The following is a 110640-nucleotide window of genomic DNA, read 5'->3' as shown; positions in this document are numbered from 1 at the left end:
AGGAAGATATTCCGGGGTGATCCTTCAGCCGGGGGAACTTAATAATAATAATAATAATAATAAAATAATAAATAATAATAAATAAAATAAAAAAGTAATAATTTTGTTTTAATTATTAGGTAAATCCCTTACATACTTAAAGTAAAGTTTTAAAAAATCATTATTAATTCTATCGAAATATAAGTAAAATATTAAATATAGCTGCTTCCGTTTTTAGGTTTCTCCGTCCTTTGATCCCTGTAACTGCTCTGTACACTCTGTATATAATTCTGGATGAACGGACCAATAGAAATGCTCCAAAGTGACACTGACTTCCACTTGCTGTTTTGGAGATACTTTGGAGATACATTGTTTTTCTTTGGACAGCGATGATATTCATTTGTCAGCTGGCCTGTTGCAGAAATCCAGTTAATTCCAAAGGGGTTTTCATTCTTTACTTTTTTCTGTACCCTCCTGTACAGGTCCCTACTGATGAATTAACTGCCACATTGACTAAAAAAAGTAATATAGTGAAAATAGTGAAACTGAAAACCTGTCTATACCTTCACAAAGTTTCATCACCCTTACAACAGTTTTCAGTTTCAGGAAAAAGACCCTAGGTCATGAATTGTCTAACGTTACTCAACAGCTAGTGTACGATGCATCAGATATAGATATAATGTCAGGATTTCATGTTTTGTTTTGGTAAAATATTGCAGCAACAGTATAAATGGTACTCAGTAAAGCTACTCCATTATCATGAAGAAATACATGATTAAATGACTCACTTCTCCAAGTATGGTACATTAGTTTGGTTATAGTCAGAGGTATCAAATATAAAACATATTATTTTGAACAAATCCTAATGCACAGTTACTCTTCTTTTCATTACATAAAAAGAATATTAAAGTCATAAATGTAGCCTGTGCAAAAAAGCAGCTTGGGCACTTTACAGAGTGGGGACTTAGTAACACCCCCATTGGCAAAAATCACAGCTTGCAAAAAAAAAAATCTCAGTTCTTGTAGTTGGAATTTTTCTCCCACTCTTCTTTGAAGATGAGTTATGCGATTTCTCAATCTGAGATATTCTCTGAGATGGGTCTCTCCACAGCATGGCATCTTGTGGACTTCATTCTTCTCCCCACCAGAGCAATGCCCATTGTAGCAACACAACCCCAAAGCATGATAATTTGGTTTTCCAAACATCCCTTCTTCAGTCCACAGCACTTGTTTCCACTATTTTGGATTGTCTGGATCTTCTGTAGCATACATTAAGATTTATGATGAGGTTGCAGGTGCCTCTTCTTATAACTCTTCTAAAGATTGTTCATGCCAGCACCACCCTATATTCAGTTCATACATAAAAAAATGCATGGGAATGAATGAGGTGCAAAAGTACAAAAACACTAGAAACATCCAATCAACCATATGTGGTACCACAGAATCCACATGACAACACCCTAGCAGCCACCTGAGACACAACAGCAACTTTGAGCAACAGCCTCAGTAAATACCTGGAACACTTCAAGTACCATCGGAAAAAACATAGCAACCACCGAAATCGTATGTAATACTAGAGCAACCACTTGAAACACCTTAGCAACCACGTGAAATATCTAACAATACCTAACATCTGCAACAGCACAAGCCCAAGCATCCACCTTGAATACTATAGCAACCACCTGGGACACCTTAGCAAACACTTGAAACTGTATAGGAACAACCTAGCAACCACCTCGGATTCCATAGCAACCATTTAACAAAACCATGTAGATTTACCCAAGTGACCGCATGGCAACTGCCTAGAAACTGCCTGGAAATGAAAACTGCAAGTGTTTTTTTTTCTTCTTCTGGAAATGAACTTATGGTTTACATATGTTGTTAATAAGTTTGTAACTGATATGAATTCATTAATATACTGCTTCACACTTTGCCTGTACTAGCCCTAAACCTAGCGGCCTCAGCGACTCTATACAGACACACTCTTGATGTCACTAAAGGAGCGCAGGGTTCGGGGTGCTGTTGGGGACAGACTCAAGGCTTTTACACACTTCTAGCTAAAACATTTTTGCTCAAGTAAATAAAAGTGAAATGTTAAGAAATAATAAATGTTTTATTTATAAATGAATAAACGTAAAAGCAAAACCTGAGCATCACATTGCTTCCATATATCAGTCAATGTCAAATATGGTGAAGAAGGGCATACATGTTTGAAAATGGATTTAAATGCATGTTCAAAAATAATAATAATAAAAATTATTTATTTACTGTTTATTTATTTGTTTTATCCATATGTGTCGTTATGTTTTTTTTATATTAAATATAAAAAATAATATATATATATATATATATATATATATATATATATATATATAATTTTATTATATATTTTTATATTTACAACTATATATTTGACTGTAAATTAACATATTTTATTACAATCTGTCAAGTAAAAAGAGACACGACCAGCGATTCCCACCAGAATGCTAATTTAGCTCGTATTATCAATCAGATGAACAAAAGCTCAGCCCTCAGTTTATATGCTGAGGGCTTCTTCGTTTAAACACTGGAATGAAGTGTGACTGGAAGGTCAAATTAATCTCAAATCTGAATCTGTATTAAAATGATGAATCATTTGAAGCCTAAAACTGATGTAACGCTGAACTGACAGGGTGCAGGTTACTGTGTAACTCACGCGCTCGCCCTGAATAGCCGTTCCCATAGCAACGGTAAACGGACCGGCCAGAGGCGCTGTGAATCCCTAACATCTGTAACACGAGCGCAAATCAGGATCACTGATTTAAACTCCACATCTGGAGAAGAACTAGAGCTAGACGACTACTCTGGCGCGTAGGAAGGTTACGGACACGCTGCACTGAAGCAACAATGAACGCAGGTAGTGTTTTATTCCAGCTGTTTTTGAACATTAACGTTAGCTGAGCGGAGCGGAGCGGAGCTAGCGTCAAACACCCCGAGTCACAGCACTGGCTGTCCGGGGTTATGGCGGGACAAGCTACTACCAGAACTTCATACTGTGGGGTAAAGGTTCTTGAACTAGACTAGAAGCTCTTATATTAAAAAGAAAGATAGGTTACAGTAAACCTGGTGAGTAAATGATGTTTAACTAACCGTCAGTGTTTCACTGAACGGCAGCTAGCGGAGGAGCTAACGAGCCCAGCAGACACAGTGCCAGCTAGCTAGCTACCTGCTCCGGCTCGCTGCTGCTTGTACAAACACCGAGGCAGGACTCCACACGCTGAAGTGATGCTTTAGTTGCAGTCAGTCAATTTTTAAAATTTTTAATACATTACTTTTTTATATCAGGAACTCATATATAATAACTGAATAATATATAGAATAATATATAAAAACTCATATATAGAACTGTAGTGTTTCCTTGATTAATCAATAACTGGAATGAAGTTCCACTAAACCTGTTCTGTAAAGTCCCTTCTCTAGAACTAAGCTTCACAATTACATATATATATATATTTTATATGCATGTTATATATTTGTTTCTAAAATCCAAAAAAAAACTAGGATTTCAAAGATGAGCTGATTGAAATAATATAAAAATATGTAAATGTAATTGTGAAGCTTGGTTCTAGAGAAAGGACTATGCAGAACATGTTACTGGAATATTATTCCAGTTATTGATTAATCAAGGAAACACTACAGTTTAACAGTTAGGAGTTAACCATAGAAAAAATATATGTACTAAAAAATCAATATATTGACTGCCAAACAACAAAATCATCATTTCAGCATGTAGAGTCCTGCCTCAGGACCTTAAAACGTCTTGAAGGTTTGTACAAGGAGCAGCGAGCCGTGGTTGATGTCCCCGAATGAGAAGAAAAGACAGGTGAAGAAATCTTTATCTAATGGTGCACTTCTTCATCCGTGATGTTGAGTTTTCTGGATCTTAGAAACAAATATATAACATGCATATAGCTATGTCCATGTTTCATGTATAAATGTCATTTTGTGAACCTTCTAATAAACAACAACAACAAAAAAGAAACTATTAAAGATTACAGTTGCAATATCTGTTTTTTTTTATTTTTTTTTCATTTTTTAAAAATGAAATGTTTAAAAATCATTGTTTAATTAAAATGTATTTGAAAAACTTAAGACATATTACATTTGTACATATTTTTTTCAAAAATAAACTACAAAACTCTTCAATTCAGAATTGTACATGAATGTATAAAATGTGTTTATAATAAGTAATATTTATCATGTATAATTAATACAAATGATTTAGAATACATACATAAACAATATTGTTTTCACACACACATATACACACACATAAATATATTGAATTGAATTAAATAAATAGAATTTTGCATAATATTTTATTCCTATCAAAGGCAAACTGACAAAATATTTGAATGCATATTAAAATCTAGATTTAGAGGGTATTTCAGTTTCAGTTTCTTAGGCCTAACTTAATTTACATTGACATTTACGGCAGTTAGCTGACGCTCTTATCCAGAGCGACTTACAAGGTTACTCGTATTACAGAGGGGGGCAATGTAGTGTTAGGAGTCTTGCCCAAGAACTCTTAATGTAGCACAGGATAATCAACCAGACCAGGGATTGTGCCTCTGCCGCCTACATGATGTTGTAGCTCCCTGGCAGGTTGTGGAGTTATCTGTTGAGACACACCAACCAGTCCTGTAACCTTCTTCCAATGCACTGTGTACTGTACTGTTTTCCATGCTCTAACAAACCTGCCTAACCATAAAGCAACATCTTCAACTGAATGTAGTGTGTTTTATCAGAAGAACACAACACTGTGTGTAGTGGGGTTTAGGTTAGATAAGCACTAGAGCTGGGAGAGCTTCCAGAGCTGGGAAAGTTTTGGATCTAACACTCGGTTTTGTTTGTGGTTGTAAGTGGTGAAATCTACCACAGGGTGGCACTCAAGCACTGCATCAAATATTAAGTACTCCAACAGTGTCCAACACAGGCATATTCAGTAAAGCCCAATCCTAGGCTTTGTTTTAATTCCAGTTTAGGCTTAATTCATGGTCTATTTATGTTTGTTTATTTTTTAGGGGGGTGGTGGGGGCGGTACACCGTAGAGAGTCATTAGGTGACTGTATCATTAGGTGACTGTAAAGCTGTAATCAGATGTTTTATAGTTGTCTGTAACTGTAGCTATTATACGTTATAATTGAGTTCTGCTTTGTTTCAGGTTCAGTCAGTGGAGACTGCAAGTCTTCTGAACCCATTGTGGTTGGAAAGATCAGTCACCACAGCATTGAGCTGAACTGGGGAAGTGGTGAGAATGACCGCAATGGCCCTACAGACAGTTGGACTCGCTTTTCTTTAGAGGAGATGGATCCCAAATCACACAATTATGGCACCATATACATGTTAGTGTTTCCTGTAACTTGTAATAAAAAATTACTATTCTGTTATTAATGCAGGCCTATCAAATCGTGTGTTGTATAGGGAGTGCAGACAAGCTCAGAAGGTGGAAGTTGCTAATGTACGCAGACACCACCAAGTGTTTCCTTCTTTTTCTCTATTGATTTGCTTATTATCATTAGAAACGTGCTGCTGACAGTTTTATTTAAGGGACGGTTTGATGACACAACTAAGGTATTGTACATAATGGGAATTCACAGGGTCCTGTTATACCTAGAACAGAAACAGAAATCTGATATAAGGCCACATATGCACATATACTGTATGTCCAAAATATTTTGTGCACATCCCTTCTAATGAATGCTTTCAGCTACTTTAAGTTGCACCCATTGCTGACACATGTGCCTATTGACTTCATAAATAACGCCATGGATGTGCTAGAAGGGTTTAAAGCCCCAGCATTGAGCTGTGGAACAGTGAAACTGTGTTCTCTGGAATGATGGTGCTCCATCCAGTACTTCTGGGATGAGTTGGGGAGTTAGGGATGAGGTGAGGTGAGGTGGTTATCATCCCACATCTTGTTCTCATTAATAGTCTTGACACTAAATGCAATCAAATACTCACAGCAATGCTCCAACATAAACTCTGATCAAGTGTCCCAATATTTTTTGTCCAATGCTAAATAGTTTTGATTGGTAGGTTAAAACATAAATGACATCGAAATGCTCCAATAACCAAAATACATTCTTTTTTTACATTGACTTTCATTTAATTTAGGAGATACAGGTTATTGCATGGCATCAATGATTTTTGATTGATTGCAGTGTTTGTTATTTTTTTTGGTCATGGCCGATATATGGCTGAAATAATGGCCAATTTCAAATAAGTTGGCATATATGTCACACATATTTCAATATGTGGCAATTATATGTTGTGATATAAGGCAAGTATATAAATTGTAATTATACGTCATATATTTGAAATCTATGTATTGCCATATGTCAGGTATCTATATGGTATGGTATTCTGCTTTTTCTGTGTATTATTTGCATATTTTGTACAGACTGTCCTTTTGGCCACTAATTGATGTTTTGTGCTTTTCCCCAGTGGCTACAGCACCCATCATGTTGTTGAGGGACTAGAGCCCAGCACACTGTATAAATTTAGGCTGAGGATTACCAGACCCAATGGAGAATGCAGCCTCAGCCCTGCTGTCTCAGTTACCACGTCTCGTAAGTCTTTTCTTTTCAGCTTGAACCTTTATTTTTGTTTTATGTCTGAAGTTACTGCAGTGGCTTTCGACTTAGACCTGGAACAACCCTATTCTGATCATTTTGCTCCTAAACACCCAGACCTAACCATTCAATCAGCCAATTAACAGGAATTGAAAGTAGGAGTGTTAAGCTTTGTCGTTTTCTTACATTTTGTGACTGGGCGGTTCAGACGTCATATTAAAAACAGACCAAATCTGGTTTGTGTGGTTAGTCCACAGTACATAGTGGTTGCCACAGTAACAACACAGACTTGGGCATACTGACCAAGAAAGGGCAGGCAAAAGTCAAATTTTAGAGCTTAGATGTTTATGTGTAACACTTTTTAACTATAACTAGTCAACAGTACAATCACATTATATTTTACAACATCGTTTCACTTCTTATTATCTACAAAATGAACAAAGATCACAGATCATTAGCGTAGACCAGCCAGGTCAGCAGATTTGATAACATTAGCTAAAAAGCTAACAGGCTCTTCTAGGCTTTAAACTGACAAACGTACTGAAGCAGTCACTGTAAAACTACAATATACACAGTAGAAAAGGTGTGTGTGTTTAATCTAATGAAGTGTAATCTATGAATGTGCACCATTGTCGCACATTCTGACATCGAGAACCACCCCGGCCCAATCTGACTGGTCACGTGTAGCAAGGCTTTTGAAACCACATACAAGTTTGACCGCAATACAGTTGGAAAAGGTTGGACTTCATGTGATGTTTTGCAAAATTGGATATGCCAGAACATTGCATTTGAGCAGCCTTTCTGAACTAAGCCTTAGAGCAGAGACAACACTGAGCTGCGCAGAGCAACTCTAGATGAAAACATGCCGCTCTGTGTAGCCTTGTATTCCACTGTTTGTAGCTCCTTTGCAAGGCTGAGTAACAAGTAAATCAGCGTAGGAGTTCACTGAACTGCTTGTGTTTCAAAAGAGCAGTTATCACAGTTACTAGGCTGGGCCTGGAAACTGGGGAGGATGACTGCAGTGAGCTGACTGAACCTGCGGAAAAAAAAGACACTGACTTCAATGATATAACAGCATTGCTGGATTTACATGATGTTGATTTGTGTTTTATATTTGGTACATTAAGTATGACCAGGGGTGGTATTTTGGAAGAATTAAAGATCTTAAATAGCTCTCATTATATTTGTAAATGTGCGCAAAAGCCATAAACCAGTGGTGTCCATTCTTATCCACAAAGGGCCAGTATGACTGCAGGGATTTTTTTTGTGAATATATTTTTATTGTTTTTCAAAAACAAGATGATAAAATAAATAAATAAATAAAATAAAAGGGGGGAGGGGAAAGGAAAATATATATACATATATACATACATACATATACATACAGATCCACATAAAAAAAATAGATAAATAAGTATATAAATAAATAACAATACAATTTTACACCACACAAAGCTTCATGTCTGATTAGACAAATCCCTAACAAAGTCAATAGCCTCGGACCACAGTTGAACCGTGGCTGCCCTGGCATGATGTAATCTGGCAGTAATTCGCTCTAGTTTAAGAACATCCAAATAATAATGTATAAATAAAGGTTTTATAAGAACACCCTGCTCAATCCTGAATTTTAAGGTATTTTTTTGGCAGCCGTACTAGCAGCCATTAACACTTTTTTCTCACGGATGGTGACTGCAGGTTTTTGTACCAACAAAGCAGGAGTACACATGGTCCATTGTTTGAAGACTGATATCGACTGATTAAACAAATGGACTAAGTGTGCTCCTGCTTGATTGGATTGAAAACTTGCACACCAGCCCTTCAGGGATGAGATTGGACACCCCTGGCCTAAACTGATTCTGGCTCACTATTCCTACTTGGAGATGTTTGCTGAATATGGGCCCTGAGCTGAATTTCAAAGTGACCTGATATGAATCTGATAGATGTTTTTAATCCACTGGTCCCAGTATGCTCCTCGAGCCATGCTGTCACCAGTAACAAGCGCACAATGCAGCCCTGAAGACATTTCCATGGTTACGTAGTATTTGCCAACTGAAACCAAACATATCCGTTAATTGACCTGTCACTATAACGCTCCTCAGGGGAGCCTCTGAGCTGCAAACACCTTCACCAAGCTGTGAACAGGAACGATGAAGAGGAACTGATCAGAGTGCTGCAGTCTGGGTGAGTGGGCTCAGTGGCCAAACATGGGAGTTATAAATCATAGAGAGATTCAATAGTTACACATCATACAAGTTGCAGTTCTGCTAGATACTGTTACTTATTACAGATAATGTATAATATGTATTATTATTCATCTTATATATTATTGTGCACTTAAACATACACCGTCAAGCCAAAACATGATGACCACTCACAGGTGAAGTGAATTACATGGATTATCAATTTTCAAAAGGGCTAGTCATTATAGTATATATAGACAGCTCACTTGAAATGGCTAGGTTTGTGTGTTTCTCACAATTAGGAATGGTGATTACCGATACTGATAGTGGTCCAAAAAAAAAGGACAAACCATGTATCGATGATGGGATGTTGGGCTGTCCTGTCTGGTTATAACCAAACATTGCAGACCACATACAACCCCAAAGGCCACACTGCAGGCATTGTTTAGCAGTGATTTGAGGAACATGATAAAGAGGTCAAGGTGTTGTCCTGGCCTTTAAATTCCCTAGATCTCAATCCAATTCAATCCAAGCGCCTGTGGGATGTATAGGAACAACAAGTCCGATCCATGGAGGCCCCAAGCATATTAAGAAGGTGGTCATAAAGTTTTGGCTCATTGGTGTTAACAATTAAAGAAAATCAGTAAAGTAGAACAGAGCAGTAGTCCATAAACAAACCAGTAAATCAAGAAAATGCATGTGTCTGTAGCGTTTTTTTTTCATCTACCAAAAAACAGTGACATAGCAAACCATGAGATTAGCTTGTCTAGCTTGTATAAAGCAATCACAATTCTCTTACCAGTTGGAACGGCAACTGGAGAAACGACACTTCAGATGGTCCGTTCATGACACACAGCTTTTCAAAAGTTGCCTTTTTGAAACACAGAACTGAAAGCTTGTCTGAAAAATCCGTCTGCAGTGCTTTCCCAGAACTGCTTGGTGCATTTGTGCTCCCTGATGTACACTGTTAAAAGTTTAGGGAAGGAGGATCTTTTAGGGGTTCTTCAATTTAAAACTGTGGAGGAACCTCATAAGGTGCTTTAAGGAACCTTCAGTGAACCTTTTTCTTCTAAAAACCTTTTCTTGAAGGTTCCTCCACAGTTTCAAATTGAAGGACCTCCAAAAGTTGATACTTTTAACAGTGCATGGTGAAAGTCAACAGGGTGGCACAGAGATTTCAGCCTTCAGCTCGTCATGCCTGGCGTCTCTGGTCTGCAAACAACAAACCAGCCATAGAAAGACTGCAAATGGCTGTGAAGATAATTCTGCTAAAACCAAAGATTGTGCTAAATCTCTGAATTTTGCTTGTTTTAAAGCTGCTCATAATCATTCACATTACTGTAGTGGATGGATGGTAGTGGACTTCCATCACATTTTTTAAATTCCATAATTGTGCATAACATTTGCAAAACGTTTGAATAGAAAACTGGCTTATGATACTGTAGCTGTACTTATTTTTAGGGTGTCAAGAATGATGAAAAAAACATTCTGGTGTGAAACTTCATGTGTTTATGATACTAATGTAAGCCCTAATCTAAATGCACTAATAATGCGGTTTTCACCATGCCTTACGTCCCTCAGCACGGTGAATGTGAATGTTTGTGACAAACTGGGCTTCACACCGCTCATGGTGGCAGCACAGAAAGGTTTTGGCAGGTAAAAGTTTTTTTTCCAACTGAATGTTCTTAAAAAAGATGCTTCACTTGTCAAACATGTATCAGGTTCTCTTCCATTAAAAGTAATGTCATGCACTGGGAGTTAAAAATAAGCCCTGACATCCATCACACTGATGGGAACATTGTGAACTGTAGATTGGTTCGTAAGTTGGTGGATCATGGTGCTGATATTCACGTGAAGAATGGCAGCGGCAAAGACAGGTCAGTTGGGAGATTCCTTTCTATCAGACACAATCAGAATAATGTCCTCATAATAAGCTCATCATTAACACCTTCCTGAGATGTGTTGTGTCTTTCTGTCAGTCTAATGCTGGCCTGTTATGCTGGACACTTGGACATCGTGCAGTATCTGCGTAAGTTCGGGGCCACATGGCAGTCTCGGGACATGGGCGGATGCACCCCACTCCACTGGGCGGCAGATGGGGGACACCTTCCTGTTATTGCGTACATGATTCAGGATGGCTGTGAGGTCAGCAAATATCGAGCTTGTGTCCGCTTAAAGACGCTGAACTCTATCTCTGTCAGTTTATTGCACTGTTAACTACCACATAAAGTCATTTTTCTTTAAAAAGAAAAGAAAACCCTAAACATAAAACTCATACACCAATCACACATTTAAATCACTGACACATGAAGGACCAATAGCATATTAGACAGGAAGCTGGCTTATCAGTGTATACAGTGGAATATTATAAATATTTTAATTTAAAAGTGGCGTAACACAGTTACTCAGGTTAGTTTGTGTGGTCAGACAGAAGCCTTTAGGAGCTCCACCCACACCACCACACTGGCAACAAATACTTCCCCCCCTAAGTCTCCCATCTTTGACAGAATATTTACAGCTCATCGTTTTACTAGTAAACGAAATGTTCTACAATTCAAAGCGTTCTCCAAAAATGCTGCTTCACACAATCAAAGATTGACAGAATTTGGCAAACTCACAATAGTTTCTATCATATTTTCTCTACGTGTTCAGGCCTGTTCACACTAAGTCCGATTTTACTGTCAAAAAACGCTTAGAACCAAACACGTATATTCATGTCTTTCACACTGTGTCTGAAACTTGATGGACTGCGACGTTGTGTACATTTTTAAGTCAGGGCCTGTGCCCATTCTGCATTTTACAGATGCGTTTAAATCAGGTTAACCAATCTGAGCTTTGTTGTCATGGTTGCAGACCAAAGAATTAAGTATTAAGATGGCAGCAAAACAGCTCCTATACTGTTTATATGCTGACTATAAAAATGTGGAGGTAAAGAAAATATATGGCGGAGCAGAGCTGAAAGGCAGCAGAATTACTGTGAGAAATTTACAGAGACTTTATGTCCACAAAGAACTGCAAATTATAGCTTCCTTGCTAATGAGCGCTCGTGTGGAGGAGGGAAATTAAAGAGTGGTATGAAAGCTCCACAGCATAACAAACACTGCTTTCTTGAAATAACGGTTTAATTAATTTGAGATCTTGCAATTTTTTTGGACATTGAGCCACCCCATTACCACCTCCCCATCACCACCTGTGTACATGTAGACCAATAGTGGTGGCAAGAAGGCAGGATGTAAACAGACATGTTTAATGCAGTAAAATTCCACACACAGAATGTAGAAGCAAACACTAATGTTTTAAAACCGGTGTTAAATATATATATATATATATGTATAACCACCATAGATATAGGGGCATTATGAAACTGCCCAGAACTTGGTAAGAAGGAGGCTGAAAAGAGGACTGGCATTCGTAGTGTGCTGTACAGCGTACAGCGTGTGCTCTGTGGGGCGTTTAGCCGCTGGGAGCTCTTGCTTGAAGTCCGTTTCAGTAGCCAATTTGTACTGCATGTCAGAGAGCTGTAATCTGAGAGCTATATCGGTCAGTAGCGCTGCTGGGGCAGTAAGAAGCTGAGCTCTGTGTTTGCTGTGGTGACACTCCAGTGTGTCGCTAGTTCCCTCTCAAACAGACTCTGACTGTTTGCTCTGAGAGTGGAAAGCCAAGAGATTTACATTCAGTGTGTTTATTCTGTCACAGACCACAGAAAAGGGGAAAGCGCAGGTCCCACGTTGGTAAACCAAGGTCAGAAAACCTCTAGGCCCTTATACACTATATGTCCAAATGTTTGTTTAGGACACCCCTTCTAATGAATACATTCAGTTACTTTAAGTTGCACCCATTGCGGACAGAGATGTGCACATGCACACACACACACACACACATACGGCTTGTCTAGTCCCTTTGGAGCTGATAGACAATTTAAATTAATGCTAGGTGTAGGCTAGAGGATTTTGAAGCCCCCCAGCATTGAGCCGTGGAGCAGTGGAACCGTGTTCTCTGATGATGGTGCTCCATCCAGTACTTTTTAATAAAATCCTCACAGCATTGCTTCAAAAATCTAATAGAATGCCTGTCCTGGACAGTAGAGACAGTTACTCCAACAAAAGCAGGATAAAATCTTGTCTAAAACCCTTGATTTCAGAAAGGAGCAGGTGTCCCAATATTTTTGTCCATACTGGTGCATAGCTTATAAAAATACTTTGATTTCTTAAATGAATTATGTTGTTTTGATAAGACATTTTGTTTTCTCAACACCTCTGGAAGACAGGGTCTGCTATGTTGTGATAATGTTATCAGTATCATGAGATCCCTTTAAGATATTTTTAAGTACAGAGGAAGTAATCAGAGGGTCTGTTTACACCTGCCATTAACATGTGCGTTTTATCTTGACAGTATCTGGATCTACTCTGAGCGGATTCTCTTTACACTTGTCATTAAAATGCAGTGTTACCAGATGAGCTCTGACTTTACTTTCTTGAGTAAAAAGCTCACCAACACGTGCATTCTTTTGCGTTGAACTTCCTGTAAACACTGGAATACACTTGTATTAATTGTGGACGAGAGCCGTCTCTGACAACCTCAGAAAGTGGTGTGAGTGATCCAGTTGTAGTCTGATCACAATGCGTCTTGGGGGTGTTTAACATTTGGTGATTTGGTGATCGGAACACATTCGGATTTCACTTGTCTGCATGAAAAGCCAGGTGTAATGTCAGGTGTAAACAGGCTCAGAATGTGGTAGTTCAGTTAGGTGAAAAAATCTGCCTTTAAGCTGTTATCATTGAGATGGGGTAGATCTGAACCTCATATCTTTCTAGCTTCCAATGGAACGAAACGGATATACAATGTTCTTGCATGACAGCGACGATTTGTTAAAGCTATAGCAGAACTCCTGTAAGCTGTGTGTTGCTTATCAGCTGGATGTGAGGGATACCGTATCTCATTGGACTCCCCTCATGAGAGTGTCCGCAGTAGGCGGGAACGCTGCAGTGGCCTCACTCCTCATCCGTGCCGGCGCTGACGTCAATGTCCGCGACAAAGATGGAAAGACGCCACTTATGGTACGTTGGAGGTTCGTCATGGCCTTGTTCATAAGAGCAGTCTTGATTTAATTCTAAATTAGTTCAGAAGTTCTCAACATCTGTCTCTGAATGATGTACAGTAAAAACACAGTGTTTACGCATTGAGCACTTCAGTGCATGCAGCACTCTGCAAATGAATGTTTTATTAAGTTATTTAATGCGTGATGCTTAAATAAACATGGAAGCTCCTTTTTTAAAGCAGTGTTCTCTAAATTAGGTCGCTGTGCTGAACAATCATGAGGAGCTGGTGGAACTCCTGCTGGACAACGGGGCTGACCAGCATGTGAAGAATGAGGTTTAAAAAGAAAACACAGTTATTTGAGATGGAGAATGTGGCATGAACCAAATAAGTTCTCCTACTGCCCCATATTCTTTAAAAGATCTCACATGTGTTGTGTTTTTATTCCACTCTAGTTTGGATCTGGTGCAGCAGAAATGGCCAAAGCATTTGGAAGGCAGGTAAGTGTATCTGCATACAAAGATCTTGATCATTATTTGACATTTAAGCCTCATATTTTGCATTTGGTGAAAAATCTTCATGTTGGCAGTTTTGATGTCTCTGTCTGGCCAGCATGAGCAAATGATCAGTTCTCTCCAGAGTTTTCTTGACCTCATCTTGACCTCCACAGCTCGCTTCAACTGCAATTTCTTAACAACGGTCTATACTGTTGAAACCACATTTTAAATTTTGTATGTAATGAAAGACAGAAACTGTGCTTGGATGCGTCATAGATACTCACCTGACATTCAACTGACCGCCTATTAAATGCATCCGAACTCTAAGTTGAATGGAATTGGGATGGGATTGTCTACTGAATGTAACCCTATACTTAACCCTAACCTTAACCTTTTAGGGTTAGGAATATATTTAGGGTTTAGATTAGGTTAAGGGTTAGGGTTAGGATTAAGATTAGGATTAGGATTTAGGGTTGATTCAAGGGTAAGGTTAAGGTTAGGTTTAGGGTTTACATGTTAGGTGTAGGTTATATACATATACATTAAATAGCCAGTCATTTACATTCAACTTAGATTTCAGTTGCATTTAATACATATTCTGTTGAATGTTAGTTGAATGTCAGGTGCAAGCATCTATAATGGACCATCCGAGTAAAGTGATACTAAGGAAAAGACAAGATGCATCATTAGATGCATTGAGATTAAATAAACACTCCTCAGACTTTCAGTTACATCTCAACAGCATACCAATGATGTAGCAGCAGTGAAGCATCTGAATACATTCTGTAGCTTATTAAAAGATATTTAATTAATAAGATTTGTTTTTGATCAGTTAATTTTCTGAATTCTGAATTTCCTTGATTTGGCAAGTCCAAGTTCAGATCTGTAGACATTCACCTAAGAAATCACTGATCATCTAACAGCTGTAATATAGACCATCTCACCCTCCTCAGCCAGAAGTTATAGACTTGCTGCCGACACCAGTCTGGAACTAGAGTTTAACTGGATTAGGGGGCAAGTTTGAGGGTTAAGATTAGGTTTTGGGTTGAGGTTAAGGTTAACATTAGGGCCAGGATTAGGATTAGGTTTTTAGCTGAGGTTAAGGTTAGGATAAGGATCAGGGTTAGGGTTGGAGTTAGGTTTTGGGTTGAGGTTAAGGTTAGGATAAGGATCAGGGTTAGGGTTAGGATTAGGGCCTGGATGAAGGTTAGGGTTAAGTAAGGCTGGGTTAGCTTCTGCTTAATAAAAGTAACATATTAAGGGTAACATAATAAGTCTACTTAATGTCATCAATGCATCCTCCAGATGTTTACCTCAGTGTATTCAGGGGCTTCACTGCTGCAACGTCACTGATATGTGATTGATGTGTTATTTGTTACTAATACTCTGTTAAGAGTTTATTGCTCATCTACAAAGGACCTCTCAGAATAAAGGCTTACTGTTGTATTTGTTTTTAACATTTATGTTCCATCATGAAAACATTTCTCTGACTCTTTTCCAGAACATCATCGACCTGCTGGAGGGGAGGAAGATCCTCTAGATGGACATTTGCATATATATGATCATATATGTAAAATTTTAAGCCCCAAAATATTTTAAATGTATGTATGGATACAGTTAAACATATTCTACATAATATTTTAATGTCAGGACATTGATTTTATTTTGCAATAACATTCATTCTCACATTCATTTACACAAAATACACAGTCAGAAGGCGATGATGCAAAGTAAAGCCTTGTTTATTCATTTGTTGTATCATTCTGTTAAGCCTTAGAATACTGCTTTTAAATGAAGTGTTTGAATGATACCAAGCAGCCAGTTACCGTTCAGGTTCACTGGCAATTTCACGAGTTGGAAATGAATAGTATTTAAGCTCGATAGAATATAAAAACAATGACTTAATGAAAAAAAACAAAATCAGTACAAAAACTGAAGTATCATTCCGATGGCAAAGAAATGGCTTCCTGTATGAAGGCTATCAAAAAAGAGGCTGACGAAAGTGCCAGGGATACTTTCATAAAAAATAAAACAACTACAAACAAAAACGCACACAGATGAAAACATTTAAACAGATGTTAATATGCAAATATGCTTTCAGACTAAATTATGTAACAAAAAAAAAAGATTTACAAATAAAAAAGTAAAAGCATTTTAACACAGCTCGGTCAGCGTGAGTCATGTCATTTCTAAACAGTAAAGGTTATCAGTATTGAGGATATCAGCAATACATACAGAATGAAAAAAGTGTAAAAAAAAAAAAAAGGTTTCATAAACATGAATTATTTTGCTCAAACAAGACAGTGGCTGTGATATGTGCCAGTTTTACCTCAGGCAGTAAAGTTCAGTCAAACAATACAGGTTAACTATGTGCAGTGGTCAAGAACATCTCAGAGGGAAGTGTGTGTTCAACCGACAACCGGGGGCAACCCCTTTCATTTTTGTAATAATAAGTGATTTATAAGACTATTTGATGATAAACACAAAAGGCTGGTTTCCCAGACAGGGATTAAACCTTGTCGTAGACTGTGTTTTCCTTTCAATGGACAATCTTCACTTGCAGTCCTTCACTAGCACTCAATGTCTAGTGTTGCAACTCCAGATTTGGACTCAAACCACTATTTTTAGCTCTCTTGTTAAGTCTGTTAGCTCTGTTCTCTCTGATCAGTTAGAGCAACATTATGTAACATTTCTACCTTAAAATAACTGTGATGCTCCACTGATTTATAATATGGAGAACTGCATCGCAATCATGGCGTAACGCTGTGTAACCAGAGTCATATTTGTGTAAAATCCTGTAATATTACTGTAACACATCAGTCCACATGATTCCTTTACTCTCAGTGACTGTTCTGTGTCTTTCAGCTTGTCCAGAAAAATGTGTCCTTAATTGTGACTCAAAGCACAAATTACACTTCCAGACTGTAGGGGGAGCCCGGGAGCAAGAAATGCCATTTTTCCATTGTGTTGCTTTAACATCTGGGCCAGTCACATCCCATGTTTCTGGTCATCTATCGTACAACATCTTCCATCCTCAAGAAAACTGTAGGACATGAACTGCTCTACTGATCACCAAATGCAGCCCTAGGTCATTCCCCTAATTTATTATGTTTCTTGATATGCTAGTTCTTTAGTCAGCATTTTATTATCCATAGCATTTACCAATACATACATTTAGAATGTCATGAATATCAAGAGGTTCCCACACATCACTGTAGGCGTTACCTAACAGCTAACAGCTGGTAGCAGTTTGCTACTAAGCTAGTTTAACAATGTTCATTCTGAAGATGATGCGAGTGATGTCACTTTGTTATAATTTTAACATTTTCTCCAAATATTTTGCAAGCTTCAAATTTCAGTTTTATAAACTTCAAACATCTCTCGCTGCTTAAATGCTGATAACGCTTGTTTGTGTTTAGTACTCCCAGCAATGACCACAGCATACAGCATTACCAACCAACCAAAAAAAGGAATATAATATTCCAACCTGTGGATGGAAGGAAAATACTGAAAAGAGAGAAATTGTCCTTAAGTGAAGTCACATTAACCAAAAGCCGGTGGAATAGGAGTTGCAACTTTATGGGAGGCTTGTTTTCGCTTTGTTTTTTTGTTTTTTTGCCAGGATGGAGGCAACCCTTTGCACCCATGCTCCTTTCCATGATTCTCATGTATGAAAACATTCTGTGTTAGTGTTTTTGTGAGTCTGCAGGTACAGTTCCCGAAAGTAGAGCCATGTGTTGGGCAACCGAAGTCCCAGTGTTGATGCAAAACAGCAGAAATCTGGCACCAGCATTAGCATGTTTTATGTGTCTTTTGAGATGCTGATGCAAGTGTTCACATGCCACAGCCAACACTTCCAGTGGTAGAGAGAAATAAAACCCTCCACGGCTGACTGGGAAGTAGATACAATACATACAGCTATAACTACAAACTAAAGCAGTGATCGAACAGGGATGTTACCGCTAGATCTGTATGAAACAGGCTTGGTCTATTCGGAAGGTTTGATCCCAGCCTTGATCATGTTGATAAGGATACAGCACAAACTCTGACAGCTTCACAGCTTGCAAAGTGATTCACGTTGGCAATTCTTGTAGTGCTGTAAGGAATGATGTCATCGTTTCATTTAAGACTTGAGCAGCTCCACTTCTGCAACAACAGGGCCTTTCCCCAAACACGCTTGAGGAAAACAAGCCGTGTTTGGCTTCAAGTTTCTGGATCTTAGGTTCTTAAAGGAACAGAACGTTTCTGGCTCACTCATGGTTCCTCGCTATAGGATAATTTGACTTCTTCAACCTGCTCTAATGTCTTAAATGGATAGTGTTCACACTCCAGTTTCTAAGTCACTCTGGTTGCTTTCAAGTAGGCCTAGATCTATTTCTTTTCACAGCACCCACTCATAATTCATAATAACATGATGATGATCATTGATTATTCTCCCGATAGGAGAAAAACAAACATGAGCATGAATAGAAGCATTTACTCCTGTGATCTTGAATTGACAAGTGTCCATAGTGTTGACAGAAAGAGGAGCACAAACATGGTAATAAAAAAAGTTCACAATGATGCTACCATACAAAAAATGGTGACCACAGTGCATTGTGTTCTTCGGACAATAAATATACATCTTAAACAGTTCTGCAGTACCTGAGTGAGGACACTGAGCACCTTTTCTGAGGCACAGCACCAAGGCTCAGCTCCTTTCTCTCTGAGACTCAGAGACACTCCGAGGAGTTCCGCAGAGGTGACCAGTGGGTCCAATAGAGTTTTCATAGTGCAAATAAATGTGTTCTTACGCTGGTGGGATTTGTCCTCATCTCACTGGGACTTCATGTCAGCGCTCATATAAAGACTGTGGTAGCCTTGGAGGTGGCCTGAAAAGTTAGCAGAAGCTCGTTAATTTCCAAGCTTAATTCAAGTCTTTGAATCTTCAAATCTCATAGATCTCACAGCTCTTTCCTAGTGGATTATGCTTGGCACCACTGCACTGACCTGGCTGGTTGTGGTATAGCAGGAGGGGGTAGTGGTACAGTTGGGATTGGAATAGGTAAGGGCCCAGGACCTTGTGGGTGCACTCCAACTGCCGATGTACTGCGACCCAGTCGGGAACCTCTAACCGGAGGGTCTGCTGGCAGTGGCTTCTGGGGAGGACTGGGCTTCTCAGGATCCTGTGCACAACAAAAGCATAATGTAGAGGTAAAATAACTAGTAGCCTTGACTGTTCTAGAGAGAAGCAGATCGAAGACCCTTTAAGTTTCAAGTACGGCTCGGCTTGACCCGCCATTCTTTGAGATCCATGGAAGACAAGCATCCAGGCTTTTTTCTGTCCTGGCACTGAAGTATTAGAAGGAACTTCCCCTGCGTGTCCGAACAGCAGAGTCGCTCGCTGTCTTCAAACACAGACTGAAGACCCTCCTCTTCTGAGAATACTTAATAGAAGTGAAGTGCAGTGTTGAGTATTGTGGTCTCCATACTGACTCCTGTGTTTAGTAGTATCTTAGAGGTATTGTTTGGATCATAGTCTATACAAACTAGCTACAGTATTTTCTAAGTAAACAGTGAAGCACTTTTGTTAGTCGCTGTAAATATAAACGGAAGAGGAAGAGAGCTAAGAGGAATTAGCTACACCAATCAGCTACATTAACATTACAGTTCTAAAGTCTAATTATCATATATTTCAGTCATAATGACCTTGAACATCACTGTTGTCGTCAGATCAATCCATATCTCACTCTTTATGTGTGGAAATTGTTATTTTTGTTGATTTCAACGTTACAGTTACATTACCCAAAGTGATTGGAGCTGTTCTCCCTGTCTATCCTGAACTGAAAAAGACACACCAGCCAGATGCTGTTTGTGTCCATCAGGTTAGTGGACTGGGTGTACACTGGCTTTTACAGAAACGTATAGCCCAATTAAGTGTATTTATATCACAATACAACTAAAAGCCAAAAGAACAAAACTAAAGAATAAAGACGGGTGTAAAATGATAACTGGGTGAGGCGGATGATGCCAGGCCCCACATATAAAAAATTCTACATGTTCTGAGTTCCACGTTGAAAAGCACTCAAAAGTAAACAAGGCATATTTCCACTAGATGGTGCTATGTGGCTGTCAGTTACAAGATCCAGCCGCTGTCTGTTGCTACTGCTTGCCTTGTGCTCTCTCTTTAAGCTGGTGCCGCCACAGCTGTTGTTGCCCCCCTCCCAGCAGCTCTGAGGGCATGTGCAAAATGAAAAAGTTGTCATATGTTGGTAATTTATTCCAGGGGTGAGGTAATGACATACATCTGCTACTTGTTTCACAGGAGGTCCCAGGCGACTTGCAGGAAGAACGAGAGAGATGAACAAACCTTCAGTGCTAGCAGCGGGTAGCTGACCGTTTCTAAAACACTTACACCAAACATTACTGACAAGTTGAGCCTGATTGTGAAATGGCTGTGCCCCACGCTGGAAAGTAGGTCTTGTGCTGATCCCACAGAGTCTCTGTCCCCCCCGGCATCTCCAGTGCCAGGCGCTGTGTGCAAGTGATTCGAGCTAGCACTTCTTGAGCAAGCCTCTTCCCCAGAGAATGTGATGCCGTCACTGCATTATGGGAGCTTTTAGTCATGCGTGCATAACAGTGTGTTGAGCTGTGAGGCCAATTTGCTGCAGCGCCTGAAGATGTGAACCCGTTTCAGGACTCTTGCAGTAACTGTTGACTCAGTCAAGCTGCACAGGCACTCAAGGGCACCGAGTCGACCAAAGTGCCCCCCGTCATTTCATAGGTAAGTGGTCCTGCACTTACTCATGCTAACTATGAGATCATCACCATGAGACCGTGAAATCATGAAACCCTCACTGGCCCAGTAGCGCACATGGCACGATGTTGATAAAGTTACTTGTTATATTACTACTTGTTATATTATTCAGAACGTACCAGTGATTCATAAGGCACTTAAGGGAAGAGTCCAGCATCATTTTTCAACCTAATAACTGCTGCATCTGCAGCATATGGTCAGTTACCATGGATGATAATTGCAATGCATTTCCATCTACTTTGTATATAACAGAAACCCCTTTGAAACACTCTTATGCTTCACCATCTGCCCACTGGCTTCTCTTTTGTGTTGTCAAAACTCGTAATTTCTCGATTCATCTTGGTTCTTCTCAAGTTTTCTTTTTCTCACTCAGAGGGAATTTTTTCTTGCCCACTGTCGCCAAAAAAGAAGCTCAGCCCTGGATCTCTGTAAAGCTGCTTTGTGACGACACTGGTACAGCTGAATGATGAGAGATCAGTACATGGACCTGATATGAATACACAAACTGGTATCCTTTCTGGCATAACCAAAACAGAGCTGAAATTCAATATTCCTACACTATTTCTATAATCTGCACTTATTTTATTTACTCCCAATATTTACATAAAACTGGCCACTAGCCGAATTCCCTAGTAAAAGAAGTCAAGGCATGACGCCACGTAAGACATGACGGTGACTTGGTGTTACACCAGAACACTAAAACGTGATGGAAGACTATGGTGTTACACCAGACTTTGCTAGTTATGGAAATACAGGTTGTTATATGAACATTGACCCGTGTCGCTGCATTTTGGATAAGTTGCATGGGCCTGATGGTGCGCAGAGGGAGACCAGCCAGAAGAGAGTTGCAGTAGTCAAGTCTTGAAGCTTTTACTACACCATGAGAAACCATGTGTACAGTAGTATTCTGGAGGTTAAGCAGAGACAACATTTAGCATATCTCACCTGATTACACTGTAGATGTGTTTCAGTGAAAAGCGTGAATAGAATCCAGTCAGAACACATGATGCAGTCTGGGCATGACACACATGTAAGGTGTAATCAAGCTAACAGCCAACTGTACATACACACCATATCCCTGACTCTGCGCACTAACTTTACTGCTGTTCAGTAAGTACTGGTGAGTTCAGAGAATATTAATACTATAAAAATATTAGTATTATTAGAGGATCAGGTGAATCAGATCAATAAAGGCTAAAGGAATCTGACAGGGATCGGACAATAATTTATCAGTAACAACAACACGACAACTCAACAGCCTAAACTGATCATGATCAACTGCAACCTTGGAAAAACTCTAGGCCTTATCTAATGTGTACTCAGTTTAGTCAGTTTCAAAGGAGAAACACTCACATCTATTACTGTAATTAGTGTCATCAGGATAATATTAATATTAATTTAGCAGTCAGCCTCAAAAGTATGTTATGAACCACCATGGGAGTGAGGCATCTTCATGTCAGTATTTTATGAACTATTTATTTTTCAATTAATTATTTAATTCGGTAAAAACAGTAAAAAGAAGTGTATTAATAACATGGGGAGTGAAACTATGCTGTTGTTGGCCCACCAGCTGTTTCTGATGTTATAAGTAAGTAATGCTGAAATGTATTCAGCTCATTTTAAAGTACTTTTGCTTGTTTACGAGATGCTTTCGGCTGTTGTTTCAAATAACTGCAATTGGTGCTGTCGGCCATTAGGAAAAGATTATTACAATGATTATGATTCTAAAAAATATATATCTTTTAAATGAGGTTTTACTGGAAAATCTCTGGTATTACAAATACTACTAATATCTACTGAATAAAGTATTGTCCAACTAGCAACTCCCAAGGTTGGAACACCATGGAAGAAGCTATGAGGTTCTAAAAGCACTGAATTCCCATTAAACTGCATTTACCAATAGCCTCACATTGTCGTTGTAGGATACACAATAAAGTGGCTACTGAGTTCATGCCTAGACCATGACTTTGGAGCAGACATGTCCAAGTCCGAGTGAGACTAGATTTACATAAAAAAACCCTGAAGTTCTTTGAAGTCATTCTGACTAGAAGAAAATTATATGGTTAAAAGACTGAGGGGCTTAATCTCCGTCCCTTTAGGTTTATGTTATTGTCAGCTGCATAAAATCAAACGTTCATTGATCAGATGCTGACGGAGGAGAGACCTAGAGGAGTGACATGTGTTTGTCCAATGTTTAGACATATGGGCATTAGATACTGATGTATTGATATTCAGGCTGTTAGGGCAAATGCAAATGTTGAACACATCACTGTTTGTGTACTGCTGTCATATTTAAAAGAACTGAGGAATGGTCAGAAGTTTGCATACACTCATCATGGACATGAAGGTTCACTGCATTATTGGGCTTTCAGTGATTTCTTTACCCTGTTGTTTTTCTGGGGCAGAATGAGTGACGGCATACATCTTTAATAGAAAACAAATGCTGCACAAGTCTGATGTTTTGGGTGGGATTTGAGTGGGAGTTATACATACTCTTGTTTTTCCCCAGGTCAGTTTGTCTGGGTTTCCCCCATGTGCTTTTCAGCACATGGCTCTGTTTTGTTTGTGTTCTTGTCTCCTCCATTGTCTCCTGCTCCTGCCTAGCCCCGCCATAATCGTGAGCCCTCCCCTCTTGTTTTCTTCCCCAGGTGTACCTTGTCAGTCTCTGTGTATAAACAGTCCCTTTGTTTCAGTGTTTATTGTCTGGTCTTGTGTGTGTTTACATGGCAGGTCATTGTTGTTTCCTGTTTGTTTCTGTTGAGGTCTGTCCGTCTTGTTTGTTCGGCCTTCTGTCCATGTGTATTTTCAGTTTCTACATTGTGTGTGTGTGTGTTGTGTTGTGTTGTGTTTACTTGCAGGCAGGAGCACATCTGATATTAGGTTAAAACTAGTTGTTCCATTACCAGACACGTTTGGTAGTCATTAGGGCAAAGGCAGACTTTCAATTGGATATTTGACCACACTTCTAGGCTGAGAGTTCAATTATAGGCACATTTCTGAGGTCAGGACTTTGGAAAAGCCATTAAAAAGCTTAGTGTTAGCCTCCCCTATCCATTCCATAGCCATCTTTGAAATGTGTTTGTGGTCACTGCGCTTTTCAAACACGCAGTTGTGTCCAAGTTTCAACCATCTAGCTGATGATTTGAGGTTACGCTGTACAATTATGAGGCAGTCCTCCTTAGTTAGGTAGTTCCATATGCTGCCAAACCATGCTTAACAGTGGGCACAGTATGTGGTCAGCTGAAAACTTTGAGCTTGAAGGTGTTAAATATGGAGCTGTCGTTTTTGGACAGCAGCCTCTCGACCCATGGTAATGTAAAACTCAGTTGACCGTAGACAGTAACACAGGTTTTCCAACAGTGGTTGGTTCTTGGGTTGTTCCTGGCCACCGTAACCAATGTCCTCTCAGCCAAAGGTGACAGGTTTTTATCCAGACCCGGGCAAATTGGCTACACTTTTGTTGTACTGATAAGCGTGGAATCTGCAGTAGTTTTGAAATGGCTTGACATTCCTGATGTGTGTAAATCTGCTCATTCTTTTTAGATCCACACTGAGCTCCTTGGACTTTGGTTAATCTAATAAGTGCTGTTTTATGTGGCCACCAAAAAGTTACCTCTGCTAAAAAGTGTGCTTTCTCCATTTTGGATCTTCAGTGCTACTATACGATAAACCGTGCCTTTATTGCATTTACATTTACATTTATGGCATTTAGCTGACGCTCTTATCCAGAGCGACTTACAGGGTTACTCATATTACAGAGGAGGGCCAATGTAGTGTTAGGAGTCTTGCCCAAGGACTCTTATTGGTGTAGCGCAGCATAGTCACCCAGACTGGGAATCGAACCCCAGTCTCCCACGTGGTGAGGTCGCTCACTAGCAGGTAGTGGCCACACCAACCGGTTATTGGTCACTAAGTGGTGCTTGATTTTGCTGAAATTGATTTGTTCTGGAAGTCTGAAGCATTGAACCACTCCCTGCTGCAACTCCATTAAAACAAATGTACATTTTCTTGTGAAATCTGGCTGAGATATGTTCTGAGCCAAAGGGAGTTGTGTTCTTTTCTAAGTAGATGAAAAAGTTTGTCAGATGTAATTAACTGTACGACGGTGATAACTGCTGTACTGCTGATCTCCAAAGCACTGGGGTTTCCCTTTAATATTTGGTGTGGTTAGACTCTACCAGAAGAAATACAGGATCTCTTGCTGTTACATCCACTGTTAAGCCAACTGAGTACATGAACTAGATAAGATATATGAAGCGGATACATCTCTGAAAACATGTCTGTGAATAAAAACAGTCCTTTTAGCCAAACCTGGATATTCAGTGTTAACACAGTTACAGACTAGGCAGCATCTCTATATCAATACTCCTGCAAGCTCAGAAATCATCGCTGTGGCTAAAAACCTGCTGGGTACCTCTAACTGATACGACTAGAAAACAATGTGCCTGCAGCGTTCAGCAGATGCCAAAATTATATTAAACCTTTAATGTATTTTTTTGCTCAGCCTGGCTGTCGGCATTCACCCCATACTGTTTGTTTGATTTTGCTTAAAAATACTGAGGCTCCATGGGGTGGGCACTGGTTACTGCCTCAGCTGGTTCGTTTGAGCTTGAGTGAATGCCCTTTGGACACTGTGCCGTTCCTTGCTCCACACACATGCCTCTTTAGCCCTTTCTGCCCCGGTCTCCCTCTCTGAACTGCTCATGCTGATTTAAGCCTTAATAAGAACCATGCTCAAGGAATCAGTGAGGGGTCTATCCAGGAGAGAGGAGCAAGGCAGCACAGCCAGTGGGTAAGAGTACTTCAAAACCCTGATGCGGCTCGTCTTAAATGAGAGATCACGGCTATAACTTTAGAAACGCTATAGATATACAAGCCATAGTAATATTTCAGCCTCGTTTCTTCTCACAGAGGCTCTCACGACCATGAAGTTGCAAACGATTATTTTACTAGGAAACCACAGATTTGAGCTGTTGTTCTTAACATCAAATTGTGGAACACTTATAAATATTTAGAATATATTTTCTGTACAAGGCACTTTATATATATTGCTACATATTGCAATAGTACTCTGAGATGCAGAAAGTAGGGGTGCTGAGGGGGCGACAGCAACCCCAGATATCGGGATTGAGTAATACTTTACTCTAACCTTGCTATGTAACATTGACATAACCATGTCATTAACATATTAACATGTTATGGCAGCTTTCATACGCTGTCATGATAGATTATGTCAATTAATTTAGCAGTGTCATTACTGGTAACCATCATGATGGATGCTATGACAGTTTATGTCACAAGCAAACTTAAAGTCATGACATTGAACATTACAGTACAGTGGCCGTTAATGATTGCACAACACAGTTCTATTACTGGACATAATCTCTCACGACAAGCCTAACTCAACTTGATAATTAATGACATGTTTATCAGGGCTGCCATCTTTTATGCACTGGCTGTGAGACACAATTATACACAATTAGCTTTAACACCTATGTGTGCAGTGTGTCAGATAGTAGAGAAAACCCTCTCAACACAGATGAGAACTAAGAAAAAAATAACATGATGTATAACCAGATAACTTAATAAAGCAATCGTAAAATGTCATTTATAGTGGGAGGTAGTGGGTTTGGGGTGATAAGTATTTTTGTTTGTTTGTTTGTTTACAGTACATATTACAGTATTATTACAGTATTACTTTAAAATTAACAAATTAAACAAAATACACGAGGTCCTTGTCCAGTTATATATTTTTTGTCGCTAGCCACAAGTGCCATTACACAGCACATTAATGCTACATTAATCAGTAATATTTAATATTAATGATAATATATTATTATAAAAGATGTAACATTTAATATGATAAAATTGCACTACATTAAATCTATAAAATATATACTTTAAAATATAAAAGCTTTTCAGCAGAGCTTGCTAAACAGAACCATGTTTAGGACTAATGTAAATCTTACTCCAAGAACATTGTAAAAGTTGGCAGTTGGTTATTTTAATGTTAGTAGCAGGGTTTAAATACAGTGTTACTCAGGATTGTTTCACTGCAACAACTGTACAATTACTACTCACAGCAAAGCCCCATGTGTAACATGTTTGTTTGAAGGCAATCTTTGCATTATTATTTTTATTGTGTTTTATTTCTAGACTTTTTGCCATGCACTAATTGCCATGCCATGCACTATTTAACACTGGTTTCAGCACTGCTGGCTCCTTTGTTGTTAGTTGTTTTGGGATCATTTCAAACTCTGCACAATCAAACAATGAACAATCAAACTTTATACTTTTATAACTTTAAGGATGTCATCCACAGTTGATGTTTTTAGGTCAAACCCATCTTGATTCTTATTTTATCTTTATGTCCAGTTCATATTATTATATATTATATTAAATTAAAATAAATGTATTACTTCATTTGTTTTGTCCACTGTTTCCTGTTTTTATGTCTGTTTATTTATTTATTTTTTTAATTGTACAGCATGTTGACTGCCTCCTGTAGTCTATTAAATCTGCTCTAGAAATAGTTTACTTATAAGAAAATCTATAAAATAATTATGTTTCACATAACAGTCTGACTCATTGATCACTATTTTGCCATGTTTTATCACACAGAAGCACATTGTGACACAGCCTATTTTATTTATATTATCTGAATTAAAAGAGGCATAAATTATGATCACAAAAACAGCAAATTGATAATTAAAATAGGGCAAGTCTGCATTACTGTCACTGAAGTTATACAATTATTATTATTACCTACATCGTTATATGATTACCTTGATGCATTAAATGCCTAAAAAAAAAATGATCAGTAACGATGATAAGTCAAGATGCTTAGATTGATTGAAGGACTTATTTGCATATTGCCTTTTGTGATATTAGTATTGGGCAATATCACAAAAATGATTAATACACCATATGCTGTATAGCCCCAGAGCAAAGTGTGGCCCCCTTTAGTTAACATCTTTGTTCTCTTCTCTGGAGTAGTCTAGCATCTGCTTGTACATGCATGGCCTGTAAAAAGCCTTGTATAGCTTTTAACACAGCATGTCAATTAGAGACCTCCTCATATGCACTGCCGTACCACAGTCACCCTTGACTCCGACTGTTATTATGGTTTTATATGTACACAGCTGTGTCATTGGCACTATAGTGTATTATATGTGCTGGATAATGTAGATGTTTGACATTGTGCAAGTGCTTATTCTTGAGGTCGTTCTGCTCGAGAAAGGTTCATACAAACACTTGCTTTGTGCGCAGCAGACAAAAACAACCTACCTGATTGACCCTGTAGGGCAGCTGGCGAGGGAGCGTGAGGAAAGGCGCCGCTTTGACCGGAGACTGAGTGCGAGTCGGCAGAGGCCTGTGGGGTGGCACAGGCGGCAGGGTCTGCAGGCCGGTGGCCACACCCACACCCAGTGTGATAGGCATAGGGTGGCTGATGTGAAGGGGCTGACACTGAGCAGGGCACTGGGGTAACCGTCGCAAACTGTGAGAGTGGAAGTTTGGAGGTGGAAGAAGAGGCTCAGCACAGAGGTGAGACGGCTAAAGGGAGAGAGAGACAGAGACAGAGAAAGAGAGAGAGAGAGAGAGAGAGAGAGAGAGAGAGGGAGAGAGAGAGAGAGAGAGGGAGAGAGAGAGAGAATGCTCAAAGATCATTAAGGAAGCAGAAGAAGACCTGATCTCTTACCTATACCAAGATCTCAAACCTTAACTTAAATAATCTTATTAAGACTATGGTGTGTTCACAATCATTTAGGAAAGGCCAGGTGATGCAAATTTCAAAACTTTATAAATACTCTGACTCCTCAGACCAAAAATCAGCAGCCATAGCGGGATGCATTGTAAAAAAAAGATGCTTACAAAGAAGGAGATGGCTCTAAGATAGCAAGATGTTTTCAGGTACAGATTCCTCAGTTCCAAATGTAACTAGGGAATGTCAGTTAACAGGAACAAAATAGGTCAAATTGAGTTCTGGAAAACTTTGATACAATAAGATACTAGCAAATTCTATAAGCAGCTGGCAGAAGATAAAGTCACAAACATAAACGTATGCCATGGCCGTTGACTCTTATCTGGCTACAAAAAGCGTGTGATACAAGCTGTGAAACTTGGCAAAGGGAGAGTTAAAGTACTGGCAATGCAGTGCGCTGAAATATTTGCTTTAAGCCCTCTTCCTTTTTTCATTATTTTGACATTATTTTTCTTTGTTTTTCTGAAAATCAGCTCAACTTTTAGATAGGAGATACAGGTAGTCTCTACCCTGAATTCTGTTAAGTCATGACAAAACTTGCCTGTGACATTAATCTTTTATCTTTCGAAAACATTAAAGATAAGATAATTAATTCAAATTCCACATGGGCTTCTTAATGCCAGACTCAGATTCAGATGGTATTTTATTGTGTGAGTACTAACGGCAAAAACAGTGTGACATGATAGTAAAGCATGCCAGTGATGCTCATGTTTGAATGAGCAAATGTGTTACTGTGATGCCATTTCCTCTTAGCATCACCATAAATTTACAACAGCATGGAAAAAGCTGTCCATCTAAATGTAATTTTCAGTGTTAATAACAAGGTAATATGACAAAAGCACACATTTGCTCAAAACCAGAAATGGCTCGCTCTGCTCTGACATAGATAATCCCTGTGTGATAAAACTTCTAGTTCAGACAATACCAGATTTCTACATTTGTATGTGCATTTTAAAGAATGTTAAAGAAAAATGAATGGTTGTGTGTGATGAATTGTATATATTTTATGAGCTCCTTGTGTTTGGTCATGGGTGCTTCACTCTCTCCATCTGCTGTGACTGACAGGGCCTGCGAGGCTGCAGGATAAAGAGCATGAGCCGAGGTCATTGTGCTCCAGAAAGCTTCACTGCTTTTCTGTGACCCAAGAGAGGCATGACCCCTCTTGTGCTGAACTCTGCTTTCTGCATGCTGCCTCTTCCACAGTCAGAACAGGCTCTTCCAAATGCCTGGAGTGCTGATGAGCATCTGATCTCTCTTCCTCTCCCTCATGCATACACATACACGTCCACACATACATACATACAAACATACATACATACATACATGTCCAACAGATTCCAGGCACTCTTTCTAATCAATAAGTGTAGCTACTTTATGGAGGCTTTCATTTCCAAAAGAATATGATGTCCTAGAGGGGTATAAGGCCCCTCTTTACTGGCCTATGACGTGATGGAACTGTGTTCTCTGGAGTGAGGAATCTCCATTCAATACCTTTGGCATGAGGTAGAGTGGCGATGCAATCAAATCCACACAGCAATGTAGTGTAAAGCCTTCATAAGAGGATCGAGGCTGTTGCTGCAGTAAATGGGAGGGGCAAACTACTATACTTCTATATAAACTACAGTACTTTTATCTATTAATACCCTTCACTCCCGAATGTTGACTGAGCAGTGTGTCCTACAAAGCCTGGACGTTTTGGTCCTGAAAACAAATGCACGCGCACACACACACACACACACACACACACACACATTCACATACAATAGCCACTAGTACTGTAGCACAGCACAGCTTTGTCCATATACAACAATAATATTATAATACCACATGTATTACTCCACCAGTCTCCCTCAAAGCGTATCATTTCAAACAGGTCTTTGTATCAATCGTCCTCATATATCCACTCACACAATGCAAACGTCCTATACAAGGCAGTGTCTTTCATTATCAACAGAAACTATTTGAGCTGTATTATGAAGCCTGTATGTGATTCCTGCTGAAGTGAAATAGAGGTGCTTCTCCATTAAAAGTCTGCCTTTTGCCGACGATACAGACTTCGTTTAAATTCCTTCAGGGATAGACCCGGAAAATAAATCAATTATACGCCTTGGCAGCATCTTGTTTTTGACAATACGCCTGTGCTGAATTAGTTTGGATGGGCACAGTAATTTCTCAGAGAGAGTTCATACCATCCGGCACTCGCTGAGCCTGAGAACAATGGATTTCTATTGAATTACAGCGCCTGTATGGTGTTGTTGAGATCCAGCCTGATTGGCTTTATTGTGTGTCTGTGTATGTGTGTGCAAGTGTGCGTGTGTGTGTGCCTGTGTCCATTAAGTGTCCACACGTACCTTGTCTAACCTACAGTTAGTAGCTCTGGAGGGTGATTTGTGCAGGGGAGAGCCTCTGTACACTGGCTGCGTCTGAGGAGGACTGGGGGCTCTACTCCATCCCACGGATCTACACAAGAGGAAGAGACACAGTAATTATAACATCCGTGACTGTTGAGACAGGGGTCATATACTGTATGTCTTCTAGAAGCTACTGAACAACTGCATGAACCACATGAAAGACAAAGTAAACAAATCTTCTGCCTGATGTAAACGGGTGCAAGTGAATGAGTGAGTAAGTGAATAAATGATGAGAGAGTGAACATGTGAGTGAGTGGGTAGGTGAGTGATATGGAGAGTGAGTAAGTGAGTGAGTGATTAAGTAGATACATGAGTGAGTGAGTGAGTGAATGAATGAATATGTGAGAAAGTATGTGAGTCAGTATGTCACTGAGTATTTGAGTGGGTAGGTGAATGTATAATAATTATGTAAGTGAAGGATCATGTGCGTGAGTGAGTATGTGCGCAATTATGTGAATGAGTGAGTGTATGTGGGAGAGTGAGAGTCAGTGAATGAGAAAGTGAATAAATGTGTGAGAATGTGTGTGTATGTGATTTAGTAAGAGTAAATGAGTATGTGAGGGATTATGTGAGTGGACATGTGAAAGATTATGTGAGTGAATGAGCATGTGAGTGAGTATGTGCGAGAGTATGCGAGTCAGTGAGTGAGTGAATGAATGAGTGAGAATGTGTGGGAGTGTGTGGGATATGGGAAGACAGTCGGGTGAGTGAGGGAATAAGTATGTTTGTGAGTTAGTGAGTGAGTGAATGAGTATGTAAGGGAGTGAGTGAATGAGTATGTAAGGGAGCAAGTGAGCAAATGAATATGTAAGTGAGTGAGTGAGTGAGTGAGTGAGTGAGTGAATGAGTGTGTAAGGGAGCGAGTGAGTGAATGAGTAAGTATGTTGGATGTGGGAGTTCAGTCAGTGAGTGAGTGAATGAGTATGTAAGGGAGTGAGTGAGTGAGTGAATGAGTATGTAAGGGAATGAGTGAGTGAATGAGTAAGTATGTTGGATGTGGGAGTTCAGTCAGTGAGTGAGTGAATGAGTATGTAAGTGAGTGAGTGAGTGAGTGAATGAGTATGTAAGGGCGTGAGTGAGTGAATGAGTAAGTATGTTGGATGTGAGAGTACAGTCAGTGAGTGAGTGAATGAGTATGTAAGGGAGTGAGTGAGTGAATGAGTATGTAAGTGAGTGACTGAGTGAGTGAATGAGTATGTAAGGGAGCAAGTGAGCAAATGAATATGTAAGTGAGTGAGTGAGTGAGTGAGTGAGTGAGTGAATGAGTGTGTAAGGGAGCGAGTGAGTGAATGAGTAAGTATGTTGGATGTGGGAGTTCAGTCAGTGAGTGAGTGAATGAGTATGTAAGGGAGTGAGTGAGTGAATGAGTAAGTATGTTGGATGTGGGAGTTCAGTCAGTGAGTGAGTGAATGAGTATGTAAGTGAGTGAGTGAGTGAGTGAGTGAATGAGTATGTAAGGTAGTGAGTGAGTGAATGAGTAAGTATGTTGGATGTGGGAGTTCAGTCAGTGAGTGAGTGAATGAGTATGTAAGTGAGTGAGTGAGTGAGTGAATGAGTATGTAAGGGCGTGAGTGAGTGAATGAGTAAGTATGTTGGATGTGGGAGTACAGTCAGTGAGTGAGTGAATGAGTATGTAAGGGAGTGAGTGAGTGAGTGAGTGAATGAGTATGTAAGGTAGTGAGTGAGTGAATGAGTAAGTATGTTGGATGTGGGAGTTCAGTCAGTGAGTGAGTGAATGAGTATGTAAGTGAGTGAGTGAGTGAGTGAATGAGTATGTAAGGGCGTGAGTGAGTGAATGAGTAAGTATGTTGGATGTGGGAGTTCAGTCAGTGAGTGAGTGAATGAGTATGTAAGGGAGTGAGTGAATGAGTAAGTATGTTGGATGTGGGAGTACAGTCAGTGAGTGAGTGAATGAGTATGTAAGGGAGTGAGTGAGTGAATGAGTATGTAAGTGAGTGAGTGAGTGAGTGAATGAGTATGTAAGTGAGTGAGTGAGTGAATGAGTAAGTATGTTGGATGTGGGAGTACAGTCAGTGAGTGAGTGAATGAATATGTAAGGGAGTGAGTGAATGAGTAAGTATGTTGGATGTGGGAGTACAGTCAGTGAGTGAGTGAATGAGTATGTAAGGGAGTGAGTGAATGAGTAAGTATGTTGGATGTGGGAGTACAGTCAGTGAGTGAGTGAATGAGTATGTAAGGGAGTGAGTGAATGAGTAAGTATGTTGGATGTGGGAGTACAGTCAGTGAGTGAGTGAATGAGTATGTAAGGGAGTGAGTGAATGAGTAAGTATGTTGGATGTGGGAGTACAGTCAGTAGGTGAGTGAATGAGTGTGTGAGTGAGTGAATATGTGTGTGGGTAAATGAGTATAATGTTAAGTTTATTACATGGCCCTGAGGAAAATATATATCTTCATATCATCCACTCTTACTCCCAGTGCACAGTTGTGGACACTGCTCAGCAGTACAGTCAGCTCTCAGCTTTACCTGAGCTTCTGGATGGTGCTCTTCTTGTTGGCAAAGAGCAGCTGGACCAGAGTCTTCCTCTTCAGACACACGAGCAGGCCAGCGGCCAGTAGGCACAGCACAGTGACCACCAGGCCCATGGCGATTGCCCGGCTGTCAGCTGACGTCACATAGGACAACACGCACATTAATACACATACACGCACATCTAAGGTACAGCACAACACGGTACGGCACAGAGGGAGGAAACACAAAGAGAGCAGCCTGTCAAAGCATATTCGAAGCCCATCCACAATTGCTCACAATCACCTCGCTGCTTTGAATACCCTCTCACTAACAGGTGGAATATGAATGAAGATGAATAGCACATTGTGTGATTGGAGAAATTGTCAGAAATTGGGACAAAGGCTGGCCTGGTCAATTGGCAGGGACTTGTTCATGGATTTGCTAGTCTTTTTGAATGGACATTCAAAACGGCAGGCTGCCCATGTTAGCCCCTGTGCGTAAAACCAGGGGAAAGGTGCAGGAAGAGAGGAGCAGGTGTGTTAGATAAGACATTAGAGAACTGAATGCTGATTTACCAGCCCTGTGTATGGATCAGTGTATACAGCCATGTTTTAATTTCCGTAATTTGGGGTGTCATGTAACTGCTATTTATAAAGTGATATGGTAATTTGCTCACAGCTGGCTAATCTGCACACCATCCACTAAAACAAGTGTGAACTATTTGAAGTGATCTGTATTTCTGTGTTTTTGTATGGACATTATGGTTCAGAGCATTCAGTAGTACAGAGAGTAGCTGGTAGCCTGTGTGCAAAGAGTGATGAACGTAATGCAGTAAAAGCTGTAAGCAGTTAGCAACATTCTCTGCTTAGCCTATTTCTCATGACAGAAAAACATTATTTTAGCCCATTTTCTACCCAATTTGGAAAGCCAATAACCCAATGTTTAAGTTAACTCCCCCTATCACTAGGAACGCCCCCCCCCCCCCCCCACACACACACACAACATTACGAGGGTGAAAACTAGCAGTTGTCTACTCAGCAGTTGACACATGTGAAGCCAGCCACCACCTCTTTCTGAATATGAATGCCAGCATATATAAAATCTGCCATAACATGTTAATGACACGGTTTTGTTAAAGCTATTTATGAAACTGTTTATGGTATTAATGGTATTACTTATCCAACCTCTTGGTAATAAGATCATTTCTTAGTTGCATTAGAAGAAAACTTTGAACATCCAACATATCTTGGCTGGTTCAACATGCACTGTATGTCCGAGTGTTTGTGAAGACCCTTTCTAATGAATGCATTCAGCTACTTCAAGTTAAACCTACTGCTGACACAGATGTGCAAATGCAAATAGCTTGTCTAGTCCCTGTAGAGAAGTACAGCCAAATATAGAAAATATAGTATATGACCTATTGGAACAATGCCTAAAGCCAGGTGTGGGCTAGAGAAGTATAAAGACTCTGAAAGCATGAAGCTGTGGAGCAGTGGAACAGTGTTCTCTGGAATGATGCTCCATCCAGTATTTTGGGGATTAGTTGGGAATGAGGTAGGGTGGTGATCTTCCAACATTCTGACCTCGCTAATGCTCTTTGTCGCTGAATGCAATCAAATCCTCTAGTAGAAAGCCTTCCCTGCACAGTAGAGATTTTAACAAAAGCAGGATAAACTCTTTTTCTAATACCCTTAAAGAAACAATGAATGAGCAGGTGTCCCAATACTTTTGTCCATTTAGAGCACTTTGGGTATAAAGGAAATTAATTTTTTTTTAAATTGGATTATATGGCAAATTTATGTTATTAAGTTATGTCCAATTTGACCCACTAGCTCGGACTCCCTCATCGCATGATTCCACCAGTGCTGGGAAATTTGGGCAGACCATCACTTTTAATAATAAAATAATAAAAGGTCATTGATGGAAAAGCAGCACTTATTTGTCCAGAAAATCAGATCATTTCAAAGTTCACAAGCTTTTTCTCTTACCCGCATATTCAAAATTCAGAGCATGACACCCAGTCTTACACAGTGATTGTTAAAAACAGTCAGCCATCAACCAACAAAGGTGCAAGCATAAAAACATATTATTTTTAATATTGCAGCCTTTCTTTTTTTTGCAGGTACAAATGAATGTTATATGCAGCCTGGTGATTTAAAGAGGTCAGCACAGTGGTGGTCTGGTTTTCAAATGACTTTTCTTATAGTTCAAAATGTCTTACTGTGCTTCCTTGCCATACTTTTCTAGTCTGGGGCATGACTCTCCTTTAAAAAGGGTAAAAGTATTTTTCTTCTTGTTTTATTTTACTATTTGCAGAACCGGGTATGGCACATTTAGGGACGGCAGTCCAAAAGAGCACTGGATGAAATCCAGTAAAGATATTATTCATTAAATAATTTCATCTCCTCTGCAGGTTTCAACACATTCAGGGTGTGTGATGGCAGAAAGTCAGAATTTGCATGTGTAAGCAGAAAGTGCAGTTTTAGAAAGTACATTAAAAAGTGAAGTAAACGTTCAGTCACAGGTTAATATGCTGCCAAGTGCTTTAGCTGGTGATCTGTCAAAGCAGCTGTCTGTTACTGTACCTGCCAATCTCATTGGTCCACTGTCCACGCTGCCACCAAACCCTGCCCTCTCACAGAGCGGGGGCGCCCAGTGAGCTTCACAGTGGCAGTTCTTCTTATTGTTACACACCTGCAAAGATAAAGCAAGTATATAAAAAGTATTCTCTCTCCATTAGTGCCCGATCAGTGTGAACATTTTGGCACAGATACTGATTTTAGAGGGCTAAAACTGCTGGCAACTGGTTTAATGTTACAAGCTTTACTGACTTCTTACTGAATTAACCTAACTGATAATAATGACCAGTCCATAATTAACTAAGTCTAAGCCTTAAGCTCTTATTCTTATTCCGCCCTGTGAATAGAAATATCTATGGGCAACACTTTACTTGGATGGTCCATTGTAATGGGCCTCGTAGATGCTCACCTAACATCCAACTAAATGTCTACTAACTGAACTGAACTCTGTTATTTTGAATTACCCATTTATGGTTTAAGGTTTATGTGAAGGCTAGGGTTAGGTTTACGGTTGATTCAAGGTTAAGAATTAGGGTTAGGATTAGGTGTAAGGTAAGATTCCAGAAGGACGCAGTTGGATTTAATAGTGTCCCACTCCCGGGTTTGCCTCCCATCTCACTTGATGCACTGGACTACAGGTCCCATGATCATTTTCTCGTTTTTGACTCGCCCTCTTGCTTAGTTGTTTGAACTAGTTGGTCTATGGTTTTGACCCCTGCTCAGCTCTTTGGCTATGCTCTTGTTTATCCCATGTATCTCACTGCTCGGCTGGTTTTGACCTGGACTGTGTCATTGCCTGTTTCTATGGATTACCCGCCGATCACTAAAGTTTCCACCAAGCCTGCGTTACAAACAGATATTCAGTTGAATTTTAGGTGACCATCTACGAGACAGCTGTAATGGACCATCTCAATAAAGTGTTACCCAAGTTTTCATGCTAAAGGGATTGGATAGCTGCTTTGTGTTTTTTGTTTAAACATGGTCGTGTCAGCAGTCACTTACTGACTGGTACTACTGGCAGTAAAATGTCTGCCTGTATTTTACATTAATATTCAGTGGTAATTTATTTACCTATTAAACAATTCCTGTGTAAAATGTAGAATAGTTGGTGGCTGACCCCTTATTCAGTAACTACAGGAACTTCTGTATAAACTGGTGGGGCTATTCTTTGGTAATAGATGTATGTAATAACACTTTTGGTCTGCTGGCAGTCCACAGGCTTTTTAAGGGGTTAAAGTTTTTTTTTTTTTGCAGATACAGATAAATGCAAGGAGAAACTTATACATATAGTCTTATATTTATTGTGAATTATCTTAACTGAATAAGAACATTATAATGCGTCCTGTGTATTCAGAGATTGCCTTCGGTAAAAACGGACGAAAGTTAGTAGTGTAGTGTCATAGCCAAGAGTCAAAGCGGTGCAGCTTTAAGCTACAAGAGTAGTAGAAATTACTCTGTGCATCCCAGCCTTCACTCAGGAGCTCAAAAAAGGTAATGAAACAGCACTCAAATTAGCTAGCATGGCTACAGCTGCAAGCGGAATTCCTGAAGAGACACATCTGAACTGTAATAAATTCCTGGTTGCATAAAGTTCAACCAAACATGTTTGAGAATTTATTTCAACATGTCTTAAGAGCTCCGAACTAAAAATGTAAAAACAAAATGAGAAAAACAAAACTCTCCTGCTCTCCTAATTGTATCATCTGGACATTTCACACATGGCATAAACAAACACAGCAGAATAAGCCTTAGTGAGTGCAGTTATCAAGGAAACTAAATCATGCTGATATTTTTAGTACATGCGAAGAGTGAATGTCTTTCACACAATTTTCACACCATGCACTTAGAGGTAAACACCTCCCCTCTCCCCCGCGTTACTCTTCATAGATAAATTGAGTTCACCTTGATCGCCTTGAACTGCTGTGGACCTATTAGAACCATTAAGGCATGCTTTGTTTTCATATAGCCTAGATATTCGACCTTCACAGGTGTTTGTGGTTATTCAGGTGTGTTCAGTCGCTTCATTAGTCACCTCTGGAGTCTACTTCTGCTGTTTGTCAACATGCCGCTATAGTCACATTATCTCAGCCATTACAAGGTTGAAAAACATCTGAATAAATCATTAGTCAAACCTTAGGCTTATCAAAATCAGTTCTTGGTTGTTGGTTGGTGTAGCATAATGGGTAACAACATCTTATTCCCAATGGCAGACTAGAGCTTAATTCCCCAGCCAGGCAAGTACACCACAAGACACCAATAAGAATCCTTGGGCAGAAAAACACATGATTCAAATGTAAATCACCCTGGTTTTGAGCATCAGCTAAAAGTTATTAAAATGGGAATGTAAGATTGTCAGGAATTGGTAAGCTTGGTGACCCTAAAGGGATTGGAAGGCCAATAAAGACTGAAACATTTCCACAGAAAATGATGATGAATTCTCAGCATAATGAAGAAAAATCCCATGACATCTGTCCGACAGACCAGTAGGTGTGAATGTTTCAATGACTGCTGCCCATTGAAAGACAGTATCTTGGTATTACCTGCCCTGTACTTAAACCCGAAGGCTCTTTTACTTTGTATGAACTTTTAAGCAAACCTAAACCAGGCCATCCTGAATAGTAGTTTGCATCTTGCAGGTTTGCCTCTTTATTGTTGTTAACAAAGTCTTCAATGGACAGTAGACACAGACAAATCCACACCTGTCTCCACAAGAGTGTTTCTGATCTGGTGCATGGAGAGTTTGAGGTTGCCTAAGTCATAAGCCCCTTTTGGACATTCACAGTAACCCAGAACTTTTCCAGACATTACCATTCGGACATGCTGGCCGAATGAGAAAAAGCAAATGTCTGGGTCAGTTGCATCAGACATTGCCTAAATTTCATCCTGACAACACCCTTAGCTTAAGTCATTGGTGATGTCATTGGCACCGCTCTAGGCCTAATGTTGACCAAATGCAAAGGCAGACTCCAAAAGTAACCAAAAGCCTAGAATCAAGACTATATGCTGAAAGCTCTCTTACAAGCAACAAAAAATATACCTAACTTGTTTATAGTGCTGTGAAATTAGGACAAATCTAAATGCATTACCGACAAAGACAAACTTTAAGGCCACTGTGTAAAAACAAACCCTGGTATAATACTGTTACTGAAGCTTCACCAAATCAACCTCCTGCTCTTTCATTAGTCTGTATGCACTGCAGACTGTGACCCACATATTCTACTTCCCTCAACAAGTGCCTGAGTCAACCAGTGAGTAAGTGTGAGGGTGTTCTTTTTGTACGCTCTAACCCCAGTGCTGTTCCTTTTCTCGTGTTGCCCATGGAGACCGAACGAACTAGATTTTAGAATTCCGTACATCTGCATGAGAAAAAGATGCAAATCAGCATTTTGTGCTGGAACATGCGTTTGATGTGTGTTTTCAAAGCCTCCTCCATTTCTTTGGCTGTGCCGAGGAGGTTTAGGAGTGGCCATCATGATGGTTTAAACATATGGAGGAAAGCCCATCTCAAAACAGCCGCACACCCCCTCTGCCTCAGGATAGAGAGAGGAGCCTCAGGGATTCAGAAGGTAATGGGTATCAGCTGTGCATCTGTGTGTGTGTGTGTGTGTGTGTGTTTGTGTAGAAAGGGATTAGAGGGAGTTCAGTGGACCGGACACTCCTTGCCCTAAGCCACAGAGCACACCCTTTGCTTTGGACTAACGCAACCATCACACACCCACATACATACATACACACACACACACACACACACACACACACACACTCACATACACATTTTTGTTTCTATACTTCTTGGGGACGTTGTGGGGGTTATAGAGTTTGTCCTTTAAGTATTTTACTGTTACTGTTGTAACATAACCTCATACATTCAAAACAGTAAGTCATTCTTGACATTGATGTAAAGTCATTTGGGCCACTGAAAAGGGCTGCTATTTTACTATTCACATTGCACTCAGACTCAAATACCGCATCCATCAATGCCCAGAACTACTTCATTAACAGACTTAAAATCAAACATGAATATATTCTTTATAAGTGAACAATCCTTGCACTGCCTTTCAGGGTTTTCAAGGTCATCAGTTCTGCCATCCTCAAGCTCTTTATCAGTGGGTAGGTTCTAACCACACCTGAGGGTTCCAACCTACTCTTTTCAGCATAATCTTTAGCCAACTTCTTATAATGTCATGCATAATAGTAAAAAATAAGGCCTTTTCAGAGATTGAATTATTATTTCAAATCTCTCAACTTGCCTAGAATGGAAAACTGCAATTCACTTAGTTCAATAATGAGTTCAGTACATGGAGGTGAAAAACCATAAACTAGGGGTGTAACAAATTATTGATATATAATGACGCATCATAATATTATGTTTTTTAATACAGTATCAATTCTTTAAAACACAGTCTTCAGTTTTCAGATTCACCCTTATTCGTATTAAAGTTTTTATACTATGACAGTTTTCCTACAATTTGATAAAAAAAAACAATAATAGTACATTGCCTTGCTAACAGTATTACAATATATTGAATCATAGCGCCAGTTTCGTGATACAATACACAGCCCTCCCAACCCTACCCTACCTGAAGAACATCTAGTCTTATCTCAGTGAGACAGCAGTGTAAAATACTACAATTCTTACACACAGTGTGGACCATGTGACCAGCTTCATTAATAGCAGGTTGCGCATTGCAGTAAAGACAGTTACCAGATAAGTGAGATCAGCTCCTCTCACTATGCATGTGATTTCCATCTTTTTCAGTTTAGGAACCAAGTAGGTAAAGGGCTCCTTTTGTGGGCACTCTGCACAGTCAGTACTATTAACACTCCCTGTGCTGCTCTTTTGAGGTCTACAGATTCTTGACAGTGTTTAGGTTTGGGGGACTGTGAGGGCCAAGGCAAAACCTTGAGCTTTGTGTCTAGCCTTGAGGTTGGCCATGAGGTGTGTTTAGGATCATTATCCTGTTGTAAAAGCCATTCTCAATTCATATTCAGCTTTTTAGTTTTTGTTACTGATGGTTTTTAACTGAATCAATTTCTTCCTCTACTAGCAACATGTTTCCCAAGTCACTGGCTGCAGCAGAAGCACAAAGCATGAGCAATACACCCCCAATAGTTAATAAAACCTCTGCTGCTGGATTTTATGTTGAGCGTGCAGGAATGTTTTTTTTATGCAGGTGTCGCTGCACAGTAGAACAGTGCACCACCACTCCAGAGCCTGCAAAGGTTTCCTTAATTAGCCTTCAAGCAATCCTACAAGCACTTATCTCAAACTTAAAACTTGATCTCCAACATGTTTACTGTTTACTGCCATTTCTTAATAGCATTATTTGCTTAAATAAGGAAATGTGGGCATCAATTATTTAAACCATTTTCAGTGAGTTCAATGGCTGCTGATTGTTGGGAAAAGCTTTGGGGAGTGTCTATACTGTCTATATATTTCCATCACCTGGCCTTTTCTAACAATGACTGTGAAAAAGTCACAGCCATGACAAGCCAATAGAGCCAAAAGATCTGAGGGCTTGGCAAAAGTTATCTAGAAAAGTTAATCTACAATCTCTTGGGATTCCAAACATTGTGTACCTTATTTTTTTCTCCACTTTTACTGCATGAAGCAAAAATACTGAACAATACATCTTCAGCTTCTTTCCTCTTGGAGATTCATATTTAACTCGCTTCACTATTCACAGTAACATAATCTTTCACCAGGGGTGCCTTGCCTTGGTAGATATGATAAACTGTATATTGCAAACATGTAACAGTCATTTCTAAGCCTATCCCTAAACCTAGACCCTAAATTCCAACATTATTCTTAGTACACAACAGAAATGTATTTAGTATTCACATCATTAAAGAAATGAATTGTGGAGCTTCTGCAAAAGAAGCACTTTACAAAGTCCAGGCTATTTAGTTTGTCCTGATATTGTAGGCTTTTCTCTGTTTTTCCTGCAAAGTCAGGATATTTATCTAAGAAATGGGCTGCACTCATTAATAAGCGGCAGCTCGACTGAGTTGGGCAGTAGGGATAGGCAAACACACACGAACACAAACGAAACACAAACGAAACACAAACACACACGAACAAACACTCCAACATCATTATACACCAGCGCCCGTCCCAAATCAACAGATCAGGGAGAGGAACAGGTCAAGATCAGCTTTTGTTTTGTTTCAACTACTGTGCTCCAATTCTGCGAGGACCTGCCATCACACTTCAGTAATCTCAGACAACACTAATTCACTCTGTCAACAGCAATCCTTTTGTTCAAACATCAGACAAATAAAAAAAGGGGGGCAGAAAGAAACTGGCGTCTGTAAATCGGCCTTGTCTTCTTTGCTTCTCAGCATAGTGAAAAACTAGAATTCCTGAGAAGGCGTTGGCTTGGCCGAGGTAAGTGGCTGTTTTTGGGGGGAGTGGAATGAATAAAACCCACCCCCCTGGGGCGGGACGTGGGGTGTGAATGTAAACGGCGGCGTAGGGGGTATCTTGGCCAGCGCTGATAGTGTTCGCATTTTAGCGCATCGCTGGCAAACACTGCAAGCATCTGAGCCAAAAGATGATGAATGGAGCTTTAAGTAGAACATAAATGAAGCTATTAAATACAAGTGCTTTAACCTTGGTGGGGCAATGAAGACTGATCACAAAGGAGCGCAGCAGCTGCCGGAAGTCATCGGCGCAGGCGGTTACTAGACCGGGGCATGCTTAGGGGAGGTGAGGGATAATTGAGAGTGCAGTATTACCCCGCAGCCTAATCTGCAATGCTCTAACCAAGAAGCAATATTATTATGTGATTGATTATACAATTCTGTACAATGAGCAGAGTGGCACTAACCTAGAACAGGCAGGGTAACCACTGCATTTGAAGTAATGTAAAGTCATATGACTTTACTTCATAAAACATATTTTAAAATACATAAATAATAATACCCTGGAAAATGCATTCATTCAGTGTTTTAACTGTTTTCCTTTGGTTGGGTTGCGTTACGGGGGCAGGTTCACCGAACCCATTTTATAGCATAGTTTTAACACTGCAACAATAACACTGTCATTATTCCTGAGTCTTACTGGAGAGCATTGCAAGCTGAAGAGATTGCAACTGGGTTCGCTTTTAGCCTTGCCCCCACTCCCCTTCCTGTGTTTGCCTTTCTTAAGTCTTACAGGTAAACAGCCAGTACATAAGCCAGTATCTTCCTTTCTGATGTGTGCTTATCTTCAGTTTGATAGCTGCTGTAGTCTGTTGCAGTTTGTTTTTGAAGGGGAGCAGACATTTGAGGGAAGGTCTGGTAAAATGCTAGCATTAGCTTTTAGCCTAGCGCGGATCCCTGTTCGCCCCTGTGGCATTGGCTTTGACGCATTCTGAGTTTGAGCTCCTCTTCTGCAGACACTGGCGCAGGAAAAGCTGCAGTCAGAACACCAGGTTCACATAGCAGCCAACATTCCCATAACTAGAAGAGCCTGGTAGTGATGTGCTGCTCTCCATTATCAACAACACCATATTCTCCTGAAGTTGCTGTTGCATTTGACCACTTCACCAGCTTTGACTAGGGCTTTCGCTAGAGTGCTGGGTGTACATTTTGAGGGTGAGTCAAGACTGTTATGAATTTTTATGGATTGGAATTGTTATTATGTATATGTTACTGTTATGGGTTTTGGAATTAGCACATTTTATAGTTGTGTTGATGAAGCGTTGATTAAGGAGGACACAAGAGCATTTGTGGTTCATGGTATGTCACTTACATGTTCTGAACTCTCATTATTCAATTATGCCAATGAAAACACAGTTTGACATTCTAGGGCCCTTTTAATCCAGCCTGGTTTTTACTGAATAATGCAGTAATGAGCAGCTGGTTAATGCCAACCACTGGCTTAATAAGGCTTAATATGGACTTTTCAAAGTCAGTACAATGTCCCCCTGACCTAAAGTCTTACAAAAGTGTTCTTAAGATACAAGTTTTGACACTGATGATATGGTGAAACAGTGCTAACACTATTAACAAAGCCAGCAAGTCCAGGTCCCAGTCCCTCCCTTTTTTTTTAGCACTGGCCCACCCAAAATGACTGCTCATACAAATTAAATAAGTTAACTAAACACACACATTAAAATGTTAAAAAGTTTTTCTCAATCAAAAATGAGGCATTTTCTAAGCGATGCTCTTTCCTGGGCCTCCAACACACTCTCAAGCATCCAGCTTCAGTTAACAGTGCTAAATCAAAGGGCTTCTCATTACACTAGCAAAGAAAGAAGGCTACATGTCTTAAGAATACTTCACATAGGAGATAAATGTGGAGAATTACGGTTGGAAAGTGTATGAATCTGGCTGGTTTTCAGCATAAAAGATGTAGAGCACACAAAATAGGATTAGGATTAGCTAGTCAGATCTCAGTACAGCACAATAATCAGCCAACTCATTAACACTGAAGGCAGACATGGCAGAATTAGGCATCGTATTAAAGTTATGTTGGTCATTATTACTCCTGTGTGCAAAGCAAGACGATAAGTATGTGCCCAATAATTAACTCTGAATAAACACCTCAGTTGAAATAGTGATCAGGAGTTTGCATGCACTCATTATGGACATGAATTTTGTTTCTCTATTGGGCTTTTAATGATCTCTGTGTTTTTCTGGGGCAAAATGAGTGTACCACAGGCATGTGTAAAAGCTTCATTGTCCACGGCAGGATTGGTTGCTTTCCTGGCACAGACCAGCCTTTTAAGCACAGTCCACATAATTTTGATTGGGTTAAGGTCAAGACTTTGGAAAGGCCTTTCCAATAGCTCAATATAAATTTGCTTGCTCAACCACCACTAATGTTTGTCTGACTTCACTGTCCTGTATGAACATCTAGTTAAGCCCAGGTTTCAGCCATCTAGCTGATGGTTTAAGGTTATGCTGAATAATTCGGAGGTTGGCCTCCTTCTTCATTATTCCAAACTTCCCTTTTGTGCAGTGTAACAGTTTCACTGACAGAAAACAGGCCCCAGAGCAATAACTACCACCACCATGCTTAACAGCTAGTACAGTTAGTGTTCTTAGGGTTGGATACCTCATTGTGGTCAAAATAACTCAATCTTTGTGTAAGATGACCATAAAGCTTTCCTCCTCTTTCTTTGTCCAGGTGGTCTGTTGTAATTTTTGAGTAGGAGCTTCCTTTTTTGATGGCAGCCTCTCTGTTTATGGCGACGCAAAACAGTGATACTGGTACCTGAGCAACTTTCAGTTCATGGAAACACTGTGATTTGGTGTTTTTTTGGGTTGCCCCTGACCACCTGAACCAATGTTCTCTCAGATCATGGTGATAGTTTGAATCTTCATCCAAACATTGGCAATGTGACTTCACCTCCTAATAACTTACAAACAGTTGCTTGAGCGGATTATTTTGGAATCTGCAGTTGTTTACAAGAGAATCTCCCAAGAGATATTCCTGAAATCTACAATCATTCATTTGAGGTCTGCACTGAGCTCCTTGGACTTTTCTGTTCTATTATGTGTTGGTCAATCCAACGAGTGCTGTCAAACAAACTCTTTTTATGTGGGCACAAAGAAACAACCAGCTACTAGCAATCATGATCACTAACAGGCAGTTAAGATAGCATTGGCCTTGGTCAGGTTACAAGACATTTTGCAGACTTTTTCTTGTATGTATGATTTTAACTGCCAATTTTGTCTTTTCTATTAAAGACGGGTAACGTAAACTTCTGACCACATCTTCTAGGTTAGGCTATGCCTGTACATGCCTGTACAGTGACGAATACGTGCACCTTTATCCTTTATCCTTTATCCTTTTGCCTGCTCCCTGCCCACAGGAGTAAAGTTTAAATTTGGCCTATTCGCAAATGTGAGGTCCACATCCAAACCAGCAACCTATGAAACCTATGTCTAGAGAGCAGAACATTGTGGTTTGTCAGAACTATAAATATCTGCCAAACTCGGCTTTCTGGAAATATTTCTGGTTCTATGTGCGCAAACACTTACCCCTCTGCCATGACACTTCCCCGAACACTCGTGCACTCCGAACACACTGACATTCTGACACTGCCTGTTCAAACACATCTGTGATGGAGAGGAAAAGGCAGAGAGAGAAAAAGCTATTGAGTAGGTGTCAGCAAACATCAACTCCACCGACTGAACGTTAGATCTGTGCTTGTTACTGGAGCTCTGTGCAATGCTGTTTGTCATACCATGCCCTCGGCACATTTGGTGCCTGCCAGTACCAGTCCTGGGTCGGGCATGTCATCGCCGAGGTATACATGCGTCCCCCTACACAGGATACGCCCCCCCTCATGCAGTGGGATGTTGGTTTCTATGGAAACAGCATTGGTACCAATGACGGGCCTGTTGGCTCCCCCCTGGCACTGAATTTTCCCACACTTAGAATCCCTGGATCAGAAATCACACACACAAACACAAACACCAATCAATAAAAGAGAGCGATGTTCTTTCAAAGGAAAAACAGGATAAAATATACCAAAATGACCTGAGCCTAACTCAAGTTATCAGAAATACAGAAAGGATCCAGGCGGTAGAGAACAGCAAGTTATACAGTATTATACATTTCTGCTAATTATAAAGTTGTATGTAAGTGACAGGTCATAGTCCTAGAATAGATCAATTGTAGTTTTTTAGTTGTGTAATGAGGACAGATATCTGATGGATTGGCTATGCGGAAAGTTCACCAGTGTCAGCTGTGCTAATGTTGCCAGCTATTTAAAGCAGCATTATGCGACAAATGGTATTTTTGCTCCCCTCAGTTGTGGAGTATAATTCACTTGTCATAAATACAAATCATGCCATGAGCTGCCCCTCATGGAGAGCTGTTGACAAGTGAGAACTGAGTGAATGGCATCTGAATGGGTAGAATATTAGAATGACAGGATTTTACACACATATGAATCAGAGAACGCAGCATTACTCTGTTATAGTGCAGCTCCACCATGCAGTAGCTGACATTCAGGTTTCACTGAAGGCAGACAACATATATTATATATAACATACAAAAAACAACATATATTATATGTACAAATGTTTGTGGACACCCCTTCTAATGAATGCATTTAGCTACTTTGGGTTGCACACACACACACACACTATATTTCCTGTAGAGAAATACTGCCACTAGAATAGGAGAATGTCCCTATTGACACTATGCCTTATGCCAGCATTGAGCCGTGGAGCAGTGGAACTGTGTTCTCTGGAATGATGGTGCCCATCCAATACCTTTGAGTATGAGATGAGATGGGGAGTCAGGAATAAGGAGGGTGGTGATCAACACTTCCCCCTTACAGTACTGGTAGCATTGTGTGATAGGGAGTTAGTAGGTCTGACATAGATGAATGACTACATTGGGGAGAAAAGAGGGGGAAATGCTAAATGCTGTTTTACTATGTGCAGTGTGAATATGCAGCCATGGTAGCACCACTGGCAGCTACACGGGCCTGTGGAAAGCATTGAAAACAGAACTTGCAACAATGTCTTCTTGAGTAATCAAGAACCACTGTCAACTACCAGCTGGTGACACTGATTGAAAGAGACAATTACATTCGTAGCTAAAAAAGCTAAAGTTGCTTGGTCTATCAGCCAGAGCCTATAGCCTATAGGTTAGCTCTTAGGCTAAAGTCTTAGCTGACAGCCTCACAAGCACCTGACACGTCTGCTTTACCAGAGCTTCACAACAGTGAAGTTTCCCCTCCACAAAACGGTAAGAGCAGATGTACGGTCCACTTCTTTGAAAGGTGGTGGATATAACTTATACATATAGTGCTCCACAACATGTACAGAAGCTAGTTAGGCTATAAATAATGTTAAATAGTCTGTTGTTGAATGTTGGGTGAGCCTATCCATCTACTTTATGATGTGTAGCAGTAGCTATGTCAGCTACTTTGAATATGATATGACCACAAACCATTTGATAGCAATTGACTGGAAATTATTGAAAGTGGACGAGTGCAAATAAGATGACAAGGGATTCTAGACCCTAGACTGGACTTACAGATGGAGAATATTAGAATAACAATGGTAAGTCTTTTTATTCCTTGTTGTCTGAACTCAGTTTCCTTTATTAGAAAGGAAATAATGGACGTCCATTGAGAGACATTTCTCAGACTCCCACATCCAGTGTTCGGCAAAAAACATTGGTCAGCTGTACTTGATAAAACATAAAATTTTAGTGACTTAATGTCACCTTTTTGTGCGTGTTGAACTAGAATGCTCTTCATTCTAGATAACAACACAATTCCTTCAGTGAGTTCAGCACAACATTCTTAAAGACACTGATTAATGCGTCTAAAGATATGTTATCAAGTGAGCAAAGACAGCCGACCACTATGTTGTTGCTTAGTGACTTTGGTTTCCACAGTAACGGCAGTAATGCAGATTTATTTTCAGTCAGCTTAACCATCTCTACTGCCGCTGGTGCTTAAAGAATAGTTCATTAAGCAATGCAGTTCTCCAGTTCAGGATGACCATCTCCTCTATCTTCTAACATGACGTTTGATCTTGTAAATGTAAGCCAGGTCATGCTCTGTAGTTTTACGTCCTGTCAATATCTGCCACCGGTTGTTTCTGCTGTGTAAGTATGTAAGACTGTTTAGATTGTTGTGAATGAGGTATGACAAGCGTGCGAGGCATACCGTGGTTCACACTTGGCAAAGGAGCCTTTGGAATCCTTCCCACAGTTCCCATAGGGGTCCCCTGCTGAGTTCACCCGCTCAAAGCAGATACCGGGTGCAGGTTTGGCTCCTAGAAAGACAGAAAAGAGGGAAGATATACAAAAGTTTTGCACAAAATCTAATCTTGCACTTACTAAGCCAATGTGGGTTTACGTTTGGTGTCTAAAGTTTGCTTCTTTAGTTTTGCACTGGAGTTCTGAGCATATTATTGCTAACAGATAATGCAAGCTTAAAGTCACCAATTTAGCACTGTGTAAACTTCATACCTATATCATCCCTTCTTAAATCTGTGTTTGAGTACTTGGTAATGTAGTGTCTGACACATGCTTCTGGCATGGCATACTGTTACCTAAAAAAAACTCAACTTGGACACCAAACATCTTGGCCAATCGGCTACGTTTGCTGTAATGGGAAAGTTGTGTAAATGGGATTTTTTAAGTCAGAGTGGGACTCGCATTGCTACACTCACATCATCATGCCTGAGTTTCTCTCTGAATTAAAAACAGAGAGCTGGAAGACCGCTTCAGTATGTAGCAAACTGTGGCCTGCGTCATATTAGAGGCAAGATTTATTAGCCATATGGAAAACATAGTTCTCCATGTCATGATACATGAACCCAAATCTTTTGTTAGATGCACATGAAGGGAAACAGAAACTCTTCCATTGCTATTGGATTTGAAATATAGGGCATCGGCATCCAAAGACATCTGTAAGATGACAGGGATAATCAGTTACACTCTAAGACACGGATTCTCAGACATGGATTAAGTCTGGTATTGGAAAAAAACTGCAGTGAATCGTCAATGGAAATTATAGTCTAGGCTTGGTATTGACTTGAGGTTGGACAACTGACCTAAAATACCTTTAGGTAAGTCATTCAAATGAGAATTTGATAAATCATTAGAAGTGTTAGAAGGGACAGTCCATGTTTTTCAAATTAAATACTCAATTTGTAAGTAGCATTTTACAGATTTGTAGCTAAGAGTATTCATACTGCATACTCCAATAGAAAATACATCCCATTCTAAATCCATAGGCATTAATATGATGTTGAAAAGGTTCCCAGCAGCTCTAACAGCAGGTTTGGAACTTGCCAACCCCACTCTGTAACTGTCAGTGGTCTATCATTTTGTGGCTGTGGTTCCTAAACATTTCCACTTTCCAATAATACAACCCACAGTTGATGGTGGAATATCTAGAAGGGAAGACATTTCACCAACTGACTTGACAACGTTGCATCCTGTTACAGTGCCAAGCTGGATTTCAGGGAGCTCTTTAGAACCACCCACTCTTTCACTAATGTGTGTAAAGGCAGACTGCATGGGTAGGTGCTTCATTTTATACATCTGTGGCAATAAGACTGATTGGGGACTGTTGTTATGAATCAAAGCAATACGGATAAAAAAGAAGTTCTTCAAGGCTTCTTTAGTTGACAAAATGGCAATGGTTTTAAATGCCAATGGTTCTATAAAAAATATTTAATGGTTCTTTGTCTGGATAAATTATATTTCTCTATAATAGAAAACCTCTTGTGTATGGTTCCTCACAGTTATATATATATATATATATATATATATATATATATATATATATATATATATATATATATATATACAGAACCCAAAAAATGTTCCAGCATTGTTACAAGGCAAAGAACTCCTTTTCAGTAGTAAATTTACCCCTTTTTGTAAAGGGTGTAACCTGTCTATTATGAAGGCTTTCTTACCACTGACGGCTTCATAATGTCAGCTAATGGAGGTGCCTTTTCTTTTTATTTACTTCACATTTAAACAAACATTAATAAATGTGACTTGCAGTCTATTCATTTCACTTATTAATTAATTAATAAAATTAAAATTAAAATTAAAAGTCCATGGCTTGTTAAAATGAATCGCATTTAGCTTACACTGTGCATATTTGTGCTATTTTTATATTAAATATTTCCATCCAGCTTTGATGTTACACTTTCACTTAACATGGTGTGGTTTCACATGGTTATGTTATATGAAAACTACACATCCTTACTTGAAATTCATAACGACATACAAAAAAATTTCTATATATACACTCTACAATCTATAGATGCATTAAAATATCCTTGCATAATCAGTAGCATTTACATTTACATTTACGGCATTTAGCAGATGATCTTATCCAGAGCGACTTACAAAGTGCTTTGCTATTTGCCCAAGAAAAACCTTAGCTAGTTAGAATAGACTAATAATTCAAAAGATACCTCTAAGCTTAGACATTACTAAACACAAGTAGCATCACCACTAACCTGGTCCCCACAGGGTGATGCACTGCTGCTCGTGTGTCTGGCAGATGCCATTGTAGCAGTAGCCGTCTGCGTTGTGGCACGCATGTCCGTCGTGCAGGTAGACGTTAGCGGGGCAGTGGGGGCTGGCCCCGGTGCAGAACTCGGGCAGGTCACAAGAATTACTGGACTCTCTGCATGGTGTTCCAGCCGGCTTCAGCTACTCACACACACATACACATACACATACACATGATAAAGAAATCTAATCATTACAAGCAGTAAAAAGCATTAGAAAATCAATGGTAGCACTGCTAGAAATGTTTACTGTTAAAGCAATGTTAAAGAGCCCCAATTGTGATTTCCATCGCTTTACTGAAATAAAGGAGTGTGAAGAACCTTTAAACTGGCAAAGGGCCTTCACATCAAGCAAGGTTCTTTAGACCTTTAAAAAGAGGTTATTCTATGGCATCCCTTTGAGGTACCTCTATTATTAAGAGTGTATGGACATTTCTCACCAGGTAATTTGTGTGGGTTATAATGTGAATGAGGGACAAATCTTTGAACAGGGAATATTTTTCAGACAGCAACGTTCTACTCCAAAGTCCTGAATGAGCTGGTTCTAATTTTTGGAGGGACTTATGAGTCATGAGTCATGAGTCAGCTAAACATGAGTGAGTGAGGTTGGTGTGGTGCTTTGCGTCTAAAGAAAAGCAAAAAGCTGCAGTGTTTTTCTTCTTTGCAGCTAGGTGAGTCATCATTCTGTGCTAATTATTGTTAGCTTATTTGCTTGAGTCAATACATGCCCATGAAGGCCTGGCTGTCATTTTTTTTCTCCAAGTGTTTTCAGCTGGGGTCGTCTTTTTTATGCTGTAAAGCTTGCACGCACAATGAAGTGGAAAAGTTGGCGATCATTGCCTCAAAGCAAAAATAAGACTGTTCTGCACTGCTGTTGATATTACAGTAATAATATGCAGTGATAATATTGGCATATTTCTCCAGTCAACCAGTGCCACTGACGGCCTCTGGTGTAGAAGTGCTTGCTCCCTCTCGCTGTTCAGTCAGTCAATGAGCCTCGCTCACTGATTTATGTGTCTGGAGCCCTCGGAGGAAACCCAGTGTGTAGTTTCGGAGCGTAAATGACAGTTGATGTTGCACCCACTAATGGGGCAAAGAGAATGCGTTTTCCACGCTTTCACCGTTTTTTTTCCTCTCACAGAAATAGAGAAAGTGGGAAGGAGAGTGAGCGAGGGGCAGAGAGGGAGGAAGCAAAAAACAGACACCACAAGCTCAAACAAGTACCTGGCAGTCTACGCAGCACTGTCCATGAGCACACACAGCGTCTCCTTTAAGAGTGCAGGTAGTGGCGTTGCAGCATGGGTTCATACACTCCTGAACACAGAACACAATCACACAGGGGTGAATAAATGTGACACAGACATCTCATCAGTCATCATTTTCCCTTTTCAGAGTAAATCAACTACAGGAGTGAAAACACTCTAAATAACAGGAGCTCCAGAGGCAACCTTTCTTTACAGTATTACCTCCTTATTTCTCCATGTATTTTATATACAGTACTGTGCAGAGGTCTTAGGCATTTAGGTAGATTTTAGGTAGATTTAGACCTTTTAAAGTGTGTATATCAGCAATAGGAGTTTTTGCTTGCAAACCATTCATATTCCATTAGAATAGATGCAAGAAACCAAAAATACAGAAGTAACAAGAATTTCTCATGTTGAACAAAGTAGTGGAGATCATGTGAGCTAGTTTGGAGAACAAAGCTTGGTTCCGGATTTCTCCTGGAAGCTCCCAGCCAGTATGTGGGAGTGTTTGATTCCATCAACAGCTCACCTGATTTAACATAATTAAGCAAGGATAATAAATAGCAATACAATAAATACAATACAATAAATACCTGCTACCCAGATAAAGAGCTTTTTCATTTGAATCTTCTTTTCACAGTTGCCTAAACCTTTGCTTAGTACTGTATGTCACTTTCATTTACCTCTCCTTCCCAGAAGTGTCACTAAAATAAAATATTTTTTATTTATTTATGTACTTTATGGTTTAAATCTTTATGGCTTTTCTTTTCCATTTGCCTGTACAACTGTGGACAACTGTAGTACGCTGTGTCCTCTAACACAGGGCTAAGTGAAACACAGAACTCTTGCTTTTTATAATAATTTAAAGGCCAACATGTCCACACAGAAATTAAATTGGTGCATTATTGATTGTAAGCCTGGAATTTCATATTCCGACACATGAAAGCCTATTATGTTTTATTGCCCAGTTAAAGGGGTCTAGGGCTGGTGAGGGCAGTGAGGGCTGGTGAATACATCAGCTTATACTGACTTGTTTAATTGAAGTAACAATGAAAAAACAACAAATTTGTGACATATATTCTCATAAATAAATAAATAAATAAATAAATAAACAGTCTATGCAATCTACCTTTGGGTTTTGGTCGATCACATTCTTTACTGTCAATCAAAATGTGACAATGATACAACAGACATCAGTATTTTAGTGAACGGTGTGACAAATAGTGCTGTCAAAATGATCAGTTGCATTAGGTGTTAGATACACACAGCAAGATACATAAGCTGTGAACAGTTTTTCCTTAATTTCACTCTTCAAACCATTCATAGTACTGCAGGCTCTGTATGTTGCTATGTTAGAATTGCAGTCCTCCCATTCAAATACAGCTTTTAAATGGCTTTTTAATTGCCGGTTGATTATCTGTCAACTTATAATTACTCAGAAAATCAACAACAAAGGGGAGGGGGGTCTAAACTTGTGCATAAGTCTATTTGTTGTAGACAGATAAGTTGGAACATGCACTCACTATTGCTTTCACTCAATGTCGAAGAAAACATCAAGTTCAGGTTGATGAATGAATGTTATTGAAATATTTGAATGAACCAATTAAATAAATGAATTGTGCTGCTTTTTAACAGAATAAATCTATATTTACTGTAAGTATCTAAATATATGAAAATACACTCTTCAAGTGTTTGTGGAAACTCCTTCAAATGAATGCATTCAGCTGCTTTAAGTTGCACCCATTGCTGACACAGATGCAAATGCACACACACAGCTTGTCTAGTTCATGTAGAGAAGTAGCAGATAAACCTGAACCCATTGGCACCTTGCCTAATACGAGGAGTGGGCTGGAGGAATATAAAGCCCCCAGCACTGAGCTGTGGAGCAGTGGAACTGTGTTCTCTCAGGAATGATTCTGTTCCATACAATACTTCTGAGATGAGCTGGGGATTTAGGGATGAGGTCTCATCATTGAATGCAATCAAAGCCTCACAGCGATGCTCCAAAATCTAGTAAAAGTAGAATACACTCTTTTTAATACCCCTGATTTCAGAAGAAAAAATTAATGAGCAAGTGTCCCAATACTTTCGCCCATATGGTGTCCTTTTGATTAATCGCAATTAATCACAATGTCGTGTTTTAGGTGTTTGACAGCCTGCTGTTGCAGAAACAACATCGAAGAAAGTCTAGAATGCACAAGGGTCAGTGGCTGTGATACTTCTTCATGGGTTGCCTTCTTCAGTCTTCCTGCTGGGAAGTCCCTCATGTCTGCTAATCCTTTAACAGCTTGTGCAAAACCATGGGAACATTACAACAGAGGAAAACAACAACCTTTGAAAACCGGTCTTTGGACTGGGTTGTGCATTAGCACGTATGGTTTTGATTAGCAGTCCGTGTGAGCACCCTTTAGTCCTGTTATTATTTTAAAGAGAGATCTGCTATTTTGAGGCGCTGATCTCACCATGCGCTGTGCATGAGTTTCGTATGTACATGCATGCTGCCAGGGCCGAAAAGGTGTGAACTTCATCAGCTGGCCGCAAGGGCAAAAAAAAAAAAAAACAGCAACAGAAATTAAGCTTCATGACTCCACAGGACAAAGATTAAAAGTATAAGACTTGTTTAGATGCTCCTTTGAAAACGTCCAGTGGACTAAGGCACTGCTTGCTTGAATCCCGGGTAATGCTGATTGCCATCAGCAGCCAAAGCCTGAGAGAGCACAATTGGCCTTGCTTTTTTCGGGAGACGCTCTCTCTCTGTCCACATCACTTTAGTGTGATTCTGTCTGCTTGTCGATGCATCAGAGCTCGGTGCCCAGCTCATGCCCAGTGGTAGTGATAGTTCAAAAAGAGGCGGTGGCTGGTTGCACGTGTCTGCAGTCCTCCCCAGTGGCGGGAGCATTACATGTGATAGGGGGAAGTACAAACGAGTGAGTTGGCTAACTGGCTATGAAAAATTGAGGAGGAAAACTAAGTAAACATTTAGTTGGTGAAAACACAGGAGAGGATATGTTCATGCCTTTCCATCAAGGCCATATTTATATAGGTGTCACTGAACAGTAGAACAATGCACCACCACTCCAGAGTCTGCTCAGTCTTCCTGAAGGTCTTTAGCAGTCAAATGGGGGTGCTGATTTGCCTGCCTAGCAATCCTATGAGACGTTCTCCCTGACCTTGTATGTGTAAACTGCCATTTTGACATCACATTACAAACTCAGCAAAGAAAAATAGGAAAGTTCTTCTCATAGCCTCCTGTTTTGTAGGAATCAATCATTTGAATTGAATAATATTATTTATATTACAACATTATAATGCCATTGATGTAATTATTTAATTGTTTAATTCATGTGGAAATTATTTGAAGTAAATTCTTTTTTTAAAGCATGTCTTTCTCCGGTGCAGGGCATCATTAGATGGAAGCACACAAGACGTGTACTTCCTTAAAGGAAATTATTAATACAGTTACATTCATTTCACATGGGGCACAATTACGCCTCTCTCTTTCCTCTCTCTCTCCCTCTCTCTCTCCCTTCTTAGTTCTTTCTTTTCTTTAACAAGGCCCCGGTGTGCTGGCTCCGGGCCGACAGTGCATGTTGGGTCAGCTTTGACCTCTGTTGGCCATGAGAGAAATCTCTTTACAGGCAGCCTGACGTCAGCCTATTGTGTGGGTATGTGTGTGCATGCAGACAGAATGAGCAAAGAAAGTCGGAAAGGGATGGGGGTCTCTCATCCTTCTGGCCAAGACATAAGCTTCGTTACTGGGCATCCATCTGGCCTTTGGCATGTACTCACTCTCCAGATGTGCGAACGTGTTGTTTGCTCTTTTATAACGGCTGTCAGGTTTTGGTCTGTGATATAAAGAGCACACGGAACACTCTGACTCCTGGCCTTGCTCTATCATAACCTAGTCCAAAACCAATACTCCATCTGACTTCACCAGCAAGCTCTGAATCATCCACCTGGAGAACAGTCAAGACTAAAAGATGACCTGATTTCCAAAAGACAGACATTTCTTTTGGAACAACATTTAGCCAAGTTTTTAAAATTCTATTATATTCCATTATATATATGGCTCACTATATATTAAGTTGCTCTGATAACTGTGTAGTTACACATTAACAATCCATGTAACTACAATGTATCTACAGATACAGCATAGCGGCACCTATATCTGCACCAGAAACAGCAGCAGTTCATATTAATGTAACCAGCCTCCATCTATAACATATATGTATAACCTCATATGATATATTAACTTTATATTATATTAATTTAGTCAAAACTAAAGTAAATTCTACACATGTATTTACTCAAGCTGTAGGCCACTACTGCAATCCATTTGTAACAGTGAATACATCACTAGAAGTTGTCTTATTATTACATGGATTATTATTGTGTAATTATACACTTAATATACAGTGGGGCCATATATTTCATATGCTGTATCATAAATAATTGTTTCCAAAAATGAATATTTAGCAAATGTACACCTAAGATGGATTGCTGTCCTTCATAAATAAATAATATAGTTTGCTTAAGATAACTAATGCCATGGTCTACAGCAGAGGTCACAAATAGACGGCCGGCTAGCCGGGTCCAGATGCTGTCCTCTCCGGACTTGGACCTATAACCGTTAAACTATTCAGTTTTGATGCTGTGTTTATTTAGTGTAACTAGTGTAACTTTTCCGCTCTTTACAAATACAGGTTTTGCGTCCCAGAAAACTCACAGACCAATCGCATGTGCTGTAAATATCACACATGATGTTACTCAGCCAACCAGAGCTGTGCATTATGAGGAGGCTTTGGCTTGAGTGAGTACCACAGATACAAGGAAGAGATGAGAAACAGGGGTCGGAGGAGAAAGCGAGCCAGAGGACATTTCATTTACATGGCGTGGAGTGACCAAGCTTTTCATCCAGAATGGACAGACTGGTAGATGTGCATTCTTCCCACGTGCAGTTCTAAACCATATGCGTCTCATATGTTCCGATGTTCAGATGATGTTCAGTGGTGATTATTAAAAGCAGGGACTGTCAAGCGGGACTCTGAGATGAGTTATTAAGAACTGTATTTTAATATCCTTTCATTCAGAGTATTTGCTGTTAATCATTCACCCACTTCAGTGTAAAAAATGACAATAAATATAACTGAAATAAACTAATATTGTAACTGAACTGTAATTTGATTTGACATGCAATTGTTGACTGCATAAAATGTTGATTTACCTACCAGGCTAGGGATATAACAGGATATGACACTGAATCATAATGCAAGTTATGCAATCCTGGCTTGAGGAAACTGTCACTAACTGGACTTTACTGCATTTTAATTAAACACACCTGATCTACAGGGTTAGACAAGCAGATTTGGCACTAGAAGGTTACCAGAGGGGTGGGATTGAGGCGCCCTTGAGCAAGGCACCAAACCCCCATTTGCTCCCTGGGTGCTGAGGTTTGTGTTCATGTTTCCTACAATTCACTGGTGTGTGTATTCACTACCTTGCGTGGGTTAAATGCGGAGGTTGAATTCAGTTGTGTTGCTCTGCAATAACTGTAAAGTGGGTTTCTAATTTATAGTTTCTGTCACTCATAATTAAAGTCAGGTCAGGTGTGAGAGATCACAACCAAAAACTCTACAATGCCAACACCAATTTAATATCAGTCCCATTGCTGCACCATTTCAAGTTTTGGTAAGCTGTTGTATTGTAAAGAACACTAATTAAGTGTTATTAAAGAATCTTATAAAAACTAGGTGTCCACTAACTTTTGACAGGCAGTGTTTAGCAATTCTTCTCGTGTCTGTAATCGCAAAGAATACACATACAATCAATATGTGTAACAAAATTCATTCCTTCATGCTGGCATATTTCAATATCTTGCTGTCCCTTTTTATTGAATACTTAATGTCTTGGCAACAATATGATAGAGTGCTACTGAAAGACTCACCAAGCAGCAGCAAGCAAGTAGTCAACAGATGCTGAAAAATGAAACAGCAGTTTAACCCGCACCTCTGGTTCTCCGCAGTCGCACTCCTCTCCTTCCTCTACATAGCCATTGCCGCATTTCTGTCCTCCATACAGCACTTTGACCTCAGGCATGTTGTACAGACACATTCCCACTCCTTTCTCTAGACTTGCGGCAAGGTCCTTCTTACTGCAGGTGCTGAATACTGTGGGAAATGGGTACCTATGCAGGAAGAAAAAAAAAAAGAATGAGACCGGAGAATGAGTGAGGAAAATGAATAGTAGGTGTGCGTCAAGGCTGATCACGTTGGCCTCTGCCTTATGAAGTAGGAAGTCGTGAAGAGTGGGTTCTTTGTTCTTCTTTTTGCTGCTACTTTCGCAAAGCTGCTTTGCTTTCTTCATTCCGCCCTGTGCCATACACCTCAACATACATTATACATCCAAATGTATCCAGACAGAGACCCAGACCCCCTCCATAACTATAAATAAGTGTATTCAGACTCTTTTTGCTGACACAAGCATTCAGTTGTGCACATACAAAAGACTGCCAATAGAATGGGAACCACTGGACCAGGCCTACATAATCCTAAAGTGCCCAGTATCAAGCGTATAATGCTCTACAGCTCTGAGCTGTGGGGCAGTGGAACTGTGTTCTCTGGAGTGACGAACTGGAGTGACGGTTGTGATCCAGAACGAATCATCCAACATCAGTACATGACCTCACTAAATGCTTGCGTGGTTGAATCCAATCAAATCCTCGCAGATGTTTCTAGATGTTTGACATCTAGAGTAAAGACTTCTCAGCGTGATGGCTGTTTCTCCTGGGTAAACTCCTGGCTAACAGCTTTGATTTTGCTAACAGATCGAAAATCAGCACTAGATTAGAACTCGGAACTTGCTTGGCTTAGAGAACCTCAACCAATGAAACTACCTCCAAAAAAGTTGGTATCTTTTAAGGTAGTTTAAAGAACAAGGTTTGGTTTCAGAATTCTCCTAGATACCCCAGCCATCTCCAGCTCACCTGATTTAACAAAAGTGGCAATTAGCCAAACTCAACAAATTAGCATTGAGCCCTGAAACCACCTCGCTTCGTCTATTTTGGCTTTCTCGGGTTCGGCTTTCTCGAGTCTAACTGGTGTTTTCCTTTCTGATGTGTATTTAGCTTCAGTTGGTAGTCAGCTGTTTGTATTCGCGGGAGCGGACCATGGAAAGAAAAGCTGATAAGAGCTAGAGTAAGATAGCGCCAGCTTTTAGCCTGATCCACTTCTGCGGACACTGGCACAGAAGACGCTGTGGCCATGAGGTCTGGTTTAAATAGCCACCTGTATTCCCACAACTAGCAGATGTTGAAGCTGATGTGCTGCTTTCACTAAGGCTGGGTGTATGTAAATATGAGGGTGTAAATACAAAGGATCAAGAGTGGTGTGTAGCAGTTTTGGGGTTTTGAAACTGGCCCTTTGGAACAGCTCCTTTTTCGCTATGTGACACAACAGTGTTTGAAGTTCACAGTATGTCACTTCCATGTACTGAACTTCCCCTATGCAGCGATGCCAGGGAAAATACAGTTTGATACTCTAGGGCTTCTTAACTATAAAATGATCAATGGATCGGGTTGACTTGGCTGCCGTGGCCTGTTCCCTCTTGCTTGTCCTGCACTGGGTAGTCCTCAGGGATGTGTTGTCATGGCATTACACCAGTGTGCATGATGACTGTATGTCATGTACCTCGGACTGGAAAAACTGTATCTTACCAGGAGCAGTGAAATTTGTGAGAAATCGTACTGGGGGGGTGACTTCAAGACGCACAAAATCAAGGGCTGTTTCATAAAGCTACAGCAGGGACATAGACATGGAAGGAAAGATGAGAAGCATGCGAGATGTTCCTAACAGTGTCTATACGCACTGTGCACAGCGTATGAGGCTGCGGGAGCATGTCTACAGTTCGGCTTATAGCTCAGTACAAGGTGACCTCTTTTCCTTCGAGACTTAAAATCCAGCAGGAGAGAAGCAGAGAGGAACAAAGAGGCAGAAGCTCTTTGCCCAAAGTGCTGTGTTGACTCCAAATCTGTTTGGACGCGCTGTATGCTGCAGACCGGTGATTTAGGAGGACAGTACTTTTCGGATGATTTCACATTTCCCGGTAACACACCCTTGGGGTGTCATACAAACTCCCCATATGACTGCACCTGACGCCAGTAACCCGGTCAACTACGCAAAGGCAGTCCGAGTCAGAGTTCCAGAAGTTACCACGGCTGTGCGCTTACTGAGCAAAGGGCAGCAAAACAGGGATTAGCATATGACCTTACTCCCTGACATTCATGCCTCGAACTGCAATGAGATATTGCGCTAAGCTACCCAAGCAGAAGACCATATGGTGACAGCTCATGGTTGAAATGCTCATTATATTCCTGTTGCGAATCCCTCCCCAAGTGCTCGATAATACATCGCACCAGCAATGTCTCTGACCCCAGCTTGACCACGGCACCCTAATGACCAAAGCAGCATGTCTGAGAGCCCGTTGCAGCTCTTTCAGGCAAAGAGAACCGTCACTGGCGAACTCGGACGGAAGCCGCGGCGGTGGCGTGACTGATCTGAGGAGGGAGCGATATAAGCTCATTTGTGTCCTGTTTGCATCTCGTTGTTGAGGCCATTCCCTTCAAATGGCTTGCAGAGGATTCTTCACAGTCTGCTGCGGCCAGACATCCTAAGATGCTGCTCCGCACTGACTCACCCGCGCATGCTAACGAACGTTCGCTGTCCTGGGCACTTATGAACGCGGCCGGCCGGCCGGCTCACAAACAAACAGGAGACCTTGAGTTATTGGATCTTTGAAAGCAAGTCTCTTCCTTTGGATTAATAGAGCTTGCGCATGCATGCATTTGAGAGAGGGATTAGCATTTTAATATTCATAAAGGTAATAGGGGCTATCACCAACCCACTGGGCATTTTTAGCACACGCTGCTAATATCATTTGAAGTCCAATTTTTATCATTAATTGAGGACATTGTTGAAGGTCAGAACATTACACACGCAATAATCGCACATTCTTTTGCTAAGTACACCCTAAAAAAAAAGATCTTCATAAGTTCCTCAGTAAAGGCAGTAGCAATACACCAATCAGTCATAACATTGAAACCATCTGCCTAATATCGTGTAGGCCCATTCATCACACCGCCAAAACAGCTCCGACCTGTCAAGACATGGACTCCACAAGACCTCTGAAGGCGTCCTGGGGTATCTGGCACCTATACATCTGGTCGCTCCCGCTGTATGATCCAATACTAATGTGGGAGCAGGGATCTATATTGGTTACAGCCTATGACTACAGACTATGGCTGTGTCCAAAACCACACAATACCATGCTAAATAATGTGTAAAAAGGTGTATATTACTATACACTAATATACTAGTATAGTATATAATATATTAGTATATTAGTAACTGGCTTTGGGTGTAGTCTATGACATCCTGGCAAGTAGCACTCTTAACTGTGAAAGCTCTTCACAGATTTACTTTAAGTTTAACTTGGAAATAATGCAGTTACTGGTCAAAACTGCCAGCCCTGGCCCTGGCCAAGCCCTGGTTGTGAGGATTGGTTGAATATGCATTAATTCTTGCAATTGCAAGGTCACAAATTCCAGGAGGGACTGAACACAGGAATAATTGTAATGAAATTAGCATTCATTACAAAGCACTCATTGTAATAAAATTAGCACTCGTCAAGACACTGATGAGACCCACGGAATGCTCAGCAATACAAACAGCGAATTTTAAAGCTGTGGACACTAAAAGAACCATGCGTTCAAATGTTTAAGTGGTTAACCCTGCATGCTTTTTCTGTCCAAGAGAGAATAACAGGCTGCACTCTCTCCGGTTGGGTCTATGGCACTTTCTCCACTCATCACTCTTAAAGAGGCCAGCAGAGGAGTCTGTTAGCTGTTATGGAGGAGCAAGGAACCAGGCGCTGTCCTCTGAGTGTGATGGCTGCCCTGTGATGGTGCGCTAACAAAGAGGGGGTGGCTGGCTTTGCATGTATCGAAGGAGACGTGTTAAGTGCCGGGTCCTAGTGCCGGGTCCTAGTGTGAGGGGGGAGCTACGAACAAGTGGGCAAATTCGGAGGACAACAAATAAAATTCAACAAAATTATGAAAATAAATTTTCAAAGGTTCTTTGATAAGGCAATATAGAATCTGTTTGGCTGATAGTGTGATAGGAGTTCTGTTATTTCAGCACAATTTAAAGTTTGTGTGCAAACCATCTGCTCATAAAAAATAACAAAAAGTTCAGTTAAACAAGAGTAAGAGGGGTTTTCATTCAGCTATGAGTAAAGGTTAACCATCAAGGCAAATGACAGATTCCTCACACCTCCTCTGTGTGTCATACCTTTTTACAGCTTGATCTCTGATCAGTGCAGAGATTTTATGAAAACATATGACATCTGGCTGAGCTGGGATTTCATTTGGCCGGCCAGTGACATTTCAACATCAATATCTAAGAATGTTGCCTAGGGGACGTTGCCTTAGTTGAGCCTGAGTCTATGCGGGCACAGTAACACTGAGTGTATGCCCTATTTTATTTTATTAAACCAAATAATTACATGATCTCATGCACAAGATATCATAACTGAATGATGACATTTGCTTTCATTTGATTCAAAATGAGGTTATTAGCTTTGCACGATCACAAGTTTTAAGAACTGACTCACAACTCAACTGGGACTCTTTCAGACAGAAAAAGAAAATTACCTTATTGCAGAACATAATTACAACCTTTCTGTTCCGACCTTACTTGTTATTTTGCTATTGTCTTGGCAACTGTAGTCACTGCCATGACACAAAATACTTCTTGATCTGCAATTAAAGCAACCAATCAATACATACTTTGCCAAAAAGTGTCATAAAACAAGATATCACTGACAGACACATCTGTGTTGCATATAGCAAAAAAATGGATATGGGCTACTATATGCACTAACACAGAGACAGAAGACTAAACTAGAACTTAAACTCCAGTGAATCAAGATTAATCCAGAACTTTATCATACTGTATCATTTTGGAGGTCTTGATCAGCACAAAAATCAGAACCTTCCACATCCATATACTTCAGATAACCTTTTTGCTTTTATAAGGACTTTATAAGATTCACAGATTCTTTGTTCTTGCTCTGGATTATAAACGGTTCCATTTATCGTCCTATCCACCCATTTACTGTCCTCTGTTCTGTTTGCTGAAAGGCAGGATTCACCTCAATACTCTGTTTTCAGTTCATTTATGTCATTGCTTCATTGATTTTTGAGTGCTGTCTTTTATTGTTAGTGTGTGTATTGCTGTCAGCATTTCTGCAGTGTTCTTATGGATTTAGCAACATCCTCTCTGAATGTTTGAAGATCTGCTTACAGCTGTTTTTGAGATCATACATTTACTTAAGCCTCTATGGCTTCACTCTCTCATTGCTATCTTCTCTAAATCCTGATATGCAGTTTTTGGATTGTCCGTGTCATTACCATTTTTACTTTATCCAGCTAAACTTAAGGCCTAGTCAGCCATCCAACTCCACCACCCACCAGACATATGAAAAATTAAATGCTACAAGGGTGTGCAATAAGGGTGTGTTACACTTGTAGTTAGGTTCCCTTGGTCTGGACCAAGTAAGAGAATGATACATTGTTACATTTGAGTCTGGGTTTGCTTTGTGTTCATGCTGACACATTTTCAATCAAACCAAAAGGGAAACAAAAGATGACGTATGACACACCTGTCCTGCATGATCCACGCAATAACCTGCAGGAAAAAAATCTAACTGCTAGATCCTTAAACCTGTCTTATTAAATCACATCACTTATATTAAAGTATTAAAATATGATTTTGAACCATGAAGTTTAAGTTTAAGCTTACAGAATGACGTATGTCAAGCTGTAAAATCCCAACGTACATGTCTTTACTGAGGCACCTACACTAATGAATGCAATTCTAATGGTGCCTAGTTTTGAAACAATGTGCAGTAGTGCGGTAGTGTGTGGTTTGAGACAGAGCCCCACTAAACTAAAGCCTCTGACAGAAAAAGTTAAAGCACAGAGATGTAGGTAGGTCTGTATAAAGACTCCCCCATGATGTGGCGGGTGATGCGAACGACATGACATTGGGGGACGTAGAGGACAGGATTAAATTGAGATTTTGTGGACTAGATTTTGTGATGCTTCCTCTTAGATAAAGGTTGTAGGTCCAGGGATTATTAGACACAAGGAATTGTAGTATACTGAGATGCTAAGGCTGTTGTCTCCCTGCTTGCACACGATTACTCAGGTTTGTAGACTATGGAGCAGATGGACGCTAGCGTTTCGGGGGTGTTTCCATGTCTGTATTACCTTCTGGCTCTCTCCTTTTAATTAGGCTGTTATAGTCAGACCTGCCGGAGGCGTCAGACACAATCTGACACTGCTTAACACTCTCTGCTCTCCATAAATCCTTTCAGAACTAACTCTCTCTCTTTACCTTCTTCGAGTAAATGGTCACCCAGCTCAACCTGCTGGAAGACTGCCAGGTCCCCTCTACCTGCGTCAGACCAGCTGTCACCTACAAGTACAACCAACAGGCCCACCACCTCACCACCACCCATTCCAGACCAGCGGCACACCCTCCTACCACTGCTACCTGTCTAATGACCATTTTAAAACCTAAATGGACTCTTAACTATCTGCCACTATTAATATTACTACTATTAACTATCATTACTCTCATTACTCTTACCATCACTGCCATGACTATATTAAGTTCTACTACACCATGATTAATATATTATTGATTATGATCAGAGCAGTTCAACAGTTTAGATGGTGGGTTATTTATTTATTTTTTAAATCATTTATAAATAGTTCTGACCAGAGGAGGATGGGTCGGGTCCCCCTTGTGTGTCTTGGTTCCTCCCAAGGTTTCTTCCTCCAGCTCTGAGGTAGTTTTTCCTTGCCACTGTTGCCGTTGCTCGGCTTGCTCACTGGGGGCCTTAGCTTTTTCATGTCTTTTTATGTAATTGTTGTAAAAAGCGCTATACAAATAAATCTGACTTGACTGACTTGACTTGACTTGACTTGACTTGACTTGACTTGACTTGACTGGAGTGAACCTGTGCCTGTGCACAGCTCTGCGTTTGGTTTATTTAGATGCCTTGGGTTCATATTGTGTTCATGCTTCAAACGAACCACACCAGAGTTCCCTTAGAAATAGCAAGAAAGAGAGTGGTGCTTGGTGGGCACCGTAGTTTGAAAGGCAGCATTCACACTTACTCTAACGAACCGCACTAACAGATCAATTGCACCAGGGTTTGCTTTAATCGACCCAAAGCTGTCAAATATAAACATCTCTGCAATCATCTGTGATTACAGTAGATCACCATCTTTCGCACTGTTAGAAGATGTCAATCAAAGCCTCTTTTGAGCAGATCACAGGAACTGCCTGAAAGACTGCTCTGGGTAAACTTCAGTAACACTGATTTCAGGAAACTGGACCAGGGCTGGCAGGATCTGACAAGACAGTGTCATCATCACTTAACTTTGCCCTCACTCTTGATTCTAAAGCTTTTTTCTCATGACCTCTTGTCCCTCCTGTCTCTTTACGCCCGGCACTGTTCCTGCATATTCATCCCCGCACCTCCATTTAACTAAACGGGCCCTGTTTCTTCCTCTAGAGCAGAGGAACCTCAGTCAAAGGCGTGAGTGAGCGCAGCTCTCTGTTCTCATTCTAAAAGGAAGCAGGGGGTTGCTGGTGGAAATCAAACCTCCATGACTCAGAAGTGGCTGTCACCAGTGCCAGCGAAGCAAAATAAACTCTCAGAGGATGAAAGGGAGGAAAGAGGTAGGGAGGGATAGAGGGAGGTACTTGGAGGAAGAAATGTTTGCCATGAACAGCTGCGCTTCCCTTGGGGGAAGGGGGTGCAGGGTGGGGGGGTTAACCCACCTCCAAGGCTGATGGCCAAGGAGGGAGAGAGATGGAGATCAGACAGAGAGAGGAAAAGAAAGGCACTTTGTTGGAGGGAGGGTCACTGGGCCAGTCCTTATGCTTCACCTCATGTACCCTGGCTCAGCTTAACAAACCACAAACACACACTCACTCGCACACAAACCTGCCATTGTGGGAAGTAAAGCCGGAATGCTAACTAAGACGAATCAAAAATGTTGGCGCATGTCTGTCTTTCATAAATACTACAACTTGCAAAAGGAAGAATGTTTTATATGCCCTTCAGCCTCAAAATGTCAAGATGCTCATTCAAATCATTAATAGTGCAACACTCCAGAGAAATCCCAGCATTCTTACATTATCAGCAGTCTATGATGAGGGGATGAATGCTAATAGGAGGGCTCAGTGACAAAAGACAAATGGGATGGCTCTGAGCACACGCTTTCTTTAACACTGTCATTGTCTGCCACATACATTCATTTAAATGTAAATTCCACTGGGTCTTCTAAAATTCTATATAAATAAACCATTAAGACATAAACAGAGTGGTGTGGTCCATTCAAACACTGTTAAAGAGAAATTTAGATACTCAGAACCGCTCATAACTGGTGATTTGACCTGACGGCTGAAGAATTTAAGGCCTATAATAAGCTGCTTCACAAAACTTTGTTTTTTTGTACAGTTGCAAAATAAATCGAAATTATTCGACCTCCATTGCAAACTAGTTTTATTAGCAGGACTTTTGCAATAAACCAATCAAACAAGAGCTATTTAAACAGCTAAAAATAAATAGCACAACTAATATAGCAACTGCTTTCACCACATTCAACACAAAATGCCACTTTTAATGAACTACTGCAGTCTCAGAATTATTCAGCCCCCTGAGCAGAATCCCTCATAAGAGCACACATTTGCAAATCAGGTGGCCAAACAATGCGGCATTGGTTGCATCAGGTGTGCTTGAGATCATTGAGATCATCATGGGGACTGACTAGGGGGTTTGTTGACTTTGATTGCATGTTAGAAATACAGATGTCCAGAAAGTTCAGAGAAGAGACCATTGCCTTCACAAACAAGGAAAAAGAATACATAGAGAGGCTCTGAATGTTCCAAGAGATACGGCTGAAAGCACAGCTCACAAGTATAAAGTTAAAGGAACACTGGCTACGCTACTTGGATGTGGCAGAAAGAGGAAGCTATCGCCGACTGCCACCTGATTCCTGAAGAGGCAGGTGTTCAAAAAGCCCAAAAAACTGGAAAAAGACCTGCACCAAGATTTGTTAAAACAAAAAGCCTTTACTCGTGTTTCCTGTTGAAACAAGAAACAAAACTGGAACTTTTCAGGCCTATGGATCAGCAGTGTGTCTGGAGGAGGAAGAATGAAGCATATGATGAAAAGAACACTCCGCCCTCAGTGAAGCATGGTGGAGGCTCAGTGATGCTCTTGGGTTGCTTTGCTTCCTGTGGTAGTGGAAACCAGCAGTGTTGTTGAAGGGCAAGATGGATTCAATCAAGTGTCAGGGAATCCGTGAAGAGAATGCCATGCTTTCTGTGAGGAGGATGAAGCTTGGAGATGTATAGATATACATGCAAAAGTTTGAGGACCTCTGGAAAAAAACTTTGTAGCATTTTGCATTCTTTCCATAGTTTCCATTCAGTTTTCCATGACGTGAGCCCTTTGATTAAAAAATGCTGCAGAAACAATGCTATAACTTGCTATGCAACTTTGCCAGCATGTTGATTTTACACTAACAGTGTTGATTTAACAAAGGCAAATCTGCTGGGTAGAGATTTTATTTTTGATGTTTCTGTGCAACAGTTAAGGATTATTGTTTTCAATTTATTTAAAAAAATATCCTTTGATTTGATTTTCATTTTTCAGACCAGTTTGGAGTTCTGGTTAAAATTCTTAGTTCTCTGTAAAACTTGCAATAAGCATCTCAGAGGTAGAGGTTCTGGGTCACGTTATTGCTTCTAAGGCCCAAAGACAGCTTGGCAATGTTATCTCCACTAATTTTGTCAGAATTTGACGGCAGGAAAGACATGCAAAGCTTTCTTACAGAGAGTAATGAAAGTGCCAGAGTGTGTTTTCTCAAAAGTTTCCATCCTGTGCCTCATAACCTGCACACCAAGACAATGTCATTCTGTGTAAACCTCTTCCTCCAAAACCTGATGTGTGAAAAGAAATGAATCTATGCTGGAATATCAGTAAATGGACAAGGCCGCTGACAAGGCTGCTGACAGACCCCAATTTCTAGTCTATTATGAAACAAAAGCTAGAAGATTGATGTGCTGAGAAAGCTTAGCACTGAGAGAAGTCCGCAAGAAGGTGCTGACAAAAAGGTAGTACAAATATTCAGAGACTTGCTGGCTGCTGTTTTGCTATAAAATAAATGGACATACCACAATTATGAGTATGCAATTATATGATGGATTAAAGTAGAATTAGCTTAGCTTGCTGACTACAGCAAGAACATGTATCAGTAGTGCAGCAGTTTAGTCTGTTTCCAGTGCTTAACATTCAGCACTTGTTAAACTGAAGGTTTGACTTTTATTGCATAATAGATTTCACTGCATTCCTGGCCACAGTCTTATGCAAATGTTTGGCACCCTTGGCCAAATACCACATTTTGTGTTTTTTTTGTTTGTTTGTTTGGAGTAAAAATAGCCTCTGTAACTAATCAAAAGAATATTTACAGCTAATCTGAATTCACAGCTAATGTTAGGGTGACCCCAACTGTCTAAAGATCTAACAATGACAGTAATCAATGCCCATAAGTGCAGAGGAAGGCTATAAGTGTTCTCAGCTTGGAGTGTCTTTAGTGCAAAAGTGAAAACTGTTGAGATCAAGATGAGTTTGGGAAAGTCAGGAAAACTCTAGAAGAGAACTGCTTGTATGCTGGTAATCAAAACCCTCATATGATGGCCAAAAAACATGATGAAAGTTTAGCTGATTTAAAAGGGTGGTGCGCTGTTTGTTCCACTGTGCAGCAGGGCTTGCACAAACATAATCTTCGTGGAAGTTGTAAGAAGGAAATCTGTGACCCATCCCAAAACTCAACATTTGAAGTATACTACAGCCCATCTAGACAAGACAGATGAGCTTTGAAAGCAAGTGCTCTGGAATGAAAATACAATAGAACGCTTGGCTACAATTAGCAAAGGTACAGAGGGGAAAAAAGAGCATGGAAGTGGATCTATTATGCCTTAGGGTAGTGTTGCCACCAGTGCCATGGGAAAATGGAGTCCACAAAATACATACAATAAATCCTGGATGCAAATGTCAACCCATCTCCTAAAAAGCTGAAGCTGAAAAGAGGACAGACTATCTGCACACAAATGAGTACACAAATGAAAGTGAATGACTCTAAAATATCTCAGAACTAGACGCCTTCTGAAAAGTAGCTTTATAAAATAAGTGAAAGACTTCTTTATGCTACAAAAATCATATACAAGCGTCCCGAATTTTAAGGCCACATTATGATTTTAATTTGCACTGTTTTTGTATGTTACAAAAGGCAGAGGAACTGTGCATTAGAGGCTGTTTGATTTGCTGCAGAGGGAGTGTTTACTCAATTAAAACTACAACAAAATGTGTCATTTGGCCAAGGGTGCCAAGACTTCTGCGTAAGAATCTATACATCATAGGGGACACAAAGGCAGACAAGATAACAATGCCAAATTGGGCTCGGCTTGTGCAGGGGCTCAGCAGAGGAGGCTGCTTGGAATAATAATGGCAGGAAGGGTGTTTGGCAGGGAAAACGTCCAGCAGTAAAGCTTGGCTCAGGGCTCGAAGGAGCTTGGAGCGCTTGGTGCTGAGCAAAGCTGCCTGGTCAGCCGGGTTAAGAGAGGCTGGCACAGCGAAAAAGACAGCCAGAGAAAGGCAGCTTTTACACAGAAGTCTCTGTATGGCCTGGCAGGCGCTGCCACCAGGCTTCTGCAAGTGGCCTAAGGTTGGCAAGGTTTTGGGGGGTTTAGGTCCTCATTTGTGTGTGTCTGTGTGTGTGTGTGTGTGTGTGTCTGTGTGTGTAAGTGTCATTTCCCTGCCAGTGCACTCTCAAGCAGTGCTGCAGGAAGCATGGAGATAAGGAGAGTCAACCATGCGGCCAAGCATGAACACACACACATACACTCAAAGTCAAGTGTCCGTGTCCACTCAGACCTTCGCAGATTCTCTCTTCCCTGCCAAACCACACTGATCCTTCTGCTCCTAGCCCGCAATCTGTGCAACCCCTTAAATCTTCCCCCTGGAACCGCCTGCACCCTTCCATCTGAGTGCTCAACAAATCCTACCCTCCCAGAATCCTTCTGCCCATCTTTACCACCACCCCCTCTCCTCCACACACACCTCCAGTAAATCCTTACTGCAAACCGAAGACCCAATGATGCTACTCTCAAAGCCCCTGACAACCAAAGGTCCTCTAGACTCTGCTCTCTTCCCTACAGATGAAAAGTACTACACTTACCCTTACTTACCTAATGTAGTGTGGGGCACTTTTGTCCCCTGAAACTCATTAAAATGAACCTCCACAGTAGCTTGAACATGCCCACATGTCCAAGGCCAGGCATAGTAAAATGTATTACCATGTGGAACTGGAGCTTGTGTTAATATGTTTTCTAACACTATATGAAAAAGACGCAATGCTGTCTTGATTGTTGGATGAACTGATTTTTGTGATAGTTACACAGCGAATTCTGAATTAAGGGCAATAAAAGTTTTTAATAATTTATTTTAGGACAAAAATAAAAGTCAACTGAAATGTTAACTTATAAACATTGAATTTACATATTTTAAGTTAAATATTTCAAGTACATCAACTTAAAAAAAAAACAAGATACTTAATAATAAATTATACACTGTAATAATTAATGTATAGTAATTTTGTCAAGTTATCAAGCTTGAGATGTACTTGACTTTGACAGGCATTAAGGATATTAATTTTAGTAGAACTTCTACAGATTATTATAATCTACAACACTGTTTTTCCAGTCTGGACACATCTTACATTTCTTAATTGTTTATATGGCTTCATATTAATATATTTTATTAATTAGTGTTGAGCAGGCATGCTGGATCACTTGGTCATAAACAGCACAAATGCTTAGCACTACTGTGTTGCTAGCAACTGTAGGCTTGCATATGCGCTGACTCCTCTAAGGACCATCTCAGTTTTCGTGTCCACCTGATATAAAGTAAAACCTCTGCTCACTAACATAAATCCACTGCTACTCATGCTTACAATAAGTAGAGATGGGATCACCATCCAGCTGATGACAGACACTTCAGCCATGGTCCTGGTGAGCACAAGAGGAGCCATTTTAATAATTAAATATGTAAAGTAAATTCTTTGATTTTTTTAACTGTTTCATGCAAATGGATATGTTGTCAACCCTATAGTACTCTAAAGCCTACATTATATACATTGATGATGGAATTAATGTTGTTATATTTCATTTACTCTTGGCAATATAATAAGCCATGAACTTAAAGTCCCAGTCATGATGAATAAAGAAGAAAGAAAGAAAACAAATAATAAAAATACAGTGACAAATTATAAAACCACCATCTTCCAAATACTAATATTGCTCATCAAAAAATGACAAGCCTTTAAGAAAAAATATGCTAAAACTATCATTGCATACGTCTCAAATTCCTCTGAAGATGAGCCACTTCTAACACACCTCAGTTCTTGCACATGCTGAGCAGACCTCTGTTTGGGTGCCAGTGCACCTGCTGAGTTTTTGACATCTCAAAGTGTGTGAGGGGTGAGATCACATCTAAAGCTGAATTAAGCAAGACTTCAGTGGAGAACCGATCATGAAAAGCAAATCAGGAAGAAAGGCAGATACAGAGGAGAACAACCCAAAAAGCCCTGCTGTAAGAGTCCTGGAGGCAGTGCTTGTGGTCCACCTAGGCATGAGGTCCACTTGGTTCCCTGGGTCTTTTAAAGGAATGTGTCTTCCTGCTTTCTTCTCCTGCTCTTGCTCATATTCATACACACACACTCTCTGCCTGAGTATTATTTCAGCTGAGCCTGAGTGTTGCCCGAATGTTCCTGGAAGAGGCTGCAAATTCCACTGGATGATGTCTGCTTAAAGCCCTCTTGACCAGCTATGCTAATCGAATTACCCTCTGGGAAGTGTTGGAACCGCCTAGCCTTCCAGGTCCCGCCATCATCACCTCTGATATCATAACGCGCTCAGGCATGCATGCTCTCCACAAACACAAAGAATCACGTCCATTTTGACACACATTTCCACACACAGGTCCACATTTATCTCCTCTGTTAGCGCAGACAGATCAGGCCGTTCCTCTGAGGTAACGCACAAGGCCCGGGACCTTTTTAAAGCTCTATTTCAGAGTGTGACCTTATTAGCAATGCTCTGATAACAGCGCTAGGTGTGAAATGAGGAAACGGACGCCCGTTTAATCAGTGCCCTTCAGTAGCGCGCGTCAATCCAGAATCGGGGCTCCTTTGTGCTGGGTGTCGTCGAGGAGATAACAGAGTCGTTTGCGATTAGGCATGCAGCCGCTGAAATAAAAGGCCAAAGCGATATCCATTAAGCGATAGCATCGGATGTGCTTTCTCCAAAAAGGCCATCTGACACGCTCCACATTACAGGCAAATTTCTTCTTCTCATTCCGGGTGACAGTAGTGGTCCGGCAAGAGAGTGCCATTGCTTAATTAGCTCCAGCTATGGCTTGAGTGCTGCAAAGCAGGAAAATCCACATCCAGACAGAGGGCCTACATACGTCAAACACTGACACAGTCCTGAGTTCCCCGCAGATGTAGACTGGCTGGCTAGAGTGCAATGTTGGGTGGTCTATCAACTCCGTCTGAAGGAAAGCTGGTTAACATGATCTATTAACAGGATTTTACAGCCATGTAAACCAATTAAATTCACGCTCCGCCAGAGCGCGTCTTCTGCAATACGTCATTAGCAATATTCTGACATACGAAGATGGCATTGCAAGATAAATGCTACACTGCAACTGAACATCAATCTGAGAGTTACTGTCTGTGATCTTTCGGTGTTACGGCAGAGCGGCCAGATTTGTTTGACAAGAAAATACTATGGTAACAATGTGCTTTTTTTTTTTTTTTTTGGGACAGTGACCACAAGGACAGAAATGTGTCCTTCAAATAGCTTGCTGTTCTGACTGGCTGTATATACTGCAGGTTAAAAAAAGAGCTGCTCAGATGTACAGCTGCCATATACAGAGGGTTCTTTCTCTTTCTTTTTTGGTGGATAACCACACTGAGACGAGTCGTCTTCGGCAAACCTCAAACCATCAGCTGATGGTTGGACACAATTGGATGTTCCAGCACGTCAGTGACACCTACATCAAAGGTGGTTGTGGGATGGATAAAAGAGGCTAACTTCAAGTTTTGGTATGGCCTTCCCAAAGTCCTGACCTCAATCCTGTCAAAAATATGTGGACTGTGCCTAAAGGTCTGATCTTTGCCAGAACTCGGATGGCTACCAAGAGTCTGATCAAAATACCACTTGCTAGGGGACACATATGAAATGTGCTGTATGCATGTTTCTGACCCTGTATGGATAAATAGAATTTTAGAAAACACTCAATAAAAGGAAACTTATGCACCAAATTCTATGCTTTGAAAGATTTGTTGCCTCTCATTTCTATAGTTTCCTTGAAACAATCAGTCCAATGAAAATTACCATGACATTCACCCCCGCCAAGATGCTCATGTTGGGCTTACATAGGTGTAACATGGGCTGGGTGGGTTTAATGTTGGCATGGGCTCTAGGTGGATTTGTATATGTGTTGTTACGGGGACCCAGCTGGTCTTCCAAAATGGCCCCCCCATCATTAAAGCCCACCCTAATCTCACATGGCTCCCGTCTAGGCCTCATGCGATGTGTACAAGCCAGATGACCCCATGTTTAACACCCCCTGGTCCCATCATTGGCCATGGTGGGGCAGATCTGCTTCAGAATTAGCCCACCTTCTGTGGTTAGCTTCTGGTTGGGGTTGGGCCCAGTTGTGTGGTTCCCTTTTGGTGAGAATTTGCTGGCATCGTCAGCACTCATCACATCATACTAGCACCCCCTGTCCTCCCACCTTCCGAACAATGCTTTCTCTCTCTCACTTTATCACACACACCTTTTCTCTCTCTCTTATACACACACTCTGTCTCTCTCACTAGTCATCTCTTTTACAGACTTTCTCATTCTTCCTTAATTTATCTTTCTCTCTCTCTCTCTCTCTCTTTTTCACACTTTCTCATTTTCTCTCCATCTCACTCTCTCTCACTAAATGATCCTGCCTCTATCCCACTCTCTTCTACTTTATCTTTCTTACTAATTTTCTCTCTTGATCTCTCTTTGTCTCTCTCACACACTTTCTCTCCTTCTCTCACACTCAATTACTCTCTGTCTCTCTCTCCATCACACTTTCACACCTTCTCTTTCTGATACTTATTCTCTCTCTCTCTCTCTCTCTCTCTCTCTCTCTCTCTCTCTCTCACTCGCACTTTCTCTCAGTCGCTTACTTCTCTCACTTTCTCACTATCTCACTCTTTCTCTGTCTCTCTCTCACTCTCACTTACCCCTCTCTCTTTCTGTATCTCATTCATTGTCTCTCCCTTTTATACGCTCGCCTTTTCACTTATTTCCTCTCCCTCTGTCTCTCACACAATTACTCTCTCTGTCTCTCACACAATCTCTCTCTCTCCCACTTTCCTTATCTCTGTTCCTGTACACCAGGCCTGCTTGTCAATCCATTCTTATATCTCTGTCTCCGTTTCTTTGTCTGTCTAACTTCTTCTCCGGTCTCTATTTCTGTATCCATCTGCCTCCTTCTTTTTCCGGCTGTCTGTCTTTTCCCTTCTTTCTGTCTTCCTTGCCATATGGGCTCTCTCTCTCTCTCTCTCTCTCTCTCTCTCTCTCTCTCTCTCTCTCTCTGTCTCATTTTCTCTCTCTCTGAGTTGGATTCTCAATCTGGATCTCTGTCAGTTTGAGTGGTGTGTTGTGTTGCACGCGCATTGCAGACGGGCCACTGCATGTGATGGAACTTAAATAAAACGCATGGAGGTTCTCAGAGAAGGAGGTAGTGTGTGTGTGTGTGTGAGAGAGAGAGAGAGAGAGAGAGAGAGAGAGCACGGCCACCAGATCATGAATTTCTCATGTTTGAACTTTTAAAATAGCTCCTCACGCAGCTGGAATACAACAACCTATGGTGTGGTGTCGGCTGAGGGGTTTTGAGGAACTGAATTAATAAGAGTCACTGCATGTGTTTGTGAGAGATGTGGCAGAGCGGAGCCATGGGAGCTTTCACAGGGTAATGGAGGGTATCAAAAGAAACGGTGGTTTGATTATTTAGATGTGTGTATTTGTGTGCTGTAGGTTTGTGCAGTTTTTAAACCTGCTGTCTCTGTAGTGTATGGTCACTCACCACCGGCAGTACTGTTGACATGCTTCCCCGTGCAAAAAAATAAAAGGAAAAAATCATTGACTCGAAATACACCAATGTGCAGGTGCTGAAAAAGGGCCGAGGGCTTTTAGGGTTAAATAAACTAAGGAAGTCTGTGTCCCTCCTGTGGGAAGTGGAGAAAAATAGGGCAGCATTGTCCATTGACTCCACACTAACACACAGCCTCGCTGATCTAACAAACACATGTACTACCTGCCAAAACACACCAGCCCCAGCAATGAGGACAATAAACCAAACTATCAGTCTATACAGAAACCAACCTACAACCTACAGCCACACTAAGCCTCACCCAAAAGCCACCCAACACCACACTCCTTTAAAGTGACACTGTAGTCAAAAATCTAGTTCACACATCAGTTACCCAAATGTAAGCTAATTAATGTAAAATAATTGTGGACACCCCTTTTAATGAGTGCATTCCGCTATTTTAAGTTGCACCCATTGCTGACACAGATGTGCAAATGCACACACTCAGACCACTTGTATGGTCCATATAGAGAAGTACTGCCAATACAATGGAATTCTCTGGAGTACCTCTGAACCTGCTGGCAGCATGCCTAATGATAATAAAGCCCCCCAGCATTGGGTTGTGGAGTAGTGGAACTGTATTCTCTGGAATGATGGTGCTACAAACTGTGGTTTTTGGAATGAAGTGGATGATGATCACCCAGAATCCTGACACTAATGCGCTTGTAGCTGAATGAAATCAAATCCTCATATCAATGCTCCAAAATACAGTAGAAAGCCTTCCCTGGACAGTGGAGACTGTGTCGTTACTCCAACAAAAGCAGGAAACTCTTTTTAATACCCTTGATTTCAGAAGAAACAATAAATGAGCAGGTGTCCCAATACTTTTGTCCATATATTGTGCATGGGATTTTGGCCTACTTCTGTAACAATCACTTTAACCCGTATTCCTGGCCCTTGTAGTGTGAGAGCGTGTGTGTGCGTATGTGTGTGTGCTGACCTGCATATAAGTGCATTTTGGGAGGTGATGAGGTGACAGTTCCCACTAATGCTTTTTAACCAAGGCGGTGAAGTCAAGCAATGTGTTCATGCATTCCAGTGCCAGAGAGATTCTCAGCTATTAAAGCTGCATGAGAAACCTGACAGAGTGGCCGAGAGAAACAGCGCCGTCACCCTTCTTTTCTCTTCGTTTAAATACTGAAGAGGCTACATTATTACCCCTTACCTTGACTCTCCACTTCGCATCCACCTTTCTTTATAATTTCATTTTCAGGCAATTGCCTGAGGAAACCTCCGAGGCCCCCACGGTGGCTTCCTTTTGGTGTGCTGCCGTGTTGTTGTACGAGTGTATAATGGGAAAATCGGCTTGTTTGTTGTGGCGGCGTTCCAGATACGAGTCTCAGGTCCAACTCAAACACCCCACACTGAGATAAGGAGGCAGCAGCTGAGAGCTTGTGAATTGCTCGTGGTTGAGAGTTGTTAAAGAGCATCTGCCGCTCTGAAACCTCAGCTTTTAGATGAGCGATAAGAGAAGCAGCTGAAGCAATCCAACATGAGAGCTCAAGTAGCATGTTTTCAGGAGCTTAGAGGATGTCCTGGGGAAATTCTGCCGTAATATGAGAGGCTGAGGTAGTAGGTAGTGTAGTCAGAAACAGCTTATAGCTCTCTTTAAATTGGACTCTGGATGGCTGAACTGAGATGAATGGAAACCCATCGCTGTTCTCAAATTCTTGTGAAGAACAGAAGTGAAGAACTCAAAAGTGTCAAAAAGTGCAAATTCATCACATTCAATCAATGCCACAATTCTGCTGACAGAAATGGAAGAGGAGATGTTTTATGGTTTGATCAGTGATCCAGAAAGAATTTACAATTTGGAATATTTTTCATAGTTCTGGTGAATGAAATGTATAAAATGTCCTTTTTGATGTTTGTACCACACTGGGTCTTGTTAAATCTTTAAATCTTTATTTAATCTTTATATCCCCAACACACAGTAAAATTCACTCTCAAAATCCAATGAGTTAGCAATAACAAAAGTTAGCTTATTTAGCTAACTTGGCAACATACAGTGGACTGTGGATGTGTTTAATAGGTGACCTTATATCATTAGTTTACTTTGATGTTCCCCTATTGATTATCTACAGATGATCAATGTCTTAAACTCTGATGAATCACGATGGATTCTCAGCAGGGATATAGTTGATGCAAGGTTTTAGGTTGAAGTCAAAGTTAGGATTAGGTTTAGGGTTAGATTTGATAGAATCCGATCCAATCCAATCCAATCCAATCCATCCACCCACTCATCCATTCATTCAGCCACCCACACATCCATCCTTCCACCAATCCGATCCATCTATTCTCCCACCTAATCAATCCACCCATCCATTCATCCTTCCATCCATCCACCCATCTACCCCCCCCTCCCCCCCCCCCACACACATATATATCTGCTTCTGTCTGAAGCCATGAAATGTTGTGGTGGGTACAGCGCCTACCCAGAATCATTGGGCACAAGGCACACACACACACACCCTTTCACCCACACACTGACACCTAGGAGCAATTTATTATAGACAATCAACTACGTGAACATGTGAAAGAGAACTGGAGAACTGGAGAACTAGAGCACTCTGAGGAAACTCAAGGGCAGAACACATAAAACTGGTCAAAGCGGATTTTGGGAAATAGGTTGCCATGGCTACAGGCATGGCAGTGTTTTCTATATGCCAGTGGAACCTGCCTGTCAAAGGTGTTTGAGGAATTGGAGGTGAACGCTGTGACCGAAGATCAGACGATAACACCCAGGAGCAATAGAGCCTTGTGAAGCTGAGCTCATGGTAGGTTGGCTCCTGTGAAGAATACCCATGAACCTTTCATGTAGTGGATATCCCATGATCCTCTTTGTTTTGTGGCTCAGACATGGGGATAGCTCTCTGTGCTTTAGGCGCTCCACTCCCTCAGAATTGACTGTGTCTCTCCTAGTATCCCTATCCTCCAAGGCAAAAACAGACAGCCCAAAAACCCCACAAACCCTTTCCGTCGGCACCATCCGTCACTCCTTTCCTTATTTTTACTTCCCTCATTCTTCTCTGAAATGTCGTCAGAATCCATTCCTCCACCCCAAAACGATACATGGGTGAGTCTCACACTCGTCATCAGATAAGAGCAAATTGGCATCAGTCTGAAGAGAGAAATCTCCTGTTACGAGGCGCCTCACCTTATCAACCTGATGTTTACCCACGCCAGACTCCAGTCATATGCCCTGTCACTGCCGGCAACTGCGTTATCACCACGCTCCAGACACGGTGGCGAGAAACGGAATTTCCGTGCCGGCCAGGCGAGTCTCCAGACCCTCTGTGCGTCCGTGAGTTCTTAAAAACAGTGACGGGTTTTTGTTCCAAGACTGCTGAGACCAACCGTCAATAAGGACCTTAACCCTTAGTAGTCAGTTAATGCAGCTATTGCCCATAACACCAAAAGTATGAAATTATTTCTCATCCTTTTTCACTTATAGTTCTGCTAGAAACACAGATTCTTACATTTCAGCTGATGCCACATTTGTGTTGGTAAAGAAATCAAAAAGCCATATTAAACAAATATAGATATGTAATAAACATGTATAGAAAATTGTATAGGCAATTTGTATAGGACATGTGGTTAGTGTCCAATATGAGGCCAATTATATATAAAAGGAAATTCCATGTCTTTTTATCTATGAAAACACAATTCTCAAATTGTCACCCCATCACAACAACAAACCAACAAACATGTTCAAAGTAACAAACATATGCATTATTCCCTCAGATTGCCCTCTGAATTATGATGTCATTAAGTACCTGAATTATTGCCAAAGCATCAGTAGCCTTGACTACCCCACTTGACATGCTTATATATATATATATATATGGCACTCACAACACCTCACAAAGTCATGTCAAATTCCTCAAAGTAGAAAGTTTAATGGCCAAATTAGACCTAAATACAGCAAGAACTACTTTTTCAAAAAACAATGCCAAACAATTCCTACTGTGGACAACCAGCAGGTCTCCACAACCCAATCTCACACACAGACTCAAAACCCAATTGGTACCAGGAAAAAAAAAGCTACAATAATCTACATAACTATAATAGTGTTGATGTCTCTGAATCTCTCACACACTCTTTTTGTTTAGGCATAGAAATGCTGTGTTTATAGCTTTTTCAAGCATAAAACTTTAACCCAGATGTTCATCAGTGCCAACCATGCCAGGCTGACATCGTGATGTCAGCTTTCTCTAAAAGCCTCTATCAAAAACAGTGAAGTTCTCATAAATCTATATCCTGTAGAGCAGTTCCAAAAAGGAGGCCAAAACGCAGACAAAAATGCTACTTTGTTAAAAAATATCTGGATATGCCAGGACAGAGCCTTAATGACAACAGACACTGGTGCTAAAAAATGTCTGTGCGTATTAACATCGGGTAATTGAGTGTTTGGGGGAAAAAAAATAAGCTTTGCAACTAATCAATTAATTAGCCCCAGAATGCCATCCTCTTTTCAATACCGCCTTTCATTTTACAAAATATTACTTCAGCATGACGACATTTAAACTCACCCTGTGGAGGGGGTCATGATGCAGCCTCCCCGATCCACGGTCATCCTGCAGCCGCATCCCCGCTCCGGAGTGTCGTGGTTCATTCCAAAGTTGTGTCCCAACTCATGAGCTAAAGTCACAGCGGCTCCGAGGGGGTTGTCCGAGTGGTCCTGAGGAGGGAACAACATAAAACTGCATGTTTTTTTTTCACGCTCCAAGAGTCAACATGAGAAGTAACCCATTTTACCGGTCACTGATTGAGCAAGTGTGTATATTGTCGCTGTCAAACTTCTTAACTTTCAATGGAAGTTTATGTACAAAGAGTTCCAAGTCATTCTGGAACATTTCTACTGAACTGTTTATCAACTGCCTTATTTCAATAGTGTCAAAAAGTGAAAAAATGAAGATACATGAAGATACAAGTTTTTTTTGCGTGTGGAAATATACATGTCTGTTTCTCAAGTGTTTCAAAGTGTTGCCAAAGTTGATTCCACATTTACCTCTATTTGATCTCTTTGTGTTTTGACCCATTTTTGCCTCTTTGTTTTTGGTAGACCCTTTTTGACTTTGTCCGCTGGCGTTTATTTGTCTTTTTGGTTTCAACCCTCGCCTGCTTTGGACTCTATCTGTGCCTCTAGTCACAGTTTTGACCTGGCCTGGTTTTCTGACTACTTATTTGGATTGTCCTTTTACATTAATCATATCTCCTCATTTCCTCACATCCACAAGTGTCTTGTCTGTTAACATAACAAAACCTAGCTAGTTCTTAACAATGTCTGTACTCATTTTTATTTACTTATATTTTTTATTGCCCATGGCTCTGTCCACACGTATTCGGATATTTCTTTAAGGGTTTTCACTCTGTCTCCAGCAACATATCCTTCCACATAAGAATACTAAGCCTTGCATGATAATGGCCATAACAGACCTAAATACAGTGCAAAGCTGTAGATTTCCTCACTGTGTTTAAACAGAAGGTCTTTATAACTCTCTCAGGAACAGATTCAAACCCTGATTCAGGACAAAAAGCTTCAAATCAGAAAAGAAAATCTACCATAGAAATTTTTACACTGCTGTGGCAACACTAATGTCTCTGAAGCACTCCACACACTCCAGACCAGAAAAAGAAGTGCTGTTCTAGTAGATTTGTACAAATGTGAGTACAGAACATTCTGTAACAGTCATGAAAAAGTAATCTCAATCATCAATCAAGGAAAAGTAACATTAAAAACACTTCATTTAAATAAAAAAAGCTGTTTTCTTAATGAACAGGAGCTTAATTGAATCATTGGGGGGATCTGCATCCCCAATGAATGAACTCCTGAATAAAACAAGTCTTAAAAATATGAATAAACAATACAAACATTAAAACGGGCCATTTTTACCCTGCAGTAAAATGCTGCTTTCAGAGTACATTAATAAAACAAGTCCTAAAACTTTAATATCCAGCCATCTCTACATTTCCCTTTGCACTCCCTCTCTTTCTCTTTTTCAGTTATTTCTCGCCTCTCACCCTCTTTTCACCCACACATACACACACACCCCTCCTCTCTTTTATCTTTCCTTACTTTACCCTCTATATCTGTCATATATGCCATGCATGCATGACAGAGTCATACATTATTACTGAAAAGAAAAATGCCCAACTGACTACAAAAGCCCCTGGAGCTCTCCTGAACACCTGCACATTTACTCAGTCTTTCACTTACTTCTATCACATTCCTCTTCATGAGACAGTGAGATCTTAGTACAGGAAGACTGAGATCCTTCTATATACTCATCTCATTCACAACTATTCATAAAGGACTGACCCAGAAACCGCTCAGCGCTTCTGAATAACAACAGTTTCCTCTGAATACAACCACTATGGCTTTCTTCTAGTAGATCTTTAGATGACGTTCCCCCCTCAACATCTTCATTATCATTTCATGTCTTGATAATAGGATCTGGAAGATGAGTGCAACTGTACATCACAGGTTTTGAAGTCAATGTTCCAGCATCTAGAGTAGAGGCTTTTACTGTAGCAAAAGGTGTCAAACTACCCTCAGAACCATCACCTTTAGAATCAACCAATATTACTATGATTTAAACTGTCCTTTAAATTACAGTTACTGTGTGAACTTCGTGTACTGTAAATACACGTTAGCAGTTACTACTATAATGGACTGTATTTTTCTTGCCATAGCTGAACTATAAAAAATGTAAAAAAAAATACTGTAAACAGCGCACACTTTACCAAGTATAGGTAAAATTAAGCTGTGAAATAGACCAACACCCAAACCCCCGAACTGTTACTTAACAGACTGGACTGCTTATTTTCATACGTCTAAAATGTACATACACCCAGCCCACTAGTGAAAGCCTTTCAAAGCTAAACACAACGGATACTTTAAAAGATGGAAATATGGAAGCAAGGCTGAAAATACTAATGAAAAAGTTAATGCTAGATGGACCAGAAAAATGTAACAATAGCTGACTGACTAGAGCCTAAAAGGTATCACTAAACAGACCGGAAAAGAGTGACCGGTTGACCGGAGAGCTAAAAACTAACAACAGACGCACCAGAGAAGGGAAGAATGGCTGGGCTGAGGCTAAAAAGCTAATGCAAGGAAGACTGGAGAAATCACTGCTGTGGTCATCTTCACCGGAGGACCACGGTGTGAAGTGCAGAAGCCTCTGGAGTGGCTGAAAGGTTGGGGATAAGGTGGGGTGGTGATCATCCAACATCCTGACCTCACTAATGCTTGTCTTGTTGCTAAATGCAATCAAATTATTACAGAAAGTCATCCCTGGACATCGGAGACAGTTACTCTAACACAAGCAGGACAGACTCGTTTGTTAACATCCTTCATTTCATAATAAGGAAATAAGAAGCAGGTGTCCCAATACTTTTGTCCATAGAGGGGACATCTAAATTCTCTGAGCTTGTTTTAATGTCTAAATAGAACGGAAACAACATCAGAATCAAACCAAAACAAAGACCCTTCTTTACCTCTCCACTGGAAATAGGAAAGAGAGAAAGTGCGATGTGGACGGAGAAAACGAGAGTGTGAGTGGGAGCGAGAGAGAAAAAGAGATAGACGCGAGAAGAGATCGAAAGAGAAAGGAAGAAATGTGATGTAATAAGAGATGGGTGGAGAGAAACAGATGTAGCACTTTGTTTGTACACACTTCCTTCTTTCTCTAAAACACGTGCTTACACGCCACTGCGCCACAACTTTCAACACCAATGTTAGATGATTTCCATATCAATAAAATATACTGCATCCTCATTATAGCTACCTATACAACCAGAAAGCTTGTAAGATAGAAATGATGGCCACGCTGTATCTGAATGCATTCCACATTACTTTCTCCAGTGTGCAGGACAATCAGCAACACAGCAGGCAGAACAACATATCCATCACAACGCCGTCTCTTTCCTCACAGGTCACAGACCTGCTGACACCACCGAGTCTTTTAGCCATTTAATAAGCGCCATTCATCAAACTACACGGCTGCAGTTCTTTAATTCAGGCCCGTTCCTAATCGCTCCTGCCCAGCGCGACGCGGCAAAGTCTGAAAAGAGAGGCGATTTTGCTGTGGCAGACGTATGTAACACGCTCCTGGAGCGCGGGTGATTTATCTGGGCTAATAAAAATGTAAATGTGTGGTATTTAGCTGCGGTAAAGAACCGCAGGTGATTTCTCTGATTGACAAGCAACCCGACGAGTGCTTAGGAGAACGCAGGTTGCGCACAATGACCTTGGGCAGCTCCTACGGTGTTCCACTTAATTAGATTCATTACCACTCAAAACCGCACACGCTGTACCTACCATGAGGCTTTGTTGAGAAAAGAGGGGCCACGAAAGCATGTGGTGGGTGAAAAAAAGGAGTCTAAAAACCAAAGTGAGCTTTCTCTACATGGGGAAGTTGAAAGTCCAATGCAATTTTTCTGCATAATGAAGGCAATCAGTAACACACCCCCTAAAACCTCCACAATAGTCCGAAAGAACACTTGTTCTTAAACTGACTCACATTTGAAAAAGTTCAAGACCTTTTTGGCTCTCATGAATAAATCAGGAAATAAATATAAAAATGGTGGATTTGGAGCTTTTTCAGGGAATTTTTAAAAATTCTTTTTCACTGTGTGTGTTCTGCTGAGACCTTCTCTTGCATTCAACCACTGACAGAAAGGCCACTAAATGTTGAATGAATTAAAGAAAAAAATATGATTGATGGGAAGTGCAAAGTAGGGAAGTACAAAGGAGGCAAAAACGGCAGAATCAAAGAATCACAGGGAAGACTTTTAGCTGATTCAAGATATTTTGTACACCTCATAAAGCCTCCTTCACATATGGGGTCAGATTCACTGTAATGCCCAGGGCATGACCTTAGGTCATTCATAAAGTGTTTTGGTGCATTTCCCTCATTAGCAGGCACTGCTAGTGATTTCTAAACCACACCATCATGCAAAAAAGTATCACCTGAATGATTTTGATGGTTAAAAAGCTGATGTTTATTTAATTGCTCACCTTTATATACACTCCACTGATTAACCAAGATATTTAAAGCAGCATTATGTGAGAACTGCTATTTTCTGATCCTGGGCTCCCCCTATAGTAATTCACAGTTTTGACCAACCCCAAAAGACATGCTTTACACATGCATTTCTGGACAAGCTGAGAGATACAAAACCGTCATTGAAAGTAAAAGAAGGATTTCACATGAATATGACTCAAGTTACACAGTGTAGCACTGTTCTCACAAGCAGTGTCCTGCCCTCTTCAACAGAGTTTCATAGTGCAGTTAGCAGCTTGCCGAGCCCAGAATAACAAAAACGGAGAAACTATTATCTATTACGTCAGTCAGTGGGGCCTCAACATGACTTTTAAGCCGCTATTTAAAATGTTAAAATGATGCATAATGTTGCTTTAAAGGCTAATTCTGATCTGTTGGTTTGACCATCATAACAAATATTACAACCGCAGCTGAGATAAACTTGACCATCTTGAAAGAAATTTCAGAGCGCATTACATGTGTTTACCCAATAACTTTAACTTATTTTTAATGTTTATATAATTTTATTTCTGTTATACAACACAGATCAGTTCTATGAAAAATGACTAAAGTAATACAGGAAATTAATTATGCAAATTTACAGCTACACTGGGCATTGAAAAGCTTTTAATTGACTGATCTGCTCTGGGTTTCCAAACAGCATCTTTACAAAAGACTATTTTTAAATGGCTAAATGAAGTGAGCATCACACTAAACACTTCTTATTATCTTCTACTCGTTAAATGTTCTTAACACTAAGATGCTTTTGAACTGAGAAACCCAGCCCTGGTGTTCCTAACTAGGCCCAAATCCAAACTCCAAAATGTTAAGGGGTTAATTAATGATGTGAAATGCACTGAATAGACTGCATATTCACCATGACGATGCCGCCAGACTGCTCCACAGTGCACATGCTCATGATGGGGGCCATGCCGATGGTGGTGCCTTGGAAATACACGCCACTGCAAGGAAAGAGCAAAAGTCATTATGTCATTACATGATTTTACTATAGTACACACACCTATAAAAAAGAAAACTGAGGCATGAGCCATAAGAGTGTGTCCATACCTGCAGTGCAGTATTACCATGTAGAGTAAGGTATACTGTTGTATGCCAAAGTCTGGGCACCCTTGGCCAAATGATACATGCTGTCTTTTGTCATTCAGAAGTAGTAAAAACAGCTAATTACACATAAAAGACAATGTTTCCTGCAAATCTACATGCACAGTTACTCTCTTATGAAATAAATATGGCCTAATGTTTAGGTAACTCCTAGTACCAGTATCAGTAATTGAATAACACCCCATTTGTCAAAAAGGCTTTCAGGATGCCCAAGGGTGGCCAATGGGTGCCCAAAGCTCTGCATACAACTGTATCCATGTGATTCGAGAGTGTGTGCGCATGTTTATGTGATCTGATTATACCTAATAAGCTGGGCATTGTCATGACGTCTTTGGGGCAGCAGTTTGAGCTTTCTCCAGTCCAGAAACTCATGCAGGGTGGTGAATGGGTCCTGAGTCACTGGACATTTATCAGAATCACTCCAAACCTCCAAGCCCACCAGAGCTACACGGATATTCAATGCCCTGTAAAACTGAGACAAACACACACATACACGCATTCACATCTGAATACACATGGTATACACAAGCTCTTCTCTTCTCTAGTTATTTCAATCATTCTTTAATTGCCGTCTTATGATTTAGCTATATATTTTAAGGCTTATAGGGCAGGAATATAAAACATATGAGCCATTTACAATACAGAGACTTCTGTATTTGACCTTTAATGTGTCTATATCACTGTAGACATTGGAACCTGAGCAAGCAGGGTCCACTGTAAATGCCTGTATGAGCAGGCTACACAGTAAATGCCTGTATGAGCAGGCTACACTGTAAAGGCCTGTATGAGCAGGCTACACAGTTAATGCCTGTATGAGCAGGCTACACTGTAAAGGCCTGTATGAGCAGGCTACACTGTAAAGTCCTGTATGAGCAGGCTACACTGTAAAGGTCTGTATAAGCAGGCTACACTGTAAAGGCCTGTATGAGCAGGCTACACTGTAAAGGCCTGTATGAGCAGGCTACACTGTAAAGTCCTGTATAAGCAGGCTACACTGTAAAGGCCTGTATAAGCAGGCTACACTTGTAAAGGCCTGTATGAGCAGGCTACACTGTAAAGACCTGTATGAGCAGGCTACACCGTATGGGATTGTATGAACAGGCTACATGATAAGAGCCTACGTGAACAGACTACACAGTAAAGGCCAGTATGAGCAGGATACACTGTAAATGCTTGTATGAGTAGGCTACCCAGTAAATGCCTGTATGAGCAGGCTACACAGTAAAAGCCTGTATGAGCAGGCTACACAGTAAAGGCTTGTGTGAGCAGGCTACACTGTAAATGCTTGTGTGAGCAGGCCACACTGAAAAGGCTTGTGTGAGCTGGCTTTACAGCAAAGGCTAGTATGAGCAGGCTACACAGTAAAGGCCTGTATGAGCAGGCTTCACAGTAAAGGCTTGTATGAGCAGGCTACACAGTAAAGGCTTGTATGAGCAGTCTACACAGTAAAGGCCTGTATGAGCAGGCTACACTATAAAGGCTTGTATGAGCAGGCTACACAGTAAAGGCTTGTATGAGCAGTCTACACTGTAAAGGCCTGTATGAGCAGGATACACTGTAAAGTCCTGTATGAGCAGGATACACTGTAAAGGCCTGTATGAGCATGCTACACTGTAAAGGCCTGTATGAGCAGGATACACTGTAAAGGCCTGTATGAGCAGGATACACTGTAAAGGCCTGTATGCGCAGGCTACACAGTAAAGTCCTATATGAGCAAGCTACACTGTAAAGGCCTGTAAAGGCCTGTATGAGCAGGCTACACTGTAAAGTCCTGTATGAGCAGGCTACACAGTTAAGGTCTGTATGAACAGGCTACATAATAAGAGACTGTGTGAACAGACTACACTGAAAGGCCTACACAAACAGGCGACACTGTAAAGGCCTGTAAGCACAAGCAGGAACGGCCTACACTGTAAGGGCCAGTGTGAACAAGCTGCACTGTCGAGGCTTGTATAAACAGATGGCACTGTAACTGCCTGGATGGACAGGCTACACTGTAAAGGCCCATATAAGCAGGCTGCACTTTAAGGGTTTGTGTAAACAGACTACAATGTAAAGGCCTGTATGAGCAGGATACACTGTAAGGGCCTGTATGTAGGGGCCCTCTTCAACTCCTTCCTCTTCTAACTACATCTTACATAACTGTAGTTTCTGACTTATCTGTTTTAAGATTAATAATTGAATAGTAAGGCTGAAGTTCAAGAGGTTAATACTCAACCCCATCAATCCATCTGTTATACCCCGCGCGCAGTTCATTTACAGTCTAAAAATATGCATACCTGGTATTTCAGCAGGGAGCTCATTCATTCTGGCAGAGAAACATCTATCTCTGTCAATCAGGATTTCTATTTCCCCACACAATCACTCCCCGCCATTCATTAAGGGAAGGGGTACAGGGCATTATACCTTGTCCACGTAATTGGCGATCTCAGCCAGCCTCTGCTTGACCTTCTCTACGTCCTTGCCTTGTTTATGAAACTAAAATGAAAACAGAGAGAGACAGAGGGAGAGAGAGAGAGAGAGAGACAGAGATTGAAACCTTTCTTAGGATCCAACCTTTTTTGCATAAACCAAACCAGATGTTTGTTCTGAGAATACACTATATGGACAAAAAATATTGGGACACATGCTCATCCATTGTTTCTCCTGAAATGTATTAAAAAGAGGTGATCCTGTTGTTGGAGTAATTTTCTCTGGTGTGCAGGGAAGGCTTTCTACTAGATTTTCAAGTATTGCTAAAAGTAGCTGAATGTATGTAGGGGTGTCCACAAACATTTGAACATAGAGTGTAGCAAACAATACACAAAGAAATATGCTTATTATTAATTAAAATAGCCATTCTATCTTTACAGGCTCAAAAGTAATTGGACAAATTAACAAAAAAGTGTTAATACTTGGGAGCAAAGTATTATTTTTGATACTTGGGAGCAAATTATTTTGCTCCCAATGACTGCCTGAAGTCTGAAACCTAGGTAAATCCTTTAATGCTGAGTTTCCTCCCTTAAGATGTTGTGCCAGGCCTTTCTTTACTGCAGCTTGTTTTTTTACTGCTAGTTTGTGGGCTTTTATGTCTTTGGTTTTGTCTTCAGTAAAGTAAAAAAGCATTCTCAGATGGGTTGAGATAAGGTGGCTGACCCAGCCATTTAGGAACATTATGAAGCTCTTGGGTTGCATTCGCTGGATATTGTGGGTCATTAGCCATTAGTACTGTATCAGCTTTGCAAAATTTGACTGAATCGGAGCAGAAAGTATAGCTGTATACACATTAGAATTCATCCTGCTACCTCTGTCTGTAGTCACAAAATCAATAAACACCAGCGACACAGTTGCATTGGCAGCCATGTCCATGCTATAACAGTGCCTCCACCATGTTTCACAGTTGATGTGGAGTGAGTGTTGAGAGTGTCTTTATCAAAGGAAGAGTTCTTAGTTCCTCCATTTAGTTGTCATCTATGGTCTTCCAGGTGTGTTGGTGTTGCTGAGCTGGCCAGTGCATTCCTTTTTTATAAATGCACTGGCCACCCTTGAAGTTTATTATCTTCCTAATAGGTTTGTCTTGCTTTTTTTTAGCCTAACGTTGGCCTCCGTTACATCCACACCTCTATCGACTGTATATTGAGCTGTTTGTGTTCCCATGAACAGCTATCAAATACAAATTCAACACTTGGAAGCAACTCCAGACCTTTTATATCCTAAATCATCATACAATAATGAGGGAACAGGTCACACCAAGCCACGTAACTGCTAATCAGTTAATTATCCAATTATTTTCAGTTTGTGTCAGACTGTGTAAAATTGGCTGTTCGTGGATTATTTCAATTAAGCCTAAAAGTCTTCACTTAAATCACATCTGGATTGATTCATTTCAAATCCACTGAGGTGGTGTACAGAAGCACCTTAACAAAACATTGTCACTGTCCAAATACTTATGGAAACCTGGAACAGGCAAGCACTTTTGGGACATGAGTGGCTTTATAAAACAGTTCATTTACATTGAAACCGCAGTGTTTGTAGACAGGAATCTACAGCATATGCGGTTTGTGTGTATGTGTGTGCGGTCTGCTGTAGGTGACATGGCACCATGCTGAAGAGTGTGTCACATTGAGAGCCAGATGGTCTCCAAACAGCAGATCTGAGACGTACTACATGCACTGGCACCCACAATGGCACACAGAAGACAAGGTGTGTGCAGGTCAAAGTCGAAGACTGACAGCCTCCCGCTGTCATCACACTTCCCTCACTGGGTGTGTTTATGTGTGTCCTCTAAGACAAATGAAAGTATCTCAGGAAGGATGAACAATTTTGATGTCGCAATTGCTCATAATTCAAACATTATTGCAAACAAGCAGCCGTATTTTCTGAGGTTGAATTGGACTGTCATCACACCTTATTTCCATGCAAATGTATGAAGTGCTTTTCAATTACTGTCAATGAAATTTGCAAATTGGATTCTTGTGAAATAGGGGCACTTGGTAGTTCAGACTGATTCACACAAACACGGGATGTAAATACAGTGGCATGCAAAAGTTTGGGCGTCCCGGTAAAAAAGACTATTAGGTGTGAATAGCTAAGCAAGTGAAAAATAACTAGGTTTCCAGAAGGAATAAAGATAAAAACGTGTATTTAATATTTAACATCTTTATATCCATCTTTTAAAATTATACAAAAAAGGAAAAGGGCCCAAAGTAAACGTTTGGGCACCAAACTGGTCAGTATGCAGTAGCACCCACTTTAGCAAGCATCAGAGCCAGCTAAGGGGCTTTTAATTCTTGCTTAAGGAATTTAGTTTCGGCTTGTTTCATTTGAAAATCCTGATGCTACAAGGAAAGCGTTTTTTCTGATGACCCATCTTCTAGACCAATAATAACTTATTTATTTACTTTTTTTGTACCACAACAACAAAAAGATTGGTGGTGGTGAGGGTGGGGGGTTATAAAAACAACGACAATTCATATATATAAAAAAGTTAATAATGAAAAAAAAAAAAAAAAAAATATATATATATATATATATATATATATTATATACATATATATAAAGATAACGGAGGGTTTATATTCATTATTAACTTTTTATTAACTTTTATTAGACATGGTGATGGAGGTGGGTGCAATGTTGTTCAATAGGAAGATGGAGTAAGAGTGGAGGGTTTATATGGGTAGGAGGAGGAGGAGGAGGATTTGAGGCATGGTCTATCTCCCAAAATGCAGTTCTAAGGGTGTCAATGTTTACAGAGTCTTAACATAGTCAATAGTGCCAGTTCAAAAATAAATCGTTGCTTCCTTGGCATTACAGAATCTGGCTGTTTCCTAATTACTACATTGCGACCCGAGGACACTGGTTACAGCGTTAAAGCCTCCGTCTGCTTTTTGGGCATTCGTTATTTTAATTTTTAGAGAGCTAGGCTGCTATTTAGAGGAGCCTGTGGCTGCTGATTGTTGGGACCAGGTTTGAGGAGTCAGAGTATTTCTAAAGCTTTGATATTTGGAACTTGCCCACGGCAGCGGTATCCATATGGGCCAGGTTATGACAGAAGGTAGAGCCACAGAAACCCTTAAGGCATATTATGAACAATTTTACATGGGTGTGTGTGGGTGTGCTTGAAACATTTTATGGGGTTGTAAGACTCTTATGTGACTGGTGTTCTCTGCTAGGTTCTATAGGCTGAGTCAGAGATGAGCCTAGAAGGCAATATAAGCCCGGAGTGCTACAACTAAACATGAGGCCATCCAAGAGTGACACTTGGATGAGAGAGAGGAGAAGATTGAGCTCCATTCTTGGTTCAAAGTCAGGACATTTTGGTCCTGAATATGTACACAAACTCTCTCTCTCTCTCTCTCTCTCTCTCTCTCTCTCTCTCTCTCTCTCTCTCTCTCACACACACACACACACATTAAGGTTGGCCAGATAACAACTGCTTTGGCCACCACTTCCTTTACAGCTGACGGCCATTTTTCACAACAGGCTGCTTCCTGCTTCCCGTCTGGCCATTTGGAAAAAGTGACCCTCTTCCTCGGTGGCCCTACCCCCCCACACTGACCTGCTTTTGGAGCGAGGCAAAACAACAACACTCTTCACACTATTCAGCCAAATATATCCTCTATTACACTACTGAGAACACTTGAGTTGGCTTCACTTTGTCCTGTGTTATGGTGTGTAATCCCGCTACCTGACCCTTAGAGCTCTCCGTTATTGGCTCATAAACCCTGGCAAGGTTAAATGACATCTGCTGCCCTGTGGGCACGGCCGCTAACCTGGCCAAACCTACCTCCCTGTTGTCCGCCACGATAATGAGCTCCACGTATTTGGTGGTCTTCTGGGCATCTCTTTTGTACTGAGGGAAAAAAAAGACATAAGTGAGAAGAGGGAACGGCTAAAACAAACAGAAAAACAGAAACAGTCTATACACACATCATTTTTTTGAAGAGAACATCCTGGAATTAAATGTCCAGTCTTAATCACAGATTCAAAATTCATTCAAAATGTCCTGATTAGGCCAAGAAACTTCTCTTAACTCATCTTCCTCCTGGGACCATTTCAAAGGCCTTACAGAATTGCCTCTTATCAAAATTGCAAGAGGCTGCCCTCGGGAGCAGCCACATAGAGTCTAAATGGAGACATCCAGTATGACCCAATAAACTCCAGGAGACAGCATGAGCTGCATACACTTTACTCCACTTTACCCCACATAAACAGCACGCGAGAAGCTGCATGAACAGCCTGAACAGTCTCTATATATGTTCAATGTACTTCCAGACTAAGAGGATGGTTAGGGGAAAGTGGGGCACTTAAGCTTTTTTTTTCTTTTTAAATAAGTCAATAATTCTTTTTTTATGCAAGCAACCTACACATCTCTGCTACCAGTGACCAATTTCAATCTTTGTTTCCAGTACCTGCAAGTTATTAAAACAATTCAGCATTAAGCAGAGTGTGTGCAAATGTTACAACTTACCCCATAGGTGAAGTTAACTGTAATGTACATTGAGGGGCTAGTTGTAACAGTCTAGTACATCACAGTTAAGCAGTTATTTTAATACAGGCTTATGCTGTTTGGGTTAAATGAGCTTTCCAACCTAAATACACAAAAAATAACTGTGTATTGATTATTGAAAAAAACATATATATTTATTCTTTCTTTAAAAGTTTTTAAAAAGAAACTTATTTAAATTAAAACTCTTCATTTAGAGCATTGAGCTCATATTCATTGTTTAATTTCAACAATAAAACAGTCAATTTTTGTAATTTAATAAATAAAACCTTTTTAGTAAAAAGTAAAACTACATTTTGTTTATTTTGTAAACTACACAACTACAGTCACCTGAACATTTTTTAAACAGATGGATGTTTGATCTTCTCTTGAACAATATTAATAGATAAGGGTAATATAAATAAACACCTACAAATTAATAAATGTCTTCAGATGTCATTTGTAAAATGTAATAAAAAAATACTATTAAAAATACTATAATACTAAAATCAGGACATCCCCACATTTATTACTACTTCAAATACCTAAAATTAGAATCAGGTGCAGAACAACAGCTGCAGATTATTAGAACAGAGGAAACATTTGACGTAAACCAGACACAGCATTTAATCACAAGAACCTATATCAACTGTTAAACATGGTGGTTGAGGTGTCATGGTTTGAAGCTGCTTTTCTGAAGACATTCCTCATTTGTGTTTGTTCTTGTTATATTACCTCAATCTTTTAATATTGTTTTAATGAAGATTAAATGTTCAAATGTTTAAATATATTACAAAATATGGTGTTTTCATGAAGTGTCCTAACTTTTTTCACATGACTGTAAAGCTATTAATGCAGAGTTAATTAATCACTGAGCTTAACTCTGGTTGGTTTCATCATTTATAATGCCGTTAGTTAAAACTGACACAGCTTAACAATATGTCGTTTCCATGGGTTTTATATCAAAAGGCTCTGATCTTCCTCAGATTGTAATCATAAAGTCATATCACTCTATTACTGTGGAGCGAAAGAAGATATATTCTACGCCACATTCTCTTCCAAAACTGTCATTGACTTCTTTACGCCGTACTTTTCACCACTGAGATCAAGCCTCTTTACGAAAGCATCTGAAATGGGAAATCATGTTTCACTGTTATCCTACAGAATCTCCACAGTTACTCTGCTCATTTAGGCAGTTTCCATGTGAGAAGTTCAGCGGGGATATCAGCACTGATGGAGTGAGGTGGCGTGTTAACCTTTGATGTTTTATTGAGAGCACAGAGCTTGTTTTATCATGTGTGAAATGCGTGGGATTCTACAATCGTCTCATCTGCCTTAACACAGACATCAGACTCTGACATGTGACTTCTCTACATAAAGCAGAAAAAAACATAGATAGAAGTTTAAAGTTGCTCTTCAGGCCAAATGTACAAAATGGGCAGTCGATAAATTTACCTAATGTTTGATGCATTTAATGACATCTCTGTTTTCCAAAATATTCCATTATATTTTTAATGCTGCATTAATACATTATACGTCCAAAAGTATCCAGACACTACTTCCAATGATTAAATGTGGCTATTTCAAGGTGCATCCATGGCTGATACTGCCAGGCAATTGTGCACACAGCTTATATAATCTTCATTACACAAACATTGGCCAGTAGAATGGGATGCTCTGGAGCAGCAGGACTGAAGGTCACCATACTCATTGCTAAGCATCAGTTAGAGGCACATAAAGCCCCCAGCATTGGGCTGTGGAGCAGTGGAACTGGGTCTCTCGGGAGTAATGGCGCTCCATATCCCCATATCTTTGGGGTGAGCTGGAGTAGTGTTTGAGATGTAGATCTAAACACTGGTTCCAAATATCAGTACCTGACCTCACTAATGCTCCTGTAACATGTTCCAACATCTACAGTTAAGCCCCAGAAGAGTAGAGGCTGTTACTGCAGCAAATGAAATTATTAATAAAGGGACATTTCAGCCCTCATTTCTGCATGATTCAGTGGCTGGGATGTAAACATTTAGTTGTCATTCAGAATGATTTGGTGCAAAATGGTGAAATTGTAGAGAATCTCTACACAACTCAGATTTCTTCACAGTAGTGGTGATGGGATTTAGGGGTCGTACTGTCTACAATACGAAATGTTGCTGTTAGACTAAACCTCATATCTCCGGAAGGGGAAACTTCATAGAAAAAGAAAAAAAAAGTTTTATTCCAATCCTATTGGTCCATTCATCACAATGTAATCTGCCAGATTCACATTATGTCAAACATGGACAAAGGCAAACATACAAGAAATACAAGGTTTCTGCCTGATAGCGACACAATGTAGCCTTTTTATTTACCATACAAAATTACCAGTGAACCCAGATGTGTCTGTTTTTCTGAGTGCAAAATGTAAATCTGTAAGAACCTCTCTACCCTGAATTTATTTAAAAATATATATGTTTAGGCCAAAAGCTTATCCACAGGCAAGCATGAAATAATGTCTCGATGCAGTGTATCTTTATCAATTTTGTGTATCAGCTTTTTGTCATTTATTATTAGGATGATGTATGTTTTAAGGTATATGTTCTAAGGTAACTGATTCAGTTTTACTAGCTCATAAACTTGAATGTAGAGTCAGTTTACATACAGACTAGGCTATAAGCAGACCTACATTCAGCTGGTGCAACTGGCTACTGCACTGGAAGATAGTAGGCTAAATATGGTTACAGTAGAATGTGTGCTTCTTTTCATAAGAAAGATTTGAAGAGCAACACTGGTTAAACTGGACATATGAAAAGAGAAAGGATGAGAAAGACACAGACAGGCAGAAAGATTTACTGACCCTGGTGTTGATTGACTGCAGCAGTCCTCCGGAAGTGCTGTGGTTAAAGGAGGAAATGTTGTGTCCATGACCACAGGTTCCAGAAGGAAAGGTCAGATGCTCTCCTCGGTAGACAACATGTGTACCGTTCTCTGGCTCAAAGGCAGGCTCCACCATGAACGTCTCATTTTCAAGTAAGATGAACCCCCTGTAGAACACATTAGGACCAGCAAAGTTAGCTAGTTAAGCAGAACCCAGGGAACCATGTAGTGTCAAAACACACAGCACTAGCTGAGGTCCACTGGTTCATTGTTACTATATTCAGTCAGTCACTCCGTCCTGCAACTGATAAATACTGCCTCACCAGTTCTGGTGGGGTGTGGGATGTGGGGTGGGGTGTTTCAATATTTCAGATCTGTTAGAAACACATATTTAAAATACCTTTACTATTATATAAAAATACTACATAATACTACTATACTATCAGATCAATTATAGTGGTCTTGACAAGGTTAATCATTATTTTAAATGATAACTTAATTAAAAAATTATATTGTTGATTGAATTTTATCACCACTGCCAGCCCCTTAAATATACATACACAGTCAGTGCCATAGAAATAACCACTTTTTAACTCTATTACAAAAATGAACTCAAAAGTACAGTACAAAGTAAGTGAACCATTTAGAATTATCTGGATTTCTACATACTAATAAAATGTGGTCTGATCATTGTCCAATGCACAATTGTACACAAACACAATATAATTAAACTAATAACTTAAAAACAGTTGTACTGTTTATACATTTTACTGAATACATTGAGTTAATGTCCACAGTGCAGGCTAGAAAAAGTAAGTGAACCCATAAATTGAATTGCATATGCAGGTCTGTCTTTAGCTGCAATCACATCCACCAAACGATTCACTGTAGCTGAAAATTAGATTTGCACAGCAAACAAGGAGGAATTTTGGACCATTTGTCCCTGCAAATGAGTTTCAGCTCATCAGTATTTCTGTGATGTTTCAGGTCATGCTACAGAATCTTAATATAAACTACTAATTAGGATCAAATTAAGCCCTAACGGTTATAAACAAAATAGTTTTAATGCTGTCCTTGTTCTTGCTGCACTTTCATAGAGATTTTAAACAGCTATATAAAATACTCAACTCAAAAAATGATACACTGTTGAACACTAAAGATACAAGTTGAACACTAAAGAAGCTTACATCTTTTCATTGGAGTGCGGGGGTCATGTCTTATTCAAGAGGGCAGTGGCAGAACAGAAGGGACGTTAAAAACTGGGAGTCTCTGACATTTAATACTATTTTACTTCTGCCGCTTGTTTATCATCTTCAGTAACTTCGGTGATTGGAATTCACCTCCTGAGACCTTTAAAAGTCACTGCACATTTACAAACCATAAAATACGGAGGAAACACAGGACATCAGATTCAATGTTTTGAGAGGTTTTTCAGCACTGTGTATAATACAGTATTAGGTTCGTGTACGTCTACATTTGGAAACGAGTCTGACCTGCAGTCACCCCATGAACGTCTGGTTGACAGAAGAAGGAAATGAGATCAGATAACTCAACTGAAATGCAATTAAAGTATGAGTACAGCAGTTCATAGAGAAACTGAAAACAGATGATTGTAGCATGAACGCACATATTGTGTACTTGCTAGCCAACATATTTAGTATCTAATAAACCCTTTTCTCCTCTTTTGGCCCATGTGGGTGGAGGAAATATTTCTCTGGAATGTCTGCAGGTTCATATTGCTGTCCCTCCCTGTGCCTCACACCCTGTTATTCTACAGAGAGGTCTACACATGGGGAAAAAATGTGGAAACTTCCACAATTCCTCAGGAAATATCAACAACAAAAATAAAACCCATATATCACATATATATGGTCATCCATAAACCAACCAACAGGAAACACAAAGTATATACATTTTATGTGTCCAATTAGAACACACGTATGAACTACATATGTGGTTGGTGTGGCGCAACATATAACACCACTACCTGCAAAGTTACAACACCATGTGGGAGACCAGGGTTCCATTCCCGGTCTGGGTGGGTGACTATGCTGTGCTATACTAATAAGAGTCCTTGGGCCAGACTCCTAACACTATATTGGCTCACTTTTGCAATACAAGTTACCTTGTAAGTCGCTCTGGATAAGACCGTCAGCTAAAATGCTGTAAATGTAATTATCGCCACTTTGTAATGAACCCTTATATCTCCAAAATGGCAATTTTACAGCCTGTTACTGAGGGTTATGGGTATTTACTGTGTATGTATGAGGTACAAACTCTGTAATTTAGATCATGTTCCAAGATAGTTTACCTAAATGTACGCTGAAATACCCAACAGGTTTTAGCTATTAACTGGGTAAGTGTGTGGTACAGTCTCCAGAGCGCTGTCTAATTGCTCTGAGGGTAGTCAGCTAGTCGAGTCACATTACACTGAACTGAAAGTTTTGAGGTATTAAGCTGATAAAGGACAAGTTGACAACAATTATTACAAATTCTTTAAACTTACAGTAACTTTTTCTTCATCACACTCTTTTGTTTTTAGCCACCTAGTTATATTTAATAGGTAAGGAAGTAGTACAATCAGGGAAAACATGACTATCATGAAGTTAAAGTTTACTGCAATACCGAACAGGTTCTACCAAGTACGCTGAAAAAGGACATTGTAAAATACAGTACATGGACAAAAGAACTGGGACACCCGCTCATTTATTTCCATATTTATATATGCTTTTGTTGGATTAACTGTCTCTACTGTCCAGGGGAGGCTTTTTCTAGATTTTGGAGCATTGCTGTGAGGATTTGATAGTCATTAAGTCCCCACAACATTAGTGAGGTCAGGATGTCAAATCATCACCTCACCTCATCTCCAGTTCATCCCAAAAGTATTGGATGGAGCACCATCATTCCAGAGAACACAGTTCCACTGCTCCACAACTCAATGCTGGGGGGATCTTTACACCCCTTGAACCCACACCTAGCATTAGACATGGTATAAATAGGTTCATGTTTATCTCCTCTTATTCTATTGACAATGCTCTACAGGGACTTAGCAATGGGTGCAACCTCTACTTTTCAGCTTAAAGTAGCTAAACGCATTCATTAGAAGGGGTGTCCACAAACATTTGGACATGTGGTCTATCCAATCTTAAGTCTGTCAAGTTAAATCTTAACATTCTATAGAAAGTACTAGCTAGAAACTAACAAATGATTTCAATGTGATCTCAGACTTTCGGATTGCAGTATATGTTGATGGAAAAAGATTTAATTATGAAGCACTTCTACTGGTCCTGTTTATCATGACCGGTTCACACAGCGCCAAAACAAACTCTCCTGTTTTAGGGTAAAGACATGGGGCACAAAAACTAGACATTTTATCATATGACTGCATATTGAGACTTCAGTGAGTAGTAGCGTAGTGTAAGTTGCACAAGTACACTGTTAAAAATATACGATCCTTGAGAAACTTTTGGAGGTTCTTCAGTTGAATTGTGGAGGAACCTCTTAAAGGTGTTTTGAGGAACCTTCAAGGAACATTTTTCTTTTATAAAAACTTTTGAAGGTTACAGAAAGCACCCTAAGCACTTCCTTTACAGTTTTAATTTCTTTTTTTAATACAGGTTAATTTCTACCAGGTTTAGAAGTTCCTCAAGGACCTTTTAAATACTTTTAACAGTGTACCTGTGCAACTTACGCTACTCTTCCTCCACAGAAATGAAGCATTACCGCAGTAATATTTAAAGACTCTAAAAAAAAAAAAAAAAGCACATTGCCCATCCTTGCTAACAACAAATGTAGCAAAATCACCTCTTGGACTAGGGTAAGAAGGCTTGTGTATGTAAATTTTGGTTGTGTAAATATTAATAAGTCCAATAACCTTTTAGGGTTTTAGGATTGGCCAGTTTTACAGCTCTCTTTTGATTATGAAGGATTTGCATTTGAATGAGGAGACAAGACAATCTGAGCTCTCCTTATTCGCCTCCGCCAAAGTAAATGCAGTTTTGCTGTCTATGGCTCATTTATATCTGATCCGACTTCACGCCGTTTCTCAGTGGTGTTCCTTACCCTGCCTGAGGGGTTGCAAAGGTCAACAATAAAGAAATAAAAAAAAGTACTAGACTACAATACGACTGCTGCCTACAACAGACAGAAAAAAGTGTCTGTATTGACGTCCTCCCACTCTGCTGCGGAGTATATGGATGACTCACGGATATATACATGTCTACATACTTTTATCAAGCTGCCGGCTGGAGGCTCAGCGCTGTCCACAGGGTGCCTTTTTATCCACCACAATCAAACTTGAACACAGAATTGCTCTTTTCTTTGCAGTTGTGCAAACAAGTACAGCGAGGCTTTGGCACAGACTCGAGGTAAAGGAAACAGCAGTAGTTTGTAAGCGCACCTAATTGTTACTTAATGGAAGCTCATTAAGGGATGATCAGTGGAGTCTACATCTCAAACAACTTAAACACACATCATTTACAGTGTCTCTTACTAAAAACCAGCTGAGACTTCGTATGTGTAGCGGAGAAGAAGTGTGTAACAGAAGTAAGCAAAGAACATCCAACAATGTGGTGGTGGAGGGGTAGCCTACATACTGCAATTTATATGTAAAACCAGGTAAACACCAATTCTTAATCCCCACCATTCTTAATCCAATCAGCACGATTTAAATATCTTAGCGAAATACCTCAGCAATGAGGAGTGTAATGTTAAAAAAACATCCAGCAACCCTCAAAAATACCCCCCCCCCCAAAAAAAATAAAAAATTTAATTATGTTTAAAGTATTTTAGCAACAAAATATAGTGTAATGTCATATATAATAAATTTTGGGCCCTACATGAAATGCCTCTAATAACTATAAAAATAACTAGTGTAACTCTGTATTCCCATTTACAGATGCATTGTACCTACACATGTGCATCAGCTTCAGTTTAGCACAAGTGTATCTCAATCTCTGTATCAGGATAGGCAGCAGCTCCTGTAAACAGTCATCCTCATCCTCCTACACATGCATAAGCACATTCGAGAGACTGTGCTGTTACAGCTACTGAGATACACTTGTAGTGTAGTTTAAAAGAGTCAAATCTAAAGTTGATCCACATGTATAATTATACAGTCTGTAATGCTGTAATCCATCTGTAACAGTGACACAGTGCAGATTATAAATGTGTAATTACATAGTTATTACAGATACTTAACACAAGGTTGGACCTACATTTTTTTTTACATTTGAAACTTACCTCCCTTCCTTATTTGTATCTTGTATTGTAATTTAACCCTCAGCCCAACACCAGCGCTAAACTTTGGTCCCCACTTGAGACAAAAGGTTCTGCAGGACTCCATGCAGTCAAGTGAAATGACTGAAAGCGCATCTTGATGTAAAAGGTAAACAGTCTATTTGTGTTTACAATGCAGTGCTAGTAGTATCTAGCTGCCTTTCTGGGCCCCCCCCCCCCCCCCATTTTCTTTGTATGTTGTTTCTAGGACATGTTTATAATTATATATTATATACTGTTTATAAACTGCAATTATGCATTTGTTGTTGCCTCAACTCTGACCCAGCTACGGATTATGAGATTGATTCCCGGAAAAGCCTTAATAAAACAAAAAAACAAACTTATGCGCAAATCCTACTGACTCTGGTTCCTCCGCAATACACAACTCATTAATTCAATCCCTTGGGCAAAAGGTCAAACTACATGTTTTGTTGGTTTTCTAAGTGAACAGTAAGTATACAATAAGTCATCTACAGAGACACACTTATGCATTTTAATGAACAATTACTGTTTATTTGCTGAAATTGGCTATGGCATATTTTATACACATCTCATTGCGGTCATGCAAATACCTTAATTTCTATCTCTTTTCTAACATGCTTTACTTTAGACAATGTAAACCTGGCAGTTTAAATCAAAATGTCCTGATGACTGTATATATAGAAATGCTTCAAAATGCTTTGAAATAAAAGCTTTTTGTATTAATGGCCATTGAGCGTGTAAAGTTGACACTTTAGAGATTATATATTTTAGTTTTTTTTACATTTTTTTAAATTCAGTAAATAAAAACAACATTTTGTAAAATATGTAGAAAAGTGACATATTTATTTATTCTATTGTATTTTCTTTAGAAAATCAACATATGACTGTACCTGACCATGCTGAAGCTTGAGCTGAACTTAAACCTGAACCATACTTTTAACCCGGTGGCAGAGTTGTGGGTTCGATATCTGGGCTCGGCAAGCTGCCACTGTTGGGCCAGTGCTAACTAGTGTGTATGTGTGTGTTCACTTCACGGATGGGTTAACTGCTGAAGCCAAATTTCACCACAACACAAAAAATATGGTTGTCATCGAAGGCCTGATTCCTGCACCGTTTGTGCTTTTTCTGCTCAAGCACACCTGATTCAACCTACCAGTTAATTGTCAGGTTTAGTAGATCTGTTAGAGCAGGTAAATCAGCAAACACGCTGTCTCCGACCCCCCGTCGCTCACCCCTGTATTATCCCTACCTTACATATCACTAATACATCAGATCTTTTAGCTCATTATCTGCTTGCCATGTAAGGCCAGTTGCCTGAAATGTGAAATATCTATCCACTGCTAGGTTTTTTTGCTAGATTGTGATTATATATTTTTGAAAAATAATTGCAACAGCACTGGGGAATACTGTTTTTGTACCTCCAAATTAAACTGCGTTTTGTAATAGTCCCCCTCTGACAGAGGAAGCTGTTGGCATCTTTCATGGTTTTTAAGCAGAAATCCATCAACATTCTGAGATCCTTCCATTGTGTGGCTGTTCAGAGAAAAAAAAAAACTACTGCAACCAACAAAAAGCACGAGCAATATTCCACTATAGCCTTGAGCTTCATCAGCACAGGCGTATAAAGCATAGTCTTCACATCTGTCTTCCTGAAGGGTTCCGAGACAGGCAGATTTGGACATGATGAGCTTTCATTAAAAAGCTTTGTGTAATCACTTAGAAAAGCCATTGGACAGAAGGCTTTTGTCACTGAGGAGTTCCTGACGCTTGCAGTTAATGTTTACTTATTTTGGCCGGTCAGCCTTTTATGGCAAATTCACTACGACCAAATGTTCTTGGTAATTACATTTTACTGCATCGCCAAAGGATTTCATGACATGTTAAATGCCTTTCATCGCATTGTGTGCTTACAGCATGGACGATTAAGCGGAGTATGATAGTACAGGCTTTATCGATGGCCTAACTCACACTGTCAGCTTTATAGCCTCGAAATATGCCTTTATAGATCCGAGACATCGTACCCATGGGAGACAATATGTGGAGCAATAAATGTCTAACAACTATAGGTTCAAAATAGCACTTCTCACAAGTGCACACACACACACACACACACACACACACACACACACACACACACACACACACACAGTTAAACTACTTAGGCTATTCTCTTGTTTTAAAGCCCCTGACAAATGGCCAGTAATTAGTACTAAGAATCCATTAATGAACTGCCGGGACGCTAAAGTGATGATGTAATCCTCACCTGAGACCGGAGCAAGTGCTGAGGCTGACATCAGAGTGGGTGTGTCCTTGGACCTTGCCATGGTAATAGCAGTTTGTCTGGGGAAAAAAACAAAAACAAAAACATGGGTCAACTGCTGAAAGCCAAGGCAAATGACCCTCAGCTCAACAGCCAACCCATCACAGCTTGGCAATCTGGTAGAACCTCAATCTACAGCAGTAAAAACACACATTGTGCTGGATGAACATGGGTTGAAGGACAGTCAATTGATGGTTCAAGGAACCTGTTAGCAGCCAGATGGGTGTGAGTAATGTTCTCTTTAAGCACAGATCCTCCCCATCTCATGAGAACCACACCAAGGACCTTCACACAACTCACACAATGTGTATGAAACTGTAGCAGAAAGCTCCCAAGCAGGACTGTAAACACTTGAGTAACTGTGTTCAAGAAATCTCTCAACTCTGGGGCACAGTCTCCAAATCCATATCGCTGCTGTCCAATGAAGAACCTTCAGAAGAATGTCCTGAAGAATCTTCATTTATGTCTGGTTTTAGTTTTTTCCATGGTTTGAACCCTGCAGCTGCTCTGTACACTGTATAAATAATACATTACTTGGAATAAACTGTAAATGAAAATAATTTTACATTGACTTCCATTCAAAGCTCAGAATATTCTTGCCTTCACCATTTTGGAGATACATGGTTTTCACTGGACAGCGGCGATATGATGATGGAACACTTTGAGAAGCAAAATCACCAGACCTCATCTTATGCAGTATATACTGTGTCATATATCAATACTAATTCTCAATCAGGAACAGCAGCAGAAATTCTGAAATGGGAGCTCACAGACTATAGCTGACATTTGCACTCAGTTTGTGGAAAAATGGACTAAAATGGAAAATCTTAGTATTTTATAAGTTTTTATATAATATGAATATAAGTTAGAATTGATAAGTTATATTAATAAGATATTATTATTTTCAAAAAAATATTTGAATACTTTTACTCAAATAAATTTCCAATTACATTATATCCCATATATCTTTATTGAGACCTTCACTTCAACTTTTAAAATTGCATGGATTTATATATCAATACTTTCAACGTTATCTTTTTTACACCCCTAACTAATAATACATACATATTAACAGTTATACAACTGATTTATTAGTTGATTTATTTGTTTTTTCTTTACTAAGTTCTCTCCTCTAGTGCTAGTTAAAGTGGTATAAATATGTTATGATTGGCTAAGCTGAGCCCAAAAATGACCAAGCTGCATCAGAAACTTCAATTCTGCCCTAAACTGAAAGAAAAAAGCTTTTACATATGTATTTGTACACCATAATAGAAGCTGTGATTGTGCTTAAGAAAACCGGTGGTGAATTTTAACCAGTGATTATTTAAAAAGATTCCTGCGAGGCATTTCGGCAGGTGGGTGGAGACATCTAAAACTAGGTAAATTTTTAGGATGTTCATCTTGACTTATTGTTGTTGTGACTAGTTGTAATGTACTCTATAGTCTATTGGAGGCGTAACCTAATGACTGAAATACTGTATTTAGTGAAGGCTAATTGAGTGTTACATTGAGTGTAAGCGTCCAACTGAACTAATTAATGACACTATAGCTGAGTTGGGGAGCAGGTATTCGAACATTTGTATGAAATTAGCCATGTTTGATAATTCTAAGCTTCAAATCCATCTGGTTCAGTGAGTCAGTGGTTTAAAATGTGAATGAAATCAGCATTACATCAAACTGAAGTCAAGCTGGGCCTCTACAGTGCTGCTGCTGTCGCTCTGAACTACACACTGCTCTGACAACAGCTGAAGTATCTCCTGCACTGGTTTACAGAGAAAACAAATGTGCCCTGTTTAACCTGGAACTGACCCACACCCCTAGCTTCACACACACACACACACACACACACACAGAGACAGACACAACAGCACACACATCCACATTTAAAAATATATTCTGGTGACTAAGCTAAATAGCCCCTTTGAATAATACACTGCTACTGCTGAGCAAAGTCTGGTGCTTGTTTGAATATCACTCAGCCAACCTTTATTCATGGCATGCAAACAAATGCATGTACAGTAAGACACCGTGGCCACTGTGTCAAAGCAGACTTTCAGTGCGTGGATGTAGCAGGGAAGAGAATGTATGACTGTAGTAGGGAAAACCTACAGTCAAACCAGGGAAAGCCTGGTTTTCTAGTCAGCGTCTGCTTTGACCCGTTCTACAGCCAAGTGACAGGAAAAAAGCAGGGTGGTGGTGGGAATTGGGGGATCTTTGATGGAACAAAGGGCATTAGATTGAAAGGAAGAGGGGCTTCAGAAATGTTCCTCCTTCATCACACAACAACTGAAGATTGTAGCAATTTATCTGGTTCATCTACCACTATGTGCACTTTTGTAGACAATTTATGAATGTCTGTCAGTCACCAATACATCAATACACCAATACATCATCAGTCAATGGATAAGCAATGCACACACTATCATGCCATTACCATGTTGTGCTAAGAAGGGTACACCACCCAAATCCGTTCAGTTGCGATCCTACTGTGATCGCTTTCCATCGATGGGTGGGGTAGAAATGGGCTGGGAAATTGTGCAGCAACAGATGGGCAGCAGAAAATTGAACTCTTAAGCTGCAAAATGCATTAAAAGCCTTTTTTATTGCAATGTTCACATTTTTCTTTCAGGGTAATATAATAAGGTGTTGGACATAGAATTTACACATACATTGAACCTCCTCTGTCCTAGTGTTCAGTATACTGGCATTTTTTCTGTGTTTTGTAACTCACCAGCAGGTTTTATCTTCATCACACTCACTTCACAACACTGGTTTTGTTGGTTGGTCAAGCACATTCAAGGTTTTTTAAACAACAAAAAAGTATCCTAACGCCTCTGTGACTGAACAAAGTGTACGTTTTTCATTATCCCACATTAATTAAACTGAAATGTCTCAGTACGCAATATTTTTAGATGTTTAGTGTGGCGACAATAATGTGGTTAACAATGGAAAGTTTTAGCACTTTAATGTAAGCAAAATGTAAGCAAAACATTTTAGCCCAGCTATCTGGACATTTAGACACTTAAAACTATGTAAATGTGGTGTCTCTTTATCTATACACTGTGTGGAAGTGCATCTTTGCATGTTTGTTACTTAAGATTTTTGATTGTTCTGTTCTTTTGTACAACAAAGGTACACACATCTAAAAAAAAACATATACAAACATACATACCCACACACACACAGTAGTTGATATCGTGTAAGCTAAGTTCTGCATCACCAGCTCACCTCATTTAACACCATTAAGCCAGACCAGGTGTTGGATGATAACTATAAACAATGCTAGACTCCCATGAGGAGAGCCTTGGAGATGTTCTAATGAACACAATGATGTAAAATCACTACTTTCTGTATGAATGCTATTTGTACTTAGTGTTTCACTGAGTGAATAACAATTGCTATCTAATGCATCAAGGTTTTAAATGTAAGAAACGTGTATAATCATTTCACTTACAGTAAACACACAGTGTACAGTGCTTGCTTTGTATCTTGTTGTATTTGGATAGTAATAATCTTGCAGATTTCATGTCTTTCTAAATGTCCACTATACTGGACACTGAATATGTTAGGGTCTCCATGCGGTTCTGTTTTCTTTTTTTTGCATTCTGTCATTTAAAAGGCTGCAATGAACGTGCTTCAATACAAAAATCTATACAGGAATGTGTCAGATCACATTTTATGCATATTAACCTGTAACCAAAACTGTGAAGAATGAATTTGGCTAAACAGAGTTTTGAAGTGCAAAAAGTCACATTGCAGCCTATGTATATCGTCACAGTCGCATTTAGTTAGAATTATTGATCCGCATGCAAGGAAATGAGTCACTTTGCAGCCTTTCCACACTCAATTTGGGAGCAGACTTGGGTGCCCAGTCAGAAGTAACCAGTCAATAATGGGATTTGAATCCGCAAACTCCTGGTTACTGATTTCCAATTTAAAACCCCTTAACACAGAACAGCTTATTACACACTATGGTGTAAAACTCAATAACTACAGGGACACCTGTACAAACTGGTGGGGCTATTCATTGGTAAAAGAAGACTTTTTAAAGGGTTAACTACCAGCTACCTCTCGTCTCTTCAGACTAACTAAAGAAGAAGGAGAAAAAGACCAGAACTGACGTACCTAGCGCTGTCCCGAGAGGCACAATATGCTACGTGTACCTATAATAAACTGGCGATGCAGTGCACAGTACTGTAGGTGCTTCTTTTAAATGCTAATCTGTAAACTGGATGAGACAGTAAGTCAAGATTCATAAAGCAGCTTTGGCCATGTCAGCTCTAAACCAGGTTTTAACAGATTATGAAGCCTGGTTTTACACTTTCTTCCTCTGTCAGTTCTCCCTTCTGATTCCACTCCTCTCTCTATTTACATAAACGCACACTTTCAATTAGACGTGACAAAAAAACCCAAAAAAACACAACACCATCAGTGCAGTGAGCGAATTAAAAAACATCTCAAAGTAACATTATGAACCATTTCTCTGCCGCTTTTGCTGAAGGCTTGTCAGGCTGCTCTTACCTCTTTTTAAAGAACCAATCTTTTCAATCCGCGGCTCGTCTTTGAAGAAGAAAAAGCAAACTCTGCTAATTGTGCTCTTGAATCAGGGTGAAATGTGATGAGTGAACATTGGCACACTGTCTACAAAGCATCTGATGGGTGGAGGAAAGGAGGAAGAAGACGCGTTGTCAAGTCTGTCAGCTGTTGTTCTGTGCGCTGATCTAATTACATAACTCCACGGAGTCCATTAGATGACCAAAACGAGGTCTGACAATGGAGTCAACAATGTACACTCAGATGTGGAGCAGCTACAGCTTTAGAGGACAGGGTCTATCAGCAGGTACAAAGCAAGGGCAATGACTTGGGATGGTAAGTGGCTAGTCAGAACAGACGTTGTTATGCTATATGAGCTCTTAAACTGTTCATTTGACCAAAAATCAGCAAATTTACTGAGCTTTCTTCTTACCACAGATATAGCTGATTAGCTTGGAATTTGCTTAACATATCACAATGTTAGCATTGTACAAATGTTATGTCTTAATCATCATCCTTGCCTTAACCTGTGCCAGGTTTTTCAGGTTTAAACAACAGTTTATCAGCATCAGACTTAAGATTATCTTAAGTCAACTGTGTAATGGTTTAAGAACACAGTTTGCACAAAGCTAATGGGCCTCAGGGCTATTAATAACAGGGCTGTTGGTTTGATGCCCGGGCACTGCAAGCTGCCACCGTTGAGCCCCTGAGCCGGGGGCCTTCACCCTCCCTACTCTTCAGGCACTGCAGCAATGGATGTCCACCACTCCGGGCATGTGTGCTCACTTTAAGTGGACAATTAGAAAGTGGTGTTAATGGTATGTCTGATTGGTGTATATTACACCTATACATGAAATATGGCTGATGGCTATCAGCTGTTCCCCCCTACCGTAGTGTTGTGAATGCCAGTAATGGCTTGTCCATCCTCTTTGTAGTGTGTTTCAGTATAACTGCTGCTGAAGAGACCCCTACAAAAGAGCACACACAAAGCATGCAGTTATACAAACACGTCAGAGATTTGACTTTTTAACCTAAAATGGACATTGCTTTAATGGCAAGCAATCAGGTATGAGCACACACTTACACAGACGCAGTTATTGCATCAATGCTTTTTAATAGTTGAGAAAAGTGCCTTTCCTAAATAGGAATTGCTGTGAGAGAACATAAGATTAAAGATAAGAGGATGTGTTTCAAAAGGCACTGCTAGTAAGCTCCTATAATGGCAAGTTTCAGTCCATTAGCAACTGCTGGCTTTCTGTAAATGACACTATATCAAAAAAAAACATAATGCAACACATTTCATATTTCAAGACAAATGCAGTAAAAAAGTACAGACGGCCTTGTTGGAATGAGAGAACGCCACCAGTGATATCAGCCTTATGGACACCAATGACGCCAATGACTAAATACATTTGCATACATGCTACATATCAGTTGTACTGTTTAATCAATGCATCAATACTGCAGGTATTAGTAGTCAAGGCGGTACCCTGTCTTGATCACGGATATGACTTGTGTCTTTTATCCGTAGTCTGTGCAGTTGTTTGAAGACATCTGGAGTAGATTAGAATGATGTTTAGATGGTTGTGATGTTTGGTACTGCTTGACTTTCAGCAAAATGTCCAAACCTAAGCTTTTTGACCACCCAGACAGCACCTTAGATAAGCCCCTAAAGCCATAAGTGAGCAAGCTGTTTACCTCAAATTCATAACTAAGTGGTAAACATGGTTCTTTGGACCAACGTCATCAGGATACTATTTTTGGTCCTAAAAGAAGTGGAAATTTTTCAAAGAATGTTTGTAAGGACAGAGAACCTCAAGTGGCTCAAGCCAAAAACTAAGCCTTATTTTTAGGAGTGTTTTCTAATACATTGGTCAATAATTATGTAAAAGTAGATATTTACGCATGCATTAAAAAGTGCTTCCAGGGGTCACATCAGTTGATTGATTGATTCAATTAATCAGATTCAGCACCTTTGCAGAGCCTATTGATGCAGACCTAGCCTACTTTGTATGTTTACCAGTGGCTTCTGGTAAAGGTGTGATTGGTAATGACCCATGCCATACAAAACTATAGGTGGTGTTTTCACAGATATGCGCAAATCTGTGAAAGCTCAGCAGCGCCTCTACTTCCTCCGGAAGCTGAGAAAGGCCCGTATCCCTCCACCCATCCTCACCCTCTTCTATAGAGGGACCATAGAGAGCATCCTGAGCAGCTGCATCACTGCCTGGTTTGGGACCTGCACAGCCTCTGACCGCAAGACCCTCCAACGCATTGTGAGGACAGCTGAGAGGATCATCGGAGTCTCTCTCTCCTCCGTCATGGACATTTACACTGCCCGCTGCATCCGCAAAGCATTGTGGATGACTCCACCCACCCTTCACACAGACTGTTCTCCCTCCTGCCATCAGGAAGAAGGTACCGCAGCATCCGGTCCAACACGACCAGACTCTGCAACAGCTTCTTCCCCCAAGCCATCAGACTTCTCAACTCCAGAGACTGAACTGAGGGTTTTTTTTTTCTGTTCCATGCACACACACACACTCTCTCTCTCTCCATCTCTCTCTATC

General features: G+C 40.2%; 2 protein-coding genes across 3 annotated transcripts; one reads left to right on the top strand and one right to left on the bottom strand.

The window, feature by feature from the left end:
* Positions 1 to 2735: 2735 nt before the first annotated feature.
* LOC140564347 (fibronectin type 3 and ankyrin repeat domains 1 protein-like) lies at positions 2736 to 16420 on the top strand. The gene is made up of 11 exons (XM_072689723.1): positions 2736 to 2875; positions 5183 to 5363; positions 6466 to 6590; positions 8693 to 8774; positions 10355 to 10429; positions 10585 to 10650; positions 10753 to 10918; positions 13687 to 13830; positions 14069 to 14146; positions 14266 to 14310; positions 15809 to 16420. The coding sequence occupies exons 1-11, from the start codon at positions 2866 to 2868 to the stop codon at positions 15845 to 15847; spliced, it is 1011 nt and encodes a 336-aa protein (XP_072545824.1). The 5' UTR covers positions 2736 to 2865; the 3' UTR covers positions 15848 to 16420.
* Positions 15958 to 105997, bottom strand: adam12b (ADAM metallopeptidase domain 12b). Of its 2 annotated transcripts, none has more exons than XM_072689720.1 (20): positions 105972 to 105997; positions 103481 to 103557; positions 95939 to 96125; positions 92407 to 92472; positions 88545 to 88616; positions 86441 to 86610; positions 85894 to 85978; positions 80499 to 80647; positions 58576 to 58753; positions 52550 to 52639; positions 51272 to 51467; positions 48952 to 49060; positions 46504 to 46702; positions 46298 to 46375; positions 36332 to 36440; positions 33762 to 33948; positions 31217 to 31325; positions 28391 to 28657; positions 19297 to 19472; positions 15958 to 19178 (listed from the first exon to the last, which is right to left on the bottom strand). In XM_072689720.1, the coding sequence occupies exons 1-20, from the start codon at positions 105972 to 105974 to the stop codon at positions 19139 to 19141; spliced, it is 2547 nt and encodes an 848-aa protein (XP_072545821.1). In that variant the 5' UTR covers positions 105975 to 105997; the 3' UTR covers positions 15958 to 19138. The 2 variants fall into 2 exon arrangements, with proteins under 2 accessions (XP_072545821.1, XP_072545823.1); XM_072689722.1 differs by having other exon boundaries at positions 33762 to 33900.
* Positions 105998 to 110640: the final 4643 nt, after the last annotated feature.

This window comes from Salminus brasiliensis, chromosome 10, assembly GCF_030463535.1.
Source record: "Salminus brasiliensis chromosome 10, fSalBra1.hap2, whole genome shotgun sequence".
In the NCBI taxonomy this organism is placed as follows: domain Eukaryota; kingdom Metazoa; phylum Chordata; class Actinopteri; order Characiformes; family Bryconidae; genus Salminus; species Salminus brasiliensis.
The sequence above is the reverse complement of the archived record's forward strand: the minus strand, read 5'-3'. Positions and strand labels throughout refer to the sequence as shown.

What these genes read in the sequence shown, in the direction of transcription:
- LOC140564347 (XM_072689723.1), top strand. An exon ending in ACCAGCATGTGAAGAATGAG is followed by an intron (nt 14,147 to 14,265) that starts GTTTAAAAAGAA and finishes ATTCCACTCTAG; the next exon opens with TTTGGATCTGGTGCAGCAGA. An exon ending in CCAAAGCATTTGGAAGGCAG is followed by an intron (nt 14,311 to 15,808) that starts GTAAGTGTATCT and finishes ACTCTTTTCCAG; the next exon opens with AACATCATCGACCTGCTGGA.
- adam12b (XM_072689720.1), bottom strand. An exon ending in AGCACTTGCTCCGGTCTCAG is followed by an intron (nt 96,126 to 103,480) that starts GTGAGGATTACA and finishes TGTGTTCTACAG; the next exon opens with GGGGTTCATCTTACTTGAAA. An exon ending in ATCATGACCCCCTCCACAGG is followed by an intron (nt 58,754 to 80,498) that starts GTGAGTTTAAAT and finishes CTTCCTGCATAG; the next exon opens with GTACCCATTTCCCACAGTAT.